We start from the raw sequence: 144,179 nt of genomic DNA, 5'->3' as shown, positions 1-144,179 counted from the left end.
GGGGCAACAATAGAGAGTATAAAGGCAGCTTCCCAGCCACACGGCCTAGCGCCTGCCAGGCTGCAATGGTAGAGTTTGTAGTGTTAATTGCATCTCAGGGCGTGGTCCTATGTTAGTGTGTGATGATGGAGTTGAACGGAATGGGATGCGTGTCCCAGTGCTCTACCGCCACATACGAGACAAAATCGTGAGATGCGTACCAAAAATGTGCGTACACTGCGTGTACGCAAAGATAATACAGGTAGAGATCAGGCACACTGAAGCCCCGTGCATATAATCGAGAGTGAGGATTCTCCAGCCCACTCAAGCCTGCTTGCCACCCCAGATCAGCCGAAGAAGCAAGGAGCGTACTGTTTCAAATAAATGACGGGTAAGAGGGATCGGTATGTGATTGAAAAGGTACAAGAACTTAGGAAGCACCACCATATTTATCAGAGCGATACGATCCGCAAGAGAGAGCGGGAGGTGCACCCATCTGTCAACTTGCTGCTCCAACAGCACTGTAGCAGTTCCGTTGTTCTCCCGGAGGACTCTATCGGGATCATGATGCTCCCATATCCCCAAGTACCTGATCGACTCTATCACCCACACAAGGGGGAATTCAGGCTCATGTGGAATTCTACACTCAGTTAGTGGCATCACTACTGATTTCTCCCAATTGATGTGTAGCCCAGAAAAACGACCAAACCGATGTATTCCCGCAGCACCGGCGCAAGGTGACTGCGGGGCTCGCGTATGAAAAGCAACATATCATCCGCGTTTAGAGAGATGATGAGTGAGCGATGTATAAAATTGAGAGCTGCCTGCTTATGACATTGCCTAATAAGGCAAGCCAGCGGTTCCAGCGTTAGCGCAAACAAGAGCGGTGAGAGTGGGCACCCTTGCCTGGTCCCTGTAGTGATTGATATAGGGTCCGAAGTATGGCCTCCCACCAGGACACGCGCCGTGGGGTTTGTGTACAGTAGCGGCACCCATTCGACAAAGAAAGGAGAGAACCCCATACGTTGTAGAACATAAAAAAGATATCCCCCTTCTATTGAATCAAACGCCTTAGCAGCGTCAAGCATGACAGCTGCCGCTGGGATTTCGGGAGATAGGGTGTGAAACAGAGCTAACAGCGTGCGCAGGTTATGGGAGGTGGATCATGTGGGAATGAAGCCAGATTGGTCCGGCAGCAGCAGATTTTGCATAAGTGGCTGGAGTCGAGTGGCCAGTATCTTTGCCGGGATTTTTATGTCTGTGTTGATGAGTGATAGTGGCCGATACGAATCGCAACTAGAAGGCGGTTGGTCCTTCTTAAGTAATATAATGATTAGTGCCTCATGGAGAGACGGTGGAAGCACACCCGAATCGTAAGCCTCAGCATCATTTCTAGCAAGTGAGGGGTGAGCTCCTCCGCATAAATCTTGTTAAATTCGCAAGGGAACCCATCCGGGCCTGGCGCTTTGCAGTTGGGGAGGGAGTTTATTGCCATACGGATATCTTCGGCTGTAACGGGCTGGCCGAGGTAGTCTCTCTGACTATCTGACAGCCACGCAATGGCCACTTGTGAGAGGCATTCATCGAGTTCAGTAGTGTCCGTCTCACCGTGCAAAGTATACAGTTTTTCATACGCCTGCCGGAATTGGTCAGTAATGTCTCGGGCACTATAATGATCACGTCCTATGTCATACGTAATCTTAGTGAATATGTCCTGGCTCGCACAATTTTTTATCTTAGTAGCTAAGTGATGTCCTGGTCTCCCACCTTCCCCGTAAGAGTGAGCGACATGTCGTTTACAGATGTATTGCATCTCCTCTTCTGCCAGTTTCCGCTGCTCAAGTATAGCGTCCTTAATGGAACCCAGGGTCGACTTGCTGGGAGCAGTCTCGTAGTCCCATTCAAGTTTTGTCAAAGTAGCCCCACCCTAGTCAACTGGCCTCGTAAGTCTTTCAAAATGCCAGCAGATGTGCTTATGCAGGTGCCCTGAATAGTAGATTTGAATCCTTCCCAGAAGACCCCGGCGCTGTTCACAGAGCCCTTGTTGTGTACAAAATATTGAGTATTGGCTTCGCGAATTGTCTCCACATAGAGGGGGTCTAGTAACACTTCGGGTCGGAATCGCCAGGTAAAAGACCTGGGGACCGTTTGCGGTATACAAAGAGTGAGACCAACAGGACAATGATCGGAGAGTGTGCGTGGTAGGCTCTCCCCAGCCGGCACCCAGCCCGCTGCCCCCTCACTCAGTAGTCAATAATCAAGGTAAGACCAGCTGCCGTGCGCAGTGGAGATATGTGTGCCTTCTCGTGTCTCTTCGTGTCTGTGGCTCCATGTATCTATTAGACCCAGTTCAGCCATCCCATTATTAATTACGCGTACTGCCCCAAGGGAATGCCCCTCTCTACCACTAGATTTATCCTCTCCGGGATCTAGGTGCATGTTAAGATCTCCCCCCCACAGAATCATCGCATCCGGCAGGCTTCTCAGCACAGCGATGAGGCGCTCGTATAGAGAAGGGTCATCTATATTGGGGTCATAGGTGTTGAGAATGGTGACCAGCCTACCCGCCAGTGTCCCAGTGACCAACACATATCGCCCGCAGTGTCAATGTGTGTCTGGAATGCATTGAAGGGACGGCCTTTCTTGACCAGTTTGAGAACCCCCCGACTGTAGGAGGAGTAGGAAGAGGCTAGGCAATACCCAGGTCAGCGAACCCCAACCAGTTGATCGTTAGCCATCGTGAGGTGTGTTTCCTGTAGCAGGGCAATGTTAATCCCATGGCGATCCAAATGTGCTATCACCTGTCGAATCTTTTTAGGCATGTTAAGCCCCCACACATTCCATGTTAAACAAGAGATTGTCATTACATTACTATGCACAGGCAAAACGAAGTATATAGAAAATTGAATCTATCCAAAAACCTTCAGCCCTGTAGAGCATAGAAGCATGAATTAAGACATTGATAATGTAGTCAGCCACATAAACAAACCCTGTAACCCCCTCCCACCCACCGTCCCCCCGCACCCACTTCAGTAACCTCAACCTGCTAAAGCCATCCCGAACCCCCAATAGCAAATCACACGTGCAGAGTCGAGAGATTAACCAGTTGTGGGTAATACCCATAAAGGGGGGAGCTGGAGCACAAAAAACCCTCCTGGTGAGAAAGGAGGTGGCTGAGTCTGCATGCATTCCCACCCGATCGCTGCGATAGTGCAGTACATATTTACACAATAGCAATTCCCCGTGAAAAAAAAAAAACGGAGCCAGGGTAAACAGTGAGAGATAGTAGTAACACAAGTAATCTGGGACCTATCAAATTTGCAGGCAAATGATGTCGGAATGCAAAAAGGAAATCTGAGCAGATGGCCGTCACAGCGGCTGAACATGAAGAGGTTTGTCACAGCTCTAGCATATGCATGTCATAAGTGTCACTGTCCATCGCCGATTTCGGGCAGGTATAAATACTGCGCTTCCCATTGTCTTCTACGCGCAAACGCGCAGGGTATAGCATAGCATACGGTACCTGTGCTGCTATGAGAAGTTTTTTGACAGGCTGATACTCTCTTCGGGCCTCCTGTACCGCCACCGTGAAATCAGGATAGAAGGCGAGGGTATTTCCCTCATAGTTGATAATACCCTTCTCCCTGGCCAAGCGAAGCACAGCGTCACGGTCTCTGTAATTTAACAGACGGGCAATATTGGGACGTGGCGGGCGCCCGGGTGGGGGCATGCGCCAGAGAACGATGAGCCCGCTCCACAATCAGGACCTGAGACAGCTGGTCAGCCCCGAATACCTCACATAAAAGTTTTTCCACATATGTCTCGAGACGGCCCGTGTTCGTGGATTCTGGCAGGCCCGTAATGCGCACGTTGTTACGACGTGATCTAGCTTCCAAGTTTTCGTTACGGGCCTTTATGACAGCTAGGACCTTCTCCATAGATGCCGCTTGGGTGGGTACCTGGTGCAGCCCATCTTTGGCATTAGAAATGCGTGTTTCAGCCTCTCCAAGGCACAGTGCATGCTTGTCCAACTTCTCGGACATATGATCCATTCGCAAGTTTAGGTGGTCAATCTTGCCGTCAATGAACTGCAAACTGGCCTGGATCGCGATAAGGGTCTTGTCCATGTTAGTTAGGTGGTCGTTAGACGTCTCAGCCTCAGAGTCTGAAGCAGTGTGCTGAGAGGCCCTGCTGGTCTTGCGGGGTTCAAATGTGAGGCGCGGTTGGACACGCTCGGTTTTCCCCATGATGCTGGCACAGTGCAATGGGCGGAGTTAGGCAATCCCAATATAGTGCGAAGGAAAAGCGTGTCTCGCTGACCAAAGAGCAGAGGAGGTGGTGAGCAGGATGGAGTTGTGCCTGTGCGCATATTATGTATCACTGCCGGGGTTAGGCTCTTTGGGGGCAGACGATTAGACCGCCACAGTACGAAGGGGTTCCTCAAAACAGTGAGGGCACGGAGCTAGGAGCTGTGACATAGCAAAAAGCAGTTGGGAGTCATGCTCGGGTCCCCCATACAGTAGCGTCAACGTGCAGAGGGGAGAGCGCTACAGGCCAGATGTGTAGCAATGTTACAATCCACCGCGTCCCTCTCGAGATGAGCCAAACAGGGAGGAGGTTGCAGGCACAGCCCCCACTTGCAGGTATGTAGCGACGCGAGTAACGAGCCGTCCGAGCACAGTCAAGCGCCACAAATACGCCATGATGCTGAGATGTGAAGATCTGCCTCAAGGACACACTCTGTCGCTCTCCACCATGCAGCCCGGGCAAAATCAAGATGGCTGCTCCACCAGGCACCATCGCAGAATATGTCTTGCTGCCGTCAATGGCCCACGTAGACTGTGGAGGAAGCCAGTCCGCCGGCAGGCCCCTAGTCTGCAACGTCTGCCATTCACTCTCCCCCAGAAGAGCAGGGGGTGTCACCGTGCCTCCGTCGCGTTGTCGAGTGCTCCCACTCAGCCTCAATAGGGATGTCAGCAGCAGGCAGGCGCAGTTCAACAGCACGCCGTAGCGGAGGGATGGGCACAGTGGGATATAAGGTGATCGAGCCCTTCATAAGGGGGCAGCGGCCTAGTCCCCAGCGGCGGTCCGAGGCAGCACCACTGTAGACTCGGCTGACAGCCCTGGGTCAAGGAGGGATGCAACCCCGCCTTACGCTAGTCCACAGTCAGTAGGCCGCACCGGCATAGACCCGCAGGCGGCTCACACCCCAAGTCGCTCCAAAGTGCGCAGCGGAAAGCACGCTGACCCGCCGGCCCACCCCACACAGCCCACCGGTCTGCAGGCAAAATGGCGCAGGTCACCCCCCAGCACCTGCAGACAGTAGCCAGCGCCAGTCGCAGCTCACCTGGGCCGCGCGCTCAGAGCACGTCTCGATCCGCCATGATGCCAGCACCGGCCCAGACCCTCCTCGTCCCTTAATCACAGCAAGGACGTCACCGCGGTCAGCGGTGTTCAGCCAGGGCAGTCCCCAGCTCCTCATAGTGCAGCACTTTCAAACTGGACAGCAATCAGGGCAGGATGGCAAGGATAAGTGGCGGATAATGAACTCGGTCAGCGGAGCAGCTCTTCAGAGTGGCAATCTTGCCGTGCGCCCTCTAGCGCCCCCCCTCCATGGCATCTGTTGTTCTTCAGGTGTGGCTCTGGGTTGGGCTCCTTTTCATACTGCAGGTTGTCACCCGACTTAACACCAGGCCGGAGCAGGTGTTAAATCGCTGCTGCTAACGCGTCTTATCGCATGTTTTGTGATCTTATCGCCGATCTGGCTGGTTGTTGAGAATGTTGCGAAGTGGTGTTGTCGCTACTTTTTGCACGGGAACACCTACTCTGCATCTCATTAACGTTAGTTGCCGGTGTCATCTGTGGCACTGTTTTTTGCGGCTGCTATCGCAGGAAAACTGGTGATATCGGCTGTTTGCACCAGCTTGTTAATAGGGCAATACATTTATCGCCACTTTTTTCTGCGATAAAGTGCCGCTAACTCGGCGATAAGTACTTGAGAATATGCCCCAGAGAGTGCTCTGCAATTAGGTGCCAGTGGACCAGAGGACGCCTGCCTCACACTCTCTTCTCTGCCTGTAGCAGGCACCAGAATAAAACGAATATTTTATTTGCCCACCACATATTGATTGGGCATAATCCTATCCCAAGACAAACTGACAGCAGTGCAGCAGAGGTGGCGCCAGTTGCCCAAAAACCACCAAGGCAAAGGCCCCTCGAAACATTCAGTGCAGGCTTTCAGTGCAGGCTCAGTGCTAGTGTTAATCACTGCAGGATATAGACTGTTGTCCTCTGTGACAGCCATGTCACATAAGGTTGTGTTGCGGCCCGAGCTGACAGTGTGCCTCGGCTGATTGAATGCAGCGGTGCAGACTCTAATTTAGTAGTTGGTTGCAATGCTTCCCAATCTGAATGCAGCAGGCTTTAGCTCCAACATCTGTCTCGACATATGCCACACAGGGCCTCTGGTGTCAGGAAGCTCTATAAATGCATGGCTTATGCATTTTAGTGCAGTGACGCAGACCCCCACACTAAAATGCATTAGTCTAATGCCTGATGCGTGGTACTTGGCAGGTCTGGTTCACAGTATGCTGACATGATGTTTTTAACGACCTGGCAACATTTCAGCCTTATGTGAGCTATAAAAGGTAGAGGCGGGCAAGCCAAAAAATTAACAGAGAGCCCATGGGTCAGCTTCAACTCTTAGGCTCTAAGGGCCATTTGCATGAAGCTGTTTTGCGATCGCAAACACTGCGAATTGCAAAAAAACGGTGTTGGCGATCGTAAAACACAGCTCCACTATGTATGAGAGACATCCTGATCGCAAAATTGCTAATCGCTAAAGTAACGATTAGCAATATTGCGACAGATGGAATCTGCGAATATTATTGCGAATTCGCAAACTGCTACACTACAATAGCAAAAATCGCAATTGTGGACTTCCCAAATTGCGAATTCGCTAAACAGAATGCATGAAAAAATTGCAATTTGCGAATACTCGAAAATCACAAATTTGCTAATCGCAATTACCACCAAGTCTGGACAGGTGGTAACCAGGTGCAACCTATTTAAAGAGACCCACAATGCCACAGTATGTTTCCACAATGGGTGAGCTGTATGTAATAGCCAGGATGCTGCGACTCAGAGCTGCTGCACAGGGAAGGAGACGCCACGAAAGGATCTTTAGAGCGCGCATCACCCTGTTCCAGCAGACTGAGGAGGAGATCCATATTAACTACAGGCTGGATGAAGAGAGTATCCTGGACTTAATGGAGGAGCTCAAACCTATACTTGAACACCCCACACGCAGGACACACACCATCCCCACCCACATACAGGTCCTGTGCTCACTGCACTTCTTGGCATCAGGGAGCTTCCAGGGTGTGATAGCCACAGCAGGAGGGGTCTCACAGAGTGCACTTTCGCGCTTTTTCCACGCGTTCCTTGATGCAATGGTACAGAGGCTGCATCACCATATCCACTTCCCCAGCACACCACAGGCACTAGACCAGACCAAGCAGGAGTTCTATCAAATTGCACAATTTCTCCACGTCATCGGCTGCATAGATGGGACCCATGTCGCTATAACCCCCTCCTCCCAGAACGAGTATGTGTTTAGGAATCGCAAGTCCTACCATTCCCTGAATATACAGGTGGTGTGCAATGCCAAGCATAATATCACTGACATCGTAGCAAAATACCCAGCCGCACCCACGACTCATTCATCTTCCGCCACAGTGGGATCCACCGTTGACTCACAAATGGGGAGTTTGGTGAGGGCTACCTACTAGGTAATTGCATTGGAAACAAGGACACACTAGTAAAGTACAGCAGTGGCAGGACATTGTTTAATCTGATTCCTCTCACCCCACAGGTGACAATGCGTATGCTGTCCGTGACTACATAATGACTCCGTACCTGAATCCTGCCAACGCTGGGGAGTGGAGGTACAATACAATACAGCCCGAGACCTGTTGCAAGATTGTGGTTGCGTGTGCCATGCTGCACAACATCGCCACCAGGAAAGGCATCCCAGTGGAGCTCGGAATCAGCAGGGGAGGAGGGGCCAGCTCCAGGATGCAGGCCAGCCTGTGTTATTGGTGCAGCTGCCGGGCGTCAGTGGCGAGATGAGATCACACAGAACTATTTCTAGGTGAGAAATGATGACCCAATGCTATATATTTATGCAAGACTGTGTTTAATTTCCTTAAGTTCAGGATATATTACGTCACACAGCCTGTGTAGCACACAATGTAGTTCTAAATGTCCTGCACATGTTGGTCACACAGTGCGAAGAAACAATACTTAACAAGTGTCTGTGTGCAATGGGTTGATACACCAATTGCCATTTGGTAGTCAGGGCACCTCAACGTCGGCGCTGGCGGCTCGTAGCTCCTCGCCCTGAGTGCACAGTGCCCTCTTCAGTAGCATCTGCAGCCCTGCCATGACGCACACTACGGCACCTGTCCTGTGGTAGCGGTGGAGTGATGCTGCTCCTGCTTGATTGGGCGTCCTCCTCCAGTGAACTGAGGACTCCTGTTCCAGCAGTGGCAGCTGCCCGCAGCTGGTCCACAGCCCATGTGACCTGAACTAGTCCCCTGGCCACGCCCTGGCTGCAGTGTGCCGCCTCATGCTGCATGCTGATGCAGCGCCGTGACAGCACTGAAGTGGATGAGGCCAGACGGTTGACAGCCCTCGTGTATAAGTCAAGGCGTGTGTGGAGGTGCTGCCTCTCCCTGCGCCTAGCAGCACGGTCCTCTCTTATCTCAGCACAGAGTGCCTCCAGGGCACAATTCAGGCCCATGAAGCCCACCCTAATTTGTCTCTGAATGGCTCTTATGCTTTTTCCCTGCAGGCGCTGCACTTCAAGCATCTGCCCTTCAAGCCCTATGAAGACTGTGTCCTCTCCTGCGGCAGGTGCACTCGTGGAAGGACGTGCCCTGCGCCTGGATGGTATCGCTGCAATGGGAGTTGGAAGTGATTGAGCTCTGTGTTGTGGCTCAGACTGTCCCTGGACTTGGTGGGCATCATCATCATCAGTGTCCTGTGTTTCCTCCTCCAGCGGTGGCAATGGTGGCACAGCGATGAGCCGGGGGCGTTTTGCAGGGATGACTGGGCTGCCCTCCTCCTCCACTTGTCCTGACACCTCTGCGCTGTGGGATTCATCGGTCCCTGTGTTTCTGTTGGTGCTGTGGACGTAAATGCACACATTAATTTGGTATCCTGCCTTGCAATAAATTACACTGTTTGTAGTTACATGGGAAGTGACTGTCTGTATTTTGCCTTTCCTGATGCACACATACTGGTTGACCGTGACTGGGTGTAACTGCACCAATGTAAGGTGCATGTGACTACATCTCCCATAACGCATTGCTGTGTGTGCTTGTGTGCCTGCACTGGACTTGCTTTTATGTTGTGTGCCGGGGTCTCTCCTGGCTGTGGGGGGGATGTAGGGAGGTATCAGGGGTGTGATGGCATGCTTCTTACCTTGTCTTGAGTCTGGGTGGTCGGAGCTGTCAAGGTCTGCCATGCCCCTCAAACTCTCCGGTAGCATGGTCCCCTCGACCATTTCCTCAAGTGGCGTGGAAGCGGTGTCAGTGGAGGTCCCACCACCGGTCTTTTTAGCCTCCTCCAGTCTGGCAGCAACCTTTTCCTTCAAGCGCTGGCGCATGTCATACCAGCGTTTTCGCAAATCCTCAACGCTGTGGTGGGTGACGCCAATGGAGTTTACCTTCTCCTGTATGAAAGCCCATATCCTTCTTTTGTGTGTCTCTGGCACACGCAGGGATTTCTTCCCGAAGAGCAGCTCCTGGCTCACCACCATCTCCTGTACCAGGACCTCCAGCTCCCTTTCAGAAAACTTGTGTTTTCGCTTCCTTGTTGTTTCCCCCCTCTTGCATGTCCTGGCTGGCCATGTCTCCTCTCACACTAGCAGAGCAGTGGTGCCTGAACTCTCCTCCCAGCCTCTCACTCTGCTTCTGAAACTCAGGTGCAGCATGGGTAGTCACACTTCCTGGTTGTGATGTCATCAAGCTGCACCTGAGTTTCCGATTAGCAGATTTGCGATTCCTTATTTGCGAGTTCTCAAAATTAGCGAATATGCAAATAAGGAATCACTATTTGGGTATTCGCAATTGAAAATGCGAATTTTAGGGAATCGCTATTTATTTGCGAGGTTTTATTTACATACCGATTTGCGATTCTCAAATTGCGATTCGCTAAAAATCGCAATTTGAAAATCGCAATTTCGATGTTTGATACATATGGCCCTTAGAGTCGTTCTCGAGCTGAGCCCTGAAAATGTTTGCTATGTAAATTATACAACAAACATCATGTAAAATTGTTGTGTCCTTGGAAGGATTGGTCAGGACAGCAGGTTTAATAAAGATGGTTTTACTCCATATAAAAGAAGCCAGCACCGGTGTTTACTCGCAGCCGCCACAGGTTCCTCAGCTCTTAACTGCTGTTGGAATCAACTCTCCTCTACGAGGTTGATAAAGTAGTCACTGCTGCATCGTTACAGTTAACCTTTATACAAATAAACTGGTGTTGGCCATGCAGGCAGCCAATTTACCAGTATCTTTTGCACCGCACCTGGATTCCCCAGGTTAAATAGGCATCACTGGTACAAGTCATTCGAGAGTTTTATCTTGTAGCCATTGATGGTTTGAACTACCAGCTGTAAAGAAGTAGGCCATTTACACAGCTGCCCGGGTGTGGATGGACAAAGAATATTCGGCCAGCAGCGGCAAATGCAACCTCCGCCATCCGCTCAATGGGATGTATTCACAGAGGCAATAAAGAGATTAGTAAACAACTTCAAGGATAATCCCAGCAGCATCGTGGAGAGATATACATTTTTCACACGAAAATAGTTTTGACACAAATCAATTGGTAGATTTGTGGCAGAATTAAGGGTGTTGGCATCCACATGCACATTTTTTGATCCCTTGGACCAATACCTAAGAGACCAATTAGTTGTGAATTGTTGCGACAGCAGAACTCAGGAAAGGATTCTGTGCTGCAGGACACCTACATTGGATGAAACATTGGAGATAGCTAGAGGCATCGAACGTTCTGTCTTAGCGTCTAAAGAGTTGTGTAGATCAAAGCTGGCACCAGCTGAAAGTGTCAATGCAGTTGCAAACCCAAGTGGTCATCAGGTGGGATAGCTGAATCCAAAAAAACAGACAAGGGTTTAGCTTGCTTTAGGTGTGGTTCTAAGGCTCACATGGATAATTCTATCAATTGCCCAGCTGTGGGAAAAACATGCTTAAAGTGCAGAAAATCAGGTCACTTTGCACTTGTGTGCAAGAACTTACAAAAACGGATGTTGATGGAAACCCAGTCAATGGCATAGATGAGGCAGATATTAAAAAGAAACTCATGCTGTCAGATAACATGTTATCTATTCCCAAACCACATTCCGATATGACTGTTGGTGAAGGAGGCGATCCTGTTGGTGAGGTGGAAATTGAAAATGTAGAAATGAAACTTACAGTAGATTCTAGCTGCCGATCACTATAGTGTCAGACGGTCTATACCACTCAGAATGGCGGAAAATCAGTTTATTGCCTCCTGACATTTACATGAAAGCATTCAGGGGCACGAAGTTGATATGATGGGTGAACTCGCTTCCGTTTGAGATTCGCGCGATGCAAGATCTTCTCCTTTTTCGTAAAGCCATAAAAACCCTCCTGTTTTAATTTCTCCCTCCTAACTAGATGTGCCCCTTTGTGACTTCAATTTCAGTGTTAGTTGTGTTTGTACCGGTCTTGCGCCAGGATGCCCCTTAGCTGGGGCAGCTGTGCGCAATATAAATGCTCCTAACATAACATAACATAACATAACATAACATAACATAACATAACATAACATAACATTTCAATGAATGAACAGATAAGGTATGAGAACAGAACCATATACACTAAAATATATGGGGCAAAGAGAGGATACAATATCTTAAGTTGGAGGGACCAGGGTAAGTTCAGAATGGTTCTCTGACCAGGTACTGATCACCCTCTTCCTCTGGTGGAAAAAAGCTGGAAGTGGATGTTAGCTCCTTGCGTGATGTTTTGGAAAAGTAGAAGGCCATATTTAAGGATATGTTGGGAACAGTCAAGGTGTTCGAACACAAGATCATTTTGAAACCTGAAGCAATTCCTTTTGTACACAAGGCACACAATGGTCTTTTAAGTATTAGAGAGAGATTAAAAGAACATTTACTCAAGTTATGTTTGGAAGGTGTCATCGAACCAGTAGACTCCTTGTGAGAAGGTGGTTCTGACCATCTGTGCCGCCCGGATTTTTCACTTTTTGAACATCAGATTTTTGAGTTTTTACTGTGGAAGAGCCCCATAAGCTGGGACTCACCCACGGTAAACTCATGATAAAATGGACTGCATGTGGGTTCCACCGGTGTCCACCTTGTGAAATAAGGCCGCTGCACTGCAGCCAGGGTAAGGGGCACTGGACTGGTCACATGTAGACACATGTGCAGATGTGTGTTCATCTGTGTGAGGGCTATGTAGGGGAGATTCCTGTTGTTCACAGCCCAGGAGCTGGGTACAGATAGAATGGTGTGGAAAGAACTATGCAGAGTGGGGTTGTGACATGGAATAGGCCTTATAATGTAGGGAGACACATGTAAGGGATAGTCAGTGTGCTTTACTGTTTCACTGTAGGAACACTCCATTATAGTCCTATGGAGAAGGGGACCACATAGGGTAGTGTCATTTCCCTAGGGCTTACAAACTCCAGACACGCACCAAAGTACAATGCAAGTTGCGTGAAAAGAACTATTCTGCTATGTCTAAAGCCATATCTGTCCTGCATATAGGTCATTCAGAAATGCCATATTACTCTGACTCAGCTCAGAACCAGAGCCCAGGCCTGGTGTGACCCTGTCAGGCTGGATTAATTACCTTCATTTAAACTTTTGGCATAGGCGTACCCGCCGACGCTTCTTCATGGACCACAATTCTTTGGGGTAACACGCTGGTAGGACTAGCAGAGTGCGGCCAATCGGATTTTTGTTTACATTCAGGCTCCCTTGAGCCGGTGGGGCTGACGAGCCCATGGCTACGCACCTGCGCGCCTTGAGTGGTACTTTACCTGAGAATATGTTTTGGCAGCCTACGCAGCAACCCTACACACATACCTACTCCCTGCTGACGAGAGGCAACTACCTCGAAACACGTGTCTAGGGATGGCTAACGCGACACTTATTTTCATTTTAAACTTTTGGCATAGGCGTACCCGCCGACGCTTCTTCATGGACCACAATTCTTTGGGGTAACACGCTGGTAGGACTAGCAGAGTGCGGCCAATCGGATTTTTGTTTACATTCAGGCTCCCTTGAGCCGGTGGGGCTGACGAGCCCATGGCTACGCACCTGCGCGCCTTGAGTGGTACTTTACCTGAGAATATGTTTTGGCAGCCTACGCAGCAACCCTACACACATACCTACTCCCTGCTGACGAGAGGCAACTACCTCGAAACACGTGTCTAGGGATGGCTAACGCGACACTTATTTTCATTTTAAACTTTTGGCATAGGCGTACCCGCCGACGCTTCTTCATGGACCACAATTCTTTGGGGTAACACGCTGGTAGGACTAGCAGAGTGCGGCCAATCGGATTTTTGTTTACATTCAGGCTCCCTTGAGCCGGTGGGGCTGACGAGCCCATGGCTACGCACCTGCGCGCCTTGAGTGGTACTTTACCTGAGAATATGTTTTGGCAGCCTACGCAGCAACCCTACACACATACCTACTCCCTGCTGATGAGAGGCAACTACCTCGAAACACGTGTCTAGGGATGGCTAACGCGACACTTATTTTCATTTTAAACTTTTGGCATAGGCGTACCCGCCGACGCTTCTTCATGGACCACAATTCTTTGGGGTAACACGCTGGTAGGACTAGCAGAGTGCGGCCAATCGGATTTTTGTTTACATTCAGGCTCCCTTGAGCCGGTGGGGCTGACGAGCCCATGGCTACGCACCTGCGCGCCTTGAGTGGTACTTTACCTGAGAATATGTTTTGGCAGCCTACGCAGCAACCCTACACACATACCTACTCCCTGCTGACGAGAGGCAACTACCTCGAAACACGTGTCTAGGGATGGCTAACGCGACACTTATTTTCATTTTAAACTTTTGGCATAGGCGTACCCGCCGACGCTTCTTCATGGACCACAATTCTTTGGGGTAACACGCTGGTAGGACTAGCAGAGTGCGGCCAATCGGATTTTTGTTTACATTCAGGCTCCCTTGAGCCGGTGGGGCTGACGAGCCCATGGCTACGCACCTGCGCGCCTTGAGTGGTACTTTACCTGAGAATATGTTTTGGCAGCCTACGCAGCAACCCTACACACATACCTACTCCCTGCTGACGAGAGGCAACTACCTCGAAACACGTGTCTAGGGATGGCTAACGCGACACTTATTTTCATTTTAAACTTTTGGCATAGGCGTACCCGCCGACGCTTCTTCATGGACCACAATTCTTTGGGGTAACACGCTGGTAGGACTAGCAGAGTGCGGCCAATCGGATTTTTGTTTACATTCAGGCTCCCTTGAGCCGGTGGGGCTGACGAGCCCATGGCTACGCACCTGCGCGCCTTGAGTGGTACTTTACCTGAGAATATGTTTTGGCAGCCTACGCAGCAACCCTACACACATACCTACTCCCTGCTGACGAGAGGCAACTACCTCGAAACACGTGTCTAGGGATGGCTAACGCGACACTTATTTTCATTTTAAACTTTTGGCATAGGCGTACCCGCCGACGCTTCTTCATGGACCACAATTCTTTGGGGTAACACGCTGGTAGGACTAGCAGAGTGCGGCCAATCGGATTTTTGTTTACATTCAGGCTCCCTTGAGCCGGTGGGGCTGACGAGCCCATGGCTACGCACCTGCGCGCCTTGAGTGGTACTTTACCTGAGAATATGTTTTGGCAGCCTACGCAGCAACCCTACACACATACCTACTCCCTGCTGACGAGAGGCAACTACCTCGAAACACGTGTCTAGGGATGGCTAACGCGACACTTATTTTCATTTTAAACTTTTGGCATAGGCGTACCCGCCGACGCTTCTTCATGGACCACAATTCTTTGGGGTAACACGCTGGTAGGACTAGCAGAGTGCGGCCAATCGGATTTTTGGATTAATTACCTTCCTTCCCAAGCTGTAGCATCAGAGGCCTAGCACTTTACTTCAAGCATCGCCCAGGGCGGAGGTCTTCTCTCCAAGAGGGAGAGATGGGGTGAAGCTGCAGGGCATCAATCAGCAGCTGTCACCCTGTGCCAGGCTCCAGGCCTGCTCGGGCCGTGATGTCAGCAATTGGGAGAAGGGGGCTTTACAGCGACCACGTGGCCTTGGACCACTGGACAATGCCATCTTGAAGTATCCCAGAGGCCTGTGAAAGAAGGAGGGGTCAGGGGCAGAGAGGTGATGTGTTACTGCAGAATAGGGCAGAAGTGCCTTTCTGCCAGCCCCCTCCATTTTCTCTTAAAAGGTCTTGCACAAGAAGAGGAGTTATCTCTGGGGTGTGGTCTTGCTGAGGAAGTGCTGGAGACTGGCACCATGGGCAGTTGGAAGAAGGAACTACCTGACTGCCCAGGACTCTGGAGGGTGCATCTGAGCCAGTCCAGGACCAGAGAGATGAAGCCTGGGCTTCTGCGCAAAGAGAGGAGATGCCCAGAAGGAAAGCCAAGTCTGGTGCAGGGAGCCAGTGAAGACAGCTGTTTGCTGAGTTCGCCCTCTTGGACACAAGGAGAGCAGTGAAAAGTTCTCCAGGTGGCTAGGGCTGGTCACCAGGAGTGAAACAAGACTAAGAACGAGGAAATCTGTAAACGGGGGGCTGAGGTAGGCCCCCCAGAAAGTAGTGAACCTTTGACCTTTTAACGGAATAACAACGAATTGTGTGGGGCTCCGCCGCTGGTCTCCGATATGGACGTAACCCACCCCGAGGGCTACCCCCGAAGAAGGTAACGTCGGAGAGTGCCGTCGCACCTCAGTGAAGCTGCCTATGGGACCCTGGATCCCATTCCTGGGCCCTGATGAAGTAAAGTCGGGGAGCACTGTTGCGCCCCCTTGAAACTGCCCTGACAGAAATGAAGCCAGGAAGTGCCAGCGCGCCCCCCCTGAAGAGATCTCAGGGGCCTGGGACCCCATCCCTGGGCCCCACCGAAGAGGAAGTTGGGGAGCACTCTCTGTGGAGGTGGGTTGGGGCCCAGGACCTCATCCCTGGGCCCCAGGTGCAGGCAGAAAGGAGGGGGAGTGCCGTCGCACTCCCCCGCAGTGGGAGAAAGGAGGAGAGAGTGCCGTCGCACTCCCCGACGCCGCAGCACCCGTGTCTGCCCAGAGAAGCAGGCAGACCAGAATGAAGAGCTGGCTCCCGCGGCAGCACATGGGGTGCTGAGCTGGTGAGAGCAGCCGGGGATGGGCTTCCCCAGCTGCTCTCCAACTTACTTGTACGTGGGTTGCCCGGGTGGGAACGGGCTCGAGGAAATGCAGACTGCAGCGAGGCCACCAGTCCAGCAGCTTGGTTCAGCAGAAGAGCCGCTGCTCTTGTATGCACGCTCTCTGGATAGACTCCCATAATGCCCTGCGGGACATGGCCCAGTTTAAATGAAAACCTGCTTGTTTTTGGCGTTTGGTGACCCCAGGAAGATGTGGTCAGCACCATTTGAATGCAAAGGTGCAGGAAGAGCTGCAAGAGCAGTGCAGCCTCCCCCAGCAAAGAAGTGGAATTCCCCACCCTAAGTCTCTGGGGACTGCAAAGAAATAACCCCTCAAGGGTTCATCCATGTTTTCAAGCCTGCCTAATGCTGAAACTTCCGTTCTTCAGCTGGGAGCTGATGGTTAGGACTTCACTGGGGTGTGAGAGGCTGAATATGGATTGTCATAGTGGAAACATCTCGTAGGGATGCAAAGATGTAATTGCACAGAAGATGCATTTATGTAGATGGGGTCCTTTTGAGGACTGAAGTTCAAATACCATATGTGATGTTGTAATTGTAATGGAAATATGTTACAAGCATTCATGCCAGGGTGCCTGGTTGTAATTGAATAGCCATGTGATTATAAATGTGATGCCTTTTAGAGGGCTGTGATTGACTTGCATTGTATATGTTACCAAATATGAAAAGTACCCCTCATTCCATGGTATGCTTAGACAGGTATTCTTGCTACTGCTTTAGATGAACAACCAGACTGTCAGCCACTATGATTTATATGTACATACATTATGGTCAGTATGTTATACAAGATATACCTCAGTACTCCAAACATTTAGTGCTATTTTAGTGATATATTGTTTAAGCAGATTTACTGGACTAAAAGCTGTAGTTAGCACTACTTAACAACATTTGTTATCATGTTTTCCCATTTTCTCAAGTTTTACATTTTCTTGCTTCTTTGAGAATCGCATGGAATCTTATTTGGTTTGAGACATTACTGATTGCTCGATAATACTTGTTTGTTTAACGCATCGCGCATGGTTGCCATATTACTTGGGATAAAGTATTTCTTCCATTTTCACAAACAACATGACTACGTAGGTGATATGTTAAAAGGGGACGGTTTTGTGTCCGACCTTTTCACTTTTGTGCAAAGGGGTCTGATTATATGGCACACCGATTGTGATGCGGTGACTATTTAGATACTGATGTTAAGGGGTAGTGCCAACTGCAGCTTTTAGAACTTCCCAATGTTGAGGCCATTTTTTATCTCTTCGCTCAAGCTGTTTAACACAGAAGGTCAGTGTAGGAAGGTTGGATCTGACTGCATGGTTACCCCCACTTTTTCCTGGTGTTTTGCTGGTTTTTGACTAGTCTGACTGGGATCCTGCTATTCAGAACCCAGTCTATCTGCTTTCTCCCTTAAATTGATATGCATGTACTTTAGGTACACTCCAGATTGGATTTTGGGGTACCCTTATCAGTCCTTAGTATATGGTACACCGTGTACCCAGGGCATAGGTACCCCAGAGGCCTCTCATGGGCTGAAGCATGTATTATGCCACCCCTGAGAGGCCATCCAAATTGACACGACAAGCCTGCTACAGCAGACTGTGTAAGCTGGTGCTTGCACCACTTACTTAGTACAGAGGTTCACTATATCTATATAAATAACTACATTTAAATACCTATCAGTCACACCTATGGCAGGCCTTAACAGTCCTGAAGGTAGGGTGCTGTGTTTTTCGTAAGAGGGTGCCCCTGCATGAGAGCCCCTCTGCAGCCTTCGGAGGCCATTCTTCGGGGTTGTCTGTGATGCAACCAGACATATATGTTTAAGTGCATTATAACCTCGCAGTAAATGCTAACTTTAAAACAGCTGCTTAGAAACATGTCGTGTTTGGTGTCAAACACCTTGGAATCATACCTCCACACCAGTAGCTGGTGTGGGAGGTATGATTCCACCCTTTCAAAGGGACATATGTGGGTCACAGGTCTACCCGGTACCAGCTTTCTCGACCTGGGCAGCACAAAATGGATGCTGCCAGCCACAGACACGATTCTGCTCTCCTGCTGCTGAACCAAGCTCGAGCAGTGGAAGGCATGCCAAAAGTCATCCTGTCACAGGGAGGTGTGACCACCTCCCAGACAGGGTTTAGTGTATTGGGGCTGGGTGGGTGCACTCTGAGAGTGCCAGAAAGTCTGCACTGGGGGCACATTTGGTGTCCCTGTGCATAGTCCAGCTCAGACCAGTTCTGGGAGCCATTTGCTCCTGCTCCGGCGCGAAACTGGACAAAGGACATGGGTATAGCCTTCCCCTCCCCTAGGAGGGCCCACAGAATCTTTCCAACCCCTTCCCATGCATATAAAGTGGGTTACCTGACTACAGGACTTTAGATTTTACCTGGACAAGATTCTGCTAAGAAGAAACCAAGTACTTCGACTGCCTGAATGACGCTGGACGACTGAAGAATCTCCTTTGGAGTAAAAGAGTTACTCCCCTGCAAAAGCAGGCACCTAAACTCATCTGACCGGCTTGCTTCTCCTAAGCTCCTGAGGACTCTGAAGATTTCAGCAACACAGGAGGTGGGTGCCCTCTCAGCGATTCTGAAACCAGTATCCCTCGTGGGGACCGTGCAACCCGAACCCCTGTGCACAGCGTACATTTGCAGTTGCATATGCTTAGTCACGATTCCCGAGCTTCGGCATTGGACTCCATGTATTCCCGACCCCAAGCAGTATTTGCATTGAAGATTTCCGGCCTCCACTCCACCAGTGTCCTGTGGGCTGGTACTTTGAAAACTTGCTTGAGGTCTCCTGGCGATCCCTGTACCGTTTGCCTGTGGGTCCTGTCGAGGGTCACCTTGTTAATTCTTGGGCTTATCTGGTTGTTCCAGACGTGCCCTGACTCTCCATTGCTTGGAAAGTCCCCTGGACCTTGCTGGTCCTCACCATAACCTGTTTCCTCTGCCTGCGTGGGTTGCATTTGTCAAGGCTTGTTGGTGCTCCAGCCGGACATCGATCCCTCAGCTCTTGACATCCTTCATGGGACAGCTCACCTCCAGACTCTGGTCATCCTCGACGTCTCCTGGTTCCCGTGGCTGCAGAGTCAAGCAACCCTCCTTCACTCCTGAAGCACTCAACATCAGTGGGCATTCGACTACCGAGCCCCTGGTCACCTGAAGTGACCCAGACTCTGTCCCCTCTGCTTTCAGGTTCTTCTCACCTCGAATCCAGGCTTGGATTCCACCGGACATTCTTCGCCCTCCTGGCAGCAGGACTTCTTTGCAGCTCTCCATTGAAAACGACTAAGGTTTCCGACACCACTTGACCCCTATGCACCTGGCTCCTCTGGGATAGGTAACACGGGTACTTCGGTACTCACTGGTGGGTTGGCCTTAGGACCTCCTAAGTTCCTACGGGTTTGCTCGAAGTCCTCTTAGAAGTATCCTTAACTTGTAAACTTCCAACCGCGACTTTCTCATAGAGTTGTACGGAGCATGTGTCTATGTTTCCTCACTGCACCCGTCCTCCGTGGGCTCCCTGTGTCACTCCTCTGGGTGGTTCCTTGGGGTCCCAGCGATTCTACATACTCTAGGCACTGTGTCTAGTCAAGTCGTTGTTGTTATACCATTTTTTTAAAATATGGTTCGGTTTCCCCCTGGAGCCTTCTGTGTATTTTGCTATTTACGAATGTTCTATTGATTTAGTATTGTGTGCTTTGTGCCCTAGTCTCGTGTAGAGACAAGTAGAGAGTGTTATATTAATAAATACATATTTTTATATAAACACTGTGTGGTTCTCCTTTCATTTAATCATTTGGGAGGTGATATTCTGGTATAACAAGCTGCTTTATATTCCTTCAAGATTAAGCCTGCAGGCTGCTCTCCATAGCTACCACTAGGATAGCTTTCAATAAGGTTATGTTTGACCTCATACATCATAAGGGTCGTGTGGCCTGGTACTAGGGGCCCACTTTAGCTAGTGGACAGCATATACCAACCCACCTTCTCACAGCCAGCATCTGTTTAATGGGTTCGTGAGGCCGTCTGTGTTACCATGACACGGACATCACGCATTCTATGATTTTATGTTCGACTTTAACTTCGATGGCCCCGCAGTTGGGGGTTCTTATGGTGCTGCAAGTAGGATATATAGACTTTTATGCCTCAATATGTTGCTCACATATAGTGTGACATTGACAATGGTTTGGTTCCATTACTTCCGCTGCACAGAGTCACATTGCATTTGCTATGGAGGTTTTAGTGTCTTGCTTCAAATACTTGATTTCCGCCTTATGTGGGACTCTTACGTCAAGTTTACATTATCATATTATTGGGACACATAATTCTTATGATGTTCTTACATAGATTGAGTAACGGTCACATTTCTTCTATTGATGAACACACAGGCAATGCACTATTAACAACTTAAAAACAAATAGGACATTTATTATTCTTAGGCCTCATGGCTTTGTTGTATTCTGTCGATTACTTGTGAGTGACATTCATATGTCCGTTTATTTTAGTAGCTTAATTAAAGTGCCAAATTTCAACAATTGATTTTTACTTTAATGTGCTATTTTGTATGTTTGGTACCCAGAAAGCTTAGGCATTTCCGTCTTAGCTAGATTTAAACTTTGTGGAACAGGTAATTCACTGCTTCCCTTTTGATTGATTGCGTCATTGTACTGTACTGTATAGCGCTGACCTTAGCAACATGCAAACCAAGCACCGTGGGATGAAAAAAGTGTGAAGGTTGGGGGGGGGGGGGGGGTAGACAGCCCCGTTCAGGTACCCCCATGTTTTCCAGAGGATGACATGTTGGTCAACAAAGGATATGCCAGAATATGAATGCACCTGTGTGACTTAAAAGTATGTAACGGGTAAGAGTTACCTTGATAGATTCTTTAGTAAATACTGGAAATCGGGTTCCCAGAGACCTCAGATTGCTGCAGAGGGCAGCAGTAATTACCCGTTGTTAGAATGGGAATAGTGAAAGCAATAAATCTCATTGCTCCTACTGTTGAATGTGAACACGCACACTATTCTTTGTCTATCTACGCTATACACTCTATTCTATACCACTACTTAACCTCAGTCAAGGGTAGCTCGCACCTTTCCTCCATACCGGATTAGAGCTACGGCTACAGACGTATGCAGACGCTCCATCTTTTTGAGGTAATTCATGTCCCCTAATAGGCACAGATATTTGTCCATTGCCTCCATGTTTCCCATTGGACTAACGGGTAATTGGTGGCTCTTGTGCCCTCTTTAGGATTTCGAGGTCTTATGCTGATTCTATCCGTGCCTCGCTCTGAGAGATCCCCGTGTGACCTACTATCATTGCCCTCAACGATTGATCCCTTTTCCCTCCTCCCTCTCCCCACAACTCCTACTTTGTTTGTGAATGGGCGATTGCCCTCCACTGATCTTGATTGGTCAAACCCACTCTTTCCTATCTGACCCTCAGCTTGATGGTCATTTAACCAGCGCTAATGCTCCAACCTTGTTCTCCAAAGATCAAGGAACACCGCTAGTGCCAATTGATCAATTCCTTCCCCAGGTACCACTCTCCATCACCTTGGACCCCAAGGGCTTACACCAAGGCCCCCTTTCTCCGCGAGCTTTCCCAACACACCCTCTACTCCATTCAGACTTGGTTACGCGCCTGGAGGAGATATCTCTCCAGCTGCACCTCCTCACTACTGAACTACATGACTTGAAAGCCCTCTCAAATGATCTTCTCCCCGCGATTAGCTCCGTCCTCACCTCTGCAAACCTGCCCAGAGCCTTCCCTAGTGTGAGTGAACGCATGGACCAGTTTTTAGCCCCCCCATCTCGTAAACCATTCCATTATCCAACGCGCCCTCCCACCCCAGAAGATGTGAGACCTACCTGGCACCCAATGATCTCATTGACCTTCACAACTCTTATTCTACTAGGTCCAATTCCAACATGATCCCGCAGAGACAAATACAAACCATCCATGCTAAACAATACAGAGAACCTCCACACAATCTTAATGTCATCAATAAAGACAACCTCAAGAAAGTGAACGTCATCCAGTCTCCTTCCCACACTACTCCACCACAACTTAAATGTGAACTACTCAATTGTACGTCAGCCAGTAAACACGCCTCCAACATCTTCGACCTCATCCAACACAATGACATAGACATTATCATCCTCACTGAAACCTGGCTAAATCTCACCTCCAGTCCTATCCTAGACCTACTAGTACCTCCTATTCACGACATAATTAGGCTAGACAGAGCTCGGAAGGTGGGGGGTGGCCTAGCGTGTATTCATAGGAACACACTCTCGATTTCTCACTTGGAGTCCTCTTCGCCCTCCTCCTGTGAATACCTTTTTCTTAGCATCTCAAGTAATATCCCGCCGGTCTGCAAACTTCACACTTTCCATCACCCCCCGGGAGACAAACTCCCCTTCATCGAGCAACTAATGGGAGTCATCTCTGGCAATGTCGGCTCAGCCGTGTCCCAAATCTTCCTTGGTGACTTCAACCTTCACTGGTCTAACCCTAATGACCACGCGGTAACTTGCCTTAAAGCATCTCTAAATGACATGAGCTGATTCAGCACTGTGACCAACCAACTCACATTAAAGGAGAAACTCTAGACCTCATAATCTTGAAAGAGCAGTCCATCACATTGGATACCATTACCCCTTGCGATTGGTCCAACCACCACTGCATCCTCTTTTATATTAACAGGGAGGTTTCGTTGAGGAATGCTCAACCAACAAAATCAAAGATCTGGAAAAGGGACCTCAGATCAATTAACGCAGTTGAACTAGCGGCCCACTTTAAATATGTCCTTTCCTTCCAAGCTGACTTGACCGAGGTTCAGTTATTCACTGACTCCTACAACTCAACCATCTCCAACATCATGGACGACATCGCACCGCTCCAACAAAAAAATGCTTCAATAAAAATATCCAAACATTGGTCCAACGACAACTTAAACACGGAGCGCCGCAACCTTAGGGAAGCTGAACGTTCCTGGAGAGCCAAACCCTCCTTGGAACAACTAAAACTCCTTAGAGATGTTAGAAGCTTCTACAGCCAACAAATCAAGATTGCTAAGGCAGACTATTTCAGACACCAACTTGATCAAGCTGCAAACCGCCCCAAGAAATCTTTTGAGTTGGTCAAACAGCAATCAGTGGTAGGCCCAAACCACTCTGACTCCGGAGGCAGCATACCGTCCTGTGATGATCTTGCTGCTTTCTTCACCGAGAAATCAAGACTCATCACCATTGAACTCACCTCCAAGAAGGCTCTACTGCCATCCCACGGGTCCGCACCACTCCTTTACCTCTCAGAAAAGTGCAAACCTATTAGCCTGAACACTAAGAACAATGCGTGATGGGGCACCTTTACCCCATTCAGTGAAAAAGACATCAACAAGATTCTTCAGAACATCAATCCATCTAACCACTTCAGTGACCCACTGCCACCGGCCATCTTCAAAGAAATCAAGAATGTACTCACAAGGCACGATCCCAGAGTGCCTAAAAGCAACTCAAGTGTCACCTATACTAAAAAAACACTAACGCAGATAAATCTGACCTCAACAATTTCCGCCCCATCTTTCACATCCCCACTCTGGCCAAACTACTTGAAAAATGTGTACAATCCCAACTCTGTGCTCACATAGAGAATTTCCAACTTCTAGACCAACATCAATCCAGTTTTTGGAAGGGGAACTGTACTGAATAGGCTCTCACGCACGTTATGGATGAAAGCTTAAAAATGCTGGACCAAAATGATTCCTGACTCCTAATTCTCCTTGACCTTTCATCCGCATGCGACACAGGGAATCATGACAACCTCCTATCCATTTTGAAGAACAGAATGTGTTTCTTGGGTCGGGTGCTACAATGGTTCTCGTCCTTTCTTCACCACAGATCACAAAGAATAAAGGCAAACCACTCCCTCTCCCAGCCCTCTCCAGTACTCCTGGGTGTCCCCCAAGGGTCCGCCCTATCTCCTATACTCTTCAACTGTTTCCTGGAACCACTAGCAAACTCTCCTAATTCCACGAACATTTTCTTCCATATGTACGCGGACGACACACAACTTTATTTGAAAATCTCCTCCCCGGACAACATCATCTCACTCAATTGGTTAACGGAGAACCATCTACTGCTTAACACCACTAAAACAGAATTCCTTTTCATCTCCCCCCCGAACCACATCCCCAAGCTAGACCTTTGGCTGAATCACCTCACTGCCTTCAACTTCGCCCCTCTCATCATAGACTCAACCAAATCTCTCGGAATCACCCTGGACAAGCACCTGAATATGAAAAATAATATCAGCAAAGTGTGTAAGGGAACTAACCACTTGATGAGGACACTTAGAACTATCAAGTCATTCCTTCCACAAAAGGACTTCAAGCAGGTGGTACAAGCACCGGTCCTGCCGAGGCTAGACTACAGAAGCCCTACGCTCTGTGGCCTTCCCAAATACACTCTGGCTCCATAAAGGGCATCACTGAACACTGCGTCCAGACTGGTCACAGGTACCAAACGAAATGAGCACATATCCCAAATTCTTAAATCTTTTAAATGGTTGCCATACGAAGCTCGAATTCAGCTAAAGATTGCCGTTCTGACGCACAAAGTACTACATTTCAAAACTCCCAGGTATTTAGCGCAAACGCTTGAATTATCCTGTGGGGGTAGAGCCTCAAGAAGCGCCATCACTCTCCTCCTGAAACCACCCATCCTTAAGAAAAAGAGAACCTGTCTCCGTGCCTTCTCTGGCGCTGCCCTAAGGATATGGAACTCTCTCCCACCGGAAGTACGCAGAACCTCTTCAACGACTGTTTTCAAACTGGAAGCCAAAAGATTCCCAATGAACACATTTTTACCTTAATTTGGGCTAGGATCAACTGCTCGAAATCATTGGTCCTACATCCATTGTACCTTCATGAGATGCTGCTCTTCTGTACTGCATTGTGTGCCCCCCTTGTAGCCTATTTTCCTGATTATTGTATCGCTCTCCTTGATTCTTTTGTCTGGGAATCATGCGACTATTCATGTTGTGTATCCCTACTTGTTGTTGATATTTGATCTATGCTCTTCTTTTCCACATGGTTTGCCCCCTTTGGAGCTTGCTATATACCTGTTTTTTGCATCACTCTCCCTGATTAATTTTTCTGGGAACTATGCGATTATTCCTGCTTTGTATTCTTACTTGATGCTCGATATTGGATTTATGTCCTTCCTTCCATTCTTTGTAAAGCGCTCTGATATCCTTCGGGATCTTGTTCACGCTATACAAAACTTTATAAATAAATAAAAATAAATAAATAAAGTAACCGAATTTCCGATACTTGACAAAGAGATTACGAATCTATCAAGATAATTCCTTTACACCGGATTCATGCACTGTTACGGACGGATGCAGTTGTGCGTCTCTCTAAGGTAAACTCTGGCCCCGATAGTCATGGCCAATGTTCTTTGCCTTCACTATTCACATTCTAATAACAGGTAATTACTGTTGCCCTCTACAGATATTCAAGGTCTCAGGGAAACCGATATCCAGTATTTATTAAAGAATCTATCAAGTTAACTCCTACCCGGTACATAATTTTAAGTCACACCGGTGCATTCGCCTTCTGGCATATCCTTTGTTGACCAACATGTGATACTCTAGAAAACACGGGGGTACCTAGATGGGACTCTCGCCATTTGGCGTTGCAGCGTGTGCAATGTAATTCTTTTTATTTATTTCTTTCTTTACCTACCTCCGTTCGGCCGTATGCCGGAGTTTACTACCCCTCACGCTGCCCCTCCCCTCCCCCGCCCCGCCCCACCACTCCGCAGCACTCCCTCCAGGAGCCGCTACTGGGCGGGTTGCAGAAGTACCATGAAGTTGACACACACACAGTTACTTTTCAACAAGTTTCAGTGGATACTTCAGTTGGTGCTGGTGAGCTCACAGAGTAGGGCTCCTTGTACCGTGGTGAGTTGGTCCTCCTTCTTCTACTATTTGTTCCTTTTTCCTACTTTTCACACATTAAAATGCAGTTGTTTGGGACTATTATGTCACATTTTTTCTACCTCATCCTGATTTGTCCAGGATCACACATTTTGAATGTGTGACTTAAAATTGCTGCAATCATTAATTGGAATGAGCACTTGAAAACCAACACTTGGCCTGTTCTTTTGATAGCAGTACAAGCTACTCCTGCTGGCCTTTATCTGTTATTTGTCAGAAAGAAAAACTCTGGAGAATTGCTGCAGGTTAGCAGACAAGTTCCAATGAGTGGACGATACAGGTGAGGTACAGGGGAGATGCGCATGTGCTGTGAGCATGGAACAGTGTTGGCCCAGGATGTTAATATTATTGATTTATTTTGTTGTTCATTACACTGCCAATGCATTGAACTGAGAAATATCACTTTACACTGGTTCATGATTTGTTTTAAACTGTAACACATAATTTGTTTTGACAGCGTTTGAGAAGAGGATCTGTAATGAGTCAGAAAGTGGGAAAAGGAGAATTTTACAAGATTACATCCTATGATACCACTTCCTGTTAATCCACTGACTGTGACGTCACTTTCTTTAATGTCATTGGGTCACAAGTCATGTGACATTACTTCTTCTGATGTCACCAATAATGCTAATAAGGCCTCACTCATAAAAGTATCCTTAACTCTCAGTGACCTGCTGTTTCTAAATATTCAGAGTGTGCTGTGGGTCAGTCCTTGCTTGTAATTGTATCGCTTTATTTATTTCAGTTGCCTCCTCTTGATTCACGGGTAGGTGGCCGTATCAGGACCTGGTAGGTTACAATTCACCCAAAACATCATACTGTTATATTTCATATTGGTACCCTAATATAGGTCCAGGGAACATCGTACACCTTCCCTACATCATCTTCCCTTAATTTCATATGAACGAGCCTTATTAGGTCAGAACTCCTAATAAGGACATACTGCCTTATAGGGACTGAACACCTTATAAGGACCAACGCCTTTTATGGACTAAACCGTTCACCTACTTCCATGCTGAGGGAGGGTTTTTCCCAATGGATATTACTAAGACGTCATCCTTAGCGCATATGAATAATTTATGAGAACGATACCCGGAGGTATACTTCACCTCTCCTATCCACGCACAAGGTTTAATCCCCAATGTCATCCTCATACTAAACAATAGCTAACACACGCACATGGACTGTATAAATACAGCACCTCTTACTATCAGTAAGCAGGAGGGACCGAGACTTAACGCCGACACACTGACCAGAGACGCTGCGGCTCCGACATGCAATCGCTTCAGCTGACAGTGGTCTGACTATCCCTTGCGGGGTGTCCAATTCTAGTCCAGGACGAAGTCCCACACTCTCACTATTTCAGGTAATGGGGTTCGACTAAATCCTAGCGGGATTTTTGGCTCTCAGGCTCTTAGGCTTAGGCTCTTTCACACCTACTCACATGCTAGGTACACTTAGGTACATCTAGACAGGCAACGTAGGAGTACGCACTATCTTTTATAAATGTATTTTATATTCATGTATCTGTTCATGACTATTGCAAAATGGTAGAACTGTACTATTCCTTTTTAGGTCTCGGCTAGCGTAGGCTGCGCGCATGCGCAGTCTCACTGGTGAGACTTAATGATATGGGGTATTTTCTGTAAGGGGCATTAAGCCCAGCCCCTCTTTTCCATTGGCCGGCGTCACCGCTTATGGTAAACGGTGGCCAGCCATTACAAAAGAGCTCCTTGTGACGTATTTGCTTGGCTTTTTCGGCCGTCCCATTTGGACGGCCTGGCCTGCTTTGCGTTCGTCGTAAAAGGTTTCTTATCTTTATGGGGCCAAACACATGGTCCCATAAAGACAAGAAACCTTTTAGCAGGCGAGGCAATGGCAGAAAAAGCGGAGCAAATACGTCATGGAGAGCGCTTGATTTATTATTCCTGTCAGGATTTGCTTTTAACGTGTTAGCAGCAGTCGTCAGTTGGCTCGGTATCGCACCTCCCCTCTTTCTAGTGGTACCTTGGACCCTTCGCACTCTTCTGTTGCTTAACCTGAATTGGGAAACGACCGTTGAGTTCTCGCGAGGCAGCCAGTTCTCGCGGGAGCTCACGCAGTCTCTCCCCAGTGTACAACCCCAGCGCCCCTCTGATCTGAATGAAGTGACCGAGCCACAGGCTGCAGTGAAAGCGGCCTCTGTCCCGAGTCGTCTCAGCGAAGCAGGCCTCCTCATCCTGGAGCAGAGGCGCGATACTCCTACCAGCAAGCGGAAGAATAGGGACCAGGGACAGCAACTGGGAAGCAGTCCGGGCTTGGTCCCGGGAAGGGGAGGAGCCCCTGAGGTACCAAAGTAGAACCTCCGGTGCAGAAACCCTACTCCCCGAGTAAGTTAGGAAAGTACTAACCTGCCCTGAGGAGGGTGGAGAAGATGCCCTCTGAGGAGAGCCACAGTGGTGGTCCCCGTGGAAAAAGCGTGGACCCTCTTGACAAGTTGCCACGGAGAAGATAGGCATACTAAGAAGAGTGAAGGTGCAGACTCGCAACGATTATCAGCTTTCCCTAATGAGGAGGCGAGGGGCTGCCGTCCACTCCCCGCCAGGGAGGACAGTTTTATAAGTTCCTTCAAAGACCCTCCTAAACACTGACTTGGACAGTATTGGGAAGCGTAAACGAGGAAGAGCACCACTCGCCCGACCCCGAATGGGACAAGTGCTTCCAACACAGAGCGAACGATTCCCTGGGAAGCAAGGCGGTGTTCTGTGAGCGGGAGGAGAACACTGTAAGGCACAACAGTCCTGAAAGACTCGGGGGGGGGGGAGGGGGAGGTAAACTGTTCATATAGGTTACACATAACCCACAGAGAAGGAAGAACTCCACTTTTATTAGAAGGATCGCTATCGTATTGATGCAAGCACTTAGACAAGGTCGAAACAAGAGAATACGGTGAGCCACCACCTCAGTGAAATGCTGCAAATTGCCTTGTACAAATATCTCCTTATCCAATTAGCTATAAGGACTTGAGTGAGAAGTCAGTTCTGACAGCAAGTTTGCGACGGAGCAACGGGCCTTAGCAATCCGCAACCTCCATTGTCTGTGCATGGAAGCGTCAGGGAACCCCTGGGGAATGTCATGTGAAACAGGGTTCTGTTGTGCGCTTGCGCTTCAGATGAGCCCCACTTGTGTAGTCAGTTTACCCTTTTTTTAAAAACAAAAACGAAAAATCAGGAGGCCGGCGCTTTCACTTCTCCGTCAGGGGGTTCACGTCACACGGTTTCACCTCTTCAGCTGTTGCCCATTTACAACTCGGTCTCTACATTTCTACCCGAGAAAATGCAACGGACAACAGACAAGAAATGCTCACCAGGAGTCGGGAAAAGTGAGTAACCCTTTGTAAAAAATCATGTTCATGCAGTCGCGATATGAAATGTCTGGTGCACAAGAAATAAAGTGGTTTTCCCCCAGTTATGGTACCGCGTTGTAGCCACACCTCATACTTAAAGTTGCCGCCAGCTGCCTAGCACCTGGTGTGTGTGTGTGTGTGTGTGTGTGTGTGTGTGTGTGTGTGTGTGTGTGTGTAGTGCGCCAGGCGTCTCAGGGGAGAGGCTGCTTCTGAGCACCAGTTCCATTGTAGGATGTAAGGGCATTCTGTCCTGCACAAGTAGCTCCCTCCCTCCTGTGGGCAGTGTAGTGGCTCCTGCTAGGCTGTCTTTACCCAGAGCTGTGAGTTCTTTTTTTTTAAGTTTTAAAGGAGAGTTTATTGAAGATCATTTACAACAGAATAACAATAAAGCATAATATTAAACTCATTTCAAGTAGAAATATAGAACGTCATAACTAAGAGAAAGGAATAAAAGATAGGGGAAAGAAGTAGAAGGGAGAAGGGCAGAAAGCATCATCAAATAGAACAAAAACAGTTGCAATAGAAATGTAATCATTGTCATACAAAAGAATAAACAAATGGATCAAACGTAAAAAAACTCCTCCAGTAAAAATATACAAAATAGTCATAAAACAAGCAGTAAAAGTATGTACATGAAACCATCAGGAATGCTGTCATGGGGGGTTGGGAACTTCTTCTGTACACGGGTTATGTAGGGGTAGGGATCGAGCAGACACATCTAAAAAATCTGTAATGGGAAGCCATAATAAATCACGTTTAATGGCAAGTGTGATGGCATAAACATAGGCTCTGTCAAGTCTATGATGATAACAAACTCCAAACCACCAAGCTTGAAAGGAAACATTTGAGGTATCCTTCCAAGACTTAGTGATTTGCTGAAACGCTACAGCTAGAAGTAAATCAATAATGGACGTGTTGGTGGTGGAAGAGGACCATATGTCTGAGAGACTACCTAAAAAGATATGTGAAAATGTAAGACGGAAAGAGGTGGAAAAAATCTTATTGATCTGAGTCCACACATCAGTCCAAAATTTATGAATCCTCGGACAACTAAATAACATGTGTTTAAGATCTGCCCACGACGCTGAACAAGACCAGCAAGAGGAGGGGATGGAAGGATCACTTGTATGTAATTTGGCAGGAGTAATCAAAAGTCTGTTATATATAAAAAATAACGTTTGAGTTGTATTCGCTGCTCTAGAGGATTTCCTTATCTTGGTCCAGACCTTTTGCCACAGTGAGACAGAAAATGTGTCCTCTACATCTGATTCCCAGTCCGTTTCTGTTTTAGATTTATCTCGAGCGCCAGAAGTATCTCTTAGTTTTGTATATATCTGGGAAGCAGAAGAAGAAGCCAATAAACAAGGGAGAGAAAGAGGGGATAAATTAGCGCGAGCGGTGGAATCAGAAAGAGCGTCATAGCTGTCTTGCAAAACCGTGCGCAATAGATTATATTTGGATTCAAATGATTCATGCAAAGAAAAGCGAGATTGAAGGGTAGAGAAGGGAATACAAGTGCCTTCATCAAACAGTTGATGAGTCCAATTAATACCAAGGTTATTCCAATCCTTCCAAAAAAGCATCCTATTGCGAAGTTTAATAAGAGGGTTATACCACAAGGGAGATTGTAAAAAATGCGAACGGTCATCTAAACCTCCCAAGAAGAGAGGAGAAAAAGTTTTCCGAGAATTTTTAAGAATAGGGAGAGAAAATTTATTGGGAATATGGGACAGCGATACAAATTCCTCAAAAGTAAAAGGATGAAAAAAAAGATGACTCAATCTCAACCCACAAAGGTTTTGAAATGGTATCGGATTCCTGCTCAGATAATAAGGGAACAGAATGTTTAAGGAAAAATGAGGAATGATAAGAGGCAAAATCCGGAAAATTAACTCCACCCAACTGCTTAGGACATTTAAGTTTTGCAAAAGACATTCTAGCCTTTTTATGCTGCCACAGGAACTTAGACAGCGTAGAATATATATTCTTATAACAAGACTTAGGGATATTAACTGGAAGATTAGAAAGGTAAAACAAAATAATGGGAACTAACATCATTTTAATTGAGTCCAGCCTTCCCCACCAGGATAAAAACAAGGGATGCCAACGAGTTGTGGAGTCCTGTAACATTGTTTGTAGATTTTTGATGTTAAGTGCTACAGTGTCTTTAATAGAGGATTTGAACCACAGGCCTAAGTATTTTATCTTAACCGGACTCCAATGAAAAGAAGAAGCCAGGAAGTCTGCATGAAAACAAAATTTATTCAGAGGGAGAATTTCACATTTATCAACATTGAGTTTATAACCAGAGACTTTCGCAAGGTAAGATACTTCCGATAAAAAGGATGGAATAGAGGATTGTGGATTGGAAATGAATAAGAGAATATCATCCGCATAGGCAGAGAGTTTCAAATACCTATCTCCATAAGGGAAACCAGTAATATCTGTATTCATACGAATTTTTATCAAGAAAGGCTCTAATGCTAAAATGAAAAGAAGAGGAGAAAGAGGACATCCTTGTCGGACACCTCTGAAGAGAGGAAACGAAGAGGAGACAAGACCATTAGCTAAGATAAAAGATCTAGGAAAGGAATACAATAACGAGACATAAGCAAGAAATTTCTGGCCAAAACCAAACCAAGCAAGGAATGCGAGCATAAATTGCCAATTAACCCTATCAAATGCTTTTTCAGCATCTAATGCAACAGCGGCTAAAGAATGTGGATAGTAATGAGACTTACTTAGTACGTTAAAAAAGAGACGAGTATTGTCCGAAAGGTGACGACCTTTAATGAAACCGCATTGTTCCTTACCAATTATGTTAGGTAGAATTTTGTCAAGACGGAGCGCAAGAATTTTTGCAAAGATCTTATAATCCAGATTGATTAAAGAGAAGGGCCTATAATTTTTACATAAAGTATGGTCTTTATTATCCTTAGGTATGAGACAAATTAAGGCCTCTTGGAAAGACCCTTCAGATTTTTTGGACGATATAAAAAATAAAAATAGTTGATGAAGTTTGGGAACAAGCAAATTAGCAAAATGTAAATAGAATTCTATCGTAAAGCCATCTGGCCCAGGAGCCTTACCTTTTTTGATTATCCGAATGGACTCTAAGATATCTTTAGGACCTATATCTGCTTCTAATGGGGCAAAGTCTGTGTCTGGAAAGGAAGGAGAAGGAATGGAAGATAAATAATGGTCAATATCTGTTAACAGAGGAGGAGATTCCGGAGTATCGAGATTTTGATAAAAATTAGTGAACTCTGCCAGAATATCTTCGTCCTTATGAAGAGTGAGATTCGACGAGGAGACAATAGACTCAATTTTTGTGCGTTCTTGCTTAACTTTGAGATACTTGGCAAGAAGATTGCCTGCCTTATTTTGCGCACAGTAATATTTGGCACTGGATTTAAGTAGGATTAGATTAGCAGATTCCGTGGAGAGTTTATTAAAGGAGAGTTTGGCCTTGAGAAGTTTATTTAAGTCAGACTGAGATTTAGTTGAATAGTAACAATGTTCCAATTGCTTAATTTGTGTATTAATTGACTGTAAGGAATGGAATGCAACACGCCTTTTATGGGAAACAAACGAGATAATGAAATCTCTAGAAGCAGCTTTAAAGGTGTCCCATAATACCTGAGGGGATATCAGAGGAGACTCATTTTCAGTAAAAAATAGGGATGAAAATTCAAGGAAAGCTGGGTAAATTTGGGATCTAATAGGAGAGAATTATTAAATCTCCATCTCCTAGTACCTTTGATGGGGAGAAGTAGATCGAGGCGCAAGGAAACTGGAGCATGATCAGAAATTAAAATGGAGCCTATTTCAGAATGGGTAATGTGTTGGATCAGGGCTTTAGAAACAAAAATGTAGTCAATCCGGGACTGTGAAGAATGAGCTGGTGAGTAATATGTATACTCCTGAAGTGTAGGATGGCAAAGTCTCCAAGAATCAACAAGAGAGCGTTGGGATATAGTAGATGTGAATTGAGTGTGCATGGAAGAGGGAGAAAAACGTGAATGAGACTTTCGGTCTAAAATAGGGTCCATAACCATATTGCAGTCCCCTCCTAAAATGAGATAGTCATCAGAGAATTGCATCAACGAGACTAATATCTGGGGCCAAAATAATTTATCATGTGTAGAAGGAGCATACAAATTAAAAATAGTTAAAGGGATTTTATCAATCAACAAAGATACAATGACCCATCTCCCATCAGAATCATTGGTTTGATTTATAACTTTGATATTTAACCGCTTATGACAGAGAATTGCAACACCATTACGTTTCCCTGAACCAGGAGATGCAAATACATGTCCTACCCAATTACGGGGTAATTTGGTAACTTCAGCCTCTTGTATATGAATTTCTTGTAATAGCACAATATCTCCCTTTAAGTTTGCTAAATGTGACAAAACTCGTTGCCGCTTAATGGGAGAACCCAAACCCTTAACATTCCAAGTAAATATATTTAGCGACATTTAAATATATACCTCATAACAAAAAATATCACTTATGCAAGAGACAATCAAGTAAATAAATATCCAGAAAATCATCATATAAAAATTGGAAAGAAATAACATTAGCACAAGAGGAGAAATGATAAGATGCAATAAAGAAGTATGAGAGGAACAAAACTGAAAGTGAGAAAAGAAGAAAACTAGCAAAGCAGGAGGAGAGAAAGAAGTAACAGAGAGGATTAGAACAAAAAACAAAGAAACAACAACAGCACTACGCTTAATGTAAGAATAAGAAATGAAAAGAGAGGAGAGGGAAATGGAAAAAGGAAAAAATGAGAAAGAGTCAATAATAGAATAAACAATACAAAATAACGCCCATACTTGAAGAGAAAAACAAAGAACAAAAAGACATGGTAGAAAAACCCAATATAATATATCAAAAAGACATACCACAGATAAACATTGAGGATGGGGAGGGTGAAGCCACATAGGAAAAGGCAGCATACCAAGACGGACAACTCCAAAACTGACGAAGGTACGAAGGACGACGACCTCCAGGGACAATGAGTAAGGAAGGAGAAAGGGACCGAATAATATGTCTAAAAAGGAAACAAAGAAGAAAAAATGTTAACCACCAAAGTTATATACGGAACACAGAAAAGAGAATGCAAAAATTGAACATAAAACAGAGAAACATAACAAATGTCAATACGTTGACCGAAATTACGATCGAGACATGTCCATAGATTCATCTCTACAGGTATTCAAAAAATGCTGAAGAAGTGCAGGGTCCTCATAATTAGTTGTTTTGTTCTGATATGTGACTTTAAACAAACATGGGGAAATAAACCATATCGAGCATTCAAATTACGGAGAGCAGGTCTCATGTCCAAAAATTTCTTCCGGCGATCTGCCGTGGCTTTAGAATAGTCTTGGGCAAAGAACAAATTAGAGCCGTTCCAAAGAATCTTCCCTTTTTGTTTGGCAGCCTGTAGGACTCTGAGTAGGTCGGTATACTCCAAAAAATATAAGATAATACCTCTAGGCTTCACATGAGAGGACGAAGCAGAAGAACCCGGGATGTGACCCAAGCGGTGAGCCCGCTGGATGTTGAGAGGGGGTGTTGCAGGAAATCCAAGAATTTCTGGTAGAAAAGATCGGAAAAATAGCAAGGGGTCAGGACCTTCAAGTCCTTCCGAAAGGCCATAAATGCGTAGGTTATTACGCCTATTCCTGTTTTCCAAATTCTCCACCTGCTGTGTCAGATGCATGATCTCCCTTCGCATATCAGGAATGTGGTCTGTAACAGCTTGAATAGATTCAACATGAATCTCCAGAGCATCAACTCTCTTCTCAGTATTTGACCAATTATCCTCAAGGTGTTGGAGGCGAAAGTTAGTCTCTGTCATGTATGGCTTAAGAGAGCGGATTTCTTCCAACAAAAGTTCCATTGAAAGTATAGGTGAAGTATTAGGAGGAGAAGGAGGGTTAATTTTTGTTATTTTACCAGAAGATGAAGAAGAAGCAGAGGGGATCTTAGAGATTGAGTTATTACTGGAGCATGAAGGAACGGAAGCCAGAAGCGCAGAATTAACAGATTCAGAACCGGGCTCCTCCACAGACTCCTGCAGCACACTGTAAGGATTAGGGTCTGCCATGGACGAGGATTTGGGCTGCTGGGCACCACCACGGCTAGTGCGAGGCATTGCCACTCAACACCAGAACCGGGACACCAAGAAATGTGGATAGAATAACTTGCGTTTATAAATTTGGTCAGTGAGGATGGAGCGAGTAACCCACTGTGTTAATATATCCAAAGCCAAAGTCAGAAATACCACATCACGACGTCAGGAAGAAATAAAGGTCAAGATGCAAAACATTTGAGGCCATAGAACGCTCACCGTCAGTCACATGAGTGAGTGGATGTGAGGAAAACCTTCAACGACGCAGCGCGGGAAACCGGAGCATTCAAAATGGCGGTCGCGGCGTTCACGGAGCCGCGGCAGACATAGGAAGCAAATATCAGCCAACTCCGCTATCCATTAAAAGTCACTGACATCCCAGTCAATGCCGGCAAGAATACGGAACATGGTCCCACAAGTATAAAAGTCCGCCGTGAAGAAAGAGAGCCCTGGGGGAAGTCGAACACGCTACTCCGTCACGGAGCTCCGGCAGGCAGCGGCCATTTTCTTCGGCGTTCAAGCCACGCCCCCCAGAGCTGTGAGTTCTCTACTTGCTATTTACTATTGACTCAATAGGGCATCGTTCATTAGCGCGTCGACTTGTTACACTGGCCGGTTGTGTACATCTGTGTACCTGTTACAGACAGGTAGGTGTAAGGCGCGTATCTGCTAGTTAAACTCGCCACCATCTGAGTTTCATTTCCCAGAAGCAGCTAAGGCGCAAGTTATCACAGAGGCACATTAAACAGAGCGCTGTAACATCTGTTATCTGGAGCGCTTACAAATGGCCAATGTGCGGTTTGAAGCGCTGGATACAGTTATTATTTAACGAAGGACTTGCAATCAGCTTGACAGGGGCCTGGTTTTAGCGTGGAGAGACACAACTATTACAGTTTTGAAAGCCGCTTGGGTGGAAGGGATACTGTTTTCCAAATGGACTCCACTTTGAAACACCGCTTGCTGTCTGCATATAAGAAACGCATGTATGCGTCAGTGCGCCTGCCATGTCTGTTTCACAGAGTTTATTGAAACGTACTCGCATTTTTTGTTGAGATCCAATTGGTCAAATGAAATGCATGACCACATCCCCTGAACATTGTTTGCGTTGGACGGCCGGTGATTGTTAGCAAATTCTTAATGGTGCTTTTTTGCAATTGTCTTGTGCTACATTAGATGCATTTGATGGAGCGTTACGGGCACGGACACTGGAGCTGGTTCATACTGCATGGACCGGCAGGTGAAGGGTGCTCGTGGTTCATACAGCGTGTACTTGCAGGTGTAGAGTGCTCTATCAAAGCCAACCAGTGCTAAGCAATGGGTGGCTTGTAAGCCTACTGTAAGTTTTTGATAAGCCCACAAAAGGTCTTTTGTAACCAGATAGTTTGTGCTCTTTGTTAGGCAAAACAAAAAAATGCTGGGGAAAAACATTGGACTCTAGACTCAGGTTCTTTGAGGGAAATGTGGTAGTTTTGTGGGGAAAAACATTGGACTCTAGACTCAGGTTCTTTGAGGGAAATATGGCTGTTTTGTGGACACTCTGCAGTCTTTATTTTGGCTTAAAGGAGGAGGTTCTCAGTGGACGGTAGCGACCACTGTGAAATGTTGTGAACACCAACACAATCATAACTGTGATTATTCGCTGACGTGTCCAGCGGCTTATCACACCGGCTATGAATCCCGGCCTTATTAATGGTAGTAATGGCTTATTACTCTCAACTGATATGCATATATGATGAATGCTATGCTATGGTACTTATTCGTGTGTAAAAGATGTAAACAATGTTATTTCAACATAACCAGTACATAGTGGTTAATTAAGTCTTAGTGTGGAAATTCCATTGAATAGGCCTTGCAAGTAACCCTTCCTCTGTATAGTACAACATGTGAGTCAATAAGCAGTGCTGTCACTACCTGGAGCCCCTGTGCGCAGCCCCACAGGGTTACAGTTCACAGGGTGCTTCGGATGAGGCCAAGAACGGAGAGGAATCGTAGTTGTTGAAGACAAGTTTTCTTTTTTACAATCAAACAACCTCTGCGACACATGCTGGTATAAATAAATAAATTATAGGTCACCTAATGAACTTTACGGCCACAACGTGCAGATAAGTTTGAGTAAATGGCCATGTGTTATCGCGCGCATAGTTTGCGCGCTGTGGGCAGGGGTGTCACACAGTGCCCTGCGGTGCAGGGGAGAGTCGATCATTTAGGGGCCCCAAACCGTGCAATTGAAAATAAGCACATTTTTGTTATTAGTTCACAGGTGCTTTGCTGATACTAGCACTGTATTTAAAGTGAATCTTACAAACATTTTTGCAGTTAGTTGATAAAAGACTAAACTATTGCATTAATAGTACCTGAAGCATTTATTTAATTGTTTAGTTATTCCGTAAGGAGCCTACAGAATATAGGATAATATGATTGACTGAGAAACGACTATGCTGGAGAATTGCATCTCTATTGGACATTGCTCTTCCCTTTGAGAGAATAAAAATGCAGTCAGTTACCAGTTTGAGGGACTTAGTTTTTAGGAACCAGGTTATCACAGTTAGTCTTGTGTTCCCTTAAGGCGTAGATTCAAAGCATTCCAGTCCTTGGTCTGAGAAAATTTTCGGTGCATCAATATATATCCTGTAGTGTTGTCTAATATTCATGCAGTGCTTTCTTTCCATCTCCCTCCCTGGACTTAGAACACAGTTAAAATAAAGTCAGGCGGTAACTTGTGAGCTTCACTCAGTACAGAACAGGCCCTTCCCCCAGGAAGCGCTGGGCATGTCAATTCCCCTCCTCCTCGCTCTTTTCTCTCCTCCCCTCTTGTATCTCTCCAGCCTATCTCTCGCTCACATAAATACACCTCACATAAAACCAATCTATACCACAACCATGTAAACACACTCCACACAATGCCATATAATTCCAATCACCAGAATTTCAGAATGCCACATGGTTCCACAAAATCAACTCGGCACATTTCCATTCCACACCACATAATTCAACAAGAAATCACATAATACAAATCAACAACACCATTACATAACACACCACATACATACAATCTACACCACATAATTCTACATCACGCAACATAATTAAACTCCACAAAAACAAAATACCATACCATATAATTACTCTCCATGACACACAATCCCACTCCACGCAATTCCAATAAACAAAATACAACATAATTACTATGCACATAATACAACTGCATCCCACATACATTCACTACACAACACATAAGTAAACAAGCATTTGCAATGCAATAGGTCTCGCCTTTGTGAGAGTTTGAGCTATTGGCATTGTAAATGACAGTGCCTTTCAATTATGTGTTTTGAAACCTGTAAGCGGGGCGTAAACACACACTTTGCACTTATAGTCTTTGCTTACGACAAGCAAGGCTGGCAGTAAAAGAGGCGCAGTTACTGCCAGCCTTGCTTCTTGTAAGCCACGACTATAAGTACAAAGTGCGTGTTTACGCACCGCTTGCAGGTTTTCAAAACACATAAATAAAAGGCATTGTCATTTACAATGCCAATAGCTCAAACTTATGCAAAGGGGAGACCTATTGCATTGCAAATGCTTGTTATTCACTGTACTGCTGATCCTATATCTCTGCTACTGTGTAACAGTTGTAGAAACGCATATATTTTACACGAGAAGAAAACGGTACAATAAATTCTTATTGTAAACACGCTCAACTGTTTCTTCCGTGTATCTCTCTGAGAGAAAATGAGCACGCACAAGTGACTGGGTGAAAAGTAGTATATTGTTGCCACAAGTCTGAGGAATCAGGCTTTGTTGTGTTCTGAGGTTGCCAAAAACTAATCTCTCTGATAAAAGGAGATTCTAGTGGCACTGTGAGCTAGCTAATGCAAAGCACAGCTAACATACGCGGTGAGGGTGCACAGAATCGGTCTACCACCCAACCCACAGTGTATGTTATCCAAAAGCGCAGGTCCTGCATGAGGGTACTATAGGAACTACACCTCACACGAGGAGAATTCCAACCAAAGTATGACCAGAGACTAGCAAACTGTCATTCTTGCGTTACAGCAGGGGTCTCCGACCACGTCTGTAATAAGAGGTCCTTGTGTTTAATGAAAATCCTCCAGAGCTACTAATATTATTAGAGATGTAGTAGTAACCTCATCAGACAAGATTACTCTAGTGCCCACCATCTGCAAGACTACTAGCAGTGATCACCTCGTGCTTCAGGCAGGTTTGCCAGCAGGAATGTAAAAAATGCTTTGTCAATGTGGAATGCCTCTACTTGGGTAATACATAACAGTCATAGATATAGTGCCCCAGCACCAAGTTAATAATATTTGTAACAGTCTCTCCAACAGAAGTTCAACACTTTTCTTCAAACATCAGTGTATGAATTCTGAAAAAACTTTTTTTTTTTTTTTAAATAAACGTTTTCAATTTCGGTAAACATACATTAATTCAATAAAGCAAGAGCTTCTATTTTAGTTTACTGGGCTGCCCACAGAGAAGAGCTACTTATGCGTAGATAGAGAGCTCCTATTAGCTCACAACTAATGCATGCTGACCCCCAACACCGCGGCACCACCAAGATGTCTGTGAACAGCATGATTTGGTCTAACCAATTCCCCTCACACTGCGGATCCTCTTCCCCATAGCAACAATTGAAGGCCAAGTTGCCAACTTGTTATAGGACTAATCCCCTTTGCACCAACGTATTGTTATTTATTTTTATTTTCCAGGTGTTCTCTGATGACCCGTTGCACGATGATGCATTGCCTGTACTGTATGATCTCATGTAGAGTAATTTAAAAAAAAGAGAAACTCTACTGACTTGTCACATGAAGCAGGCCTCCAAGACATACTCACATCGGCTTGCTTCTGCAAGGATGAGAAAGGAAAAGGCAGGTGTTTACTAGGGGCATATAAAGATGTAAGTAAGGGCAGTTATGCTATGTCCTGTAGCTATGAATTGTCTTTCTAGTTCTGATGTTGGGACCTTGCTCACCTCAGTATTCTTATTATTCTTGGGTAACCTTCTCTCTCTTTCATTGTGCTTCCAGCATGTGCTGGTATACACTTATGATTTTCCCGTCTTTGCCCTCAGCTATTGTTACTGCCTCTGAGCCTCTGAGCTGTATGAGTTTTCGAATCAGTCATCCCTCTGCTAATATTGAAGGCACTTACTCTATCTACTGCATCTAATGCAGTGGTTATACAATGTATGACACTATTCTGAATTCTTCTCTAGGCACCAGTTTCGTTACTGTATCAAGGCAAAAAGACTCCTATAGGATTTTAAAAATGTTTGTCCTTACAATGTAATTCTTCCTGCAAACTGACCATCTTAATAAAGCTGTTGGAAGTCCTTCACTAGCACTAAGTCCACAACTTTCTCTTTGCTGAGAACCAAGTGCTCAATTGTAGCCCTCAACTTTCTCAGAGTAGCGAAGACGAGCAGTCCACGATCTAATCAGGAAAGGTGATGTGGGTATTAACCCCAGCTTGCTGGTATGCAACAATAACATTCAATTAATTATTGTCCAACCAGTGCTTATTTGCATTAATTACGAATATATACAATCAGGTAGATGGAAATACCTTTAGTGATAGTTTCAGAACAGTTTACATCCTCAGCAAGCACAAAACCCACAATCAAAATTCTCCCCCCTCCTATACTGGATAAAATATCCCAATATAAGGGGGTGTTAGTGTCAGAATAGCCCCACCGTTTAATACTGTGTATTATGATGTAAAACCCTGAATTGTCAATCATAAACATTGTCAATAAAACACTGGGCCTGATTCACAAACTGCACTTTGAAGTACATTTTGTAGTACTACAGTAGTACTGCAAAACTTACTACAAAGTGCTATTCACAAACTTATACCTTTATAGTATCTTACACATGTATCTTACGCTTTTGTAGTAACTTAACTTTTGCATAACTTACATGTGTAACTGAAATTTTAGTAGTAACTGACACGTTTATAGTTAGTCCTTCATTACACACGGCCAACCACTGGTACTACAACACCTTCCCATAGAAAATAATGGAGGTAGGTACTTATAACAAAACGCATTGTACTTCATGCTAGCGAGCCTTCAGTTGGTCCATGTATCTCCAAACTATGTTACAGAAAGGATGTGGTTTTTCTTTAATCTGCAGCCTGTTACATACCTGTGAGTGTGGTAATACGTTTTCATTTCCCATTTCCCTGCCTTGTCCCATAATGGAATGAACCCCAAACTTGCTCAAACACAGTAATTTTATCATTGATCTTGTATATGACTTGTAGGACGCCCACTTGCTGCTGTTGTTTGCCCTTCGTATGGGGCCAAGGAGCGCAGACCGGGACCAGGAGCCAGGGAGCCGGTAGTCTGAACTACACTCCCCAGCGTTCTTTGCAGCATCCCCTGCGGCCCAGCGTGCAGCCACCAACACCAATGCCCTCACAGCGCCAGGAGGAACCTTTGAAATTCGCCTAGGGCTCCAGCAGTGCGGGAGGCGGACGGGCGTGCCCGGGCCGTAACCGGTCAAAACCCATGTCAAAGGAGGGCCAGTCTGCGCCCGTCTGTGGTCGTTTGAGGCCGGGCTGGGCCATCCCCCTTGGTCGTTCATCTGTAGGGGCAACTAACAGCGCATACTCCTATCCAAGCTTCTACGTGGGTATACGTGGATCAACGTGGAACGTGGAACAAGCCAACAGCGTCTAGATGAGTGACAATCTCTGCTTAGTTCTGTTTTTCTTTTATATTTAATCTTTTACCTTTTCCTTTTAATGGAAATTTTCTAACAGATGAGAACAATTTTAAAGGGCTCAGTTTTGTTTTATATCTGTCTGTTTTTACAATGCTATAATGCTTTTTATCTTGCACTGTGCACTTTGATCATAGTTCTTTTTGCTCCTTTGCATATGCAGATTATATTGTGTACTGCATTTACCATAACGTCCTAGCACTTAACACTTTGACCCTTGCACATTGTACTTTTGCACTTGGCACTCTATATTGAAACTGAGTGTGTATTGTCTTATAGATCATACTAGTTTATATTCTATACACAAAAACCGCCTGGGAAGCCACCATGAACAAATGCAAGATTGAAAAAGCCATAATTGATAACCCACGTATTACAATCGACTCATTTTTAGGTCTCGCATAGGCCGTGCATGCTCTGCCTCTACGAGGCATCAAGTAGTCAGTATTAGTGGTGAAACTCCACCCATTGCGTTTATATTTGTTTTTTAGCTTGCCATTGGTTAAATCTGGCATTGCTCTTTTTATGTAGCTCATTCATTCATTGGCTGGTGGACCGAAACGTCACTTCCGTTTTGCTTCCGTTTTGCAGGAAGCAGCACTGACCAACTACAGTTTAGTTCCGCTGCTCCGCGTTATCTACTCATTTAGGGACTACTTCCATGTTTATTTTTCACCGCCGTTCACCACTAGCTGCCGAGTTTGGAAGTGTTGGCCCCCCTCCTGCAGTCCGTTGTTTTGCAGTGGCAGTCATGGAGGGGCGCGCTTGTTTTTTTTATGGCCTCAGCGTATTGCGGCTCTTTTAGGTTAGAGTGGAAAGTCAAGTAGGGCTGGCCGGATGTTTATGATCTGGATAAACGAGTGGTGAGCCATTGCACCTGCCAGTCTCTAGAGAATTGGCATAAGGGGCACTTTATAATTAAAAAGGATTGAAAAAAAGATAAAACCAGTCCCTTCCTGTCAGTGTCCCTCACATGACCACCTTCCATTTGGTGTGATGGCCCCCAGGTGGCACAGACCGGACCATTGAGGACCAGGACTCCATGCCGCTCCCGCAGAGGCTGAGTTACTCTATCCGCCACTTCCTGAATGACCTGTGCGCTTCCATGTGTTTCATCTACTTTCTGCTCTACTACCACTCGGTGCTGGGCTTCAACACCAACTACTCCTGTAATCCCGGCTTGCTGACATGACTAAATTGTGTGCCCTTGGACGTCTCAGGTTTCTGTCCCTCGGGACCCATTGCTGCTGTCACTGAAAACAATTCGATACAAGCTATTCAACATTAACAATGCCATAAGGAGTGACAGCCCATATGGGTGACACAGATAGTTTCTTCGACATTTTGGATAGTTTGCAAGTTTACAGCACTTTGGAACTGTTGAACCAGGTGTGAGTCTCGGCATCGGCTCTACATCCTGTGCTTCTTGGCAGATCACTTAATCTCCCCGTGGCTACAAAAAACAAGCATTGGCATAGCCAACAGGTCTCGCCTTTGGGACCTTATAAGTGTTTAGCCATGCAACACTTGATGTTGTTGCACCAAGGATATTGTGCAGGATAACTAAACACTTATAAAGTCCCAAAGGCGAGACCTATTGGCTATGCCAATGCTTGTTTATATAGAGACCTCTGCTGGTTACTGTTTTTGCTGCAGACATCATTGTGTTACCTGCAGGTCACAAGCTCAAATCTTTGTCATATAGTTCAGTGATTCATGATCCTGCATCAAGGATATGCATGCAAACAACAAGGCAAACATTAGGAAACTTGGCATTTTTAATATAAATGGCTCGACATTCTTACAATGCATGCATATTTTTTGCATACAAAGTTTAGAAAGGTAAAAAAACATAGCCCGCCTCTTGCCCACCCTCCAGTCCACTGCTTATTTTTGGTGAGTACCAGCACTTATGTTTTTCCATTTAAAGCACTGAGGTATGTAATTATGTAAATAGTCTTAAAAAACTTGTGAAAAACTCGGGCATGCCGGAGATAAGACTCCAGACACTGCCCAGCCGAGCCCCCAGCACCTCGAGCTGCAGCAGTCCCGGCTGAGACACACGACGGGGGGGGCTGGGCGTTGCGCGCCTTCATGGAATCATCTGGAAACCTTACTCTAGAAAGCTTTTAGAACCTGCATTACACAGACAAAGTACTGCATAGCCAGCCAGGCCTAAGTAAGGAACAATCCAGACAGACCTTTCAGTTTTTCTGTCTTTTCAATTTTCTATAGCGCAAAATCGACCCGAAACGCTTTACCTGACCAGAGTTTATTTGCAGATGTATCTTTAAGACACGGGGAGATTGAGTGAGTTGTCCAGAACCACAGGATGTCGAGTCTATGCCGAGGCTCGAACTTGGCATTTCACATTCCATATCCCAAAAAATGCAGCTCTGGTCGTTAAGCCACACCCCTTCCCTTTAATGCATATTATTACCCTGGCAGAGATTTACCGCTCTGGAAACTGGCCCTCAAAGAGAGACTGCTATCAATCGTGTTATTTCACTACTTCGAGCGTCCGCTTGTAGACCCCGAAGTCACATTCTGCAGTGAAACTTCTCTTTAAGCGGTGGCAGCGGCGGGTCTGAGTGGGGGAGTGGGAGAGGAGAGTAGCTGTTAGTGACAAGCGGTGGCAGTCCTAAAATGGAGACGCCTACCTGAGCAGCGGCCTGAAGTGCATACTGTCCGTCCGAGGAGACCTAACGCATCTTTGGTGAAAAGCGAAGCGCTCCAATGAACGGCGCGGTCACGGGAATGGTGGTCTGAGCAGCGGCCTGAAGTGCATACTGTCCGTCCGAGGAGACCTAACGCATCTTTGGTGAAAAGCAAAGCACACCAAGGAATGGCGCGGTCAGGGGATGGTGGTCCAATACAGATAAACAACAAACATGGCGGCGCGGGGCTCATTGGTTCGCATAAACAAGCGCACGCGCTTCGCGCTGAAGGGAGGCAGCAGGGGGAGGGGAGAGAGGAGGGGGCCTGCGCCTGTTTCCCTTGTGGGAGCGAGCAGGAACCATATGTTTGTAATTAGCACATGGTTTGAAAGCTCCCTCCCGCAAGGGAATCGCCAGACGTGCACGCGTTGCCATTGGAAGCAATGCAACGTGTGCACGTTTTTGTGCCGATGGCTAAAGCTGTGCCGATGGCTAAAAGTATTTTTTCCTAAGCAGCGCATGCGCGCTGTATAGGCGAGACCTAATGAATGTAACCATGTGATGTAATTGGTGCTCATGTAAACAGCACTCCAATACGCTCTGATCGACTTTGCGCTGACCCGAGCTTATTGGAGCTAAATACATTGACCCTAAGCTTCCTCATTCTGAGCAGGGTAGATTCCATTCTACATGACTGTCACATGACTGACTGACTCTACCAGACCTGCACCAGTCTTCCAGATTTAGCGCCATATTGGGGACACTCACCTAATTTCATTCATAGTGCCTGCTACTACACTCCGCAGTCACCAGTGATTAAGGGACGGCAGACAAGAAGAGTAAGTTCACTGTTCCCATAGTGCCACTGTCTACTTTCAGAGCTTATTCTGCCCTCAGTGAACTCATTCTTCTCGGTTTGAGAACGCACTTCCCCGAATGACCCTGCATTAGTCTGATTTTACACTCACTGTAATGTCTGCAGTCCTATCCATGTATTTTTCAAAGCTCTCTGTCCCTCAGTGGCCATGCATTTGCAAGGTTTCTGTACTCGCTGTGCCATTCATGGCTCTATCCATGTCTAGCTTCAGAGCTCACTGTACCTTACTTGATACTGTCCATGTCTGGTTTCAGAGCTCACTGTGCACAGAGTGAGGCTGTCTGTGTCACGTTTAGATCAAACAGTCCCTCCGAGACCCTGATTTGGTCTACGTTTTTCTCATTGTATCCCTGGCCATGTCTGCCTTCAGAGCCCTTTGTAATCTCTTCCTTGTGTGGGTTCAGATGCCCGTGCCCCCAGTGATACTGTTTATGTCTGATTTTGAAGCCCTAGGTGCCTTACGTCACCTGATTCTTGTCTGGGTTCAGACTCCCTGTGACCTCTGTGATTCTGTTTATATCTTATTTCAGAGCTCATTCAACCCGGACAAGGACGAAATGACGTAGAGCACAGACTCCATGTCCCACAGGGATCCTGTTGATGCCCCTCTTCAGAGGGCATTCTCCCTTTCTGTTTCTTGTCTGTGCAACAGTAAAGGCTGTCAAAGAAGTAGAGGGAAGCTTGAGGGAGACAGTGGATTGCTACTTTTGTGGGCATGGGCTGGTGTAGAGTGCCGGTGGCCACCACCATTTTCAGACTATCAGCCTCCAGCATTACTGCATATAACTGCTAGCCTCTTTGTGTGTCTTACTGTCTCCATGGGATTGTGATGAGACAGCCTGCTGTGTGGTTGTGCCTCAGACTTTATAGTATTCTCAAGTCCTGCTGATGTTGTGATGGGGAGCACGCTATAGGGATATGGGACTGAGGCGGCATGGTTGGTGAACGACTCCTTGCACCAGCCAGCTTGTTCTGAAGGTGAGGAGTCAGATCTCATGAGTTATGTTTTTAAGGTGTGGAATCTGCTGCCTGGAAGTGGTGTCTTTGTTCCCAGCATACTAACTGCTGTACATATTAGCCAGCTATTTCTTGACTAGCACACACCTCAGTCTTGTGCTTCGCACAACCAGAACAAGCATTACCAAAGTCAATGGTTGTGCATACGAAAGGGATTGCCTTTGTCAATATTTGTTACCTATGTTGTACAACAGCACACCTGTTGTGCACCGTGGCTGAAAGTAAAAAAATAACATAAACTCTACGATGTGGCCATCTCATAAGCAACGACTATAAGTTTAAAGTACGTGTTTGCGCTCCACTTACAGGTTTTCAAAACACATAAATAAAATGCATTGTCATTTACAATGCCAATAACTCAAACTCTCGCAAATGCAAGACCTATTGCATTGCAAATGCTTGTTGGTGTGAGCAGTCAGTGCAATCACTGATGAAATTGATAGGATAGAACGTCGCCTATCCTTGGGCCCTGGTACGATGGTAGGGGAACAGATAGGTAATAGTAGTGGACTCCCACAGGGAGAGCCTATGCAATCTGTAGACGTTGCCCCCACTGTGCCCCATGGAACACATAGGACCCATGATAATGTGTTGGAATCTGAACATGACTTGCTCATTCAACCTGATCCCCCCGCACACAGCTGATCGATCGCCATCCCCAAAGAGGAAGAGAGTTTACAAGAAGAGACAAACAGTGGCGGGTAACCCTAAAGGAAAGAAAGGTCCTATACAGACCCCTAAATACCTGATATGTGATAGTCCAGACGGCCAGGGTACCACTGCCAATCCACAAACAACATTAAGTATAGCCACAATTTTAATTAAGGTCGAGGAGTTGCTTATACCAGTCCACGAGAAGATTGACAAACTGTCTAGCGAGGTGACTAAGATCTGCGGCCTATTGAGGGACACTTGCACTAGTGCCGGGACAAAGAGGGATGCAACTAGGGGAGGGATAGATGAGCTTTCGCCTAAGATAACTGTCCCAAATGTCAATGGAATAAACAAAGGAACAGGTAGAGAACCACTTGGGGGCTGAAATGACATGGCAAGCGCAGGATTCACCAGCAGAACTAATGAATTAGCAATCCATAAAACACCAAGACAGCAGGGTCTGATTAACCAACCCCGAACAGTTTGTGGGGCTAGGTTGGAAGGGTTGGACACTGAACATCCAATTGCTACCTTAAATAAATCAGGTCACAATATAACCCAAGAGAGGAGAGTAGATGCTCCCATCAACCTGCCCCATGAATGCTGCCCATATGTCGCCGTTCTGGTGAACGTGCCTCCCCTGCAACCAGGACAAATGGATAGCCATGATACCCTGAAGAACAGAGTAGTACACTAGCTTGATAAGAACTGTGGCTTCCCAGCGATAGGAGCTAATCAGATTCTTCTGACACGAAGAGTGGGATGGATTGGCCCCTTACGAAAGTGTCTCAAAGGAGACTGCATAATTATCAATTTTAGAACTCCTTGTTGGGCTAGAAACATTTTAGTGAGAGCACCCACATTGTCTCAATTTGATTTGATCATGACATTGTTACCACTTGGTTTCTTTTATAGACACCTAAGGCTTATACAACATAAGGAAGATGATCAAAATCCCCGGAGAATGAACTTTACTTTATCAATCCAGCCTCACCATGATATACCAGTTTTAAACATATACCTGGCGTTGAGCTCTCTCCATGAAAACGATTGACATAAGGGTATTAAACATCCTAGACCGGAGCCATATCCTACTGGAGGCTGGGTTGGATCCTGCATAAGTTTTAAAGGAAATTGTTACTAAATGTGATACAGAGATTTCTTATTGCCTCAACGAGGATGGTACTCCCACCCTGCTGCTAGCCAACTTTGGAAAAATCAATGTTGTAATTGAGGGGATATTGACTGTACCCTGCAGGGTAAACAGCAGACAAAATAGAGGATGGTTTGATCATACCTGCACACAGGCCCTAAGCCAACTCAAACAAACCTTGGGTAGTAAACCTAGAAATACCGAGACCATCAAAAACTTATGCCATAATTATAAATTGGTCATTAAGGCAAGGAGAAACAAGCTCCAAGAGTCAGTGTGGGATAAACTATCCATGGCAGCGGATACAGTGAACAGTAGGCTATTTTGGGAAACTGTTAATTCGCTGTTTTTAAAGAGTGATTCATTACCAGAATTATTCTCTCATGTTAATTGTGATGCGTGGGTGAGACACTTTTCTAGTATTTTTAATCCACTTGACCTGGATGTACTTCGGTTGCCATGTCCAGCAGGAAGTCAATGGTCAGTGATGCCACTAGATATTCCCATCGACGAAGTTCATGACGGATTGACTGGCAGTAGGGGTGGCAAAGCACCAGGCCCAGATGGGGCCCAAATTGATGTTTACAAAACCGCAATAGATCTCTGAAGCCCCATTTTAACTAGAGTTTTCAACTTGGCAGTGACGGAGTATATACCGCCGTCATGGGGTCAATCTCTGATAATCCCTATTTTTTTAAAAGAATCAAATCCTAAGCGAAAAATTATCGCCCCATTTCGCTTCTGGATTCATCAGTTAAAGTGATGAGCAGAATACTATTGGTGAGACTTGAAAACTGGGCTACCGAAAATGAGATACTCTCACCATTTGAATATGGTTTCAGAAAAGGGCTGGGAACTCTTGAGCAATATATTAATTTAGAACTCCTGATAGGCAAATATACGCACGATAAACAGGGAAGATTAGACCTGTGTTTTGCAGATCTTTGCAGTGCGTTTGACTTTGTTGACCACTTTATCTTGTTGCCAACCTTGCTCAATCTAGGTGCCCCCAAACAAATAGTTTTCTTCCTTGCAAGGCTGTACGAGAAACTCCTGTGCAAGGTGCGATATGGACAGCAGGGTGAGTGTACACCACACTTTGAGGTTAAAAGAGGTATCCGCCAGGTTGCGTTTTGGCACCGTTGCTTTTTTCTGTATTTATAAATGAAGTAGACAAAGCCCTTAGGTCGGTATAGGCAGATGCACCACAAATTGCTGGAAACCCTGTGCCTGTTTTACTTTATGCAGACGATGTAGTGCTGCTTTCCAGATCCCCAGGTGGTTTACAGTGATTAATGGATCATTTTAACCTTTTTATTAGGAATAGGAAATTATTAATTAACAAGACCAAAACTTTTGTCATGGCCTGTGGTCAGAAAACCAAGAAATGCTAAACTTTTTACATAGAGAATTCCCCTGTGGAAACATTATTACCACCTGGAATGTCGCAAGCTTCTGAGGCAAACAGGATTCACTAGCTTGGCAGCATATTATTACTACCGACCGTGATATAATTTGCCTGCAAGAGACCTGGTGTACCGAACCGGTATATGTAGAAGGGTTTACATCATATTAGCTCCAGGCTGTGCCTTCGCCAGCTGGTACAGCCAAAGGGGGACTCCTGACCCTTATTTCAAATAAGTCATCTACAATTATTGTTAAAAGAACTATCACTATAGTAACACACTCTCAGATTTTATGGTTACATTGCAAAGATGGTAGGGATGTGGTCATGGTCAATTACTACAATAACGTATTCGATTCAACCCGTAGTAATATTGTATTAGAATTAAACAATGGGCTTGATAAATTGCTAAGCACTATTAAGACTAATATTGTTATAATCTGGGTGGGGGATTTTAATATTCAATCTTGTTCACTGTCGATGACTAAGGTCTATGGGAACACGCATGGCGAGGATGATGAAAGTATGCATTTCTCAGACAACGATTATGGTGGAGCTCTTAATTTATTGATGTCCACATATGATCTTGAATTGTTACAGTGTGCACGGTATACCAATGGTGGCTCTATACCAACATTTACTGGGAGAAATGCTGCTTCTATTATGGATCATATGCTGATTTCAGCTGAAATGCTGCTTCTATTATTGATCATAGGCTGATTTCAGCTAGCAGCAACCATTTGTGTTCTACTCCATGGATCACTGAGCAGATATTGAGTGACCATAACTCCATTTCTATGTCATCTTTAGTTTGGTGACCAAAAATGGTAGAAAACCAAGATTTAATTACTAGTATTGCTTCTATCAGGCCGAAAGGGACACGTATTAAATGGGTTGGTGTGGATTCTGCATAAGTTTTAAAGGAAATTGTTACTAAATGTGATGCAGAGATTTCTTATTGCCTCAACGAGGATGTTATTCCCACCCTGCTGCTAGCCAACTTTGGAAAAATCAATGTTGTAATTGAGGGGATATTGACTGTACCCTGCAGGGTAAACAGCAGACAAAATAGAGGATGGTTTGATCATACCTGCACACAGGCCCTAAGCCAACTCAAACAAACCTTGGGTAGTAAACCTAGAAATACCGAGACCATCAAAAACTTATGCCATAATTATAAATTGGTCATTAAGGCAAGGAGAAACAAGCTCCAAGAGTCAGTGTGGGATAAACTATCCATGGCAGCGGATACAGTGAACAGTGGGCTATTTTGGGAAACTGTTAATTCGCTGTTTTTAAAGAGTGATTCATTCCCAGAATTATTCTCTCATGTTAATTGTGATGCGTGGGTGAGACACTTTTCTAGTATTTTTAATCCACTTGATCTGGATGTACTTCGGTTGCCATGTCCAGCAGGAAGTCAATGGCCAGTGATGCCACTAGATATTCCCATCGACGAAGTTCATGACGGATTGACTGGCAGTAGGGATGGCAAAGCACCAGGCCCAGATGGGGCCCCCATTGATGTTTACAAAACCGCAATAGATCTCTGAAGCCCCATTTTAACTAGAGTTTTCAACTTGGCAGTGACGGAGTATATACCGCCGTCATGGGGTCAATCTCTGATAATCCCTATTTTTTTAAAAGCATCAAATCCTAAGCTAAAAATTATCGCCCCATTTCTCTTCTGGGTTCATCAGTTAAAGTGATGAGCAGAATACTATTGGTGAGACTAGAAAACTGGGCTACCGAAAATGAGATACTCTCACCATTTGAATATGGTTTCAGAAAAGGGCTGGGAACTCTTGAGCAATGTATTAATTTAGAACTCCTGATAGGCAAATATACACACGCTAAACAGGGAAGATTATATCTGTGTTTTGCAGATCTTAGCAGTGCGTTTGACTTTGTTGACCACTTTATCTTGTTGCCAACCTTGCTCAATCTAGGTGCCCCCAAACAAATAGTTTTCTTCCTTGCAAGGCTGTACGAGAAACTCTCGTGCAAGGTGCGATATGGACAGCAGGGTGAGTGTACACCACACTTTGAGGTTAAAAGAGGTATCCGCCAGGTTGCGTTTTGGCACCGTTGCTTTTTTCTCTATTTATAAATGAAGTAGACAAAGCCCTTAGGTCAGTACAGGCAGATGCACCACAAATTGCTGGCAACCCCGTGCCTGTTTTACTTTATGCAGACGATGCGGTGCTGCTTTCCAGATCCCCAGTTGGTTTACAGCGATTAATGGATAATTTTAACCTTTTTATTAGGTATAGGAAATTATTAATTAAAAAGACCAAAACTTTTGACATGGCCTGTGGTCAGAAAACCAAGAAATGCAAAACTTTTTACATAGAGAATTCCCCTGTGGAAACTGTTAATACCTTTTGCTACTTGGGTGTAAATTACTCAGGAAATGGGAAATGGATGAACCAAATTGCTAATGTACGCTCTGAGAAGGTCAAGAGTGCCCATGCGATTTTTAGATTTGCATCCAAACTAGGTAATTGCCGTATTAAGTATATGGTAGACATATACAAGGCTAGTTGTGTTGCCATAGACCTTTACGGCGCAGGGGTTTGGAGCCAAAATCATAACCAGACACTACAGTACTAAGAAAACTCCTTTTTAAAATGCTTTTTGTGCCTACCCCCATCAGCATCTACCGAAATGATACACCGTGAAGAAGGTAATAATTACCTATCGGATCACATCGCTCTGCGGCCATTATTGCTATGGAGATCCATTTGGGACAAAGAGGAGACTAAATATACTCAAACCATTATTAAAGACTGTTTACTTTTGGATCAAAGTTACAGTATCCCCTGGCTCAAATATATTCGTGACTGGTTTAGTAATTTATTTAATCTTCAGATCCAGGGAGACCCAGGCTGTGTGACAGCCATATCCAAACAGGAGATTAAGTATACTTTCGTAGCCCATCAAATAGAGACTCGCAGGAGAGTGATAGGGAAACAACCTTCTCTCTTATTTCATCAACAGTTTGAGGTCAGAGGAGGGTTTCAAGATTACTTGACAGTAGTGACTAGGCCCTCACATCGTTTTGCTCTGACCCGTTTGAGATTAGGTATAGTACATCACCTAGTTGCCTTCCCTACCATGAAAACATATCTCTCAACCCTATGCCCCTGCGATGGGCTATCATAACAAAGCACCACATTTTATGCTATTCTGCAAGTTCTATTCATTTTTAAGACGTTTTTATTTGAAACCTTCTTTTTTAAAATTCAATGTGAGAACAACCCATGCTGCTATGAACTTATTGGTTACTCTTGATGATCCTGGAATATGCTTTTATGGTTACTTCCTTTATTATGAAAACAATTGCTGCTAGGAAATCCATCATACTTGATAATTAATTGGTCTGAGTTATGCATTGGATATTTTTTATACTTGATAGTTAATTGGACTGATTTATGCATTGGACGTCTTATACATGTGTTTTTACATTTTGTTTTTGCTTTTATGTTTGTTGTACATACCGAATAAAGCTCTTTTGAATTGAATTGAATTGACTTGTTCATTATCTGCAATGATTGACTTGTTCATTATCTGCAATGCGTGCCATTTATACAAGACATTGTCAGGACCATAGGTTATCTTCAGTGTTGGAGGATACATAGCTTGGCTGCAATTAAGGATGTTGCTAACCATCTGTGGGAGTAGGAGTTAAGGTCAGGTATATCGCTTGTGTCATGTACTAACGAAAAATATGTTGAAGAGGTGATTTATATTGAGTTTATTCTGGACAGCTCTGACCATGTCTCCTGCCAGTACTGAAACAACGCTTTACTGCTCCACAAGATATGCAAAGTATCACAGTGAGCTTGATCACATTTCAAGTAGGAGTGGTGATGCAGTTGCCTGGCATGAGACAGCCTTAGGGCGACCAGTATCATGGGAGGAGTACCTTAAAATACAGAAATTTGAGCTTTGATTCTTGGACTACTCTGACATTACTTTCCAGTAATTCAACCCAGTCTGCTGTTAAGAATGGACTGCAATCTGTATCAAGTGTGCAATTCAGTGAGCTTGAGTCCATACATCCCATAGACCAGGCCTCTCAGTAGTCCAAATACCCCCAGGAAATGTAGTACAGGGGAATCAACAAATTCATAAGGTAGGGAACCTAGTCTACTGTGGTTGTATTTTTGACAGTATCGCCAAAAGTTGGTATTTGTTAAACTGTATTTGTCCGTTAAGGCTTGAAAGTCTCTAAACTCCCCATTCAAGATTCTTGATTAGTTGATTGAATCCCTTTGTTTATTCAAACACCCCGCATCAATCTGCCTATCTCCGACCAACACCCATACATTTCCTTCAGATTGGAGCAGAGATTTGTTTGCAAGGGTGTATCTTTACCAGGCAGCGTCAGTGATTCAATATGCACAACATGCATATAATCACAGGGTTAGAGTTTGTCCCCTGGAGTGCATATTTACAATACATGGGGGTAGTTGTGGTTCAAGACAGTGGAATATGTGCCTTTCTGCACGTGCCCATGGGGGGTTTGTGTGCAGATTGAGGGAGGAAACAAGCCATGTGGGATAAGTGTTGCGGATAGTAGTATATTTTTCTCAGTGCGCCTGATGTTGTGTGGGCCCACAGTATTTTCTGACTTTAGCCAGGCTCAAGATTCTCCGCAAATAAACCTTTTGATGTCTACTTCAATGCAACACAGTATGGTAAATTTAACCCTTATTGCAGCAATCCCATTTCATAGTTGTTTTTAGGTGCCACAGTTATTTTGATAATTTGGACCCTGTTCCACATGGACAAGCTGAGGTGTGTACATCTCAGAAAATGAAAATGATTCTTTGACAGGGATGTAAGGGGACGCAAGTTGTCTTCCACCATAGAATCAACTCTGATGCCCAACTATTTCAGTCCCTTGGGGATCCACTTCATGGGATACCCATGAATGCCTAGATTGTGCTTCTAGCTGTAGGCAGTACCTGCACTTGTCCCATTTTATATCCCGAACATTGTGAAAAGAAGCCGATAATAGACATAGTAGTTGGAATAGAGACCTATTGATCTGTCAAGGTCAATAAAATGTCATCATTATTCAAGAACAGTTAAACTGGGGCTGCCGGTGTATTTTACCCTGGGTTTCTTCTGTAGAGAGAAATGTAGATTGTTAGAAATGGGGTTCTGATTGGCTAGGGTATGCACCCAAGCGAGGAGGAACTCACCACTCTAGTCAGGGTAAGTGGGTTACACACCCAAGATAACCTCTGCCCACTCCCTTGGTAACTTGGCACGATCATCAGTCAGGCTTATCTCAAGCAATGTGCTAAGTGTTTGCTCAACACACTCAAACCATTGACACAATAATTACACCACAAAAAGAGACTCCACACAGTATTATATAAAAATATACTGTATTGTATATAAAACATAGACCAAAACAACATAAACCACTAATCACTTTGCCAACTAAGCAACTGTCATAACATTAGAGTTAGTGCCATAAGGTCAAGACATACGTTGCACACGTCATGAAAACAACATTACTGTACATACTATGAAGTCCTTGAAATAGTGTTCTTTATCCTTTCAGTGCAAGAGAACAAGCAACACACAATAACCCGACAGGGTGCAAAATGCAGTAGTAAGATGTAGAACATGTAAGGATTGCTAAAGCATCATTGTGTATCCATCAGTACCAACAATCTCACCATAACATCATAGGGGACAGTGCTTCTGTGGTCCTATTATACATTATACAGTCATTTGGCCAGGACCTTAGAAACTCAGGGGCTTCCGCCGAGGTCTCACCACGAGAGTCACCAGCACGGTCCACCGGGCCACCCAGATTGGTGTCCAGACAGTGTGGGGAACACCCACACAGCACAATTTAGGCTGGGGGATTTCATGGGATCCTCTCGCATGAACACTGAGCAAGGCAGTTGTCCGTGATCCCACGGAGCAGTTGCTGACTAAGGCTGTCCCCTAAAACACTGGCCTGTGTGGCAGAATTCTAAACTCACCCAGCAAATGTCATTCTACAAATGTAGGGGAATCAGAGCACTCCAGAGCCTTGCGAACCACTGATCAACCCTGCAGACACAGACCCACCCGCCAAGGAGCGCAGGACGGCTGAAGGATTTCCCCAGGACCCTGATTCACATTCAGCACTTCTAGTGGGTTGCGGGCTGTCCCCGCAGGCACCTGCTGCTATTTAATTTTGTATCGGACAACAGGAGCAAAAACCCATAAACCACGTTGAGAATAGGGTAAGTATATGAAATCAGCAACAATTTCTCAACTGGTATCGTTTAAAGAAGACAGTTAGGAATGCATGTGCAAAACATTACAAGACAGAAGGGGAGACTCTCAGTGGTTTTTTTTTAAAAATGTGCACATGGCATCATATATTTAGCAAATAGTAATGACAAGGGCAAGGCAAGAAGAAAATAAAAGGACAAATTACAATTGTAACAGCACTGCGAGCAAAATACGCAAGTGACAATGTGAAATCAGCAAGGAACGGCGTAAAGTGAAGTGAAAATATGTACAGTGAAATCAGTGGTTCTGGTCAAAAGTACGCAATTTTTTGTAATTAATAAGCAGCTATTTGGAGAACCACATCAATAGCGCTGACAGGTCGACGGTCCAGATACTTTGGATCATCATCAGGACCGGTTGACAAGGTAGAGGCGGTGCTGGGAGGGCGGAAAGCGCCATGTAGTACTTTGTATCTGCATATCCAGGGAACAGGGTTTAAATAATCTGAAATCTAGCAATTATTGGCGCTCAGGAGCCGCGTCCGGGAATGCATCGGCGGGGAATACTGAGTTATCGGATGAAGGTCTAGTGAATAGAGCTTCAGTCTGTTGCGCGAGGCGTCTGAATCGGGATGGTGTCCGCTGCGGTCGAGTGCGGTGTGGGGTAAGCCTCAGCCAGGAAGTGAATTAGAAGGACTCGTAAACGGTCACGTGATCATGTGTGTGCGCGTATCTGAAATTGCTAACTGAAGCTCTATTCACTAGACCTTCATCCGATAACTCAGTATTCCCCGCCGATGCATTCCCGGACGCGGCTCCTGAGCGCCAATAATTGCTAATTTTCAGATGATTTAAAACCTGTTCCCTGGATACGCCAATACAAAGTACTACAGGGCGCATTCTGCCCTCCCAGCACCGCCTCTACCTTGTCAACCCGGTCCTGATGATGATCCAAAGTAACTGGATCGAAACGCCGTTGACCTGTCAGCGCTATCGATGGCGCGCTCCTCATGTGGTTCTCCAAATAAGTGCTTATTAATTACTAAAAATTGTGTACTTTTGACCAGAACCACTGATTTCACTGTACATATTTTCACTTCACTTCACTTTGCGCCGTTCCTTGCTGATTTCACATTGTCACTTGCGTCGACACACAGTTGTGTCACGAACACACTCGAGCACCAAGTACAATTCGGGTTGTTCACGCAAATTTCTTTTGCTCGAGGTTCTGTTACAATTGTAATTTGTCCTTTTATTTTCTTCTTGCCTTGCCCTTGTCATTAGTATTTGCTGAATATATGATGCCATGTGCACATTTTTTTTTAAAAAACACTGAGAGTCTCCCCTTCTTTCTTGTAATGTTTTGCACATGCATTCCTAACTGTCTTCTTTAAACGATACCTGCTGGTATTTAAAGCATCTCTGGGGACCCGCTAGCTGTCTACGACCACAGCGGGCAGCACAGGAGAGATCTTCTCCCAGCTAAGCGACTTCCCCGCCAATGGGGTCCTCAGGGGGAATTCCGCCGGCTGAAGCTTCTTAGGGCAGAGTCGGGGTCCCGGAATGTCACTTCTCCCAAACACTGTGTGTTGCGGCACCCCTCTCCGAGGGACTATTTGGGGGGAATACACACTGCACGACCCTCAACCAGGAAAAGTTCAGGAAACTGTGAGTGCACCAGAGGCCGGGGACACTAGGGAGTGCGCGCTTCCAGGTCAGGCTGTCTGAAAAGTATGCACAAACCCCAGCTGTCACTCTACCCTAAACGTGGATTGGAGTCAGGCTGAAAAGCAGAAAGAGTCATAAGCACAAAGAATACCCATTTTCTAAAAGTGGCTTTTCTAAAATAGTAATACAAAAATCCACCTACATTAATAACAGGATTTATCACCACTATTCCAAACATACCAAACATGGGAACGCTACTCCTTTCAGATCAGAAATAAACATTTCAGGGAATTCCAAATGCTAACCTATGAGAGGAGTAGCATCATAGCAGTGAGAAACCAAATAGGATGTATTTTACTACCAGAACATGCCACACAATGAAGGCACATGTTCTAACTTTTACCTAGGCAACACCCTGCCTGCCCATAGGGCTACCTAGGGCCTATCTTAGGGGTGACCTATATGTAGTAAAAGGGGAGTTTCAGGCTTTGCAAGTAACTTTAAATGCCAAAGTCAATGTGGCAGTAAACTGCGCACACAGGCCCTGCAGTGGCAGGCCTGAAACAGATTTGAAAGGCTACGCCTGTGGGTGGCGCATGCAGCACTGCAGGACCACAAGTAGCATTTAATTTACAGGCCTTGGGTATATGGAATATCACTATACAAGGGACTCACAGGTAAATTACAGATGCCAAACAGGTGTAAGCCAATCATACCAAGTTTAAAGGAGAGGGCATATGCACTTTGTCACCGAATAGCAGTGGTAAGTGCCCAGAGTCCTAAAGCCAACAAAACAGGTCAGAAACAATACAGGAGGAAGGCAACATGTTTGGGGATACCCCTGCAAAAAGGGTCAGATCCAACACAAATGATAGGGGTTGTAAAGCTAATAAGAACAGAAGTGGGGACAAGGGGCAGACCTGAAAAGTTCCTGTCGAATGTGAGTAGGACAGATAAATGCCCCTCACAGTTAATACTGGCCATCAGTGATTTATAAAGCCATAGCATTTTGGCAAATCAGTCATGCCCAGGTCGGCCCTCTCGAGGGTGCGGAAAAGGTAGCCCCATTCTACTCTGTCAAAAGCCTTCTCCACATTTATGAAGAGAGACAGTGCTTCTGTCATCAAGTCTCTAGCATCCCAGCAGAGGTGTGAGATGGTCCGTATATGATTCCTCAAGGAAAACCCAAGCATGAAACCCAACTGAAACTCATGAATCAAAGAGGGTATAAACTTACAAAGTCTATTGGCTAATGTTAGAAATGGGGGTCTCAAGTTGGCAATGGCTGGCCACTGTCCAAGTAGGGACCCTTCTTCCTAAGTCAGAGTAAGCGGGCTACACCCTTTGATAACCCCTGCTCAACCCTGTGGTAACGTAGCACGAGCAGCTAGGCTTATCTCAGAGGCAGTGTATGAAGCATTTATGACCATACACAGTAACACAGTGAGGAACACTACAAAGGGACACCACACAAGTAGTTGTAAAAAAATAAGTATCTTTATATATAGACTTAACACAAGACCAATAACAGTAAAAAGCCTCAATACTAGAAAAATAGGGTTACTCTTGAAATGCTGCAAAAATAGTTCAAAGTGTGCAAAGAGGAGTTCAGTTCAAAGCAGTGGTCTCTGCGACCTTTTTACTTACAAAGTACCTGGATTCTGTAGCAAAACAACCAAAATGTCGCTAAGGAGCTGTAGCGATGATTTTCCTCACACGAGACCAGCGATGCGTTGAATCCTTGCTGCAAGGGAGGATGATGCGATGATCTGTGTGCAGGACAAAGCGACAAACTTCTCCACGCTAAGCCGGCGATGCGTTAAAATCCTTGCCGCAAGGGAGGATGATGCGCCAAGCCTGTTGCGTGTGCGACCCTGTTGCGATGAGAAGAAATGGCGCTCCGCGAGGGAGCGACGATCCGGGTGCGATGCGATGAAAATGGCCGACGCCCGGCGTCCGCGCTGCGATGTCGTGAAGCGATGAACTCGATGCGATGATCTTTGGTTAGCGAGCACTTGAAGGCCCGCAAACATGCGATGCGATGATCTTCGGGTTAGCGAGCCTTTGGCAGCCCGCAAACGTGCGATGCGATAATCTTGAGGTCAGCGAGCATTTGGCAGCCCGCCAACGTGTTATGCGATAATCTTGAGGTCAGCGAGCATTTGGCAGCCCACCAACGTGTGATGCGATGATCTCTGGTAGCGAGCACTCTGCGGCAGCAGCTCGATGATTTTTCGTACGCACTTCAGCTGCGGCGGCTCGCAAACGGGCGTTAGCGACGATTTTCAGCACTCTTTTCTCTGTAGTAGAACTAGAGGCCCTGGAACTCACAGGAGCCTGACCTGCAGATAGAAATCCTCGCTGGGAGGAAACAGGAGGCTGGTGGTGGAGTCTGATGTGCCTGAGACTCCAGCAGGAGGCTAGCTCTCTTCTAGCCCTTGGGTGATTGCTTTAGCAAGTTGAAATACAGTTCTCTTCAAAGTCCTTTTCCTCTTCTACCAAGTCCAGTGAAAACTACTGCAGGCCAATCCAAGAAACAACACACAAGCACAAGGACAGTCACCTCCTGCAGATTCCTTCAGTTACACGGACAGAGGTTCTTCTTGTTGTCCAGGAGCAATACAAATTGTAGGGGTTTCAGCACAGATATTTGTACCCCAAAAGTCTTTGTTCTAAAGAGTCACAAGTCACTGAACCCAGCCAGAACCAGTTCTGCTCAGTCCTGGAGCACTTTGTTTACCAGGCTGCTTCTTTCCTTTCAGAGTGCAGGGCAGAGACATCAGACGCACCACAGGAGGTGGAGCCAGCATTGTGGAGGGAAGGCACAGCCCTATTCAGGTCCCAGGTGCAACTCCTCCCACCCATCTAGCTGCAGATCTCTCTATTCACCACTGTGACACCTCACCCTGTCTCCTGGAATTCCCCAGCCCTGTCACTCCAAAACCAGACAGCCAATACACATAACAGCAGAGCATACTGGAAGGCTTAGGCAAGAGAATACCTACTTTCTAAAAGTGGTATTTTCAAACACAGAATATAAAAATAAACTTCACTAAAAGATGTATTTTAATATTCTGAGCTCAGGCATACTAAATTCGTTTTTCTACCATGTTCTTTGGGTCAGTTTGGATTATAGAATGTAATAGTCAAACTGCCCATTCTGGCCTATGGAGAACAGGTAGCCTTACAGTAGTGAAAAACGAAATTGGGTGTAATTCACTACCAGGACATGCTACACACACCAAGGCATGTCTTACCTTACACATACAATGCACCCTACCATAGGGGTGGCTTACATGATGCCAAGGGAAGGTTCAAGGGCTGGGAAGTGGGGGCACTTCACAGCCAAGATGGCAGTTCTGGACTGCACACAGACACTGAAGTGGCAGGTCAAAGACACACTTTACAAGCTGCTTCTGTGGGTGGCGCAAACCAGCGCTGCAGGCCCACCAGCAGCATTTCGTTTACCAGCCCTGGGCACACACAGGCCACACTACTAGTGACTAACAGGTAAACCAAATAAGCCAATCATGGATATACCAATTCACATGTCATATTTACATAGGGAGAGCATATGCACTTTAGCACTGATCAGCAGTGGTAAAGTGCCCAGAGTCATAAAGCCAACAAAAACAGGTTAGGAAAAATCCAGGAGGAAGGCAAAAAGCTTAGGGATGACCCTGCAAAAAGGGCCATTTCCAACAGCTAAGATATGGCCATCGCCTTCACATTAACACTGATGAGAGAGATTGGGCGATAGCTGGCACACTCGAGTATATCTTTGTCTGCTCTCGGAATTAAGGAACTTTTTGCTTTATTTGAAAACAGACTCAGATAGCCCTTCTCATCTGCCCTACATTACATGTATAGAAGAGGAACTAGTGATTAGTTGCATGTTTTAAAGAACTCTCCCGGAAGCCCATCTTTTCCTAGGGATCTACACCTAGGTAGTGCTGAAATGGTGTCTGCTATTTTCTCTTGCATAATGGAAAATGAAGGTATCTCAAGAACTACTCTTCCATCGCCGTTCTTTCCTGGTGATCTGAGGCACGTAGGGTGTCATAGATTGAAGCAAACTGGTCAGTTATTTCCATCGGGGCATCAGTAACTTTCCACTGTTATCCTTGATTGCTGAAATACATGTCTGAGCTTTTCACAGCCATAGCTAGGCTGCCAACAATCTTCCAGTATCAATAACGTTTCACTGCTATCCTTGACCGCTGAAATACATGTCTGAGCTCTTCACTGCCATAGCTAGGCTGCCAGCAATTTAACAGCATCAGTAACTTTACTCTGTCATCCTTGATCGATGAAACACATATGGGAGCTTTTCACTGCCACAGATAAGCTACCAGCAATCTTGCCTCTCTCGTAATGCCTCTATTTTAATTTACTATTGGCCCGTTCTGCCATCTGTGCATATGTTGCATTGAGGGGAATTTTGCCATCACAAGTTTGTGTTTTATATACATGAGTCGTTTCTCATATTGTGATGTCAAACCTCAGACCTTCCTATTAAGCTGATACCCACTACAGCCCTTGTAGTTATCACAGTCTTTCATTAAGTTGTCCCACTAGGTGAAGATGGTGATCTTAACTCTGTTGTCGATGCCATTTTTAGAAAAAAATCAAATACTTTCTTGCAAAGTACTTTTCATGTTGCTACATTTGGCTATTTTCTCTTTTCACCCCAGGAAAATCCACAAACCCTGGGTACCTTTTGAATCCCCAACAGGTCAGAAAAAGAATGCAGATTTGGCCTTGATACCTTTGTACCAAAAATCCCTGTTGGGCCGCTGTGCCTGACCGTGTCCGGACTTCCGGGTCAGGCATAGCAGTAGGCGGATGAGGAGGGGCGGCGCGCATGCGCAGGAGAGAAAGAAATGTATGGGCAGGAATAAAAACGCATCAAAGAGAGCTCGCGTCCGTGTATTCCTTTAGCCCGACAGTAAACCTGGCGACTAAGGTGGGATGCGCTGACACCCCCCTCGGCTGCACGCAATTGGAAAGCGGCATCTGCAGAGCGTCCAACCATAGCACGAGGTGCAATATCTGGCCAAGTGAATGAGCGCTGTCAAACGGCTCATTCTGCAACCCTGACGAGAAAATCCAGTGAGGCAAGTCCCTGATGCCTGAATCAATGAAAGATGCACAACGCTGGGGTAAGAACACCAGTTTTCCTCATTTCTTGAATTCGCGTTTTGAGGTCAGGCAAAGTGAGGATAAGCACCCTGAGCCTGCCAAAAAAAGTTTTGAAGCCTTGCAAACGCTGTGGGCAGCATCAGGAGGGACAGTGAAGCTAGAAATACATCACCATGTCAACTCGACCTGACTCCATGCAAAATGCAACACCAGGACCGGCTTCAGCCACGCCACACTGGCCCATACTAATGGGGGTATCATTCCTGCATCGCCCCGAACCTCTAATACTGTCTTCAGGAAACAGCATGGGCCCCAAGTGGAAAAGCTGGATAGAAGATTTTGAAGATTTTATGAAAGGTTCAAGAGTAGATGACCCGGACCATCAACTTATAGCACTGAGAAACCTAGTAGGCAAAGACATTGGACAAATAATCAAAGAATTACCCTCGGCGAACGCTGCGTCATACACAGATGTGAAGAACGCTCTGAACAGGAAATTTCTCTACAAGCATAACCGAGATTACGAACGCTACACCTTCAATTTTGCGTCCCAAGAACGTGATGAATCTATGGGCGACTTCATTTCGCGACTAAAGCGTCTGGCACGATGCTGCGAGTTTGCCAGTTTTAACACTGAAGATGCACTTCGCTTACGCATCATCAAAGGATGCCAGTCAGAGTCGCTGCGACGTCGACTACTCAAAAAGCACTATTCACTCGATGACATTGAAGAACTCACACGCATAAGTGATCAAGCTGAAGAACATGCTAAGAAAATGGAAGCCAGAAAAACGCGAACAAGCCTTCCGAGTTCAGTCCCAGACGGAAACAAGGCGTCGGCCAGATCATCGGAGGCCTGATAAACCCACAAGCTCGTCTCGCGGTGGGGCCAGAACCAATAAAACCCAGAAACAACAGCTGCACTGTTTCCGCTGTGGCCTGGACTATCCACACACCGGCACTTTCCCAGCCCTAGGTCAACAATGTCACCGATGCGGGAGAGACAATCACTTTGAAGCAATGCGCCAAACCCGGCGTAAGGAAACAAGACCAGTCAGACAAAACACCGGGACACGCCATCACGCGAGGGCGGTGCACGGGAGAAGAGACCGTTCAACCAGCTCATCCAGATCTAGCACCCAGTCCCAAGCCTCATATCGAACTCGCCGTCGACATCAAGAGAGTCGTCCGCACTCACTCCCATATCACAAGACAGTGACGAGTATGTATGCATGGTGGCAGATCCAGACCGATTGAAGAAATATCCCGACTAGACATTCGAATGGGAAATCATTCGGCTAAGGTTGTTCTGGACACAGGAGCGTCTCTGAACTATATCTGCACAACGGAATATGAAAATATGTGCCCAAAACAGAAACTAGAACCAGCCGCAGTGCGCGTCTACACATGGATGTCCAAAGGGCCACTGCCATGTCTGGCACATTTTCCCATAACACTTACATACAAGGATAGGACAATCCAGGCCCAAATTCATGTCATAGAAGGCCCTGAAGCTGCTGACTGTCTACTCAGCCTACCCACAGCAGAACGGCTGAGGCTAGTAGAGGTCCTATTCAAAGTGGACAATTCACCCGACATGATCAACAAATTTCCCAAACTGTTCTCAGGCCTAGGAAAGTTAGCCAACGTCAAAGTGAAACTCCACATCAATGAACAAATAACACCAGTGGCCCAACACCACAGGAAAGTCCCGTTCCATCTTCAACAAGCAGTTGATGATGAGCTTCAAGACCTACTGAGAGCGGACATCATAGAACGATCCTCTGGACCCACTCCCTGGGTGTCGCCGGTGGTAGTTGTGCCCAAATGAGGTCATGAAAAAAAGGTGCGCCTGTGCGTGGACATTCGCGCCCCGAATACGGTCATAGAACGAGAAAGACATCCCGGACCTCATATCAGTGACATGATTACTCGCCTGAACGGAGCGACAGTCTTTTCAAAATTAGACCTTAACAAAGGATACCACTAGCTCGAACTCCATGAGCAGTTGAGATATATTACCACGTTTACCACTCATCAAGGACTGTTCAGATACAAACGCCTTAATTTTGGCATTTCATCAGCGGCGGAAATCTTTCAAGAAGCCGTTCGGCGAGTGATCCACCACATTCCTAACTCATTCAACTACAGTGACGACATACTTGTGTTCGGTGCGGCACGCGAAGACCATGACAAAGCCCTAGACTGCGTGTGTCATGCCCTTCTCAATGCCAACCTCACACTCAACAGAGACAAGTGTGAATTCCACAAGTCAACTCTCAAGTTCTACGGACACATCTTTTCTGAAGACGGCATGAGACCAGACCCTGAAAAAAGTTTCAGCGCTCGCTGACACCCCACAGCCTCGCGACGTCAGTGACATTCGGTCATTCCTGGACATGGCCAGTTATTGTGCCAGATACATTAAAGACTACGCAACCATCAGCTATCCACTGCGAGAGCTAACGAGACAAGGCCAATCATTTCATTGGTCCAAGACATGCAAACATGCCTTTAACAAGATCAAGGAGGCTGTGAGCTCAGTCGCCCACCTGGCCTACTTCAATCCCAAACGGAAAACGGAAGTCACCGTCGAGGCCAGCCCCGTGGGCCTTGGAGCCATTCTTGCTCAGTACGATGACGAAAGGGACCAGCACCACATCATAGCCTATGCCAGCCACAGTCTCACTGACACAGAGAAGGCGTACTCGCAACTGGAGAGTCTGGCTGTCGTGTGGGCATGTGAGCATTTCCATCTATTCGTCTACGGGAAGCACTTCACACTTATTACTGACCACCAGGCCTTAATTACCATCTTCGGCAACCCACGAGCAAAGATGCCTCCAAGGATCGAGAGATGGGGGATCCGCTTGCAGGACTACACTTCCACCATTATTCACAAACCAGGAAAGGCAGAAAACCCAACGGATTACATCTCACGCCATCCTCAAAGACTGACTCAGACATGCACTTCGCTAGCCGAAGAATACCTCCATTTCGTTATCGACCAAGCGCGCCCACCTGCCGTCCCACTAGACGCTATCATAGAAGCCACTGCCAAGGACGCCACACTCCAAGATGTCATGCAGCGCATTTGAACGGGCTTGTAGTGACATCTGGAAACCTCCCAAACTACCACTGCTATCAACATGTATGAACTTTCATCCTTCAGGCACGTCAAGGACGACCTCACAATCAGTGCAGATGGGTTGCTACTGAGAGACAGGAGGATTGTCATTCCTCACCAACTACGACAAGGGGCTGTTAATCTAGCCCATGAAGGCCACAGAGGTGTCATAGCAACGAAGAAAGCTCTAAGAGAGCGGGTCTGGTTCCCATCCCTTGACCAAATAGTAGCAGCCACGCTTCAAGATTGCCCACAATGCCAACTAGTAGGGCGAGAAGAACCAGACGCCCCACTACAGATGTCTGATCTTCCAGACAGTGTATGGCACCAAGTAGCCGTTGACTTCTTCGGCCCACTAAAATCTGGGAAGTATGTCATCGTCATCATGGACGAATATTCTCGTTTTCCCATTGCACACCAAGTATCATCCACAAGGGCATCTGCCGTCATACCCATCCTTGAAGAAGTGTTCGCAGCATGGGGAATTCCCAAGACAGTGAAGACAGACAATGGGCCACCTTTCAATGGACGTGAGTTCACAGAATTCGCAGATCATCTGAACTTGGAACACCGGAAAATCACCCCCTTATGGCCCCAGGCCAATGGGATGGTTGAGCGTTTCATGGCCACCTTGAAGAAAACAATAGAACAAGCTGAATTGTCACAGCGTGACATCCAACCTGAGCTCAACGAAGTACTGAGAGCATACAGAACCACACCACACAACACCACCAACAGGTGCCCTGCCACCCTGATGCTCGGGAGGATCCCACGCACGAGGATCCCGACGGCGGATGCAGTCATACACTCCAGACTCCCGACCTCAGATCATGAGACACCGATGTACATTGACAGGGACAAGAAAGCAAAGATGAAAGACTACGCTGACAATCGGCGCCATGCAAAGACATCCAGCATTCAAGTAGGAGATTGGGTCTTAGTAAAGCAGGAACAGAAAACTAAGGCCGACAGCCAATATCATGCCCACCCGCTACAAGTAGTGAAGAAAAAAGGAACTATGATCACGGCAGCCTCCACAACAAAGAGAACCACGAGAAACATATCACACTTCAAGAAGTGTAATCCAGCAGTCTATGGTCGAGAAGATGAAACTGGTGGAGATACAGACACCTCAGACCCAGGAGCGGTCAGCCTCGAAGAACGCCTTCGCGTAATTAACACGGACGAATCCAGAGAACAACATCGAACTCGCCGGCCACAGAGGACCACTCGAAGGCCAGTCTGACTTATTAAAGAACTTTAAAGAATAACGACTTAAGGTAACTGACAATTTACAAAAGGGGGAGATGTTGTGTGGATGTGCCTGACCGTGTCCGGACTTTCGGGTCAGGCATAGCGGTAGGCGGATGAGGAGGGATGGTGCGCATGCGCAGGGGAGAAAGAAATGTACAGGCAGGAATAAAGACGAGTGAAAGAGAGCTCGCGTCTGTGTATTCCTTTAGCCCGACAGTAAAATCCCCAACCATTTAAAAAGAGTCTCAGCACTGGGAGTTGGGGGGAGTCTCAGCAGCTAACAGGTTAAAACATGAAGTTTTCTTAACTTCTAGTGTATTTTGAATATTAATGTTGTTGTATTTGGCAATGTTAGAAATGGGGTTTTTGGTTGGATAGGGTATACACCTAAGCCAGGCAGAACCCACCACTCTAGTCAGGGTAAGGGAGTTACACACCTAGGATAACCCCTGCTCACCCCCTTGGTAGCTTGGCAGAGCAGTCAGTCTTATCCCAGAGGCAATGTGTAAAGCGTTTGCGCAAACACACACACACACACACACCAGTGACCCATTAGGCATACCACAAAAAGAGACTTCACACAACGTTATATAAAAATATCCTTTGTATTGCACATAAAACACTTTAGACCATAATCACATAAAACACTGTGCCACTAGGCACTTGTCATGACATTACATAGACCATACATCACTTTGCCAACAGGAAATTGTCACAACTGTACATGTAGTGTGAAAAGATAATTTCCTATGGGTTGCACACGTCATAAAAAAAACATTATAACCGTAACACCTTATACCATAACTGTGTAGATCTCATATCACGGCTGATATACGCCATTTGCAGGGCATAAACCGACTCCTAGCATATCCACATTACCATGCATTACAATAAACCTCAAAGAGGCACCTGCGATACTATTATATATTGTATGGTAACTCTGTTTCCCACACATATGCTCCTGGGCCACCTGCCCTTCTACAACAGGGAATCCGGTAATTCATGGGGACTCCTTCACACAGAGCCGCCCACAGCGGGGTCCTCTGTTGAGGACACTCCTCATACTTCTGACCAACAAGTGCCCCCAAAGCAATAGAGGAACATCGCTGGGTCCCTTGCGGCCGGTGCCCCTCTCACCAGGATGCAGTCTGGACCACAGACTGCTCCTCTCAAGTCTCCTCCAGCCGACATGACCTGCAAAGGGGTCCATGTTGGTATCGGCTCATTTCCCTCCGACGCGTGCAGGACTCCCTCGATACCCTTGTCTATGCGACTGACACCTTCCACAAAGTGTACACCTCATTCTGTGCCTCAGGAAAAGAAGCAATGCTTAAGGTGACACACTATTGGCACTACAATCCAGCCAGAAGGTAAAATGGAACCGCAACAGTCCTAATGGCTGTTAACAAATCTTCGGCCACCCAGACTCACTGACTCATCTCCTCTGGTTCTGTCCCAAGCTCAAACACTACTGGTAGGCCGTCTGAAAGATATCAATGAAATGTTTGCAACAGATATACCCGGTCTTTCTAGCTACGTCCTACTGAGCCTCACCAATGCCCCAACACACCCTCTACACTTTGTGTGGGGCTAAACATGTCATCAAAACCAAATGGGGCACCGATACATTGTCGTCTCACTTTGACTTGCTTCATAAACTGTGCTACCTCACAGGGATGGAAAAGCTTACTGCTTCCCTGCAGAACAAGTTGCTACACTTTGACAAAATGAGGGTTCCATGCATCCAATCTCTGTCACAGGACTTTTGGGAACTTACTAGTCCTCTTTACTTATGAGTACACCAGCTTACAGGACGAGGGGGCACGCCTGATCAGCAAGACAAAGACTGACCGCAGTGGGTACGACACTCTAAAAGACCCAGCCTGCTGACACTGAATACACTGCGAAAGAGCTAATTCTGGCGAGAGTGGCTATGCTCCCTGAGTGACAACCCCTCATATTTTATCGCTTCCCTCTCGCCTTTCCCAGTCCCCCTGGTATCCCCCCTTCCTCACCTTCTATCTTCTTCTTCTTCTGTTCTCCCACTGTTCTACCTCGTCTGCCTTTGGATTTAGGTAAGAGTATTTGTTCCTGAATAAATTAATAAAAAGATTTGAACCATAAAAGATCAATGGGTCGGCAAAATATTTGCATTTTAACATTATTAATATAATAGTCCATCAACACAAGTAAAATTCAAAGTGGTGTACTAACTCGCAGCTGCTGTCACCTCCGTCTTTCAGAACTACGTGCCTGCTGTTTTTGAGAACTACTCCGCAAGCTTTGAGATTAGGTAACAGCGGATAGAGCTGAACATGTGGGACACCTCAGCTAAGAGAGCATTGGCATCCTGCCATGGCGGCAGCCCCACAGTGTCATGGATACCGTGTGCTTCAGCCAAGGCGACAATAACTTCCGGTGTCTGCGTGTACCTAGAGGGACCCAAAAGGGATGCCTCTCTGAACCAGTACTCCATTTATTATTCCATTATGACTTCCTGGGAGACACCCCCTTTTAAAAAAAACTATTTTGTTTCCTTCTGTACCTCTCCAACTTTTCACCACTAGGATAGAAGGGGTTAAACCGAGTCTCTGATGTCAACATATCAATGCATTGAATATAACAGGAGGCTCCTGGTTTTACACGGAGTAGAAAGAAGGCTTCAAGCTGCCCATGTGCACATGCATGTGACTGGGACCCAGGAGGATAAACACGGACACTGGAATGTAGAAAAACATCTGTCGTCATCCTAGTTTACACAGGTTCATCTGTGGCCCTTGGATTTGTACCCAAAAGCAATGAATGCAAAAGACATACGTACACGTGCACATGGGGCTCTGAGACTTGTACACATAGAACTGTTAAATAGGTCAAATTCACCCCAAGACTACACATGCAGTTGTTAGCCTGCATGTTTAAGACCAAGCTGGTAAGGGGGAAGGGAAAACTATCCCTTGTGTGTACACATGCTTGTGGATATACAGAGGCCAGCAGGAAGAGGACCTTTGGGGCCTATCTCATCCAGCTCCCCACTCTCCACCTCACATTTACCTGCATTAACAGGACCTGTTTTTCGAGTACGACATATGGGTGGTGTATCTCCTGTCCCCTGAAGAGATAGTAGTAAGCTATGGTCATAGCAGCTATAAAGTGACCCTATTACAAAAGACCCCTTCAGGCATCACTTTGGGTGTTAGTACCTGTGTCAAGCTTTACTGTTCCATCTTGGCATCTCCAACAACTCATGTTTGGCACCCAGCATCCACTGTGTACTCTGGGGGGCAGAGGTCGTGCCCCTCTCACCCCCTCCTCCCTAGGCACTGCTATGCTAGCTGACTTTCAGCCTGCCCTGATTTTTCCAAGAGCACTATGCATGCTGGATGAAAAGTCTCACTCTGAAACTTTAACCTGGTTTCCTCGACCCAAAGTAGCAGCATATCTCTGCTTTTTAGGTCAAGCTTAGAGTCAGAGCGCTTGCCACTCGCTCTCTGCTGTGCCAGTCAGAAAAGCTGTCCCCCTTTTGGTGGACTGCTTTCCAAAGTCCCACCCCTGGGTGCTTGGTTGATGCCCAGGTGATTTCACCAAGAGAACAATGTTGTTGGCCATGACAGTACTTTCATGCTTCCTCCTGTTACAGCGTGTAATAGTCCCTCCTCTTATCTGCATTGCTTCCTACTAAAGCCCCGCCTCCCCTGCTCCTCCTGCTGCTCGTGCGATGGAATTCCGTCACCCTAGTTTTGAAAAGGTTAATACTTTGCGCCATGTTTATGGCAGATTATTCACAGATAAATACCAAAACTATCTCTTTAATAGCAAAAAGTGCTAGATATCATGAGGACGGTTAAAGTTTTTGTATGTAGCTTGACACAATCCCACTCCAAATAATTCCAGGACACTTAATACCACATAATTACTATCCACATAATTCCACAGCACCCATGCCACATAATTCCAATACACAAATTCACTCCACACCACACAATTCCAATCCACACGATTACACAACCAACTAATTCAATCCAACCCACATGATTCAACAACAAACCACATGCATACACTCTGTAACAAATAAGTAAAAACATTGCCATTTACAATGCCAATAGCTCCAACACAAACAAATGCGAGGACTATTGCATTTCCAATGCTTGTTTATCTTCCAATGCGTCCCAGCAGAGTCCTATTCCTGGAGCTGCAAACCTTCTCCTGGCCAGAGACGTTTTAAGGCATGGGCAAAGTGGGCTCTGGCCCAGGGCCCCGGCCGTTCAGGGGGCCCCCTCATAGAGCCAGCTCTTTTCTGCAGTCTTGTCCTGGTGACTTTGAGTAATGCTTAGACAGTTTTTTTTAAATACCATTTTTCTTTAATTTATTTTTAATGTGGGTGAAAGTCTATTACAGACATTTTGCAGAGAAATGTTGTGTTTATGTTTCATGAAAAATCCATAAAAAAATGTTATTTTAGATCAAAAAGGCCTGAAATATGATAAATGAGAGGGTGACACAAAGGTTATTTGCAGTAACATTAGTGAGCTTCTGCTGTTTTACAATGTTGAAAACACAAGCCCCTATCCCTTAATATTAGATTTAAACAGATTTAGAATGTGCACTAGTGTGCTTGTGCACTGTCATTGACCTGGCCAAAGGGTGCACGAAATTGGATCTAAATTCAAAGCTGTTCCATACAGGAGCCCCAAAAATAAGTTTGGCCTAGGGCCCCCAAAATCCTTAAAATGTCCCTGCTCCTGGCCTGGCTGTCAGCTCTGTGCTGCCTCTTCTCAGAGGAGCAGTGCTGTGTGGGGAATGCTCTCTCTGAGGGCCCCCATCCTTTTTCCTCGCCTGGCTCGTGGCTCTGACTGAAGAGAAACAATGTAACTTGTTACTTTGTTTCTCTTCAGTCCTGCCCTGGGTCAGCTGAGGAGCTCAGAGCAGGCTGCAGACTGCAGCTGCTTTAGAGCAATCCTCACAGCTATCTACGGAAGAGCTGAGGGGGTGTTTGTTACGCCCCTGCCTGTACTTATAGTGAAAAACTCTTTGTTCTGGGGCACTTCACACACTTTTCAGGAGTGCACAACACCCCTATTCACATCCCAAGCATTGGCCCCAGACACACTACAAGGGAGCGGAGGTGGCATTGTGAAAGCCAGGCACAGCCCTATTCAGGTGCAGGTGCAACTCCTCCCACCAATCTAAATTCAGACCAGGCCTATTCAGGTCTAAGGGAAACTCCTTCCGCCCATCTAAAGGCATTAAAGGTCTATTTAGCCCAGCACTGAGTCACCCAGGAAAGGCAGGACACACCTCAACCCCACTTGCGACTAGAGTGAATGCACATCCCCATCTCCTGTCAGTCTAAACCAACGTTGAATACACAACCAGGCAGGGTACAAAGAATCATAAGCACACAGACATGCCTACTTCTAAAAGTGAAATTTCTGAAATAGTAATGTTATGTTATGTTATGTTATGATGAATTTGTATAGCGCACGTACACCGGATTGGTTTCTTGGCGCTTCTTGAGTAGGTGATGGAGATATCATGTACGGTAAGTTAGTCGAATGCCTGTTTGAAAAGCCATGTTTTTTGTAGTTTACGGAAGGTCGTAATATTAGTACAGCTTTTAATCTCTAGGGGCAGGGAGTTCCAGTACCTGGGGCCCAAGAAGGCAAACCTGGAGCCACCAAATCGTTTCTGTTTGAAAAGGGGTATTGTTAGGAGGTGCAAGTGAGAGGATCTCAGATTCCGGTTTGGAATATATCTAGTAATTAAGTTATCAATGAATTTTGGGTTTTTTCCATTCAAGGATTTAAATATGATACATCCTACCTTAAAGGCGCATCTCTGGGATACTGGAAGCCAGTGTAGTCTCCTAAGAAGTGGGGAAGCGTGTTGGTGTTTATTTTCCAGCAGAACCAGCCTAGCTGCCTGGTTCTGTATCAATTGTAACCGGTAATTGAGATAGGCTGGAATCCCGAGATATAAGGAGTTGGCATAATCAATATGCGAGATCACCATGGCAAGAATGGCTTGTAGTTTTGCTTCCTGCGTTAGGAACCGGCTGATTTTCTTTATTTTCCTCAGTTGGAAGAAACAAGTAGATGACACCGTGCCTATTTGGGTTTTCATGGAGAGATCATTACAGATAGTAACTCCTAAAGTTTTGGCATGCTTGGAGGGGGTTGGTGGTTGTCCCAGTTCATTAGGCCAAAAATTAGGACTCCAGTGATTCAGTGAGCCACCTGTGAGGATCAGTTCAGTTTTATCTGGGTTTAATTTCAACTGGTTGCTGTTCATCCAGTCACGGATGAACAGCATGGTAGCCTGAAATTCACAGATGGATTCTGGGGAGTCATTGATAGGAAATATCAATTGGAAGTCATCTGCGTAATTGAAGGTTTGAATATGTTTTCCTTTAAGTGCATGAATCAAAGGGAGGAGGTATAAATTAAAGAGATGGGGGGACAGAGAGGATCCCTGTGGGACTCCGCAGGTGTTTTTGATCATGGGAGTTGAAAAGCCACCAAGATATACGGCCTGGGATCGATCTGTTAAAAAGGATCTAATCCACTCAAGAGCAGTGCCTTCGATACCCGCATCTCTGACACGGTCGATAAGGATGTTATAGTCGACCGTGTCAAAGGCTGCGGAAAGATCCAGCAATACCAATGCTTGAGGGAGACCCTTATCAGCCTTTTCTCTCAGGGTATCCAGCACAGAAAGTACTACTGACTCGGTAGAGTGGGCTGGGCGAAAACCCGCTTGATGGGCATCCAGGTATTCGGATTGCTCCAGGAACGCCGACAGATTTTTGGCTACGTGTGCTTCAAGTACTTTGGCCAGATAAGGAAGCAGCGAGATCGGGCGATAATTAGTTAGCGTTTTAGGATCTGCTCCTGGTTTTTTTAGGAGAGGGATGACAACCGCTTCCTTAAAAGTCACTGGTACCTGACCCAGTGTGAGCGATTTGTTTAGAAGAGTCATGGCTGGACCAGTGCAGAAGGTAAATGCTTCCTTTAAAATCCGGGGAGGACAGCAGTCCCTTGGAGACCCGGACTTTACTTTGGCCAATAGGTCCTTAAAATTTTCCTGGTTTATAATAGGGAATTGTTCAAGCTTGTGTGGATTCGTGGGTTTATTAAGGTATACTGGGCTTGAGCATAGAGGGATGTTTGATTTAATGGTTTTGATTTTCTCAATGAAGAAATTATTTAAGGCGTCACATAGGGATTGGGACGGAGTGGGTTTAATCGTCACTCTGTCCGGATTGGATAATTCATTGATAATTGCAAAAATTTCTTTAGACCGGTTGGTAGCATTAACGATTTTGGATGAGAAGAATTCGGATTTAGAAGCCAGTATAGCTTTTTTATAAATTCCCCGTGCATTTAAGTACCTGCTTTTGTCATCGGGTAGGTATTTGTTTCTCCACTTCCTTTCTGCCTGCCGCAGAACAAGTTTTAGATTCTTTAATTCGAGGGAGAACCATTTCTGGGCCTCGTGGCGACGGATGTGCGAGGGTTTTTTAAGGGGAGCATATATATTACTAGCTGTCAGCAGCCAGTTTGTAAGGGCATTCTCGCTCAACTCAATAGAGGTTTGATCAATGGGAATGGTGTTGGCCAATGATTCCAGAAATGAATCTTTATCGATGGTCCTCCAGCTCCTGCGAGCTTCGAGATTGGGAGGTGTCCTTTTGTTCAGAGTAGAGATATTTATAGAAAATTTGACAAAATAGTGGTCAGACCAGACGCAAGGGGTGGCCTCTAAATTTGTTAAGGACAAATTGCTGGACCAAACCTGGTCGAGCGTATGCCCTTTGATATGTGTGGCCGACAAGATGTGCTGGCTTAAATTCAGTCCGGTAAGCAGATCCGTGAGTTCCACTGAGTGTGGTCCCTCTGCTGGGTCATTGGCCCAGTAATTGAAGTCCCCAGCCAACAGAACTTTTGCGTGGTTTGTTACCAGGTGAGTCATTTGTTCGCTCAGTCGTTTAGGGAACTGGGGCATGTTCTGTGGTGGTCTGTAAAGTAGAACCACTACTAAGGGGGTGAGTGGAGATTCTAATTTCAGAACTATATTGTCTGTTTGAGGTATATCTAGTGAAGTAAGTGTAGTGAATTTAAGGTCTTGGTGTATAATGGCTGCTACTCCACCTCCCTTTTTCCCCTGTGGTCTATTGACTTGAAGAATGTAATAATCGTTAGGTAAAGCTGCTAGAATATCGGGGACGGAGTCTTGTGTTAGCCACGTTTCAGTTAAAAGTAGAATATCTAGGTGTTCATTAATCAGCAAATTATAGATATCTAGTTGATGTTTTGGCAAGGAGCGAGTGTTCAGGTAGGTGACAGAAAGAGATTTTTCTTTTGTTGTTGCTCCAGGTTTAGTGAATATCCCACTTTCTATGGGTTGTTTGAGTTCCGCAAAGGAGGACCTTAAATCCCTTAACCCGTTCCTGTGTATTCGGTTCAGCGTGCGAAAGTTAATTCCGAACTTAGTACAGTGGAGCGATTTTAGTTCAGCCGATGAGTAGGTTAGACGTGGGACATAGCGGGGTGCCCCTTGCCCCTGACGGCCGCGGACGGGCGCAGACGGGCTTGCCTTTAGCGCGCCTTCGGCGCGCTGTCGGCGCGCCCGCTGCGCGCGTCCGCTGCGCTCCCTTGCTACAGGCGGCATTAGTAGCCGAATTCAGCCTTGGCTCCTCCCCCCACTTCCCTGATTGGCGCTTTAACGATAGCGTGTACACCAGGAGGTGAGTTGGGCAAGCGAATGCGATGTGATTTCAGCGCGGCGGTAGGCTTTAACCAATGATTTTTAAAAGTATGGCAGTTCAGCTAGCAACAATGCATTTCTCAAATTCAGTTCACAACAGTTTCTTTTAAAAACAATTCAACAGCGAGCGCAGCAGAGTAACGAGTAGCGTCACCTTTTCTCAAGTAGTAGTTCCCTCGCTGTGACCGGCATTAGTAGCCGAGTTCAGCCTTGGCTCCTCCCCCCACTTCCCTGATTGGCGCTTTAACAATAGCGTGTACACCAGGAGGTGAGTTGGGCCAGCGAATGCGATGTGATTTCAGCGCGGCGGTAGGCTTTAACCAATGATTTTTAAAAGTATGGCAGTTCAGCTAGCAACAATGCATTTCTCAAATTCAGTTCACAACAGTTTCTTTTAAAAACAATTCAACAGCGAGCGCAGCAGAGTAACGAGTAGCGTCACCTTTTCTCAACAAATTTGCTTTCACCAATAAGCAGGATTTATTACTACTATTCGAAACTTACCAAACAAGGCCACACCACCCCTTTCATATTAGAAATGACCACTGAAACATATATCAGGAAATTTACAATGCAAACCTATGAGAGGGCAGCCTCACATCAGTGAGGAACCAAATAGGCTGTTTGTCACTACCAGGACATGCCACACAGTTAAGGCGCATGTCCTACCTTTTTCCTACACAGCACCCTGCCCATAGGGTTTGTCAGGGCCTACCTTAGGGATGACTTATATGTAGTAAAAGGGGAATTTCAGACACAGCAACAACTTTACATGCCACGTCACTGAGGCAGTAAACTGCGCGTGGAGGTCTTGCAGCGACAGAGGCCTGAGACAGGTTTGAAAGGCTACTTCGGTGGGTGGCGCAAGGAGTGCTGCAAGTCCACTAGTAGAATTTAATTTACAGGCACTGGGTATATGGGATACTACTGTACAAGGGACTTATATGTATATTAAATATGCCAAACAGGTGTAGACCAATCTTACCAACTTTACTAGAGCACATGAACTTTAGCACTGAACAGCACTGGTAATGTGCCCAGAGTCATAAAACCAACAAAAAGAGGTCAGAAAAATACAGGAGGAAGGCAAAAGGTTTGGGGATAACCCTGAAAAAAGGACCAGTTCCAACAGGCAAACAAATTTGTGACCAGATGTTGAGCCTGTAAAAACATCAGTGAAACTAAGCTGCTGCAATTCTCCCAGGTCACAGTGGTAGAGGTCCTAATAAACGAATCTGCATGGTTTGTTTCAGGCAAGACCAAATATTCTGGAAAATGAATACAAAAGAAAGAAGAATAGCTTTCTAATATATATTTTAAGTGGCAATGGACTTCTGAAGTAAAAGTTTCTTCCTGATAGGGTGATCACCTCAGGTTTGGAATAAGGGTAGTGTACTTCAGTAAATAAATCTTTAAAACATTGGGACAGCGCCTAAGATCACCCAAAATCCATTTTCTGATATCTTTCTGCTCAGATAGTGTGTTTTATGTTGTCATGTAGATGCTGTGAGCAGAGAATCATGTCTAACCATGTTTGCAGATAACACAATAAGAGTATTCCCTGGCCTGTAGATGTGCCACACCCAAGGTGTACATCCAAACAAATGGTTATGTTGGAGCAAAAAAACTGTTAAACATTCATTTACTTCACAACTATATATGTGAGTGTTAGACCCGGGATCCCTGGTTGGCTGAGGTAGGTACCATAGGCCAAGTAGGGACCCGTGTTTCAACATTAGGGAAAGGAAGGTCACCTTCTGAGATATCCCCGCTCACCCCCTCTGTAGCTTGGCACGAGCAGCCAGGCTTATCTTCAAGGCAAATGTGTAAAGTATTTGCAACCACGCTCACAACAACCCAATGATGACACCACAAATGGAATCCACACGAGTTTTATAAAAACGAGTATAAACTTTATATAAAAAGATATACGATAAGACCACACAATATAAATCCAACATATGCGTATTTGTAATATTCCTTCTGGCCGGTTGTTAGGCCAGCCAGCACTTGTAAGTTCTGGCGTTAATAATGAGCACTTCTAAACAGTCTACTGTAATCCTAACATCATGTTATACAGTTTGCAATGCTAGAATCAGACACTTTTGCAATGTACAAATACTGTAAGGCATAACGCAGCAATCAGACACTCTGCAATGTAAAAAGAATGCAATGAGTAACGCAACAATCAGGCACTTTGCAATGTAAAAATACTGTAAGGCATAATGCAGCAATCAGACACTCTGCAATGTAAAAATAATGTAATGCGTAATGCAACAATCAGGCACTTTGCAAGGTAAAAATAGTGCAATGCGTAATACAACCGCCAGGTACGTCGTTATGCAGAAATAAGGCAATTCGTAATACACTAATCAGGTAATTCATTATGCAGGAATAATGCAATGCCCAATACGCTAATCAGGTAGTTCGTTATGCAGAAACAATGCAATGCGTCATACGACAATCAGGTTGTTCGTTATGCAGAAATAATGCCATGCGTCATACACTAATCAGGTAGTTCGTTATGCAGGAATAATGCAATGCGTAATACTCTAATCAGGTACTCCATTATGCAGAAATGATGCAATGTGTAATGCTACAGTCAGGTACTCCGTTATGCAGAAATCGAATATTGCGTAATACACTCAGGCACCGATCACTGTGCCTTAGGTGGTCTTTCCGCCTCTCCTTCTGACTTGCAGTCAGCCTCTCAACAGTTTCCCCCAACACGGGTACAGTGTAATCAAAAAGTGCAGCTCCACACTCCGGCCCCTGTACTGCCACTCCCTTGGCAATATGGGCCGCGATACGAGCCGAAGCAGAGGATCATGCTGCCGGAACGAGAGAGAGGCCGAGAGTGTCTCCCTCCGCACCCCACCCCAGGAGTCGACACACATTACCTGGGGATGCGAACTCACCTTCCTTACCTCGTCCAGCGGCTGGGCCTCCGATGCAATCTTTCTGAACAGGCAACGGCGGGCTCGGGCCGGAGGCTCAGCTCCACCGGGGCTGCCGGTCCGGGCCGCTACAGTTATGAAGATTTCAGGCTGCCACAGGGCACACGCACACAGCATCACTGAGACTTCCTTGAGCTTCGGGTGCACGATCACTGGGCACTTCACACGAAGGTCTCAGGCTGCACGAAGATCACGCGCACAGCGTCGCTGAGACTCACTTTAACTCCGGTGCACACGATAACAAGGCAAATCCTCACAAAGGTCTCACTGTGCACAATGCACACACACACACAGCATCGATGAGACTCACTTGGGTTCTGGTGCACACGATAACAAGACAAATCCTCACGAAGGTCTCACGGTGCACAACGCAAACGCACACAGCGTCAATGAGACTCACTTGGATTCCGGTGCACATGATAACAAGGCAAATCCTCACGAATGTCTCACGGTGCACAACGCACATGCACACAGCATTAATGAGACACACTTGGATTCTGGTGCACACGATAACAAGGCAAATCCTCACAAAGGTCTCACAGTGCACAACGCACACGCACACAGCGTCGATGAGACTCACTTGGATTCCGGTGCACAGGATAACTGGACAATCCTCACAAAGGGGTTCAGGTTGCAAAAAGCACACGCACACCGCGTCTCTGATTCTTCCTTGGACTCCAGGTGCCCACGATCACAGGACACCCCTTACGAGGGTCTCATGCTACAATAAGCACGCACACACAGCGCCTCTGAGACTCTCCTGGAACCTTTTATGTTCCTGTGTTTCCACAACAGAGAGCCAGCTCACCTCGGGCCCTTGGAGATAAGTTACTTCAGGACACAGCACACTGCAAAGTCCTTTCAAGCAGGGGGACACAGCACACAGCAATGTCCCTTCAGCCTTTCCTTGGTTAAAACAGCAAACTGCAGGCCAGCCCCAGAACACACAGCAAGGGTCAGTCTTATCCTTCAGTCTCTTCAGTTGTTTCTTCCTTGGCAAAGGTCCTCTTGACCACGAAGTAGCTCCAGTCTTGTTCACAGTTGATCAAGCCATTCTCTAAAGTTCAGGGGCTTCCGCTCTCATAGTTATACCCCTCAATGGCGTTGAAGTCTTTGTGTTTCAGGGGGCACTGACCCCTGTTCAAACCAGTTCTGGGTGCCTCCCTGCCAGTGACGTCTTCTTCTTTTGATTAGTGGGGGTCTGGATTCTCAATCACCCAGCAGACGATGGGACAATTGTTATATAGCAGCAACCCAGGCCTCTTCACCTCTAGGGGCTACTCGTCCCTCTACACTCCAGATGCAGGTCAACCTGTTGCTGTCTCACCTCCTTCCCTTGGTCAAGACATTCCCCAGATCCTATCGCTTTCAAATCCAGACAGTCAATCCACAGCCAGGCAGAGACACACAGAAATGTTAGAGCACAAAACTCAGCTACTTCTAAAAGAGTGGCTTCTAAAAACACAATGCAGAAACCACCTTCATAAAAAGATGTGTTATTACATTCTGAGTTCAGGCATACTAAACTTCACCTTTCCATCTTAAGCCTTTGGGAAGATAGGCTGGAAAACATATTACACAGCTTCTACATTCTGTCCTATGGGCAAGATGGCCTTTCACCAGTGAAAAACGAAATGGAGATTATTTCACTGTCAGGACATAGCACACACCTTAGTACATGTCCTGCCTTTCACATGCACAGCACCCTGCCCAGGGGGTACCCTAGACCTACCATAGGGGTGTCTGATGTGCATAGAAAGAGAAAGGTAAGGTCTGGTAAGTGAGTGCACTTGTAAGAACAAAATGGCACTTAACAAACTGCACACAGGCACTGCAATGGCAGGCCTGAGTACCCTTTTTAAGGCTACTTGTGTGGGTGGCACAATTTTGCTGCAGGCCCACTAGTAGCATTTGCATTACCAGCCCTGGTACACATAGTGCACTTTAATAGGGACTTTATTTACTAGCAAGGCAAACATACCAATCATGGACAACAAATTACCATTATACTTTATATAGGGAGCACTCGCACTTTGACACTGTTTAGCAGGGGCAAAGTGTCCAAAGCATCTAAGTTGGCAGCACCATGTCAGAAAAAAGGGAAAGCAAAAGGTTTAGGGATCTTTAGCCAAAAAGGACCAAGTCCTACAGTGAGGAATAAATCACAGAAGAAAAATATATTCAAAAGATGATGAGATAAAATGGTTCACAACAATATAAAAGGAGAATGCTCCATGGGTGCCAAGTGAAGGTGCTCATGCAGTGTATCAAGTAAAATGTGACTGTATATGTGAACAAAACGCAAATTCAGATTTACAACAAGTAATCCGCCTGTCTGGACAATTGTGTTATGAAGTCTCTTATGAATGGGCAAAGGTTATCTCTTGTCAGACGCCCAAAAGACTAAAAATTCAGAATAGGCAATTTAAATATATTGTCGGCATTTCAGCCCCCCAATCAAAATCGTGGTTTCTAAGAAACATCTGTGCAGGTCTTCATCAGGAGCAACCTGGAGTCGCAAAATGACTTTAATTAAGTTTTTCAAGTCATGGCAAACATCCCCGGTAGGAAAGGATGCAGTGAGACTTCTTCGGCCACTCTGAATGGCTGGTATGCTCATATATATTATGAGTCCCCTATTAAGAGTGACTTCTAATAGTTTAAAAGACGCGTGCTAAATTAATAGTTCATCACATCCCGATTCATCTATGTCTCAGTTTGTCCTGTTTCCACCTGCTCACAGAGATCGTGTGGATCGCAGTGCATCAGCCTGTTGCTAACCACCCGGAAAGAACGATAATTTCCCAGTAAATCAACCACCACCTTTCCTGTTTATGAGATCGAGATCTTTCTAAAGTCTCATCTTCCACACAGTTGAAAACTTCCCATAATCCGTTGCAAGTACAGAACCGATGTCAGAAGAGGTACAAGGTTGTCTAGAAAATTGACCTGCGAGATGTTTGAGACATATATATTTAAGAAAGTAACAGGTTATCATCCAGCTCAGATTGCCCCGATACATCAACGTGTGCTTTGCATTCTGTTAATGGAACCTTTGGTTTAATCATATTAGGATACCCCTAGCATACATTGAGTATGTTTCCATATACTTGTCCTGTCCACCCATTTTTCAATCTTTCACCCTTTGTTCTTGTTTGGTGTGTTTGCTGTAGAACAACAAAAGGTGTTCCCTGCTTCTTAAGGTATGCATGACCGAGTGCCTTTTAGATAAGTCATTCGTACTGCTTACATTCCATATCAAAAGTCATTTTATAGTCAGGTGTTGTTGCCATAATCCAGTGTAATTTGCAGGCAATGAAACATTATTTTTAGTTAATACACATTGCAGCATTCAGCAGGAATATCCAATAGCAGTATTCAAAAATCCCTTCCTCAGAGCTCGTTGAAAACTTGTCTTCACTCCCTCTGTTGAAAACAACTATGTAGGAAAACACAGTAATGAATTATTTCTTACACCACTCAGAATCCGCACCACTAGAAATGGAGGAAGGTCCTTCTCTTTTCTTGCACCTGCCTCTTGGAACAAACTGCCCTCAAACGTACGCAGGACCACAGATCACAACTGCTTTCGCAGGAAGTTAAAGCTGTTTGACAACAAGCAAGCTATCAGAACTGTCTGCAAGACCCATGAGACTTTCAAGTGATTTGTGCGCTAAACAAATGTCCCTGATTTGATTTGAAAGGGCGAGGGGAACGATGTGGTGTCAGGATGTGGTACCCTTGTGCATGGGAACTAGTGGAAGCAATGCACTCTTCCATGTCTCACCACCTCCTCAGTGACACATGGATAGAAACATGAGGGCCAGTAAGGAAAACAGGAAAAAGGAAATGGCATAAGGGAGACACCAGACTCCATCCCTTTGTCTCATTACTCCTTTGGTTCAAGGATATCTGCAGGATTGAGTGGATGACTTCTCGGTGAAGATATGTCTTAAGTAAATTGCATATTAGGCTCTATGCTTATCTGTTAGTTTCCGCTTGCCTCTTGTAGAACCTATAAGGTAACTAACAATGTTACATTTCTGTTGTTCCCTATCTAGTCTTGGCAATTTATATTGCTGTGTGTCGATTTAGATACCGTATATAGGTTTCCCGATTTATGTCTTTATATAGGCACAATTCGCATTGCCCATATTTAGGCATAGAAATCCTACCCTTATTTAGGCATTATCCATGCTAACCAAATACAGGCATGGCCACCTACATCTGTGCATCTACGTCACAACGAGTTCTTGGAAAACCAGACTCTTAAGCCTTTAGGACTTCCCCTTGCTTGGATATTGATTTCTCCAAGAACTCATTTATTATGCATGAACATCTATTCCTTAGGGGTTCATTCATGATGTTCTTCTGCCTGACTTTTACGTCAATACTGGCATTCCTAACCTCCTTCAAGGTATAAATATACCTTCACTTACCATGGCAAACCACGGTTCGGCTGCCTACTTGCACGACGTGGCTCGCCACGGCAAGTTCGGAAGGAAGACAAGTCCCCGCCTGACGCACTGACCAGATGCTGTCATCCTCCTCGCAGAGAATCCAGCACCAGTGTTTCTGACTCCCCTTGCGGGGTGTTAGAGATCGAGACTCGGAAAGAGATTCCAACCTCACTCATTCTAAGGTATGGAGCGGAATATAACCAAGAGGGACTTTTCTTGGCAACTAAAGCTAAACTAGACTATAGACAAACAGCACCTACTTCTTACCTTGTACTACACATAGGTTAGGTACACTGGGGTAAAACTAGCTAGAAGTATCAGATGAGTATTAACATTTTAGCCTGTGTTATTTATGTATGTATTTTTATGAATATCTGTCATAGCTACAGACCATGCTATTGCAGTATTATTTTATCTTACTGCTAATGCTATACATATAATACTTCGCATTTTGTCTTACGATTGTAGCAGTTCATATCTCTTGCACAAAAAATAAGACTGTTCAATGAACCCTTTTTATTGAAACGCCCATCTATCTATTTCTGTGTAACTCTGTAGAAACGAAGCATGCACGATTGACTGAGTGAAACTGTTATCTATTGTTTCCACGATTCTGAGATTGTTCCGATTCTAAGGGAAACAAAGTTGTCATGTTTATGTGGTTGTCAGAAACTAATCCCTTCTTGTTTATTCGAGAACTTTTCTAGTGACCTCTGAGTTAGCTGGCACACACAAGTAATTAAGTTTAATGTACTCGATAGAGAAATACTGACCTCAGTTCTATGTCAAAAATATAGTGTATATTATTCCAATGCGCAGAGCCTATCAGGGATATAGGAACTACACTACATGGCGCCCAACGGTTTGGTAAGGCACTAATTTAACGCTAGATACTGAAGTAACTCAGTCGTGCTTTTCTCAGAGACCCCTACTCATAATACTCCATAAGACGTCTGGAGTGGGTAGGGATAATATCTGCCATAGCTGAGTAGGACAAAAATCCAATGTATTAGCTGTTTGGTTTGTTCAACGTTGAAGGAAACAGTGTTCCCAAATATTGTGCACCTTATCTTTGTTCTCTTGAAACTTGCTCTGCAATTTTCATTAAACAAATGTCCCTAAACGGGGATAATAACATCGGAACCGGTGGAGCTGTACCCGACGATGCCGCAGCAGCTTTTGATTATTCAGGTTTTAATGAAACCGATGAAAATGCGAATCACTCTAAAACTTATAAAACATAACATAACACCAAGAGGTGGTAGAGCAGTTTTAATGATAGAGGCACATGAATCTCACCAGACAGAGGTATTCTTTTCATGGATAGTATTCCCAGAATCAAATCCAGTAACTAAAACGTTTCACTTCTACAAAGAAGATGAACCACCTGAGGAATATATTCCTTTCGAGGATATTGAAATTCCACTCACTTACCAGGAGCATGATCTCTGGTTGAAAGGCACCCTAAAACATTACAATCACATTACCAGGCTCGGTCCACTAGGTTGACCAAGAGCAACATGGCCGATTTTAGCTGGCTTCACACCTCATCCAGACATTGAAGAAATGCCAAATGAAGAATTACTTGCTCAACTCAAGGAGTTAATCAAAATATATAGACAATTGGTTCAATATGTCATGCAGACTTTCACAGTTCAACCAACAATAGCCATTCCAAGACAAACCTCTCACCAGGGGAATGCGCTAAAAATCGCACTACAGACTTTATATGCAGTCATGGGTAAAATGCCCACAAAACGTGAACAAATTCCGTTCTGGATAGCTCAAAAAATTACTCAAATCGAAGCGGTATTTCCTAATACCAGCCCTTATGAGAAACATAGAATTCTAACAATCTGTTTACCAATGGGGATAACACCACATCTGGAAGACTGCACCACTTGGGGCACCGTCTTTGCTGCTATCTACACTAAAACACATGGTGTTCCGTCTATGGCGGTAATACCTGATATCCTGAAACAAATTCAAAACGAATACGGGGCAGAGTCTGCTCTGAATTTAGGTATGAAGTTACTGAAAATTTTTGACCAGGTCTCAACAATAATATTATCTAATATTAAAGGAGAAGAAGCATCAGTGGCAATCCACTAGAAATTAAGGGAATTTGATGTAACAGAGAACAACCACAAAAACTAGCCAGAATAATTGAAAAATCCTATGACGATTTAGTCCGAGACAGTTTGGGAGGGAAACTAGTTAAACCACAACTGTCTGAATGTCCTGAAAAGGCCTTTACTAAAAACAATCCTACCTCTTCTAAAAAGAAGTGGGAAAATAACAAACAACATTCAAAAGAGAAAGATTCTCAATCCCGAGGTAGGTCTCCTCAAAAGGAGCACTCTGAAAGGAGGTATAACCTCAGGAATAGGGATTATTTGAGAAAACCTGACAGGTATCAAGATACTGATACATGTTCCTCTCGTACCTTTCAGATATCATAACAGACATCCGAAAGAAGAGGACGGTCAGATCGAAAAGAAGAATACAAAAAGTCCAAAGACGATCAACACGTTCAGAAAAACAAATCAAAACCTCATTTCTCCAAGAAGAAAGTAGCAGGTCTGAAGATCAGACATGCCGAGGATTCTGAGAACACAACTCAAGAACCGAGAATGGGCTCAGACAATGTTGGACAGCGCAGCAGAAGTATCAATAGCTCGCCAGAACCTGAAGGGACTTCTGGAGACAGTAGACCTGAATAAAGACATTCGAGTTGAAACTGCAGACACCAGGGTTAGTTCTCCATAAAGGTTATATGAAATAACACTCCGGATGGAGGGAGACATACCAAGAAAAGTGAAAGCACTCTTTTGGGAGTGACTTTCAAAGGGTTATAATTTACTTCTAGCAGAACGGGACTGGCCACCAGAATTTGTCAGAGAGTGTCCACATGGCGAAGACATCATTATATTCTCTAACTATGTTCCAGTACATTTAAAATATACTTATGCCAGGAAATGGGCAGTGGCCCAAGCCTCAGCATTATACAAAAACCATGTAGGATGGGATGAGGACTCACCTCACCATAAGATTCAGTTACAAAATCAACCAACTGCACAAAGGCAGTATCCAATTAAGCAAGAAGCTAAAAAACAGGTCAGGGAGATATTAGATAATAATTGAATACCAAGGGGTGATTGAAACATGCACCTCATCAATGAACAATCCTTTGTTTTCTGTTTCCAAACCAGACAATACATATCGTCTAGTTTTGGATTACAGACACCTAAACTCTTGTTGTAAAACATTTGCAGTGCAAAATGCACATAGTACAGCATTAATGAATAACATTGTGCGTAAAAAATATAAAACCACATGAGATATTTCTAACGGTTTCTTTTGTCAAAACATAGCACCTGAAAGTAGGTATTTGACAGCTTTCTCAATAATGGGGACCCAGTGTCAAGTATGTTGTCTCCCCCATGGATTCAAGAATAGTCCAGGGTTATTCTCAGCAAGGGTAACAGAGTTACTACAAATTTATGATGACAAGGCATTGTCATATGTCGATGATATCTATCTGACAGACGATGACCTGAACAGGCACTTGAACAGGGTGAATACCATTATACTGGGCTTCACCTCTGAAGGTTATAAATTCAATTAAAAAAAATCGAGAATTGCCCATCTCAACGTCCTTTTCCTAGGATATGAAATATCAAGTGAAGGCAAAAGCCTGGCAGCCATCTTCTTAGCACAGTGTGCGCTGCTCCAACCTCCAAAAACAATGGAAAACTTACAGTCGATTTTAGGTTTCCTAAATTTTGGAAGAATATACATTCTAAACTACGCAGAAAGGGTTAAACCTCTCTACGAATTAATCACACATTGGACACAGGAACACACAGATATCCTGCGTTCACTTCAAGCTGACATGTTAGCAACAAAACACTTACAAACACGCGTAAACATACGCAACTTAGTGATCCAAATCATTCTGGGTCAATGCTGATTCACCTACTTAACTTTTAACGAAGGTGAAAAAGTACCAATTGCATACAAATCACATTTTTATACGCAAGCAGAAATTAATTTTACATCGACAGAAAAAATTCTGACAGCAGTTTAAACCGCTGTTGCAAATGAAAGAGCCCTAGCACAGGGGAAACGCATTATGGTCGTAACCCCTGTACCAGCCTTAGAGGCAGTTACAAAAGCGAGTATTCCGAATGCAAAAGCTTTACATCCAAGATGGATACAGTGGGTTAATTCTATTGCTACAACTGATGTTGAATATGTTTTTGATCCTTATTTAAAATCACAAGCATTTCTGCAATACGAACACGAATTTCCTCTGCCTACTGAAATTCTCCCTCTTGTCCAGTACAAATTTATAATTTATACTGACGGATCTGCACAACCCACTACGGGGGGTAAGCAAGCTAATAGTGCAGCATGCGCGATCGTTAAAGGTCGTATGCTCGATGGCAAATTTAGACCAATGGTCACAAAAACGCAATCTCTAGGAGATTGTACAGCTCAGCGAGTTGAACTACAAGCATTTAAAATGGCACTTGAAAATACGGATCGCGAATTCCCCACACTCATATTGTGCGATTATTTTTATTGTGTTCAATCATACAATGAATATTTACAGAATTGGCTTCAAATGGTTTCAAAGATGCAAAAGGTGGCACAATCAAGCATAAAACGCTCTGGGAACAAGTAGTTCAGTTGCGAAACAGACTACAAAACAGACTCATGTGATACACGTGCTGAGTCATCAACGGGATGGCGTTCACGTTGAAGGGAATTCATTGGCTGATGAAGCCGCGAAAGGGGCTGTGCAAACGGGTTCCGAAGCTGCAATCACTCATTCAAAAACAAAAATAAACAGTGAAATAGTACTGGCTGTCAATGCTTCAAGCGAAGGCAGTGGTGCAGCATTACCTAAATGGTTTCCACTCAAATACTCATATATAATCGATGTGAACAGCGTTCCATTTGCTCGAATCCCTTGAGTGGGGGATAGGGTAATACCAAACATGGAACGAAGAGCAGCTTTGATTTACGAAGCACATCTGGGAGAGTGTCTGACATATCAGGGGATCTCTAAAACAATTAAGAGATGTACTGGTGGCCAGGAATGAATACACTGATTCACACTTTTATCAATAAATGCATAGACTGCAATAGAGATCACAGTACAAAACGCCACCAGGCACCTGTATACAACGTAGCAAGCCCAGTACAGACTCAATTGTTAGACAGCATTAGACTATCTACATGCAGCCATCCCTGTGGACGAATGCAGTCCCACAAACACCAAATCAAGGTTCCTTTAGATGTGGCCTGAGCGCTCGGCTGACACTCGAACTGTTATAAAAGAGTTGCGAGTCTTTAACGGCACATACGCAATTGGCACACTATACTCTGACCAGGGTCCTGCGTTTAGCTCTCGAGCTTACAAAGAAGCCATGGCCAGTTTGAGCGTAGCATTGCGGTATTCTTCTCCATTCCATCCTGAGGGAAATTCTGTTGTAAAAAGAAAAAAACAGCTAGGGTATTAGGTGCGGGTGATGGGTGGGTCAAACATCTTTATGGGGTTCAACGCTAACTAAACAATTTGCCAAGAAGTTCTCTAGGGGGTGTCACTCCATATGAAGTCCTATTTGGAACTAGAATGTTGATTCTGGACCTTGACATGAAAGGCACAGTGGTGGAAAATAAAACGTTTGATATCAAAGATCGTTTGGCTGTTTTACAGGACTTAAATGAACTAAGATCGAAACAAAGCAACGTGTTCCTGAAGCCAACCACCACTCTGAGGAAAAACCAACCGTCCCAGCAAGGCCTGTCTGGATCCCAAAGCTTGGTGATCAAGTCAGAGAAAAGATCGCGGACAGGAAGGAATTTGGGCCTTCTTACACACAACCAGTACCTGTCCTAGCAATCCACGAATCGAGAACAGTACTACTGCCGCCCCTTGCTGGTAAAAAGGAGAAAAGATTTGTATCCATCGACCTGATCAAACCACACTATGTGGCCGATACTAAGCAGTAGGCCAAGTGGACTCCGACAATGTATCAGGCGCACTCCGCTAGCTACAATCCAAGAGGTTCAAACTGAGAAACATATCACATTTGAAGATTCTACAGTGAGAAATGAAGGACTAAGCAACAAAGCTATGGAACTCGTCCCTCTTGAGACCCAAATAACAGTTCGTCCTCTATACACCTGTCTACAACGAAGTAACAAGTGATCAACTAGTCTCAGCGATTTCAACGAATCCTAATGCAATTCCAACCATTGACAGAACTGCCTCTGGCTATTTCATTAACTTTGATACGTTTTCTGAGGATCCCAGTGAACCTGAAACGACACCAGCACAAAGAACTTTCAAAGAACAAGCAGCAGACTTTTTTCATCTCCTGAAAAAGACTTATCTGATTTCACCATGGATTGAACTATGAATTGTTTTGGGAATATTTTCTTTCTACTTTGGTTAGCTCTGGTAATAACTCTGGGTATGCTGATGAATGGAAGCTGTATTCAAATGGACACAGCAAGTAAAAGAGTGAACTTACTTCTCCAGCCACACAAATCATCCCATCGTGAAGCAAGAGACTTGTCAGCAGTGAACATCACAGCCGTTCCTATACCAGATGGTACAGTTTGGGACAGAAATGATTATGACATTTTTGGCCTGTCGGAACATTTGAAGATTCCACGCTTATTTAAAATTTCATTAAGTGAATTTATTACCTCTAGTACCTTTTCTGATGATTGGGACTTCGAGACTGTTAATAACATGATGTCTGATATAGAAATGTCTGCAGTATTCACAAATCATGAATATTTAGAGGGTTCATCAGACTATGAACAAATGTATTGTTATAACCACTATGGTCATCATTTCTTGCATAAAACTGCATCACCTAGAAATATATTTATGTATAACCAATGGGAACATTGTCCTACACCTCCAAAGGGTAGCTCCAAAATGTTTGAAATGAAATTTCCATATTTTTCAGGGTTCAACTTACCACATCCAGAATCGTTTTATTTTAAGAATATGAACAAGACAGGAACGAAAAATATGTTAAACGATACGAAACAGATTTATTCTGCAGCCTTTATTGCCCAACTGTCTAGACAGGGTTTCGACTTTTGGAAAGACAACATTGAGACAAAATCTGTCTGGGGTACAAAAGATTGGCAAGTGCAGGGGGTAGAAGCTTTGTTTAGAGCCTGTATCATCCCTGAGAAAATTATGTTTTTGAATGCACCGTCCAAAAAACATCTTGCCTTGGGTTAGCCAAGATCAAAGACATGAACACACCGACCATACCTATACCTGCAAGTAATAGCACTACACGGGGGGAGGTCGACGTACATAATATTTTGCATCACAACAGATCAGATCCGGAATGAAAAAAATGGTTGCTTTGGCCCACAGACACAAACAACTGTGAAGATCTTTTCCTGAACAAAACACAGGGTTTCTCTATCAATAGGCCAGACCCATGCTATGTTCAAAGACAGCATCCAGGGGTAGTAACAACATAGAGTGTAGGGAAACTCTGCCTTGATTGGCTACAGAAAGCTACACTGCAGGATGTAAAACAACACTTATCTTTACTTAAAGAAGGCGCAGACCTTAGGGAATTTTTGCTAGGACCGAGAAAACCGCTTCAAAAACGTTTCATATATGCCGGTATCTACACTGCTTATAACGAAATATGAACGATTACCCAAGCAAAGACTGCAGAACAAATATGAGAAATTTATCGTATTAATTTAGAGAAATCTCTCTCTGTAGTAGACAATGGGTTAACGACTCTGTCGTCCAGGATATATTCAATGGACAGCATTGTGTCTTCTGCCATAGACATCATGGAACAAGACTTGGTCATGCTGCAACATGGTCAGTCTCAATTACGTTCTATAATGCTATTAGGCTGGACGCTCCAAAACTTGTGTTCAGGCTATGTGCCTTGGCGTTTAATCAACACTACGTCACTGTTTTCAGAATTCAATCTATACGGTGCTGAGCATTGAAAAACTGGAAAAATTACCATTCACTGTGGCAGAAAAACCAGCTACTGAGTGGATCATACATGGTAAAATGAATCTGCCTGTTACAACTTTCCATTTTCAATATTGCCTAAAACATATACCAGCACGCAAATATGAAAGGTTGGGTAAAGAATACATCAAGACATCTTGGGATTTACCTTACACACATAGATGTTGGAGTGGGGGACGTGAAGTGTTTCTTAGCGGTACAAACTGTGAAAACGCACTTAGCGGTTCTCTCCTTTGTCAGGGTATTAATTTACACGGGGCTTGCGATGGTTCCACTACAAACTTATCCTGTTACCTGCAAGGCTCACCAGCTGCGGTGATTAATCCAATTTTTGGACTACTTTCAAATGGAAGTTACCTCATGTTGAATGATCACAGCTGCTGTGACATGTTGCCAGGTATCCCATATCTAGTAACTGTTACATCCAGGGTCACTTGCTGTATGCAAGTCTTGTTTCCACAAATACAGACAGTCAGGGAGGCGCATCTATGGCCTTCACTGAACAGCTCTTCTATACAAATTGATACTCTAAGCAGAATGAAAGCCATTCTTTTACAACAAACTGTGCCACTGACCTCGGCCACAGAAACCTATGATCTACAAGTCGCAAGGACTTCTGCCGAGATACAAGCCCTTTTGAATACAAACTGCCCTATACATTTCTCAGAAATGTTGGAACGTATCTTAAACATGTCTGATACGAGCGGTATTGTACATGTATTTAAGACCGTGTGTTCAGGACTGTTAGCACCTTTTCAAGTCCTTGGAATAATGCCCAACTTCGTGCACTCTGTGTTTGGCGGACTGCCACTACTTTTTGGACTCTTTGCAGGGATCCTATTTTTGCTCCTACTGCTCCGATATGGCAAGCCACATCATCAGCATCACTCTGAGCACCATAGAGAGAGCTCTATTGGAGATGAAGTGTCGTGAGCACATCGTCCAAATTTTAGGTTTACCTCGTCTACGAGAATTAAATACCACATGGTTTCTGTCATTCAGACCAATCTGGCAAGATTGCATCTTACCTGTTCTACGCTGCCTGCTTTGCGGTGAAGAATGCGTGCTAGACATCTGTCTAACACTCCCATCAGTCATGCCTACGGATATCGATACTCTGCTGGACCCGGTAACGGCCCATGCTGTGTGTTGTCCCCAGCGGCTACCAATCCTGATGACGGCATTCGTTGAGATCTCACAAACGCAAATTGCTACTGCTGAGGTATGAGAGGAAACAACAGGCACGCAGGTAAAATCCGATACGAACATTGCTGATGCGACCGAAGCTGACGGCGATGCTTCTCATCTATGTGCGGTTAGTCTTCTAAACGAGGTAATCCAACTTTCACCTACAACGGTAGACGACTTTTTGTCTACAGGGTTAGAAGATTTCATGTTTTCTCCATCCCCATACACTGCCTTTTGATTCAGCGCACAGTGTACCGGGAAGACTCTGTATTTGGCCTTCATTTTTCAAAACAAAGACTAAACTTGGAACTTTTTCCTATGATTATTTTATTTTTCCAAATTTGAATTTTTCTTTTTATGGCACAGTAATCTGCTTATAGTAGAACTATTCATAGACAACAGAATTCTTTGATACACTTTCAGAGACAATATGTCACCTTGTCAATACCAATTGATTTATGTAACGTAGCATGAAATGGTTTTGGCCTTTTTTCTTCTGTATTTACGAGCCATTTCATAATGTGTATCTATATATGTATGTTAATTCATTTAGCATTCAATGTAAATATATGCTTAAAATGAAACATTGTTTTAATATGTACAGCACCAGTGCATTTTTATGCATGGCAACAGTTTATGCATTTTACAATGTATTTTTAGCTATGTTCTTAGCCATCCATATGTAGCTATATTTTAGATATGTTTAGAATTTAGTAATGTCGTTCATACGAAAGTGGAGTGGGTGTTGTGTGTCGATTTAGATACCGTATATAGGTTTCCGGATTTATGTCCTTATATAGGCACAATTCGCATTGCCCATATTTAGGCATAGAAATCCTACCCTTATTTAGGCATTATCCATACTAATCAAATACAGGCATGGCCACCCACTCCGTGCATCTACATCACAACGAGTTCTTTGAAAACCAGACTCTTAAGCCTTTAGGACTTCACCTTGCTTGGATATTGATTTCTCCAAGAACTCATTTATTATACATGAACATCTATTCCTTAGGGGTTCATTCATGACGTTCTTCTGCCTGACTTTTACGGCAATACTGGCATTCCTAAACACCTTCAAGGTATTAATTTACCTTCACGGTTCGGCTGCCTACTTTCATAACGCGGCTCGACATGGCAAGTTCGGAAGCAAGTCAAGTCCCCGTCTGATGCACTGACCAGACGCTGTCATCCTCCTCGCAGAGAATCCAGCTTGCGGTGTCTTAGAGATCGAGACTCGGAAAGAGATTCCAACCTCACTCATTCTAAGGTATGGAGCGGAATAGAACCTAGAGGGACTTTTGGCAAATCTTGGCAACTAAAGCTAAACTAGACTATAGACAAATAGCACCTACTTCTTACCTTGTACTACACTTAGGTTAGGTACACTGGGGTAGAACTAGCTAGAAGCATCAGATGAGTATTAACATTTTAGCCTGTGTTATTTATGTATGTATTTTTATTAATATCTGTCATAGCTACAAACCATGCTATTGCAGTATTATTTTATCTTACTGCTAACGTTGTACATATTATACTTCGCAGTTTGTCTTACGATTGTAGCAGTTCACATCTCTAGCACGAGAAATAAGACTGTTCAATAAACCCTTTTTATTGAAACGCCCGTCTATCTATTTCTGTGTAACTCTGTAGAAACGAAGCATGCACGATTGAATGAGTGAAACTGTTATCTATTGTTTGCACGATTCTGAGATTGTTCCGATTCTAAGGGAAAAAATGTTGTCATGTTTATGTGGTTGTCAGAAACTAATCCCTTCTTGTTTATTCGAGAAGTTTTCTAGTGACCTCTGAGTTAGCTAGCACACACAAGTAATTAAGTTTAATGTACTCGATAGAGACATACTGACCTCAGTGCTATGTCAAAACTATAGTGTATATTATTCCAATTCGCAGAGCCTATCAGGGATATAGGAACCACACTACAATATGTTCATGTTATGCTCATATTGGAACTATAATGCCTTAGTCTCAATATTCGTACACAACATAAACAGCACAGTCCAATCAATAATCTTTCCTGTTCTGCCACAGTAGAACCATTAGCAAGTACAACACATGCTAGTCTTAGAAGAGTTTATAGAAATGTGCAAAAAATAGTTCAAAGTTTGTTTTTATCAACAACAGAGATATTTTTTTCTGTAACTAGACACTGTGGCATCCGAATCATTTATGGTGGTGGATCATATTCCATTTATTCCAGTGCCTTGATCACATCCTGCGGTCATAGAGGCTTTGCTTTTTGGCAGTGCCCCCTCTCTAGAGGGGCTCACTATGCTTCTGGGAGTGTATCTCCTTGATTTGCTGCCCCACCGGACTGCTTGAACGGTGTGCGCTTCTATTGATGCAGTCCAGTTCTCTACCCTGCACAATGTCCCCCTGTGGCTTGTAAAGTGTGACACATTGCTAAAATGAAGGATTTTCAATTTATTAGCAAACAACAGCATGTATTCGAGTCCCAGTTTATGAGCCTTAATCTTGATCTTGTGACATTGACTGTTTTGCTGTAGCACATTCGCTGTGTAATCAGGCAAAAAGAACACATTTTCGATTATGAAGTGATTATTTTGTCTGTCCCTTTTCAACAGTAAGCCATAATCCCTGAAATTCAGTAACCGTACTGTCACATGCCTCCTGGTTAGGGAGTTGTAATAGGAGATCCGTGTGCACTTTCAACAGTCAGCATTGAAAAAGTCAGACAGACATATGCAGCGCCACACTTCTGCAAAGAAGAATTCCACATTCTGTTATTCTTTTTCAGGCAGGGCAGCCAGCAGTACATATTTATGATGTGACCGACCTCCTGCTTCTATAGCACAGTATTCCAGGTATTCGGTTGGTCCTGCTACATGAGTGTGTATTTTATCCACTCCATGTTTTATCACTGTCAGCTTGTTCTAAATTTCGTTAATTCAGTCTGCCAGATTTTCCATATCTGCTTTCAATAATACCAGGGCCACTCACTATATTTTGTGTTTTGGGCTTCTCACATTTTCAATATAGTTAATAGTATGAAGTTGCTTTTGCAGTGCCCTCTATCTTGCACTCACCTGGTTCCTACCACAGAGCCAATGCTGGACCTCCTATCCCACCGCAGACAATGCAAGTGAGGAAACCGAAACCTTAAAACTCACACTGTCCGGGGGAGGAGGGGAGGGAGGCGGTGTTGGGCTAAAATAGGAAAAGAGACATTTTAGGTACTGGATCTGCTCAGCGGCTGTGCAAAACTGCGCAACAGGATTTGTCACTTCTGAGACCATCTACGTTTGCGAGGTAGATGTGCACTGGACTAGAACCTCTGGCTTTGCGGTGACACAATACAGTTACCATCAGTACACTAACAAGTATTTACATACAATGAACATGCATTGACTTTAGTGATACAAACTTACAAGTTTCGTCAGCAGCTCAGCATGAGAAATATAAAAATCACAGATTGACGTGTGACACTCCTAGAAATAAACTTGAAATACAGATTGGAGTTATTAACACTCCTCAAGATACACTTGCAGCAGTAGTTTGGAGTGACTTGCATTCCTAATGATACACTCGAAACACAGAGTGGGATACAAGGTTGATGCCTATATCAAAGACTCTGAAGTGCGTTCTCTTGGCACTACGGTTCATCAGAGAAACACAGGACTAAAGTCTTTAATCCTTGAGTGGGAACAGTTCTAGCATCAAGGTTGTACGGAGGGTCCGGAGTATAAACACACAAGAAGCGCTGGAGTAATTGACAGAGAGGAAATGGAGGAAGGTTCTATAGTCTTTGAAGACAGGGATACTCAGTCCTGTTTGCTACTGTAGCAGGTTTAGTGTACTCTAACCTGTTAGCAAGTACTCAGCCTAGTTCTTTAGCTTGTCTGAATTTCGAATAAGATCTTGAGGCCTTGACTCAGTGAGACGCGGGTGGTCCTGAGTATCTGTACAGGAGGGAACAAGGAGGAAGACATCCAGGGAGCATATACCATGGGAACCACTGGTTCTGATGGACTTAAAGGAGACAGGAGTTCTTCTTAGTTCTGGCAGGATTCTTCAGGTGAGTGGGAAGGGTGAAGCTTATTCTGCAGGGATCGAGGCCCAGCCCAGATTCAGGTTTGGATGGGGTTTAAATACCCTCTTGAAGGCTCAATGGATTTAGCTAGATCACGTGCAGCATGTGGGGCACATGGCCATCTGGAAGGCTCTCAAACCTAGGGGAAAACATATGTTGGAACACGCTCTATGACCTTACAGAATGGGCAGGAGCAGCTTGTTGATAGGAACCAAATAACAGGGAACGCATGTATCGTTTTCGCTTGTATGTGCAAAGTGGAAAACAACAGCAAGGCCCCAGTAACAGCGCGAACAAGGCTTGCCATTGGCTCATGGGATTCTGGGGGAAGCTTGCAGGGACTTAATGGAAACAACACCAAGGCCCTAGCAACAGCAAGAGTAGTTAATCCATTGGTTCATGGGATGTGCGGAACGCTTGCAGGGTGTTGAAGCTTAATGGAAATTTCGGGTGCTGGGGAAGCATCAGTCATGAGGGTGCTGGAGGAACACTAGCCATGAGGAATGCTGGAGTACATCAGTCATGAGGGTGTTGGGGGAACATCAGTTATGTGGGATGCTGAGGGAGCATCAGTCATGCGGGAGCTGGGGAACATCAGTTATGAGGGATGCTGGGGGAGCATCAGTCATGAGGGGTGTTGGGGAGAACATGGGTCATGAGGATGCTGGGGAAGCATCAGTCAGGAATATCATAGGATGCATAGGGTGCCTGAGGATTAAAGCAACATGAGCCCTATGTGCTAGATCACTACATAAGCAACATGAGCCCTGCGCGCTCGACCACTACGCAGAGGAAGCAAGAGGGGGTTGTGACACAGAGGGAGCATGAAGGGGTCATGACACCCATGCTCTTGGTTATCTTTGGTGAGTGAGAGTTTGGAGGATGTCTTGCCTTGTGTGATGTTGCAACTATAGTGTGATGTATTGGTGGACTAGGTTGCCTTGGCTTGCACATGTTATTATATGTGGACCCGGATCTGTCACCTGGTTTTTGGCAGCTTATGTTTCACCCATCTCCTGTGCATACACTTCCACTATCTACATCAGAATACAATAGCCCATGGGCTATGCTCAGCTTTTTGGTCTGGCAATGTGATTTTTAATGCCATTTCTCTTTTGGTAGTGATGGAGCAGGGTTTTGTAAAAATGAAACCTGCTCGTATTGAAATACCCCCATAATATGTACGAACAGTAAATAGTCGTAGTAAAACTAACATGTACCCACATAAACACAGGGGAACTGCTTTGCGCATGCCTAAATTAACACGTACTCACACTGTATTGTAATAACTATGATGTTATTAGATAAATGAAGAAGATGCATGAGTAGGCTGCAAGTGTTTCAGTATTTACATGTCGCATTTTGCTTTGAATTCAATGATTAATGCCTCTTGCTTCTGCTAGGTAACATTAACGGGAAGTAGTGAATGGTGGGAGGTAAACAGTGATGGTTTCATTATCAAATAATTAATAAATGTTCATTTCTATTCACTTTAGTGTGCTGAATGAAGACGCCATTTAATAAACTTGACAATGGTGGGAGGGGGGATTGCTAGGAGTGAGTTTGTGTTGCCATATGGAGAGGAAGAGACGCTCTCTGCGGAAGATGACATGAAGGAGTGAAGGCCAGTGCGTCCATCACCTGCCGACTACAGTACATGAGCGTGGGACCGGAGATGTCCTCAGCAAAAGAACTGTGTTTTACTAATAAAGAAGTATACATTTGTAACTAATGTGTGAACATGTGAATAAAATTAAGGCTCAGACCCTGGGAACCAGTTTGAACGATATAGTTGTTGAATAAACTGTGAAGTCATTGTGGTATGACAGAACCACCTCCCCAACCTACCAATCACTGTGCAAGTTAGAGTGAAAATGCAACATTATGAGGGATGGACATGTCAATTTAAACTATATATGTAGGGACTTTAAGGGGCATGGTTAAGTAGGATTGCCGTAGTTGTCTTTGGTGGGAGAAGACAGAGGAGATGTGCCGCAGTTCGTCGGTTTCCATAGAGACCTAGCTGTTCTGAACCTGTATTGTACCTGTCCGTGATTATCTCCATCATACCTTGGGTCCAGGGGGTAGTCTGTTTTCCCTACAGACTGTTAGGTTTGTATTTAGCTTAGGTGTCCTTTAAATATAAATATTAATGTATTTGTCTTTGAACCCTTTTGTCTCTCCACCTATCCATTCCATCAACAATGAATGTAATGTATTTTACTTGATGAACCTATTGTCTCTTCATCTACCTTTCAGTTGGGTGTCATATTTTGTTATATAATCAATTTGCTGAACCCTGATGTCTCTTACTCTGTCCACTCCTTCATTGCAATTGTCAATGTGAACTAAGTCTATTATCAATGTATATGGGTCTCTAAGGATGAGATCGGTTGTTTATATAATTGTGACCTAAACATATCGGCATTTACTTTGAATATGAGATAAAATTACATATCAACCTTATCGAGAGTCTGTAATTCATTAAATTAATGTTTGTGAAGTTCATCTTTAAACATTACCATCATCTGTTCAACTAATTGATCTATCGATTAAGTAGAGGAAAAGTTGATATACAAATTAGTTAGCTAACGAATGTGTAATTAACATAAACAAATGTTCGAAACAAATTGACCACCATGCCATCAGGGATTTCTGGGTGAATGCGTATGGGCCACTGAAGTGATTAGTTGTGTATTTATCCCTGATCAATGAATTGGTTATTGGCCCCGGATCAGTAGTCTGCCCACCTAATTGAGAATAATCAGAAGTCTGTGCCCTTTAAATCATCTAGCTCGGTGCAGTGTGCTAAGTTGTTGCATTAACAATTATAGTTCAGTGTTCACAGTTGTACATTGCACCACACCCCATAGCTGTTTGTAGTCACCAGCAGTCTGAATATTATCAACTTTTACTTGTGATCTTCTATCTTCTCCGTTCTGTTGTAGACTATGAAAATGGGTGGGAGGAGCTGGGGTAGAGTTTGGGTGTCCTACTTCTCCTTGAGGGTTTCTGCATGTTTGTTGGTAAATCATTTACTGGCAGTCTACTTAATGTCATATTTTACTTCTGACCCTCTGTTCTTTCCCTTTCTGTTAGTGTCATTCAACTAAAAGCTTTTCAGGCTGCCGAGTGATTCGCTCACTTCATTGGGGGGCAAAGCATGATTCCCAGCAGGCCGCTAGGCTTCCTAGCCACTACCGAGTTGATCTCCACATACCGTCACTCCCTCTGAATGAGTGGCAGCTCCCCTTTGGCACTGCTGTGCTGTTGCCTCATTCGATCCTCTAATTAGAAGTAGCCAATCTCTGTACTCTACTGGAGGGAAATATCTGGTCTTCACCCTCCAGGTTTGACGTCAGTGGAACGATACAGTATTCAGACCCTTGGCAGTAACTATCTTGTGATCTGTGTTGCTGCAAGGTGGTTGCTAGGGCCTTCTCCAACAGCAGCTGCTGAGACAAAGTTGTACTCCGAGGAAAAGCCTCTTGGTGTGAGGGGAGCATTTGCAAGAACCAAAGATGTAGATTCATTCAGGATATTTGTGCGATAAGGTGGCCAGCACAGGAGAAGAAGAAAGATACATCTCACTCCAATCACCGCTGGTACTCGAACAATTTATGTCATGCCTCTTGATGTAATAGACCTTGATGTGGAGCATCATTTGTGCGCAGGTCTTACCCATTCTAAAGAAACCAAACATGGATCTTAAAATCTTAAGCCAACTATCAACCTATTCATTGCTCCCTCTTTTAGGAAAGCAATTAGAAGGTTTAATAAATAAACAACTTAAAACATATCTTGAGGTGAACAAAATCCTAAACCCTTCCCAATCAGGTTTTAGATCTTCCGACAGCACTGAGACTGCACTGTTGGCAGTCACAAATTCATTAAGACTTTCTCTTGATGCAGGATTCTCAGCTATGTTAGTGCTGCTGGACTTGTCCACAGCTTTTGATACAGTGTCACATACTACGCTGCTACAGAGACTATATGAGATGGGCATTTATGGGACAGCACTGAAATGGTTCCAAGATATTTTGGAAAATAGAACTCAAACCATCTCTTTCAGCCCATTTAAATCCCACTCGATGAGGATTGTAAGGGTGTTTCACAGAGCTCCTGTCTGAGCCCTACCTTATTCAATAGATATATTTATATATATATATATATATATATATATATATATATATATGCTAATTCACTGAAAAAACCATAGGTTTCACACATGTTATAGTTAGCTGGACATTTTACTGATAAAAAACCAATGAAATTCCCCCGTTATAGTTACTGTAGGCAACTATAACTCACGCGACCGTAATCCTCTGCTGATGCTAATACTGTATTTAGACACTTATTTGCCCATATCTTATTCCATTAAATTTTAGCTATACATATATTACAAATATTTTTTTTTCATAAAGACACATATGTCATCAGCAGAGGATTACGGTCGCGTGAGTTATAGTTGCCTACAGTAACTATAACGGGGGAATTTCATTGGTTTTTTATCAGTAAAATGTCCAGCTAACTATAACATGTGTGAAACCTATGGTTTTTTCAGTGAATTAGCAAGGTTTTTTAAATGCTATTTCCTAACTATAACGTGTGTGAAACCTATGGTTTTTTCAGTGAATTTGTACGGTTTTTTAAATGCTAAGTTACTTTACGCCATTTGTGGCGTGCGCGCCCACTTAACGCAGTTCGTTCCGTGCACGGTTTTTATCAACTTTAATAAGCCCTGTACATTTGGTGGCCTTCGGCCACCAAAAGCACAGGGGGTGAGGTCAATGTGGATAGTGTTTTTTTTATTTCGATTTTATAATTTCATGTTGCCAAAATTACGTTTTTTTTCTCTATTAATAAGCCCTGCACATTTGGTGGCCTGCGGCCACCAAAAGCACAGGGGGTGGGGTAAGTGTGGATAGTGTTTTTTTTATTTTTATTTTTTTACCGTAAGCGTACGGTAAGCGTACGATAAGCGTACCCCGCGAAATTGCCGAAAAAAAAATAAAACCGTTTTTGCTCTTGGGGGATGTTTGGGGACTCCCTCAACATGACTATGTGGGAGGGAGTTGTCAAAACAGCCCCGTAACATGTTTTTGGCCATCATGTTTGATAAACAACACTCAGTGCGAGAGACAAAATGGTGGACGCCGCTTCCTGGTTTCGGCCGATTCGAATGTTTACTAAGATCTAAGAGCCAATCAGAATCGCGCTCGCGCACGCCACCGTAAGCTTACGGTAAGCGTACGGTAAGCGTACGGTAAGCGTACCGTAAGCGGGCTCAGATATATATATTGATTTAAAGGCTATTTTCTCAGAATCTACTGAACAGATTTACACCAAACCTACAAAAGGCACTTCCTTGACCTAGGGACTACCTCTCTGCCAAATTTCTAGTAATTCTGTTCAGCCGTTCGGGCTGTAGCTCGTTCTAAAGGTCCTATGGAAAAATGCATGGGAAAAACGCGTTTTGGGACCCCCCTTTTATCTCAGCCCCCGCTTGACGAATCCCCCCGAGACTTTCAGGGTAGGAGCGGAGCGTAGCGCCCCACCTATTTTGAGAAATTCGCGAGGATTCGTCGACCGGCGCCAAAGTTATTCAAAATAGAATGTTGAGGTTTTCCTATGGAAACGTGGTCCTAACTATAACTACCTACTGGCGACCGCCAGTAGGTAATATATATATATATATATATATATATATATATATATATATATATATATTCACTAAAAAAAACAAAGGTTTCACACACGTTATAGTTAGGAATTAGCATTTAAAAAACCTTGCAAATTCCCTTAAAAAACCATAGGTTTCACACACGTTATAGTTAGGAATTAGCATTTAAAAAACCTTGCAAATTCACTGAAAAAAAACATAGGTTTCACACATGTTATAGTTAGCTGGACATTTCACTCATAAAAAACCATTGAAATTCCCCCGTTATAGTTAGTTCAGCTAACTATAACTCGCGCGACCGCAATCCACTGCTGATGACGTCACATATTACATCACTGTATTCACTAAGATACTGTTAATAAGTCAGTTAGACAATTAATTTTACAAAAAAAACCATCCATTTAGACACTTATTTACCCATTTATTCTTCCATTAACCTTTAGATATACATATATAAAAAATATTTATTTTTCAGAAAGACACATATTCACTGGATGATGTCATCAGTGATGTCATCAGTGATGTCATTTGAGATGTCATCAGTGATGTCATGAGTGATGTCACTGACCATGTCATGAGTGATGTAATATGTGACGTCATCAGCAGTGGATTGCGGTCGCGCGAGTTATAGTTAGCTGCACTAACTATAACGGGGGCATTTCAATGGTTTTTTACGAGTGAAATGTCCAGCTAACTATAACATGTGTGAAACCTATGGTTTTTTCAGTGAATTTGCAAGGTTTTTTAAATGCTAATTCCTAACTATAACGTGTCTGAAACCTATGGTTTTTTAAGTGAATTTGCAAGGTTTTTTAAATGCTAATTTCTAACTATAACGTGTGTGAAACCTATGGTTTTTTTAGTGAATTTGTAAGGTTTTTTAAATGCTAATTTATGTATGTATTATTATATTTATATATATTTATTTTACAATAAACTACCTATGTATATAGTTATAGATTGACTGTATCCTGTAATATGGAATGGCTCAGATCTTTTTTTTTTTATTTGGATAAAGTTGAACAGCATAGTTAATATCTTCTATAAACTTATAAACAGTTTAAAATGTTTTATTTTTTTTAAGGGTTTTTCACCATGCACCCCGTGATTTAAAAAAAATATATATATATTTTTCACCCTTCGGGGTCCTTCAGGGACCCCCTGACAAAGGCTAGGGGGTCAGGAACTCTCTACCCTGCCCCCTTTTCACGTTCTCCACCTTTCTTTTTCACTGCGACACAGAAAATGGCGTCCGACAGTTCCTGATTTCGACCGATTCGAATGTTGACTGGAATCTAACCACCAATCAGAATTACGCTCACGCACATTTGGTGCGCGCACCATGCGAGCACCGTGCGCGCACGGTGTGCGCATATAGATATTTATGTACTTTTAACTGCAATTTTCTCAGGAACTACTGAACAGATTGACACCATATATGCAAAAGGCACATGCCGGACCTGAGGACTACCTCTTTGCCAAATTTCAAGTAATTCTGTTCAGCCGTTCGGGCTGTACCTTCGACTAAAGGTCCTATAGGAAATTGCAAGGGGAAAACGCGTTTTGGGACCCACCTTTTTTCTCAGCCCCCGCTTCATGAATCACCCCGAGACTTTCAGGGTAGGAGCTGAGCGGAGCGCCCCATTAGTTTTGAAAATTTCGCGAGGATTCGTCAACCGGCGCCAACGTTATTCAAAATAGAATTTTCAGATTTCCTATGGGAACTCGGTCCTAACCATAACTATCTACTGGCGACCGCCAGTAGATAATATATATATGTCCTCTTTGCCAAGATCCCTAAATATTTCAGCTTTAAAATAATATCATATGCAGATTACACGCAGTTGGTCGTCTTGTTTGATGACAATCTGGGTAGAGCTAAAGACCGCTTTGTCAAGGAAATGGCAGCGATCTCGGGATATGTGACAACAAATTGTCTACAGCTGAATGTGGAAAAAATAGAGATCTTGGTGTTTGGTAAGGCCCAACAACTCTGGTTGGATGATTGGTGGCCGCCAAAACTAGATGCAGTCCCTACCCCTAGGCAGGTAGCCAAAATATCTGGGATGAAAATAGATCAAACTCTAACTATGAAAGAACAAGCCCTATCTATCACGGGCACTTGCTTTAATACTATGCACCTACTGAGGAGTGCCTTCCCATTTCTGCCCATTACAGCCAGAAAAATCATTAGTCCAGGCAATGATAATTAGCAGACTGGACTATTGCAATGCTTTGTTGGTTTCAGCAAATGAGTCACTTATGTCCAAATGATGAGTGGTACCAAATACTGCAACTAGACTGGTTTGTAACCTCCCTTCGGGCTCTGATTCTGCACCACTGCTGAAATCGCTACACTGGTTGCCAGTAGGCCAAAAAAGCATCTTTAAAATGTGCTGCCTGACACCTAATACCTTGGCTGGCAAAGGTCAGAACCACCTGAAGCAGAACCTTAGATGCTACTCTCCAGCTAGGAACTTAAGATCTATGGACAAAGCTATTCTGACAGTACCTCATATACAATTGACAAGATGTGGAGGCAGAGCCTTTTCCTATCTGACCTCTGTATACTGGAATAATTTACCTCGTCATCTACGTCTTTGCATTGATTCTAACAAATTCAGAAAAATGCTTAAGATGTTTTTGTTTTGATGGTGCTCTTCTTTTACGCCTGAGACTGCACTATCGCTAAGATACCCCTCCCTAGGGGATTTGCGCTCTATAACAAATTTAATTAATAATTGATGTCAATCTCTGACACTGAATGCCTCGTAGCTATGTGCTTTGAAATTGAATATGGCAATGTGTATGATGGCGATGGCAACAGAATGCAACTACCTTGATGTTAATTTGTAAGTCCTAACAATGAGCATAATGTTGGACCCTCTGATGTCAGTTGTCAGTCAATTAGTGCCTTCTTGAACATCTTCACACAAAAAGGACACTGCTTCATGGTGGGGTAATCAAGAGGCACCTCAGGTTTCCTTTTTAGCAGAATTGAGAGCATTTCTCAAAAAGCAAAAACATCATTTAAAATTATGCACAGCTGCTGAAGAAGACTGTGGGGGAATACTCTTTTCAGAAGAGGACAGATATTTGGCTAGAACGGAAAATAAATCTCATAAATTACAAAACAAGGGTTTGACAGATCCCAATGTTAAGTGATTCTCAGAGCTGAGTGCGGAAAGATGACCTGTCTTTCAGCTGTCTGGGGCATTACTTTGTGGGATACCCTCAGCCAGTGTACTGTCTGGGTCTTTTGTGATACTTGAGCCAGCCTACAGCCGTAAAAGCACAGTGCAGTTTTTAGATCCTCATGAGCCACTGACCAAATATGGCAATCTAATCACATAACTTACATTTTTCTGTACTAAGGAAATCATGTATTTCAAAACTCTTTAGGGGTTTTAAATAGCATTTTCCAACTAATTGGAGTTTCGTTTATTAAGAATTGATAAAATGCCTCATTACACATAAGCATAGTTGCTACTGTTGTTAATTAAATTAGTTTAAAAAATAGATAGTTCACTTGTACAATAAAGTGTTCTTGAATCCCAGAAGAAGGACGAGAAATTCAGTGTTCATGTTCATTAATATCAGCAGAGAATTATTGTTCTCCACCAATATATTTGTTTGGAGGTGGCTGATCTTGTTCACAGATTGGTAGAGTTGACCTTCTGCTTCCAAGATGAATGGCTGTAATGAGGTCAATATAGAATCTCATATCCTATCATGAAAAGTGGTTATAGGAGGCAAGATGTAGTATCAAACAAAAAGAGATGTAGATTGACTTTAGTCCAATGAACTGGTTGCAAAGCCTGGGGTTTATGGTTACCATTACATTCCAATTTGCTAGACTCAATGAAAGATCTGAAAATACTCATGCTCGCCTAATGATTTTATCACCGGAATATTGAAAATAACCAATTATTGAGTAGCTTAGAACTATGGGCTTCGAGTAATGCTACAGTAATTGACACCCTATGATGTAACTGTTTTGCATGAACCAAACCAATGTTACTATATATCATTTATTTCACTTAACCTGATGCAATGCTTGCAATAAACGTTATTAAAAATATAGTGAGAAATTAAATCAATTGACTTTCATATTGTGTTCTTGCAGTTACTGTCTGCACATGGTATATTTTGTGTTGGATAAAATCCAGAAAAGCATTGTACACCTACAAAACTTTATTTCCAATATCTGAATCACATTTGAATGAAAAACGAAATGTTCACCTAATATAAAGTTTGTCTTTGAAATATACATGAGGTAAGGCAGTGAAAGAATCAACGATTGATAACAGCTATGGAATTGGTAATGATATCTTTGCAATATTCAAAAGATTTGTATTACTGTCGGGAACAGGTTGGTCCACTTTATCAAGAATGTTCGTGAGACTAATATTTGTTTTTATTTGATTATTCCATTTCTTTGTGGGCTGTAAATTAATTTCACTCAGGGTATCAGCTGCACAGTCACCGATAAAACTTGGGCATCCACTTGCAACATTCTTTGTATGGTTTTCATCGACATCTATGCAGGTTTCTGTAGGAGAAAAAAAATAATACAAGCATTGTTTGGAACGGTGTTTTGAACATTGTTAACAATTCAAGACATCTGAGTACAAAGTGACCATTTCTTGATAATATTGCATCACACAATTGTATGCACATTGTTTCAAAAGTTATTTATATCGCTTGCGCTGTTTACAAGTCTAGTAAATTATCACCTTCTGGTAGAAATACTTCAACAGTGTGATCTTAAGCTACACACTGTTCAATTGCATGTGTAATAGTTTTATCAAGATCTTTTTTAATTTGAACTTTTAGTGAACGATTTGCGTATCCCTATTGATGCAACAAAATGATGCAAGATCAACAGAATGAACAAGTTACTTACCTTCTGTAACAACATACTTGTAAGAGACATATATTAGTTATAGATTCCTTACCTTAGAATTACCCCCAGGCCTCAGGCTGGATCCGGAGATTTTTTTCTCAGCAGTACCCCTCCGTGTCGGTAGGTGGTGTCGGTCGACTCCGCGTTCATCGCCGTGATCGCCGGGATGACGTCGCAGTATCTACTTAGACCCCACCCCTGCGCACTGACATCAGTCCCTTTACATGATATTCCACGCCAAATGCGCAGAGCCATGCAAGACACTGACCACTGGTGCACAAAACTAGGGCCCTGAAAGGAAGTCCCTTACTCTAGAAGTCAGTTCGCAGAATGGGGAGGATGGGTGGGGCGGTAAGGAATCTATAACTAATATACGTCTCTTACAGATATATTGTTACCAAAGGTAAGTAACTTGTTCATCTGAAAGAGACTATTAGTTATAGATTCCTTACCTTAGAATAGATACCCCAGCAATACTTACCCCGGAGGTGGGTCTGCGAACTAAGTTCACACCAGAAAGCCCTGGAGAACTGAGCGGCCAAAGAAACCGTCTCTCTGGACTTGACTATCCAGGCAGTAATGTTTAGTAAACGTGTACAGTGATGCCCACGTGGCTGCCTGGCAGATGTCACAGAGGGGGACTCCACATCCCACAGCAGTAGTAGCTTCCATCGCCCTGGTGGAAAGGGCAGGCAGTCCTACCGGAGGCTCCTTTTTCGCCAAGGAGTAACAGATCTTAATGCTAAGGACGACCCATCGAGAGAAGACGAAGTAAGGCCAAAATGGCCTTTAAGGGTGCCCAGAGCAGAGCCCTGCTGGGCCAAAGATAGAATGAAGAGGAGAACCTCTGAAAGAGGGTCAGAAAGGGGATCCACAGCTTTTGCTGTGCACCATGCCACAAATTTGTTCCATCTACAGGCGTATACCGTTTTAGTGGAGGGACGCCTGCCTGCCTGCCAAGATGACATTACAGACTTCAGGAGGAAGCTCAAAAGCTGTCAACTGTCGCTGCTCAATCTCCACTAAAGGAGGTGGAGGCTGGACAGATTCGTTTGGAGGACCATCCCCTGCTGCTGCGACAGAAGATCCTCCCGAAGAGGCAGTCTGATCGGAGGATCGATGGCCATGTTCAAGACCTCGGGATACCAGACTCTTTCTGCCCAGTCCGGTGTAACAAGATTGACTTAGGCCCGGTTGCACTTGATCTTCAGAACTCCGGGCAGAAGTGGTATAGGCGGAAAGGCATAGAGAAGACCGCAATTCCACTCATGACGAAAAGCGTTGCTGAGTGAGTGCCGCCTTGGAAATTCCAACATGCAGTACTGCTGACATTGCGCCTTCTCTTCGGTGGCGAACAGATCTAACCAAGGCTCTCCCCACTGTTGAAAAAGACCTTGCACCACCTCCGAGTGAAGATGCTATTTGTGATTCATCATGCACCGGCGGCAGAGTTCGTCCGCCCTGGTGTTCAGAGAACCTGCTGTCAGGAATCAGACTCATGTGGTGTCAGCAGTGCACCATATATGGCAAAAACCAAAGAGACAGCGGATTCTTGTGAAGCCGCAAGTGGTGAACTTATATCGAGACTTATAATGTTCTATGTGCAGTTGGACCTTTCAAGATGGCCGCGGCTCTTGCCGTCAGTTGCTGTACATCTTTGACTTGACGGTTGGGCGCGCGGCAAACTGCGCACTTCAATCGAGATATCCTGAGAGAAGCTAGTGTTTTCCGTGAGCTCCAGAATCCTGAGGAGAACTGCCCTAGAACTTGAAGAGAGATATTTTCGGAATAATCCACAGAACCGAATCAACCGCTAGTAGTCGAGTAGTCAAGTTAAGCGGTTTTCGGTTACCCAAGTTTCAGTCAAGAAAGTTGCGGAGAATTCAACTGGCTGGAATATTCGTTTGTTCATCTGAGAAGGAAGCTGTTTTCCGGAGTGGCTGAGTATCCGATTTCTCCGTGAACTAATAGAAGCCAAGACTGAGCCAGCGACTAAAGTCAGTGAGTGCGCATCTGCGCCGAACCCCCAGTTTCCTCTCCTCCCTTTGGCGACCTTTCCTTTTCCTTTCCTCCCTATTTTACCTTTCCCTGTACCTTTTTGCGCGCATCTTTTGCAAAGGAAGTTGTTGAAACTACCTAGACTTTCTACACTACAGAATCTGCAAGAAAGAGAGAGCATTCCGTTAATTCATTATTTATGTACATATCAAATTCTTTGTAAGAAGATGGAACTTATTTCTCAAGCCTGCAGATGTGCAAGTCAGTAATAATTAAAAGATTACAAAGAATATCACTATATAGAAGAGTAGCAAGCCTGTAGGAGTAAAAGGTAGGAGCAGAGGAATATAAAAGTCATTAGGAAGATTAGGAGAGTAGGATGTTCTTGTAATCCCCTTTTCACCTCTGTGCATTAGGTGTACCTCGTTAAGACGTGCCAGTGAAGAACCACACACTACAGAAGACTCAGCAGAGAAGGCAAAATCACCACCTAGAGGTCATACACCATCCTGAGGCAGTCTCTTCTCTTCTCTTCCACTTCCCCTTTCCCCCGTGCTAGTGCCGTTACCCTTGCTTGGTGGCTGCACTGATGCAGGGGCATTGGGAGTAATCGTCACTTCTGCTTCTGTGGAACTTGAGGTACATTCTGACAGATTGAAGTGCCCACAAAGTAATTTCCACCCAAGCAGAATGGCGGAAGGTTTTAGTTTAAAATCCTTAGGGGAAATGTTAGAGGCCATTCAAAGGGATTTAGGAGCGGTAAGGGAGGAAACGGTTTTGCTAACTCGGAGAGTCGATGGGTTAGTATCGGGAGCCACTCCTGTAGCTCAGACCTCTTCCCCCAATTTGTCTTCAGAGTCCAACCCTAGGACTGTTGCACAAGTGGTCCATTCTGTTTCCCCACTAATTCCATTAGCTTCTCCTGAAAGGTATTCTGGGGATGCACAGAAAGCGCAATTATTCTTGACACAATGTTCCCTCCATTTCATGTGTCGACCAGCGTTATTCCCTGACGCACAATCCAAGGTTGCGTTTATTCTCTCTTATCTGAGTGGGGATGCGGCTAACTGGGCAATGCCATTGGTGTCCAAAGACTCCCCATTTTTGTATGACCTGGAGCGTTTTAAGGCCGACTTTTTGAGGATTTTTGACAGAAGAAAGATCTCTCAAGTCACGGACAATGAACTTTTAGAACTTCGTCAAGGAAGTAAGGATTTGGTAACTTATTTAACCCAGTTTAAGAAGTTGATTGTGGAAACGGAGTGGCCAGAAGAGAAAAGAGCGGCTCTCTTCTACAGAGGGTTGCGAGAAGAAATCAAAGACACATTAGCTCAAATTCCTAACCGTCCTACTGAATTATCAGCTTTAGTGGATCTGGCTTTAGAAATCGATTTTCGTTGGACAGAACGGAAAGGTGAAAGAAGAAAAGAATTTCGTTTCCAACCTCCTAGATTTGATCGAAGTCGACAAGAGACCAATAAGACGTCTCCTTCGGATGTGGAACCAATGCAAATTGGAATGGTAAGAGGCCCTTTGAGTAAAGAAGAGAAGGAACAACGAAGACAGAAAAGACTGTGTATGTATTGTGGAACTTCAGGACACTTTGTAAAAGAGTGTCCAAAAAGGCCTAAAACTTTGGTGAAGGGAAACGAGCAACACCATCAGTAGAGGGGAGCACACTGGTGGTGTCAGAAGAAAAGATGGCTCCGAATTCCCATTATGTGATGAACACTTTACAAACCATGACACCTCATTTGATTTTGCATATGACTATTCAGTTTCGGGAGCAAGAAATTTCTGGGGTTGCCATTATGCTAGATTCTGGAGCCACAGGAAACTTCTGCGACATAAAATATGCACGAAGAATGGGTATAAAAGGCATCAGTAAAGAGAGAAGTGAATTGGTTCGGGCAGTAGATGGAACTAATCTCTCCTCTGGGCCCATCACTCAGCACACTGAACCTTTGAAGTTGATTCAAGCAGATGGCCATAGTGAAACTATTCAATTTAATCTTATTGATGCACCTCAATTTCAGATGATTTTGGGGCTTCCATGGCTCACTATCCATAATCCTACTATAGACTGGGAAAACCGAACAGTATTCATGAATTCCCAATATTGTCTAGAACATTGTTACCATGATTCTGAGGAAGATACCGAACCCTCACAAGCAACCTTGTTATCGGGCGGAGGAGAATCAATTTGTGTCATCAGTACTACAGAAATTCCCCCTGAGTATCAAGAGTTTAAAGAAGTCTTTTGTGAAAAAGATGCAGAAAAATTACCTCCACATCGTCCATACGATTGTACCATTGAATTGGAACCGGGAGCGGTTCTGCCTTGTTCAAGGATCTACGCCCTAACTGAAGGTGAAAATCGCTACCTCAAAGAGTATTTGGATCGATATTTGGCTAACGGATTTATTAGGCCTTCACAGTCCCCAGTATCCTCTCCTTTATTCTTCATCCCCAAGAAGGAAGGATCTCTTAGGACTTGCATTGATTATCGTGCTCTCAACCGAGTGACCATCAAGAATCGATACCCGTTACCCTTGATTTCCGTCCTTCTTGATCAAGTAAAGGAAGCTCAAATTATCACGAAATTAGATTTAAGAGGGGCATACCATCTTATTCGTGTCAAAGAAGGCCATGAGTGGAAAACGGCATTTCGAACTAAATATGGGCTATTTGAATATCAAGTTATGCCGTTTGGCCTTTGTAATGCCCCAGCCGCTTTTCAACATTTTATTAATGATATCATGGGAGATTTGATTGACAAGATCGCAATTGTATATTTGGATGATATTTTGATTTTCTCCAAGATTCCACAAGAACATGCTACCCACGTAAGGAGGGTTTTGGAAAGGCTGCGTCTGCATCAATTGTATGTGAAACTGGAAAAATGTGCTTTCAGTGTGCAAACAGTAGAGTTTCTCGGATTTGTCCTTTCCTCAGCAGGAGTGACCATGGATCCAAAGAAGATTCACTCAGTTATAAATTGGCCCTCTTCAGGAAACGTTAAGGAGATACAGCGATTCTTGGGATTTGCTAATTTTTATCGTCGCTTCATTCAAGGATTCTCACAGAGAATTATTCCTATCACCAAACTCTTGAAGAAAGGCCAGAAATTTCATTGGACTGAGGAGGCTGAGATGGCTTTTGAGTTTCTCAAGAAGAGCTTTACTACTGCTCCCATTTTGCTACATGCCGACCCGGCAGAACCCTTCTTTGTGGAAGCGGATGCTTCAGAATTAGCCATTGGAGGAGTGCTGTCTCAGCGTCACAAGACAACGGGACAGCTTCATCCAGTGGCTTTTCGTTCTAGAAAGCTTACGCCTGCCGAAGTCAATTATACAATTGCTGAGAAGGAATTGTTGGCGGTGAAAGATGCGTTTGAAGAGTGGCGACACTATTTGCTGGGAGCTCGTCATACTGTTACAGTTTATTCTGATCACAAGAATTTACAATTTTTGAAATCTGCTAGAACTTTGACCCCTCGTCTCTTAAGATGGTCTCTCTATTTTGCAGACTTCGATTTTGTGATTACCTACCGCCCAGGAAATAAGAACGGAAAGGCAGATGCATTGTCCCGAATTCAGACAGAAGCTCAAGAGCCTCCAATGACTCAAAAGACTATCATCCCAGAAACCAAGATCATCTGTACACTTGATTTGGTTGATTTCAAAGAAGAAGTAAAGAAAAGGTTGTCTCCAGAAGAGATACAGAATTGGGTTCAACAGGATTCTGTACGAGAAATCTTCGAACAGTTACCCTACGTTCAAGGTGCCCTGTATTTACCCACTGCAGAACTTCAGCACAAAGCAATGCAAGCATGCCATGATCAACCTTTGGCTGGACATAAAGGTATTCAAAAGACTCTCGAGCTCATTCAACGATATTTTTGGTGGCCAGAGATTCGGTCCAGTGTCATACAATATGTGGGAACTTGTCCAACCTGTGCCCAAGGAAAAGCCATGAGACAAGCCCCATCAGGCCTTTTGCATCCCTTGCCCACCCCTTCCCAACCTTGGCACACAGTCACCATGGATCTCATAGTGGATCTGCCTCCGAGTAATGGGTATAACACTGTGTTAGTTTTTGTTGACACCTTCACTAAGATGAGCCATTTCATACCTTTAAAAGGGGTTCCTACTGCGAGGGAGTTAGCCAAACTTTTCAGTGAGCACATTGTTAAGATACATGGAGTCCCAAAAATCCTGATTTCAGATAGAGGGTCTCAGTTTGTATCCCATTTTTGGAGAGCCTTCATGCAAGGGTTGGGAGTAGAGACAAGATTTTCCACCAGTTATCATCCTGAAACAGACGGGCAGACCGAAAGAGTCAACCAAGAGTTGGAACAATATCTGAGAATGTTCCTTCTGGATCAGGAGGGTGAATGGTCTGATTTTTTATGGATGGCAGAGTTTGCATGTAATAATGCAAAAAATGTGTCTACTGGGTTCTCTCCTTTCTTCTTAAATTATGGTAGACATCCAAACCCTTTCTTGGGACAGGGAGATATGGGGGTTCCAGCAGTAAGAGATCTCATGCAAGATCTTGTTAACACTCGCAAATCGGCAGAATCCAATTTAGTCAAGGCTAAAGCGAGTTATAAGAAACAGGCAGACAAACATAGAAAAATGGCTCCAGATTACAGGGTGGGTGATTTGGTGTGGTTATCTACACGTAATCTCCATCTCAAGGGTAATCGGAAATTTCAGCCACGTTTTGTGGGACCTTACCTAATTGAAAAAGTACTAAGCCCTGTAACGGTAAAATTAAAATTGCCCTCAAATACAGGTATTCATCCAGTTTTCCATGTCTCTCTGATTAAAAGATGCACTCCAAACACGAGAATAGTGAAGCCTCTAGCGCCCCTAGTGATTAATGGACATCCTGAATATGAGGTCAAGGATATATTAGATTCCAAAAGAACTAGAGTTGGGCTTTACTACTTAGTAGACTGGAAAGGCTATGGACCTGAAGATCGCTCCTGGGAGTTAGCTAAGAATATTCATGCTCCTCGACTTTTAAAAAGATTTCACATTCGATACCCCTTCAAACCTGGGCCGATGAATCGGCCTTTGAGAGGGGGTACTGTCAGGAATCAGACTCATGTGGTGTCAGCAGTGCACCATATATGGCAAAAACCAAAGAGACAGCGGATTCTTGTGAAGCCGCAAGTGGTGAACTTATATCGAGACTTATAATGTTCTATGTGCAGTTGGACCTTTCAAGATGGCCGCGGCTCTTGCCGTCAGTTGCTGTACATCTTTGACTTGACGGTTGGGCGCGCGGCAAACTGCGCACTTCAATCGAGATATCCTGAGAGAAGCTAGTGTTTTCCGTGAGCTCCAGAATCCTGAGGAGAACTGCCCTAGAACTTGAAGAGAGATATTTTCGGAATAATCCACAGAACCGAATCAACCGCTAGTAGTCGAGTAGTCAAGTTAAGCGGTTTTCGGTTACCCAAGTTTCAGTCAAGAAAGTTGCGGAGAATTCAACTGGCTGGAATATTCGTTTGTTCATCTGAGAAGGAAGCTGTTTTCCGGAGTGGCTGAGTATCCGATTTCTCCGTGAACTAATAGAAGCCAAGACTGAGCCAGCGACTAAAGTCAGTGAGTGCGCATCTGCGCCGAACCCCCAGTTTCCTCTCCTCCCTTTGGCGACCTTTCCTTTTCCTTTCCTCCCTATTTTACCTTTCCCTGTACCTTTTTGCGCGCATCTTTTGCAAAGGAAGTTGTTGAAACTACCTAGACTTTCTACACTACAGAATCTGCAAGAAAGAGAGAGCATTCCGTTAATTCATTATTTATGTACATATCAAATTCTTTGTAAGAAGATGGAACTTATTTCTCAAGCCTGCAGATGTGCAAGTCAGTAATAATTAAAAGATTACAAAGAATATCACTATATAGAAGAGTAGCAAGCCTGTAGGAGTAAAAGGTAGGAGCAGAGGAATATAAAAGTCATTAGGAAGATTAGGAGAGTAGGATGTTCTTGTAATCCCCTTTTCACCTCTGTGCATTAGGTGTACCTCGTTAAGACGTGCCAGTGAAGAACCACACACTACAGAAGACTCAGCAGAGAAGGCAAAATCACCACCTAGAGGTCATACACCATCCTGAGGCAGTCTCTTCTCTTCTCTTCCACTTCCCCTTTCCCCCGTGCTAGTGCCGTTACCCTTGCTTGGTGGCTGCACTGATGCAGGGGCATTGGGAGTAATCGTCACTTCTGCTTCTGTGGAACTTGAGGTACATTCTGACACCTGCCAAGTGCTGAACCACCAGGGACATGCCCTGATGTTCCAGCCACATCCAAAGGCAAAGAGCCTCTTGACATAGGGTACACGACCCCACCCCACCCTGTCTGTGGCAGTGCCACTTGGCGGTGGCGTTGTCCGTGAACACCTTCACTACCCTTCCTTTGACAAAAGGAAGGAACTCTGATGGAGACCAGAGGCCTCTGATCTCCACCTCTCCCAAGTAGCTGCCCCATGACAGGAGTGACGCATCTGTCACCACTGTGAACTATGGTTGGAGAAGGGAGTGGGATCTGCCATTGCCCCAATCCTGGTCCGTTAGCCACCACTGCAATTGGTGTGCAGTGCCCTCCGATATCTGGATGAAATCCAAAAGATTCCCCTGATGCTGCGCCCACTGGAACTTCAGGTCCCACTTCAGAGCCCACATATGCCACCTGGCATGATCCACCAGCAGGAGGCCATGGGCCCAGCAGCCTAGGTCATTCTCACTGAAATCCGGGATAGAGGCTGAAACATTCATAACATAGCCGCAATATCCTGGACTCGCTGCTCGGGAGGATAAGGCTGAAACTCCGCTGTATCCAGAACTGTTCCAACGAAAAGGAGCTTCTGAGAGGGAATCAGGTGTAACTTCGGCATGTTGATTGTGAACCTCAGGGAGTGCAGGACGTCTGCCTTAGTCTGGAGGTGGGAGATGACAGCCTGGGGCGAGCTCGCCTTCAACAGCTAGTCGTATAGATAGGGGAAGACTGGAACCCCTGATCTGCGCAGATGAGTTGCGACCATCACTTTTGTGAACACCCGAGGGGTGCTGGTAAGGCCAAAGGAGATCACGGTAAACTGAAAATACTCATGGCCTACCGTAAGTAACGCCTGTGGGCTGGCAGGAAAGGGATGTGGAAATAAGCATCCTGCAAGTTCTACGCTACTATCCAGTCTCCAGGGTCGAGGGAAGACAGGACCTAAGCTAAAGTCAACATTTTTAACTTCTCCTTCCGGAGGAAGCAGTTGACGTCCCTGAGATCCAAGATAGAACGCAGGCCTTTGTCCTTCTTGGGTACCAGGAAGTAGTGGAAATAACAACCTCAACCTACTTCTGGCACAGGGACTCGCTCGATAGCTCCCTTGGCCAAGAGAGCCGTAACTTCCTGACGGAGAAGGGCCAAGTGATCCTCCGACATGCGATGGAGTGTTGGTGGCAAGGAGGGAGGGTTAGTCTAGAAGGGGAGGGAGTTGCCCCTTCAGACTATCTGCAAAACCCACCTGTCTGACGTGATGTTGTGCCAGTGGGGAAGGTGATGGCAGATCCTGCTGCCCACTGGCGGCCCTGAAAGGTCAGACTAGGAAGGTTTGGAGGCAGCTTCAGGACGCATCGGTGGACAGGACTGCCCTTTGGCCCCCAGACCCATGACGCTGGTTCCCAGATCCCCAGCCGCGCAGAGGCTGGGTGGCCTGTGCAGCCCTCTGGCCCTGGGTGGAACGTGGTGGGGCAACCCTTCCGTTGCCACGAAAGGGGCGAAAGGCAAACTGCATGGGGCGAGAAGTCGCTACAAGGCCCAAGGACCTGGCCATAGTCCAAACAGGCGACGGCCATCAAAGGGCATTTCCAAAAGGGTAGATTGGACATCCCCAGAGAATCTAGAGGTTCTCAGCCAGGCGTAGCGTCTCAGGGCTACTGATGTGAAAATCGTCTTACCAAGTGAGTCGGCAGTATCCAATCCACACCGGATGGTGAACTTTCGTGCGTCTCGACCCTCAGCAACAGCGTGGGTGAGCACAGTCCGGGCCTTCTCCGGCCACTGTGGCAGCACTTGCACAACCATGTCCCACACTGAATGGGTGTAACGGCCCAAGAGACATGCGGTGTTTACTGACCGCAGTCCTAAGTTGGCGGAAAAAAAATCTTCTTGCGAAGATGGTCGAGCTTCTTGGATTCCCTATCTTGTGGAGTTGTCGGGAAAGCACTTCCTTTTGAAGATGAGGCTTGGACCACCAAGCTCTTGGGATAGGGGGTTGGGAAAGGGAAAGTGGCTCGCCAGTACCGGGTGGTGGTGTCGGGCGATCATCCTATCCACAGGAGCCCCTGCGCTGGGCTTGGATTAGAAGCCCCAAACAACGTCACTGAGGGCCTCATTGAAGGGCAGCAAGGGCTCCGAAGAGGCTGCTGCCGGCTGAAGCACCTCAGTCAGGAGGTTAGTCCTGACCGCCACCTTAGGAAGCTCAAGGCCCAAGGCCTCAACAGCTCTACGCAACACCACAGTGTAGGAAGCTCCCTCCTCCGTAGCCACAGTAGGGGGGAGAAGCATACAAAGGTCTGGGGAAGTATCCAGACCACTGGCATCACCCAACCCCTCTCTCCAATCTGGCTGTTCAAGCTGGTCTGCCAGTGGGTCAACAGACCCCTCCCAATCCTCCTCACCCTCCTCTGACCCCCACTCAGGGCGATAAGTAACTCCAGAGAAGAACAGCGGTACAAAAGTACGCTCCGGTACCGTGTCATCCGATGCCGGTCCAAGTCAAGGAGGAGGCCGCGGTTGATGCCCACCGGGGACGCAACCGACATCGAAGGTGGCGGGGGCATCATCAGAGGGATCGGCACCGGGGAAGGTACCGTGAGGTCCACCGTCACCGATCCAGATCCAGGCCTGGATCCTTGTGGGCCCTGCAGTGCCGAGGCCGGAGCTGCCGGCATCAAAGGCCCAGAGCCCCCAGCCGAGTTCGTGGGGCCCCAAGGTGCGCCGGCGGAGTTGGGCTGCCCAAAGATGGAATGGAGGGCTTCGTAAAAGGCACGAAGCTGGGCAGGGGACGTTCTGGATCCCGGGAACAGAGGGAAGGTCAGAGCCATCCCAGCAGGCTCTGAGGGCGGACCCGGAAGACGATGACCCTCCGCATCCCGCGTCGATCGACGGATGGAGAGAAGGAAAAGAGCAACGATGCTTCTTCGCCTTCTTCTTGTGCTTTGACTTACCCAATGGCGAAGACTTCGATGAGGAATGATGGTGGTGGCTCCGCGACTGGTCCCGCGACCTTCTTCTTGACCGGGACCTCCAGCGGCGCGGAGCAGCCTGCTGGGCCTCCAGAAGCTTTCGGGACTGCTACCGCAAAGACTTCAGGTTCATGGCCTGACAGTCGGAGCACAAATTCGGGTCGTGGTTGCGCTCCAAGCACCAGAGGCACACGAGGTGCGGATCCGGGACAAACATCAGCTTGAGACAGGAGTCACAAGGCTTGAAGCCGGTCCGACGATGGGACATCCCTCTGTGCACCAGGAGTCAAACAACTTAAAAAAGATGTCGACAAAAGTCGAAAACGTTTTAGTCAAAAAGTGACTAAGGGTACCACTCTCTCTGGATCTGCGCTGGCTGGCGCGGAAAAAGAAAGAACTGATGTCAGCGAACAGGGGCAGCATCTAAGTAGATACCGCAACATCATCCCAGCGATCATGATGCTGACGACGAATGCAGAGTTGACCAAAACCACCCACCGACGCAGAGGGGGACTGCTGAGAAAAATTCTCTGGATCCTGTCTAAGGCCTGGGGGTAATTCCAAGGTAAGGAATCTATAACTAATAGATTGTGCAATTTAACAGCAACATGGATTATCTTTTTAAATGGGCGCATTAGATCTTCAGCATAATTAGAGACTTGTGTGTCAAACTAACGCTCAGAGAGGTGTAGCAGATATTAGAAATAATCTTGCAACTTTTATGTAGGCTCCTCAACTAGCAAACCTGAGTTCTTTTACTTGGTGTTGACATCGTCCAAACTGTTTGATCATGTACAAATCATTCTGTACCCTCCTGTCAAGAGATACATAATTACATACTTAAATGTTATGTGAATTTGATCATGCTGAATGAAAATATTAAGCTATCCATAAAAAATGGTATTAAATTAAACACCCACCCTTGACATCAATGCTCACATAACCATATATATGCAATCATTTGTTTTCGTATTTGTTATTTCCTGAAAGTGGAACTTACCTTCAGCTAAGCACACCCACAATGTGGACGTAGCCTACTGCGCAAGGACTTTAGCTGTGTGTAGCAAGAATCGCTTGCAGGGATTCAACTAGGCCACATACACAGGTACCATATGGAGCCACAATCCAAAATAGGCTCTTACATCTGGATCTTTCCGCTGTAGCCCAGTAGCAGGACAGTTAATTGTCTTGGTAGTTCATATTGATGTCACTGATGATACCAATGGTAAGATGGTATGCAATGCCATCACTTATGACATCAATGATGTCATTTGTGATGCCATCTGTGGCATTATATGTAAGGTCATGAGCACAGTATTAATGAGTGAGTTACAGTTTAAACAGCTAACCATAACTGATCAAGTTCAGTGGGTTTTCTTCTTCACCATGGCATTAATTTAACAATCTTTTTTCATGGAGATTTTTTGTTAACATATGTTAATGTCTTAAGAGCAAAATAAACTATAATCTAATCCTTCACAATTATTTTCAGTGGATGTTTATTTTTATGATCATACTCCCATGTATTTACAGTTTATTATTCCCAGCCCTCTCTGTGGTTTTTGACAGGGCCCAGCCAGAGTAGAGCGCTGTAAGAAATTAGTTGATGGCAATAAGTGCCCACCTCAAACAACACCCACTATCCTTGTCAGGGTTAACCTTTAAAGTAGCTAAATTGACCTGAGCTGAACCCCATGGTAGGTATGGCACAGAGCAGACAGGCTTAACATAGAGGCAATGTGTAAGTATTTATGCAGTACTCAAACAGTGATAATGTCAAAACAAAACATAATAAACTACCAAAGGTAATTTAGAAAATTTGAGTACATTTTAATAAATAAAATGACAACAAAACAAGACAAATCCAATAAGGGAAACTGGAGTTAGAAATTTTGAACCTAGCCTGTAGGTGGGAATGTCTCATGACTCCTCCCTAACCAGTGGGCTAAACGTTCTCATGGGTAGGGTACACTCATGTTTGCAATATTTCTTTTGTACCTTTGTGCAAACAATCCTGTGTCTTACTGCAAACAGTGACACAGTGCCCCTCTAACTAAAACAGAGATGGAAGGCCCTTTCTTTCCCCTGTTGAGAGCCCCTGTGCTCACCGTAAAGGAGTGGCCAGGGAAATCAGTTGCCCCTCTTCTGTTGTCACTCAAAACCAGTTCTGGGGCAGCTCCTCTCCCACTCTGATTGGTGGTTGGCTGACTAGAGAGACAAAGGAGGGGGCAGGTATAGGTGTTTGTCACATCTGCCAGTGAAAGGGTAGGCTTCTTTGAAATTAGTTATATTCCTGGGCACAACTCAAATGGTCATCCTATCAGAGGAACAAAACAATTCCCAAAACCAAAGGACATTGTCTCAGCTCAGGGAGCAATTTCACACCTCATCAAATGAGCTATTCAGCTCCTTGGTGACAGCTGAGAGCTCATGCAAATGGATCTTTAGAGGCTTTAAGCAGGGAACAGGTACCTTCCTAAAAGTATCTTTTCCAAAATATTTATTATAAATTCAACTTCACCACAGAGTTGGGTTTATAATAAATATTTAAAAAATCCAAAAATGAACATTGTAGCTGGATCAAGCCAAAAATAACAATGTTTATGTTATGTGTATTTGCAAACAGCACTATCACCCACAAGGGTATCCTGGAAGCAAGGCCTCTTTTTTTTCGTTTTTTTAATGCAAAACAGCATTGTGTTATTATTTTTGGTTTTCACATTCTTACATCAGTGCATACTCTACAGTTATATAAACATTAATAACATTGTGCAGTAGCACAACAATGGGAATTTCATATTGTATAGGTCATGTTACTTTATCTGTATCTCAGAGTTTTTTGAGAAATGTTTACATATCAGGAGTAGCACATTATGTGTGGAAATCTGGTGACGGAGAACTAGTAGATCACACTTTTTATTTTCTAATAGTATTATTTAGAGCTTCTTTCTTCACATTTTATACTTATTTTATTGCACTCTTTACTGAATTTGGTCTGTTTCTTGGTACATTTTATAAATCTACATTTATTTTTCAAATATATTTTTATTTAGGAATAGTTCATTATTTCATAATACTGATGTAAAATCATTTCACATGAACACATAAATAAATATAGACAAAAAAGAAAAACATATTTAGAATATTGCACAGTCCAAATCTACAGATCTGTATAACATTTCTTAAAAGCATAGTGTTATATCCTTCACATACCAATCCACCAGGTATATATGCCACTACATATTCCATAACTTTTTAATAAACTAACTCTTTGCCCAGACCAATGAAAATAGATCATGTTCAAAGTGCATCATGCCTGTATTCCTATAAACATCTAAAAATACCAAAAGGTACTCATTTTACAGTACATCATTTAAGTATTTAAAGTGTCTTGAAGATGAAGACTGGTGTAAGAAAACCCAAAATGAAATCGAAAGTTTCTTCCGCCTATATAGAAATACAGCTACGAACGAAAATGTGTGGGAGGCTTTTAAAGCTCCTATCCAAGGATTTATAACATCTAAAGAGATTGCAATCCGACGTAGTCAAAATATATTAAGAACACGTTTGGAATCAGAAGTTAGGTGCACAAATGAGCAATATCTAAGGGAGAAAATTAGTAAAAACAAATCAGCTTTTGAGATAGCGCGTAAGACCATGCAAGACTACTATTATACTAAAGTAAATACCACTAATTCATCATATCGCCAAAGGGTTTATGAGGAGAGTGAATTCACTGGTAAATGTTTAGCCTGGCAAACAAAGGATAAACAGGCACAAATCCACAAACATTCGTATTACAAACGAAGAGCAAATACAGAAGGCGTTTTAAGAACATTATGAAACCATTTACTCTGTCAGACAGGAGGCTGATAACCTGAAATTAAAGAATTTCTTAGAAAACTGCAAATCTCAAAATTACAGGCAAGCCAAAGGGAAAGTGTGGTCGGTAGTGTCACATACAAAGAAATTGAAGATGTGGTTCAATCTTTGGCCAATAGTAAAGCATGTGGGGAGGATGGGCTACCCGCGGGAGTAATAAAAACATTTAGTTCAATATTAAATCTGCAACTATTGGTGTTGGCTAACCATATTCTGCAGGGTGTGAAGATACCATCTTCCTTCTGCACGGCTGTAGTGGTTAGTTTTTAAAAAACAATAAAGACAAAGAAGATGAGAATTCTTATAGGTCTATCAGCCTACTTGATGAATACAGGCCCCAGCTAGGCCCGCAGGACACAAGGGTTCGCTCTCCTGTAATGGAATCTATAAGGAAGTTGGCACGGAAACTGCAAAGTACAAAGACAGCATTTATTAACCCTTAAGGGTGGTCCTACAATCCACACAACACTCTTCAGTATTGCATAGAGTAGCACAGAGAACTTACGTACATGGTCCCCTTTTATACACAATAGAGGGGTTCATAAGTGGGTGGATACAACATGAGGCCGAAGAACATTACCATTTATGGTCATTTTTGATACTGAATCAATATGTGGGCGGAGCTAACACACTCCTTGAGCCCGCGAAAACATGGTCAAGCAGGGTTAAGTGATAACAGATGTGGTCAAGTCTGGGCATGCGCCAGATGGACAAAGGAGCTATTTATAGACTGTTACTAGGCAGATTACAAGAGCAACTAACACAGAGGTTGGACTCTTCTCGTGGGGAACACGTGGAAGCATAACAATACAAAATGGAGTCCGAACTTCGGTCAACATAACAGAGAAAACATGATCTAAAGTAAGGGAATTAATGTCTTTAGTAAATGCTTAATCACATCGTTGTTTCAATTTACAACAGACGACCCTTTCAGCATTTACTGAAGACATCCGGTTTGTTAGGATAATCATCATATATGTCAATTGTCATCATTTCTTCGACTTCTTTAGCTAAACGTTTCTGATGAGCCACATTGGCAATAGCTTTCTTATCGGGGATACAAAATGATACACATACAGAACAGAGCAAGGGACCACACTGAACACAGATACAGCACGAGAACAGAACTGCTACAATAATACAGAGACCAGTTAAAACCTTCCATCCCCAGGCAGTAATTAACGCCCAAAACCATCCAGAAAAGGACCAAGTGCCGTTTTCTGTATGGATTTCAGCTGCAATTTTATGCAGTTTATTGATGGCATTATAAACTGATGGCGTATGAACAGGGATAAACACACAACAGCTACTTCCAATAATTTTACATGCTCCTCCTCTGTCAGCTAGCATAACGTCTAATACCATACGATTCTGCAATGCAACAATTCTAGTAATTTGCAATTCCTCCGTAAGATTCCCAAGAGCAGCAGCAGTCTGATTTGTCACAGCCTCTACCACTCTTGTTAATCTTCGGATCTTCCTACTGTTCAGGGCAGCTCCAACAAAGAAAAACAGTCCTAAGTTAAAATCAATATACTGTTGCAGACTGGTATCAGTCTGATCTACATCATCAATTGATAAAGTACGTTTATACCTATTTACAGTCACATTATTCAATAATTTCAGATCCTTATGATAAGATGCGGGTGCTAGGAATACAGGAGGTAATAGGAATGATACATAGCATACCCCAGACCACCCAGCCGGCAGACGGTAATAACCTTTATTTCCACACACAAAGTACGTATTATGGGAGGCTAAAAAGGTACTATTGTTCAACCCATCAATGTTCAGAACAGTAATACAATCACTAACACCAACAGGAATAAAACCCACACTCTGGACACACAGGTCCGCTTGAGCTTGTGCTACTTGAATCACAAATTTGTCCTTTCCCACAGTGTCTCTTGTGTTCGTGAAGATGTAGGGAATGGATTCATTGTCTGGTCGGTACTCTTCCCACTCCCAAATTGTCCCATTCGCTTGCGGATACCCATTCTTATCTTGGTGACATTCTTTATTGAGTCTGAAGAGCAATCGTCCCACTGTCGGTTTCCGAGTGGCAAAAAGCAAAGTATACCATGCTCTACAAGAGCCATTATGAGAGAAAGGAAGTGGTATAAATGGCGTTCCTCCTTTCTTCTGATGGGCTGGCATCATCCCACATATCCAACAGTTCGTAGCGTTCGTAGCAACGTGGGTATGATGCAGCATCTGGATGAAAGTGTTGTTCAAGTAAGACTGTCGATGCTTCAACTCTTGATACGGTAATGTATAAAAGTAGTGCTCCTCAGGCACCGGAGTTGTCAACACAAGTATTTTCCGAGCAGGAGTTACATCCTCCACAAACCATGTGGTTATCCCAACAATGGCTACTGTCAACATGAACCCTAATGCACAAATGATTTTCTTTTTCGCCATGTCAAAAATAAAACCCAATATCTTCCTGAAACTAAAAGTCTGTCAGAACTCTTCCCCTTGGGCAGCGGTCGATTTCTTCACCAGCGGGCCAAGACGGGTGTCGCTACACTAATGCAGGGCAGATCCCCCCCCCTTGCCTCATCGGCTCTCCGTTTCACTAACCCAAGGGCCGTTCTGACAGTATGTCCCGGTACTGTAGAACTCACTTCCTTGGCCGGAGATGATATCGCCTTCCTCCAGGAGTTGCGTGGTCCGGAAAGAGCTCCTCAGTGGCGTTTGGCTCCGCAGCACGGCCTGTCTCTGCAGCCAAGATTTCTCGTTGATCGGTCAGCACGGCAGGTTCCACCAATCCGGGCAGCACCTTCCTACAGTGCAGGGAATGGATCCAATTCTTTCTGTTGGAGACTCGCACAGCCGTCCTCGTTGCGAGGAGGACCTGCTCAGGACCCACCCATCTCGGTTCCAAGCTGTTTGTTCTGTCAAAGATTTTCACCATCACGTGGTCACCAGGTCGGAGATCATGTCCTTCACCGGTGGACCGATCAGGGAGCGCCTCTCGGACCTGTTGATGAATAGAAACCAAGTTATCCGTTAACTGTGCCAGATAATCGTTCATCATTACACAAGGTACATCATACACAGCTTTAGGTTTTGGTGGACCCCAAATATTCATTGGGCGTCCAAAGACAATCTCATACGGTGTAAGGCCAGTTCGAGAGTGTGGTACCGATCTAATTGACAATAACGCCAGCGGTAGAGCATCTGGCCAAGTCAAAGACGTCGAAGCTTGAATTTTAGCGATCTTGAGCTTCAGTGTACCATTATACTTCTCGACTAGTCCCGCAGACTGAGGGTGGAATACCGCGTGAAACTTCTGGGTGATGCCCAGGCCCTTCAAGACATACTTTATAACATCCGCTACAAAGTGAGGCCCATTATCACTCCACAGAAGTCTACAGACGCCATATCGAGGGAAGAACTCTTTCAGCAGCAGCTTCGCAGTAGTCATTGCAGTATTGTCTTTCGTAGGGTAGGCCTCAACCCATTTGCTAAAGGCACACACCACTACTAGGACATACTTCAAATTGTTACAACGCTCGAGCTGGATGTAATCCATCTGCAAAACCTCAAAGGGTGCAGTAGGCGTTACGAACCCTCCTGCTGGGGTCCGAGTCCCCTTTCCTGGGTTGTACCGCAGGCAAATCATACAGGTCTGTACCACCCTCTTTGCCGTGCTAGCAATCTCTGGATGCTCCCAAACTTGGGTAAGCAATTTTACAATTGCGGAAGCTCCAACATGTGCTAGCCCATGTGCCATCTGAACCATAGGTTGTACAAAAGCTGTGGGTAATTTCCATCGATCCATCTGCTTATTTCTCCAGCAACCCTCATCATCCAATTCTCCCTCACTGGACCATTGCTCCCGTTCTTTGTCAGAAGCGGTCCTCTGTATTTCTCGCACTTCTTCCTTCGCATCATGCCATCTTTCTACTTGTGACTTCACTACATACATGGCAGTAGTACCGGGCTGCATCGCAGTCTCCCGCGCCACTCGGTCTGCTAACGCATTCCCTTCTCCAATTTTATCAACTACTTTCCTATGGGCGCTACATTTAACAATGGCAATTTTCTTCGGATATGTCAATGCAGTTAAAAGATTATGAACTAACTCCCCATGCATTATTTGTACTCCATGCGACGTTAAAAACCCTCTCTCCTTCCAGAGTAGGCCGAAGTCATGCGCTACTCCGAAGGCATAGCGGCTATCTGTATAAACATTCACACATAATCCTGTACTGAGCTCACATGCTCGTGTTAATGCTATCAGTTCCGCTGCTTGAGCTGATTTCTGTGGTATGCGTGCAGTCTCCACTATCGTTTGCAACGTGGTAATTGCATACGCTGCTGAAGTCGTACCATCTGGTAGCTTCAGACATGATCCGTCCACCCACAGTTCTCCATCTACATCTGGAAAGGGCGTATCCTGGAGATCAATACGACCCTTTGTTTGTTCCTCAGTCACGAGAATACAATCATGTGCTCTCCGCGCCTCAGGCTGGGTTTCGGGGTATGGCAACAATGTTGCCGGGTTTAACGTTACGCACCTTTTCAACGTAATATGAGGAGCCAAAAGCGTCAACTCATATCCCGTTAAGCGGGCACTGGTCAAATGCTGCGTCTTTGTTTGATTAAGCAGGGCATCGACAGCATGGGGGACTAATACCAACAACTTATGAGATAACACAATTCCCTCACTTTGGCGTATTGACACAGCTGTCGCCGCAACCGAGCGAAAACACCCTGGTAATGCTCGGGCGACAGGATCAAGTACAGCCGAAAAGTATGCACAAGGGCGCTGCTTGTCGCCGTGCATCTGCACTAAAACTGACAATGCACATCCATCTTTCTCATGCACATACAACGAAAAGGGTTTTGCATAATCAGGGGTCCCTAACACTGGTGCTGAACAAAGGGCCTGTCGTAGTTGCTGAAAAGCAGTATCACACTCATCTGACCAAGGGATTGGGATAGGCGTGTCCTTTGTCAAGAGGGCTAACAATGGCTTAGCTATATGTGAAAACCCCAATATCCACTGTCTACAAAAAGAAACAAGACCCAAAAATGCACGCACGTCCTTCTGCGTGGACGGTCTCGGTGTGTCCAAAATTACTTGGATACGATCCGGTGTGAGTGCACGCCCCTCCTTAGACAAAAGGTGACCCAAATAAGTCACCTTTGGTCTACAGAATTGCAATTTCTTCCTAGATACCTTATGATTGTGGGATGCTAAAAAGGAAAGTAAGGATAACGTACTTTTTTCACACAACTCCAGGGTGTCAGCCGCCAGCAAGATGTCATCGACATATTGAATGAGGGCGACCCCCTCGAGCAGAACAAAGGAATCCAATTGTCTTTTCAAAGCCTGACTGTAAATGCTAGGGCTTTCTGTGTAGCCCTGGGGGATCCTACAAAAACGATAAGATCTATTATTTAATGTAAACCCAAAAAGATATCGGCTATCAGGGTGAATGGGAATGGAAAAGAAGGCATTCTTCAAATCGATCACTGAGAACATAGTCGCCGTAGGCGGGACCAAAGTAAGCAACGTCGTGATATCGGAAACCACTGGGTACTGAGGTATCACGATCTTGTTTACTTCTCTCAAATCAATTATAAACCGATAAACTCTGGCATCCGTATCCTTTTTCAGTATGGGAAGAATCGGACTGTTACAGATGTTGTAGGGAACTTCCTCCACTACCCCTACCGCAATCAAATCCTGCACTATCTGTATGAGAGCCTCCTCGCCCTCCTGGGAAATACGGTACTGTGGGAGGCGTGGTAACACCGCCCCCTCCTGGACACTAATGTGGACCGGTGGAATCACCATTTGTCCCACATCAGTATCCGACGTTGCCCACAAAGCACGAGGGAGGGTAGCTAACAGCGCATCCTCTGACATCGCACACATCCGTTCAGACCGGGGGTAATTGTCATTCAATATTACCCGCACACCAGCAGGGGAGCAGCGGATCGTAGCCCTAAAATGCTTTAACATATCAAGGCCCATAATGTTGTCCGGTGTGTACGGGGCAAGCAGAAACGGACAGGGTGCAGAAAAAGAATCAACCTTAAACATGAGGGGCTGCGAAAGAGGGCTTCGGGAGAGTGTACCGTCAAACCCTACCGATGTGACCATTAAGCCGGATGGGGGAGCCCCCGGAACCAATTGCTTAGACAGCGCACTACGTGTCGCTCCTGTATCCACTAGGAACTGATCAGTAGAGCCCAAAACCTCAGCCGATACATAAGGACCCTTCTGATCGACCGGCACCTCAACTGATTCTAACCCCCATCCAACGCATTCCTATGCATGCTGAGAGTCATGGTACCCCGATCGGTCAATCCCCGACACTTGATACTGATGCTGGCGATCGAAAACATTTGATCTATCTCGGTGCTGCCCAGCAGAGTCAAAACGAGCCTGTTCGTTAGAATTCCCTCTAAAGTTCGAGAAACCCCCTCTACCTCGCGGGCCACCCTGAGTATGCCCCTGACGCGATGCATGCAACACCGGGCAGTCCCTAGCCCAATGACCCGATTGCTTACAATACGCACATTGGTTCCTATTCAAATCAGATCGGCCCGAGGGAGGACCGTAAGATCCTCCCCTACCTCTATTACTACCCCGTCGGGGCGGGCCATATACTTGTGCCAACATCACCTTTGTTTTTAAATCTTTCGATTTCTTTTCCTCCTGGCCCTTTGCTTCTTGCTCCTGACGCTCATAATACTGAGCGATAGTCAGGAGGGCCGTCGGTGTTGCGGAAGACCAAGAACTTTCACTCGCTTTCAAACGGGTCGCAACTGCCGGCAGCAGATTAGCCACATATTTATCCGCAAAGAGGTGGCGACCCGTATCATCAGTAAGCGACTGGCCACTAAAATCATGAAACGTCTCCTCAAAACGCGTAAAGAAGTCCGCAACTGACTCGTCAACTTTCTGTTTACATGAAGCTAACATATTCCAATCAATCTTTTTAGGGGGGATAATTGTCTTCAGCTTAGTCAGAATAGCAGCAGGGAGGTCTAAGATACTCTGGGGTGGTTTCTGCGCGGGCTTCCGTTCCCTATCCTCATCCTTAAGGTCAGACCACCGAGCCTTAAAGGCAACTATATCATCTACCTTGCGGACAGATCGCCACATATCCGGTGGTAGAATAAGGCCAAAGAACAGGTCTATATCTGCTAAGGTCATAACGCAAGAATTCAAGGCCCCCTCGACTTCTTCGTAGAAGGCCGCTGGATTCTTGCGGGGATCAGGCAACGCATTCTTTAATGCCATGACGTCAGCCCTGTGCCAGGGAGTATAAACCCAATTATACACAAAATATCCCTTAGCATCGGCGGAGGTAATATCCGAGCTAGTCCCCGCTCCTTTAGGAGGAACATACAAAGGCGCCGCCTCGCGCATTGGTTTAGCATGCACTGGATCGCTCTTATCTGATTGCGAGGTGGATGAATGGCCGCCTCCAGTACGCGAATCCGACCGCTTTTCCTCCTCAAGATGTTGGCGCGCTTTCTCTTTAAGGTCTGCTGCCTCATCCCGCAACGCAAACAGTCGTCGAACCGCCTCAGGCGCCTTAGAGGGAGAGAAAACACCATTACGCAATGCTTTAGAATCTGATACCACATCAGCAGGTTCAAAGACACTGGAATATTTCCGAAAGGCAGTAATCACTTCATCAGAAAAGTGTCCCAAGAAATACAACCTTTCCCTATCCTGCCACGACTCCCAAGAAGCCAACAGTTCATCAAGGGATAACTTGCCCTTACATGCACGATAGGAAAACTGTCGAAGCTCACCCATTCGCTCGGCCGATAACATGGACCGCGTGTCTACCTTACTCGAACCCGATCCAGAATCTTGTGGCCTCGGGGCAGACGCGCCGACATAAGGAGGCGGAGAACGATCTAATAAATAAAAATCATCGTCATGATTATTAAGGACAGGATAGAGTGGCTGACGAACAGCATATTGACCCGAGACTTGTAACCTATGTTCTTTCTCTTGCTTCTCCGTCTGTTCTCTTTCCTCCCGATGCTTTGCTTCCTGCGCTCTCACATGATCATTCTTTCGTTGCTCTTTATCAAACAGCGCTTTCTCGCGTTTCTCTCGCTCACGCACTTCCTTCACCCATAGTCGCACACATTCAAACATATCTAGCCGCGCACGCCGTTTACACATACACTGTTCCACATACTCAATCTTACGTATATCAAACGACCCATACAAAGGCCATCGCAACTCAGGATCTTTTTTAGTATATTTCCTCCATACTGTGCTGTACATTATGGAAGAAAGACCATGCTTCACATACATATCCCTATTAGGAGTCCCCTCTGGGGGAGCCGGAGCAGATTCCTCGAGGTTCAACCGGTTTCCAAAGCAGCAACACCACTTACGGAGTGCGCTAAAAGCAGGCATGCTCAGAAATAATGCAAAATATGCAATATTATAAAGAAAATGGCACTTAATCGTTGCGCCGTTCAAGGTTACACAGCTCCGGAGAAATCTCTCCACATTACCTGCCTATATGTGTTGCAACGCATATATTTTCACAAAGACAAATACAAAATATGACTAGTCATCACAAATCAAACTCAAATAGCCAGACCAGGCTTCAAAAACTCGGAGCAAGTACCGTACAACGGTTCTTACCAATCAAGAGTCCAGATTCCAACTGCCAAGCTCCAAAATCGCCCAAACGGCTTTCACGGCAGGACCGACAGAAGAGGTCTCAGTCGAGGACCGGCGCCACCCAGACGGTCAGCTCGGAAGGGAAGGAAGAAAAACCTCGGGATGCCAGGGCTAAGACGCCGCTGGCAGTGATCACGTCCCTGGCCAAATTCCTCACCTTCGTCGCGACCAGTCCTTCGAGCATCCGAGTCGCCGATGAGCCCCACGTGACGGGCGCCAATTGATGAATACAGGCCCCAGCTAGGCCCGCAGGACACAAGGGTTCGCTCTCCTGTAATGGAATCTATAAGGAAGTTGGCACGGAAACTGCAAAGTACAAAGACAGCATTTATTAACCCTTAAGGGTGGTCCTACAATCCACACAACACTCTTCAGTATTGCATAGAGTAGCACAGAGAACTTACGTACATGGTCCCCTTTTATACACAATAGAGGGGTTCATAAGTGGGTGGATACAACATGAGGCCGAAGAACATTACCATTTATGGTCATTTTTGATACTGAATCAATATGTGGGCGGAGCTAACACACTCCTTGAGCCCGCGAAAACATGGTCAAGCAGGGTTAAGTGATAACAGATGTGGTCAAGTCTGGGCATGCGCCAGATGGACAAAGGAGCTATTTATAGACTGTTACTAGGCAGATTACAAGAGCAACTAACACAGAGGTTGGACTCTTCTCGTGGGGAACACGTGGAAGCATAACAATACAAAATGGAGTCCGAACTTCGGTCAACATAACAGAGAAAACATGATCTAAAGTAAGGGAATTAATGTCTTTAGTAAATGCTTAATCACATCGTTGTTTCAATTTACAACATACTGAACACAGACTATAAAATTATAGCTAAATTACTGGCAAATAAAATGAATAACTGTGTATGGTCAATTATACACACAGACCAGTGTGGAGTCGTTGAGGGGTGACACTTATCTTTTAATACCACCTTTCTAGTCGAAGCTGAGACTATTTTAGTCAAAACAAAATCCCTACTCAAATAATGCTATTAGACGCCAAAAAGACTTTTGATCTTGTGTGCTGGAAAAGTCTCTTTTACATTTTAGCAGAGTTTGGTTTTCCTTCTGAATTGATTGGCATAATTTCCAATTTTTATAGAGGGGCTATGGCACAAATAATTATTAATACAAATAAAATTGGTTGCTGCAAAGTTCTTAGAGGAACAAGATAGGGCTGTCCCCTGTCTCTATTACTTTTTTGCTTGTTTTATATGGCCCCTTTCTATAGCCTTTCGCTCCATCAGTAGCTTGATATTTCCAATGCCGGCATGACAAACATTAAGTTGTATGCTGATAATATTGCCCTTTTTTAAAAATCTAACTTAGAAGTTCAAAACCAAATATTTAATATTTTTCAGGAATATTAGTCAATTGGAGTGTATAGAATAAATGCATCAAAGACAGAGATTTTGCTCTGTAACTGCGCTTCTGACTCATTACTAATGGAGTTAAGTTTGATGGTTAATATTTGGCCTAAGATGTATCTTGGTATATTTGTCACAGAGAATATCAATGATCTATATGGTCTAAACTATGCCCCTCTAATTAATAAGATAAAGGACAAATTTACAAAATGGAAAGCTCTGCCTATTTCAATAATAGGCCGGGTAGCAGTTATTGGTATGATGATTTTACCCTTATGTAATTTTCTATTTTTAGCCATTCTAAATGCTGTTCAAATGAAACTTTTTAAGGAAATGCAAGGCCTGTTTTCTACATTTAACTGGGCACATAAGGTATCAAGACTAGCTATTGATGTACTGTTTAGACCTAGGGAAGAAGGAGGGTTAGCTCTTCCTGACTTGAGAGAATATTACTTTGCGAATTTTGCACATATCATCTATACATCAATCAAGGTTTTCAATATTAACAGATATGACAATTTCTTTTTAGATCTAATCCACCCAAAAAATGATATTGAGGATTTTATGCGCTTAACAAAAACTCCCCAAAAAGTTAGATATAAAACGTTACAATGGAGTGAGCAAAAAACAACTCTTTAGCCATTATGTGATCCCCATTATTAATGGAGAAACATTCCTATCAGATATATATATAGGCCAAGAACCATTGTTAGACAAGACCGGTATATCTAAATGGAGAAGCCAGGGTTGTAGTAAAATAGGTGATTTTTTTTAAATGGGAACTAGAAAAATTGGACCAAAATAGAGCCGAGCATTGAACATAGTAAACCAATTTTGCAACGGTTCTTTCTTAGGATTAAATATTTCCTGCAGGACCTTAATCCTATACATATAAATGAAACAAGGGAGCTTACAGGGCAGCTGTTAGATCCCAAATACTGTAAAACGATCAGCGGTTGGGTTTACTCCTACAAAGTCAGGAGGCAGGTAAACTTTATCTGAAAGCTCAGAAAAAATGACAATCCCAGCAACGGCTCCAGATCACCTTAGCCTGGGATCAGATTAATACATTTAACTACTCCTTATTGAAAGAGGCCAATCTCCGACGGATGCAATACTATACTCAGTGGCCTCCATATGGAACGTCAGACTTTTTACATAAAAAAAAGCAGCGAGGCCTGTTGAGGCCTCTCACATTTTCTGCATGGTTGGGGGATGCGTTCCATTCCCCCTTATAGCCTCAATGAGTGGCCTGAGTTGACTTATGGCAGTCACAACAGGAATGTTCCTATTGCTTCAGCCACTGAAAATGTTTGGGTCTGTGGACACCCAGAGCAAATGCTTCCTTGTTCACTAGGAGCTATTTATTTTTTAGAATTTGGGTCATGTACCCTATGTGAAACATGTCCACATAAAGTTAATGTATCCTTTCAAGCCAACTTAACACATTTTTGTTATACACATTTATACCAAACATTACTTCTCAGATTTACATCAAACAACAAAAAGGTCCAATTCTGAATAATTTTTAATACATAGTTTGGTGTAATCCCATGCAGCAGTTTTTACTGTAAGAGAGAACAACAATTCTTGCAGCAGCTTGTATGGGAAATTCTATTTTATTGACTCCTCCTCCAAATTTGCACTGTTCCCTTCCATTGTGGATCTCCACGAGACTTCAGTGCTACTAGTAAATCAAAAAGAACTGAGATGTGCCTGAATCAAAACTGTACACTTGCTGTTGCAGACTTTCCACAGCACAAGAGGAACACTAAAAGATGTTTAGTGAGTATTTTCAAGATGAAATGAGAAATAATACTTTCCTATCAAGGAGAAGCGATGGCCAATAATCAGCCATCCTCAAACTGAGACACCATTGTACCTGGTAGGATACTCTCACCACAACACTCTCCCACATCTTCCATCCCACCAGACTCTCCAACATATTCTACCCCATGAACAGAAAAACATAAAATCAGCAGGAAACGTAACATAACAAAAAAACAAATGAGAAGGTATGGTTTGCTAGTAAGGTCAGTATGAATCTCACAATTTAACACCCCCAAAATGTAATTAAAATACTTCAGAAAAAGGATATCAAGGACATATATTTGCAGCTTCAGTGATATCAGCAATAATGCCAATGCTGATGTGATATATGATGTTACCAGTGACGTGACCAATTTTGATGTCTTCTGTGTACAACATATAAAGTATAAGGGCTGCTGCAACTACACTCACTAAAATTATAGATCTTCAAAGACATTAATTGTAGTTAGAAGGCTTCACGGCCAATTACATCAAGCAGATGCTCTTACAATGAATGTATATGGAATACAGAAACAAGACTGGATATTTGATCAGTTAGTAAACAGATATGAAAAAATAATTAATTTGCTAGTTTGGTGATGTAATTTTTGTTGAGTGTGATTGATGTGATATGTAATGCTACCACTAATTGTATCAATTATATCATTTTTGATTACACACAAGTCTACATATAATAAAGGATGGTGCAAATTCTCAGAGCCTTGAATCCCCGGGGGCAGAATGTTCCAGAAAGCCCACCTTACAGCACTATCAACTCTGGTAGTGGAAGCAGAGTTATAAAGTGACCAGATGTTGGGAAGAGAGTCTCTTCCTACCATTCCATCCAAAAACAGCATGTTCACATGGGCATCTCCAGATGGAGTCCACCAGGGTTCCAGGGCTCCATATTGTCTCCTGTTATCTTCAAACTTTACATGGAGTTGCTTGGTGCGCTAATAAACATCTGTTATTCAGCGCCAAGATTTCTGCCTAAACAAAAGTATGTCTCATTAATATGTAATACGTTTACTTGTTATATATTGTCTGTCATGTGGTGTCTCTCTTCACGAGTGTTTTCATTAATTTGTACATAATCACTTTTCTGCACAAGACATTGTGTGTGATAGATTTCTTCCACGACGGATGATTGCACAAAGTAGATGATAAGTACACTGACTACATAGGAGTACATTGACAGAGAGAAGACGCCGCATGTATATAGGGCCTGCCAGCTTGGCTGGTAGACAGTCAATTTTAATTTTCCTTTTGCTTTATTTCCTACAGATACGGCGTGTCAGTGTATAACTGTATGTATTAAGTATTAGGCGTATACACATTAGGTGTGCACCTCATGGTTTCCTATTCACAGGATTCATTAGGAGTGGTACGCACGAGGGTGGTCCTCATGTGGTCCTGAAGAAGAGCTTGTAGGGAACAGCTTGAAACATGTTGACCCAATACTAGGGACACCATACTCATTCCAGTTAGTTCTTTCCCTAATATTAACCCCTTATTTTAAACATACCGACTTGGAGCATGAATAAAACATTAGCTCACTATCTAGGTATTTTTAACTTATCTTGTTCCACTCCACATCACTGCACCACACATAATTTTCAAAACTAAGTGCTCCCACGTAGTTAGCAAGTCGCAGCACACCTCAATCCGCAGCGGATTGAGAAGACCCAATGATGAAGCATGCCACCTAAGGGCAACCCTGGTGGGTGAGGGGACTCTAGAAAATAATTTTTCTTTCTGGGAAGAGGGTTTTTCATACACGTGAAATCCCTGTTCTCCCTATGCTTAGGTTTCTTATTCCGGTATTCCGGATGTTGTGACATTGTTCATAGATGCACATGCTTGAATCATTGAGCTGGGAGTCCCACAGCACTTATGTGATCAGTACGATGTTTAACATTAACTTATATAGCGTTAACATTGTCACGACAGTAGCATATCCACCTTTTTATAAAACACCCAAAAACAATCAATCAGAGCACAGCACAGCACAGCCTTCCCTTCTCCTCACTCAGGCCAGCAAGTTCAGATTTCAGAGCACCAGAGTATAGTAGTCATGTTTCCTATGTACTAACTTCTCTCTCTTTTTTTGCCTGACTTGGGGAGGAATGTGAATCAAGTAAAGATACCAGTACTAGAGAAGGATAAGTTACGTACCTGTAATCCTAGTTCTCTTCCAGGGGTACACTCATCAAAGTCATAAGCACCGGAGCATATAGAAATATATATACATATATGTGTATGCTCGGGCCCACAAGCATATAACACTTTCGAAACATACAAATACATATGTATATTATCTACTGGCGGTCGCCAGTAGATAGTTATAGTTAGGACCGAGTTTCCATAGGAAATCTGAAAATTCTATTTTGAATAACTTTGGCGCCAGTTGACGAATCCTCGCAACATTTTCAAAACTAATGGGGCGCTCCGCTCAGCTCCTACCCTGAAAGTCTCGGGGTGATTCGTCAAGCGGGGGCTGAGAAAAAAGGGGGGTCCCAAAACACATTTTCCCCATGCATTTTCCCATAGGACCTTTAGTCGAAGGTACAGCCCGAACGGCTGAACAGAATTACTTGAAATTTGGCAAAGAGGTAGTCCTCAGGTCAGGCATGTGCCTTTTGCATATATGGTGTCAATGTGTTCAGTAGTTCCTGAGAAAATTGCAGTTAAAAGTACATAAATATCTATAAGCGCGCACCGTGCGCGCACGGTCCGCGCACCATAACGTGCGCGAGCGTAATTCTGATTGGTGGTTACATGTCAGTCAACATTCGAAATCAGGAAGTGTCGGCCGCCATTTTGTGTGTTTTGTGTGTGACAGCGAAAAAGAAAGCTGGAGAACGTGAAAAGGGGGCAGGGTAGAGAGTTCCTGAACCCTTAGCCTTTGTCAGGGGGTCCCTGAAGGATTTTCAAAAAATCGCGGGGTGCGCGCACGGTGAAAAACCTTAAATAAAAAAAAACAACCATTTTAAACGAGCCATTCCATATAACAGGATACAGTCAATCTATAACTATATACATAGGTAGCTTATTGTAAAATAAATATATAAAAAATATAATAATACATACATAACTTAGCATTTAAAAAACCTTACAAATTCACAGGTTTCACACACGTTATAGTTAGGAATTAGCATTTAAAAAACCTTGCGAATTCACTTAAAAAACCATAGGTTTCACACATGTTATAGTTAGCTGGACATTTCACTCGTAAAAAACCATTGAAATTCCCCCGTTATAGTTAGTTCAGATAACTATAACTCGCGCGACCGCCACTCTATCACAAGGATGATGTCATGAGTGATGTCATGAGTGATGCCACTAACCATGTCATGAGTGATGTAATATGTGACGTCATGAGCAGTGGATTGCGGGCGCGCAAGTTATAGTTATCTGAACTAACTATAACGGGGGAATTTCAATGGTTTTTTACGAGTGAAATGTCCAGCTAACTATAACATGTGTGAAACCTATGGTTTTTTAAGTGAATATATATATATATATATATATATATATATATATATATATATATATATATATATATATATATATATATATATATATATATATATCGCCAAGCACTCTTCCAATCCGTGCTTTTCCTTCAGCAACGGCAAAAAGAGCACGGACCGCGATTTTCTTAAAATACCGATTGATTTATTTCATGTCGGTTCACATCAACAAAACGGCAGCCATTACGCGTTTCATCCCTACAAGGGGACTTGATCACATATCATGTATATATATATATACATGCAGCCTTAAACTGTTCCAATAGGGCAAACCGCCAAAATTACATAGGTTTCTCTTGTATGAAAATAATCCCCTAAATACACCTTGTAATAGAGAACATACACTGTAATAGTATCATACAAGAATCCTTTATTTTCAGAAAAGGAAAACAGGCAATAGCAGGCAGTTGGCCCATAGGCTGCATAGATAAATAACTATCATAGTACAGTAAAAAACTGCCACCTTGCCTTTAAGGCTTCCAAGATTCTGGACACCGTGCCTTTAAGATTTCCAGGAGTCCTTCTGCTCCCATCATGCACCACAGGTGACAGTTAGGTCAGTTCTTTTTTACGGTGTACTAACTTGTATCACCCTGAATATAAGATGCAAAACAAACATTATTGTACCATAAATGCTCGTCTGGGCAGGCGGGAGGGTTGCTTATGACTTTGATGAGTATACAACTGGAAGAGAACTAGGATTACAGGTAAGTAAGGATAAGTTACTTACCTGTAATCCTAGTTCTCTTCCAGGGGTATACTCATCAAATTCATAAGCACTGAATAAACCCCGCCCACGTGCGGGATCCCGGAGCATATAGAAATATATGTATATATATTATATATATATATATATATATATATATATATATATATATATATATATATATATATATATATATATATATACTATCTACTGGCGGTCGCCAGTAGATAGTTATAGTTACAACCTAGTTTCCATAGGGAATCTCAAAATTCTATTTTGAATAACTTTGGCGCCGGTTGACGAATCCTCGCGAAATTTTCAAAACTAATGGGGCGCTCCGTTCAGCTCCTACCCTGAAAGTCTCTGGGTGATTCGTCAAGCGGGGGCCGAGAAAAAGGGGGGGTCCCAAAATGCGTTTTCCCCTTGCATTTTTCCATAGGACCTTTAGTCGCAGCTACAGCCCGAACGGCTGAACAAAATTACGTGAAATTTGGCAGAGAGGTAGCCATAAGGTCAAGGAAGTGCCTTTTGCAGGTCTGGTGTAAATCTGTTCAGTATTTCCTGAGAAAATAGCATTTAAAAGCATATCAATATCTATACGCGCGCACCCTGCCGTGCGCGAGCGCAATTCTGATTGGTTGTTAGATGTCGGTAAACATTCGAATCGGTTGATACCAGGAAGTGTCGGCCGCCATTTTGTCTCTCGCAGTCTGAGGGGGTGAAAAAAAAGGTGGAGAACGTGAAAAGGGGGCAGAGTGGACAGTTCCTGACCCCCTAGCCTTGGTCAGGGGGTCACAGAAGGACACCCAAGGGCGAAAAAAACAATTTATTTATTTTTTTAAATCGCGAGGTGAGCGCACGGTGCACGCACGGCGAACCGTGGGTGCTCGGTGCGTGCACGGTGCGCGCACGGTGAAAAACCTGAAAAAAAAAAATAATAAATACATAACTTAGCATTTAAAAAACCGTACAAATTCACTGAAAAAACCATAGGTTTCACACACGTTATAGTTACGAATTAGCATTTAAAAAACCTTGCAAATTTACTTAACCCCTTCAGCGCTGCGCGGATTCCCCCGCGGTGCTGAAGGGTTCGAGCGCGGGCGGGGCCATGACGGAACGGTTCCGTCATGAGCACAGCTCAACCGATGCTCATGACGGAACCGTTCCGTCATGAGCATGGAAGGGGTTAAAAAACCATAGGTTTCACACATGTTATAGTTAGCTGGACATTTCACTCGTAAAAAAGCAATGAAATTCCCCCGTTATGGTTAGTGCAGGCAACTATAACTCACGCGACCGCAATCCTCTACTGATGACGTCAGATATTACATCACTGATGACATATGTGTCTTTATGAAAAATAAATATTTGTAATATATGTATAGCTAAAGATTAATGGAAGAAGACATGGGTAAAGTAAGTGTCTAAATACAGTGATGTAATATCTGACATCATCAGCAGAGGATTGCGGTCGCGTGTGTTATAGTTGCCTGCACTAACTATAACGGGGGAATTTCATTGGTTTTTTACGAGTGAAATGTCCAGCTAACTATAACATGTGTGAAACTTATGGTTTTTTAAGTGAATTTGCAAGGTTTTTTAAATGCTAATTCGTAACTATAACGTGTGTGAAACCCATGGTTTTTTCAGTGAATATATATATACATATATATATATATACATATATACGATCCACAAATGGATGGGAACACCCGTTGCCTCCAGAACGAAGGGCGCGTCGAAGAAGAGACCTCCCAAACGCAGTCACAAATATTGTCCAAACTTCTCCAAACTTAAGAAAAGCAATCGACGCCGTGTCTGTGCTGAAAGTTATTTATTGCCAGCTGAAAAAGCTAGACGCGTTTCGCCTGTCCTGCAGGCTTGTTCACTAGCAGTTTAGTAAAGTTTTCCAAGGCAATTTAAAACAGTGAATGACGATCAAGGCACGTGATGGACTACAAGTATTAAAATAAACAACAGACTCGTAGTTCAACAAACTGCAATAGATAAACAGTCCAGGCAAGTGCCGCAAAGTACACGCATTTATAGAATCCTCCCGTTCTTTTTCTACTTGGTTTTAGTTGTATTTTGTTTATTGTGTGATTTCGTCACTGTTTTGGACTAAAAATAGCTACTATTAACTGTTACAGACTCTCTGTTGATGTTCATTTCAGCCCACTTGGGCAGTAACTTCACAGAAACTTCATATTTACTGTCATTTTCATTCTGATCTGATTAATTATGTTTTGGCATAACGGCTGAAATTATATTCAGAGCGTCTGATCACTTGATCTAATTACTCGTGTAATGTGCTATCTTTGCCAGTTAAATATTGACTTGGTTTAAAATGTTTAATGATCAATATGACAGGACCACTAGGGCAATAATTGTGTCATAATTGTTGAATGTTACTTAATATTCCAAATCTATTGAGTTCAAACTATGTTTTACTGACCGTAATGAATTGGTCTTATACTTTAAGGCACTTGCCTGGACTGTTTATCTATTGCGGTTTGTTGAACTACGAGTCTGTTGTTTATTTTAATACTTGTAGTCCATCACGTGCCTTGATCGTCACTCACTGTTTTAAATTGCCTTGGAAAACTTTACTAAACTGCTAGTGAACAAGCCTGCAGGACAGGCGAAACGCGTCTAGCTTTTTCAGCTGGCAATAAATAACTTTCAGCACAGACACGGCGTCGATTGCTTTTCTTAAGTTTGGAGAAGTTTGGACAATATATATATATACATGTGTGTGTATGCTCGGGCCCACAAGTGTATAACGCTTCCAAAACATACATATGTATATATATATATATAAACATGCAGCCTAAAACTGTTCCAATAGGGCAAACCGCCAAAATTACATAAGTTTCTCTGGTATGAAAATACACCTTGTAATAGAGAACATACACTGTAATAGTATCATACAAGAATCCTTTATTTTCAGAAAAGGAAAACAGGTAATGAACACCGTGCCTTTAAGACCTCCAGGAGACCCTCTGCTCCCATCATGCACCACAGGTGACAGTTAGGTCAGTTCTTTTGTACGGTGTACTAACTTGTATCACCCTGAATATAAGATGCAAAACACACATTATTGTACCATAATTACTCAACTGGGGAGGCAGGAGGATTGCTTATGACTTTGATGAGTATACCCCTGGAAGAGAACTAGGATTACAGGTAAGTAACTTATCCTTCTCTTCCAGGAGATACTCATCAATAGTCATAAGCACTGAATAGAGTAGCAAGCCCATACCCACTACCTCGCGGACAAGCAAACCAGTGCACAAAATATATAACAGTTCATCTTAAAATGGAATCAAGCAAACAAATTTCTCAACGAGGCTTGCCCAACTTGGGCATCCGCCTGCGCATTAGAGTCCAAACAGTAATGGCGAGAGAAAGTATGAACAGAACGCCATGTAGCTGCTTTACAAATTTCCGCTATAGGAACATTTCTAAGGAGAGCCGTGGTAGAGGCTTTTTCCACCAGTAGAATGTGCTTTAGGTTTTCCCTGAAGAGACTTGTTGGCTAGTTGGTAGGACAAAGATATGCAAGAGACGATCCACCTAAAGATGGATATTTTAGAGGCCGCCAAACTGGTATTTATGGAACCATTGTTAACAAACAACCGGTCAGTCTTTCTCAATAACTTGGTTCTCAGGAGGAGTCGTGGGATTGGGAAAAATGTGGGCAGGGTGATAACCTGATTGATGTGAAAATCCGAGACAACTTTCGGTAGAAAACTCGGATGGGTTCTTAAAACTACCCTGTTTGCATGAAAAACAGTATAGGGCTCTTTACAGGCCTGTATTTCACTAACCTTGCGGGCAGAAGTGATGGTGACTAAAAAGGCAGCTTTTCATGACAAGTTCTGCAGAGAAGCCCTGTGAATTGGCTCAAAAGGAGCACTCATTAGTTTTGTAAGGACTATGTTGAGCTCCCACGGTGGAGAAGGAGATCTCACTGGGGGGTAAATCTTCTTTATCCATTCAAGGAAATCTTTAACCACTGGCATCTGGAAAAAAGAAACCTGTGTAGGGGACTTTCTGTATGCAGTGATTGCTGCTAGGTGAACTTTAATCGAGGAGAATTGCAGGCCAGATTTGGCCAAATGTAGTAGGTATGGCAAGATCACCTGCTCTTGACCCCTCACCAGATCATGAGCATTGTTCATGCACCACAAGTAGAACCGCTTCCATTTGAAAGCATAGGACGCCCTGGTGGAAGGTCTCTTGGCTTCCTTGAGGATGGTCATACAGTCCGCTGGTAAGTCTAAGTGCCCATATTGCAGGACCTCAGGAGCCATGCTGTCAATCTGAGGGATGAGAGACTGGGATGAAACACTTTCCCCTCGCTCTTGGATAACAAGTCTGGATGGCAAGGCAACCTCTGGTGTGGCACCTCGGATAGTTGTAGAAGGTCTGGGTACCACCACTGACACAGCCACTCCAGAGCTATCAGGATCATTCTGGAGTTAATCCTGTAGAATTTGTTGATCACTGCTGGGATGAGAGGCAGTGGCGGAAAGGCGCACAGTAATGTCTGAGACCATTTTATCAAAAGGGCATTCCCCCATGAACCTGGCTGGTGAAACCTGGATGCGAAGACAGGGCATTTGGTGTTTGCTGCGTCTGCGAAGAGATCAATGTCTGGCACTCCCCATTGCCGGAAGATGTTTTGCGTGACTTCGCTGTTTAGCACCCAGTCGTGAGTTTTTACGAAGTCCCTGCTTAGGGCGTCTGCCTGGACATTCAGAGACTCTGGCAGGTGAATGGCCACAATGTTGATATTTCTTGCAAGAAGCCACTTCTAGATGGTCTGCAACTCCTGAGAGAGGGGTCTCGACCTGGTACCCCCCTGCTTGTTCAGATAATACATTGTCGCGGTGTT

The sequence above is a fragment of the Triturus cristatus genome, chromosome 4_1, assembly GCF_964204655.1.
Source record: "Triturus cristatus chromosome 4_1, aTriCri1.1, whole genome shotgun sequence".
NCBI classification, from domain to species: Eukaryota; Metazoa; Chordata; class Amphibia; order Caudata; family Salamandridae; genus Triturus; species Triturus cristatus.
This window is presented reverse-complemented; position numbering follows the sequence as displayed.